Source organism: Phyllobates terribilis, unplaced genomic scaffold, assembly GCF_046119375.1.
Source record: "Phyllobates terribilis strain yellow unplaced genomic scaffold, ASM4611937v1 Scaffold_316__1_contigs__length_2197552, whole genome shotgun sequence".
In the NCBI taxonomy this organism is placed as follows: domain Eukaryota; kingdom Metazoa; phylum Chordata; class Amphibia; order Anura; family Dendrobatidae; genus Phyllobates; species Phyllobates terribilis.
The window spans coordinates 959,408-1,103,586 of record NW_027363076.1 but is presented as its reverse complement, the minus strand read 5'-3'; positions in this window follow the sequence as shown (position 1 = coordinate 1,103,586).

The window sequence follows — 144,179 nt, the reverse complement described above, 5'->3', positions numbered from 1 at the left end:
AAAGAATTTGTGATTGCAATCATTTTCAGGAAGAAACTGAGTATTATCTGACAGAATTGCAGGGGTACCAATACTTTTGGCCACCACTGTATGTGGTATCTACATACTCTGACTGACTTGGAGAATCATACTGCCCGGTCCGTTTTACTACATACTTTAGTGTACATGGTAAACCCAAAAAACAATTTTGGTATTGCAATTTTTTTGCAACTCAGCACACTTTTATTTTTTTTCTCTGCTTTCCAGTGCATCACATGATAAAATGAATGATGTAATTTAAAAGTGCAACTCACCCCACAAAAAACAAGCCATCATACTTCTATTTTGTTGGAATAGTAAAGGAGTTATGGCTCTTGGAAAAGGTGGAGGTGAAAACGGAAAATCACCCTGGGATGAAGGGGTTGAAGGGATTGTCCTCTTTCAGCAATCTTTTGCACGCTAGCTTTGCTTGCTCTTACTGGGTTATATACTGAGTCTTCCCCACTACCCCTCTCTCTGTTTAGCTGCAGCATAATGTCAACAGCGCTGCACCCAAACAATACTAAACTCCGTAGCTTCTGCCATTTACATTCGCAGACCTGCTGAGTGGAGTGATTAGCTGCAGGGCTGTCGACGTAGCGTCACTGCTGAATCCACACAACAGGGACCAGAGCAACAAAACACAGTATTGGCGGTTTGTTTAACCCCTTTACGACCAATGGCGGACATAGCATGTCATGAGCAGTTTCCACATCATGACGTGCTATGTCCATTGTGATTTAAAACTGTCAATGCGTGTAAACATGCTGTGACAGTAACATGCTAACAGCTGAGCAGCACGGGAAGAGGTGCGGGGACCCATGCCGGTGGTCAACGTGCTCAGAGTGCTGTGTTTGGTCAGTCAATGTGACTGACACAGTATGATCATGCAGGAAGTATTAAAATATCAGCACCTCCCACATGATCCCCGCAGGAGCTTGACGCAGCTAACAACCGAGCTCCTGCAATGAGAGCCAGAGACGGTGCCAGCACAGCCCCAGGCTCATTATCCCTCCAGATGCCACGATTGAGAGTGATCGCAACATTTGAAAGGTTGTGAGAGGGAGGCGGCTCCCTCTCTAAATCCCATTGGCACCCCCGTGACCAAATCAAGGGGAGTCGATGGTTGTCACGGCACCCAGATGTCAAACAATAACCACCTGGTGTGCCATGTACAGTGGCCTGTTACACCCAGCCATAGACTGGTTATAACAGTGGTTCTGCCTGTGTAATCACACAGGTCTCATACATTGCAATGCATGATGCAAAAACAAAAAAGTACACACATTTAGTATTGCCACGTCTGGAACGATTTGATCTACAAAACTGTCTCACTAGTTAACGTTTTCAGTGAACACTGTAAAAAAAAAAAGTGGAAAAAACTATGGTTTTTCATCATACCGGTGGAAAAAAAGTAGAATAAAACACAGTCAAAAAGACCAATGTTACTAAAAAGAGTATCGCTGAAAATACAACCTTGCCCTTCAAAAAACAAGCCAACATACAGCCCCATCAGTGAAAAAAATAAAAAAGTTATAGCTCTCAGAATAAAGCGATGCAAAAACAATATTTTTTCTATAAAATAGTTTTTATTGTGAAGAAGTGACAAAACATAAAAAATTATATAAATGTGGTATCGCTGTAATCGTACTGACCCGAAGAGAAGAATAAATAAATGTTATCACTTTTACCACACTGTGAACGCCATTAAATAAAACCGCCCAAAAAACAATTTCTGAATTGCTCTTTTTTGTTAATTCTGCCTCCCAAAAATCATAATACAAAAGCGATCAAAAAATGTTATAAGCTAAAAAATGGTACCAATAAAAACATCAACTTGTCCCGCAAAAATAGAGCCCTCACATGACTCTGTCGGCGTGAAAATGATAGCTCTCAAAATATGGCGATGCAAAAACTTTATTTTGCAAAACAATGCGTCTTTTAGTGTGTGACAGCATGACAGCAGCCAAACATAAAAAAAACTATATACAGTGGCTTTTGGAAGTATTCACCCCCCTTCGTGTTTTGCTACCTAACATGGAATTTCACAGATTTTTTTTTAAGGGTTTGCATAAGTTTATATAAAAAACATGCCTACAAATGTGAACATTTGGTTTTCTTTTTATTGTGAAGAAAACAACATATAGGACAAAATACCTGAAAACTTCAGTGTGCATAACTATTCACCCCCCTAAAGTGACTACTTTGTTGTGCCTCCTTTTGCTGCAATTACAGCTGAAAGTCACTTTGGATAAGTCTCTGAGCTTTCTTTATCGCTTTGTCACTGGGAGTTTTGCCCATTACTCAAGGCAAAAGTGCTCCAGTTCCTTCAAGTCAGGTGGTTTCCTCTGATGAACATTAATCTTCAAGTCTGACTACAGATTCTCAATTGGATTAAGGTCTGAGCTTTCACTAGGCCACTGCAAAACATTTACACATTTCCCCTTAAACCACTTGAGTGTTGCTTTAGCAGTATGCTTTGGGTCATTGTCTTTTTGGAAGGCTAACCTCCTTCCCAGTCTCAAATCACTGACAGACTGAAACAGGTTTTGCTGAAGAATATCCCTGTATTTAGCGCCATCCACCTTACCTCAGACTCGGACCATTTTCAATGTCTCTGCTGCTGAAAAACATCCCCACAGCATGATGTTGCGACCACTATGCTTCAGTGCGGTGTTCTTGGGTTGATGAGCTGTGTTGGTTTGGTGCCAGACATAGCATTTACCTTGGTGGCCAAAAAGTTCTATTTTGGTCTCATCTGACCACTGCACCTTCTTCCATACATTTGAGGAGTCTCCCACATGATATACAATTTTTTTTGTGTGTGAAGAGACAAGACACTGGTACCAGAACAGCATGGAGGTGTGGCAGAGGGGAGGAGTTTGATCAGGTCTCTGGGGACAGCATTGTCAGGAAAATGAGCTGAGGAGAAAAACAGCACGTGTACAAGTTCTGAGGTGGTTATGACACTAAAGAGAGAGACGGGAGGAGCAACAGTAGCTTCCGGAGCTCCTGTCAGGAAGAAAGGTGCCACGTATCCACCGAGGACAGACGTCCACGTTCAAGCCCCGAAGACCCAAGTGATGCCAGAAAAGGTTCCCAGCCCAGAAGTCGACGGTGAAGACTCGAGCGATGCCAGTCAAGATTCTTCATACGGGTGACGTCTGTCAACAGAACGGGAACAGGTTGTGGTGGCACAGTTCTCAGACGTGTGCGGCAGTGACAAGACGTCGCAAAAGCTTTTCAGTTGTCAGATTGGAGATTCATGGTCGGGTCGACGACCAAGAAGGATACACGAAACGGGCCGTTACCGCTGACAGGGACATATAGTACCGGTCACAGATAGAGGGAAAGACAGTAGTCATTCGAGGACCAGCAGACGCCAGAGCGGCATTGCAAAAGTGGATAGGGAGTTACGGGGCAAAGGGACAGCGAGTTGTGATAGGAACAGTGTATTGCCAAAGCTTTAAAAGACTGCCTCTTGCCCACTATAGTTAATATAGTTCCCCTTTCCTCCAATAGATCATTTGAAACTACCAACCCCTGAATTCTAGTGTACTCTGATAATTTATTCTGTTATGTGATTGGCTGCTAATTTTACTGTCAAATGTTGTAAAGAAATTGTTACCATATAATACATTTTACAGTTTATATTACTTGTTTGACTGCACTATATTTGGCGTATTCGGCAGGATGCAACATTCCAGTGCGGAAAAGGCGGGACAGGGTGATGGCGGACATGTCAGGAGAAGTATTGCCCTAGGGGCCCTGCTCAGTAACTTCCCAAAATTTGCGGGGAATAATATAGAGTTGAGGGATTGGGTGGAGAGACTGCAGATGATGATCAGCATGTACCCTATGACCCCAGCCATGCAGGCAGAGCTAGCCTTTATGCACAGTGACACTACTGACCTTGGTAACTTACCCATGCGCTTATTTAAATGAATTCAAGGGGAAAGTGAGACTATTGCTCTGCGGGAGGTGACGGCCCATATCGCCAAGAAGAGGAATTTCAAGGGCTAGGATCCTTAGACGAAGTACTGTGGGATCAATTTGTTGCCGGACTAAGGGAACCCTGCCTGCGACAGGCTCTGAAGGAGCAGTAACTGACTAATCCGGACATGACTTTCTTGGAAACGGGGCTGAGGCACAAGTTCTAGAAAAAGAGGCACCCGCCTTGATGGGTATGGTCTGGAGTCACCAGGTAGCTACCGCATCGGAGGCTAACAGGGAACCTGACTGGGCACGAGAATTTCGTCAGGATATTAGAAATATTCGAGGAGAGTTACACAATCTCAAAGGAGCCTCTAGTAACTTGCCAAGGGATGGCCCCTCAGATATATAAAAGAAGGACCAAGGAGAGGATGCTATACCCGCACATTCCTTGTCTCAGACCCGTCACCGGACGGAAGAGCAAAGAGTTGAATGTTGGAACTGTGGTGACTGAGGACATATATCCTGAGAGTGCCCAAGCCGGAGCCAAGGAAGAAGGGGGCATCCTTTAAACTAAGGAGCCCCACAGTTGAGGAGCACACCGTGGGGTACCATGTCCCAGGAGAAGGGGAGGAAGGCTCCGAAAACATTGTCTCTGAAAGGCCCATGATTTGGGACGGATTTGATGGGAAACGCATTCAATGTTTAATGGACATGGGGTGACCACTGTGGCTGAAGAATACTTCCACGCTCACTTCCCTGCAGTCAGCTGGTCCAACAAGGGGCCGAATATTAGACTAGTAGCTGCCAACCAGCTCCCCATTCCAGTGGCTGGGGTGATATGGATGACTGTCTGTATGTGTGGATGAAAATTAGGAAAGAAAAGGATTGTGTTGGTGAAAGGCCCAATAATCCCCGGGCCCATAGTGACATTGAGAATGAATAGCCTAAAGGAAGTAGGGGAGTTCCTGATTGGTGAATCACAAAGAGGCAACTGGAATCGCGTAACCAGGCGTCACGTTAGACAAAGTGTTTTTCAATAACTCATCCAAGGGAGTCAGGTCCAGAACTTACCAGACACCTCTCAGCTTCTTGGCAAAGTGATTATGCCTCCGGAGGCTGCCGTGACTCTACCCATTGGACAAACTACACTCACCCTCCCTGTAAGGGCTTGTGTACCTATCGAGGGGGTGAAGTTGCAATTTGAGCCCAGAGAAGGTGACAAAACCTGGGCTCTTGGTCACCTGAACTCTCACCCCAGTGCGGCACAGGCATGTGCCAGTATGCTGCGTTAACTTGAGCGAAATAAATTTATAGTTGAACCCTCAGAATGAAATCGCCCAGGTGAACTTAATGCCAGAGGATCTCCCCAAACTAGACTCCATTGAGTTAACACCCCTGGAAGGAGATCCACGGACTCTATCAGTGTCTCTCACTAAGAGAATAAAAGAAAGGGGAGCATGGGTTGGTTGCTCTCTCCTAGAACAGATGAAGGCTGACCTTACCGAATTTTCCCCTGAGCAAGCAGAACAAATTGAGGGCCTACTGCAGCGTTATCACGGGGTGTTCGCTCGTCGTGAAGACTATTTTGGGTGCACTGAGGCTATCCAGAATGAGATACCTATGGGGGACACCGCTCTCATTAGAGAGAGATACCGTAAGATTCTGCCACGAATGTATCAAGAAGTGAAAGACCTCTTGTCCCATATGTTACGAAATGGAGTAATTTGAGAAAGTCAGAGCCCTTGGGCTGCACCCATTGTACTAGTTCGGAAGAAGAATGGGACGGTTGAACGCTTGTACGATGTGGGATTCCTATCCCCTGCCGCGGATTGAAGAGTCCCTGTCTGATTTAGGAAAAGCTTAATATTTCTCCTCCCTCAAGCTGGCCAGCGGCTACTGGCAAGTTCCTATGGCCGACGTCACGGGGTTACCGTGACAGTTTGGAGCCAGAAGACCTCAGAGTCAGATGGCTCCTACTGCTGCTTTGAGAAGAAGCACTTCTCCTTCATTTTAAATGTGTTGGTTTCTTTTGGCAGAACAGGGGTTAAGCGGCCATCTTGAATTTCCCTGTTCACAGCTGAGCTAGGTTAATCACTCACTCTCCCTTTATAATCTGGGCTCTGACTCTGTTCTTTGTCAGAGCTAGCATCTTGCTGCATGGCTAGTGGAGAGTGGAGTTTATGAAAAGGAGCTTTGGAGGAATTACTTGTGACTGGTGTTTTGTTCGTATGTGTGGTTATTCCTTTTCCATTTTGGTTCATTCACCCTATCTTCACACCCTGGTGATTCCCTCTGTTATATGTGAGAGAATATTTTGTGTGCCTGGAGTTTTCTGTTTACCCCTTTCTGTGTTGCCCTGTTTGTCGGGTGGGTGTACTTCGGTGCACAGAAGCGCCCCTCTTCCCCGGGTGGGGGAGGAGATCAATCGGAGGGCTAACTCAAGAGTTAGGGAGAGGGTGGATGCCACGGCATCCTCATCTTCAGAGGTATCCTGTGGAATAGGGCAAGCAAGGGCGCCCCCTAGTGTTAGGGTCAGGGTAGGAGCCCCTGAACCCTGTGCACTCGGCAGCTGTGCCGTGACAGCCGATAAGGGTCGGTTGAAGACTGCCTTCATCCTCCCCATTGGTCTGTACGAGTTCAACCAGATGCCCTTTGGCCTAACTAACGCACCTGGAACTTTTCAACGGTTGATGGAGAGATCAATTTAAAAGCGAGCTTAATCTATCTGGATGACATTGTATTATTTTCCACCTTCGAGGAAGATCTCCGTCGGTTAGAACAAGTGTTAGAGAGGATCCAAAAGCTTGGGCTGAAGATTAATACTCCGAAATTTCACTAATTTCACTTGTTCCAGAGGGAGATTGAGTATCTGGGGCACAGTCTCCTGTGCTGGGGTCTACCCCACCCAAGAAAAAGTGTTGGCTGTACAGAACTGGCCCATTCCGACTAATATAAGAGAGCTAAGAGCGTTCCTGGGCCTGGCAGGCTACTATCGAAGATTCATCAAAGATTTTGCCTAAATAGCGACCCCTCACCACAAGCTTCTGAGAGGATCAGCTGGGGAACATAGACAATGGGCCATTCAGTAGGGGCGCCGACAGCAAGAAGCCTTTTGTACCCTGAATATGGCATTAACCAATGCTCCCATATCGGCCTATGGCGACTTCTCCCAACCCTTCTTACTATACACGATGGAAGTCTGTACGGCTTAGGAGCAGTATTAGTGCAAATTCAAGAAGGCAAAGAACGGGTGATTGTATATGCTTGTTGGTCACTGAGAGAAACTGAAAGGAACCCTGATAACTACAGTTCATTCAAGTTAGAGCTGAAAAGGTTGTTAAGGATCTGTCAGGGTCAGAGGTTCAGGTGAGAACCGATAACAATCCCCTTGCTCATCGCGAAAATGCAAAGTTAGGAGCGCTGGAACAAAGGTGGGTTGCCAGAATATCCAAGTACCAGTGCTGAATCGCGTATTGGTCAAAAGCTCAGAATACCCATGCCGATATTTGTCTCAAGTCACTTCAATAAGTCCAAAGGGAGACACAGATGAAGATCTAGAAGGCGACGAGAACACGGATTTCACTCATTTTGCAGCCGACGTGGTGGCTGCTCAAGAAAAAGAAGGGGAGCGTAAACCAGGGCTGTGGAGTCGGTAAGCCACAGTTGCGACTCCGACTCCTGGATTTTATCAGGTTCCGGCTCCGACTCCGACTCCTTCATAAATGGCCAATTTGTAACAATAAATTTACTGTTGTAAAATATTAACATTGTGCTTATTCAGTTTCTCACCATCATATAAGTAATCAGACCACTTAGAGCAAAAACTATATTTATTAGAATACAATTAGAATATAGCAAATAACTTTTATAAACTTTTCTAAACTCTTGTAAGTAAATATGCAATAAACACTGTTATGCAGTTAATAAGAAGTCTATAAATTTGTCCTCAGAAAAAGTATTGCCTCTGTCAGATCCTCCTTCATGGATGCCCTCAAATCTGATCTAATTATTTTGAGAGCAGAGAACAACCTCTCTACACTAACTTGGGTTGGTGGCAAAGCAGTAACCACTCGGGCAACATCTCTGACAATGTCAGGATACAGAGGAATCGCTTGTTGCACTGTTATTTTTGATGAACGGTCAAATTTCTCAATTTCTTTTAGTGCACATGAAAAATTCTGCTGAAATGTACTGGCTGTGTTCTTTGATGGGGATGACTCTTCTATGCGGGAACGCTTTGCACGGTCCTTGTGATCCAAATATTTTTCTAAATTAAATTCTTCATCAGTTGATGAGGGTGAAGATGTGGCAGGACGACCAAATTCTTCTTGTTCCTCCTGACTGTTCTGCAACCCTTTCATCCTTACTGCTATTTCAAACAGAGCTTCTTTTCCTTTAGTTAGCTGTTGATCATCTAGAAGAATCCGATGCATTGGGTCTACCTAAACAGCTGCCAAAAGAATGTTATTTTGTAATAGTAGCTCTTCTCTCCGTTTCATTGATGTAGTAATGCCACTTGCAATTAACCCTCCTCTTTGGGACAGGCGAAACATCAGGTTCTTCCACTCCTTTAAGAAAATACCTGGAGTTAAGTCCTCTGCTTGTAATTTTTTAGTCACTGTAAATGGGTGCTCTAGCAATTTTTCCAGCTCAGTCACCTGATGCCACTGACTTTCATTTAGCGTCAGTTGAGGGTTAGCCATGTCTACAAGAAAGGTTTTCAGTTCAACCAAGCGCTGAATCATTAAGTAAGTACTGCCCCATCGTGTGGCTTGATCAATAATTGCCCTTTTTCCAGCACGTCTCTTCAAAATTGAGTCAACTTTAGGGGTTCTGGCAACAGTAGCCAATTTTCTCACCTTGCCAATCAGTGCAGCAGCATGTCCTTCTTGCAGACAGTCTCTTATAGCCAGCTGTAGCGTATGCACAACACAGCGCATGTGATGAATGAAAGAACGTATTGACACAGTTTCAACAAGATCATCTAAACTATCATGTTGCTGTTCATGTGAAGCAACTTCAATTTGCTCCTCAGTTACAATACTGTGTTCCTCTATTTCAAACATTTCTGTGTCTGTGGACCCAGAATGTTCTTCTAGCTGCTGGTCACCATCATTACTCTCATTCCTGGATCAGTAGTGGGCAGAGACCTCAACTTCGACTCATATGCCAGCAAGGTGGAGGTGGGGTACTGCTATGGGCTGGTTTTATTAAAGATTAGCTATTTGGACTTTTTTTTGGTTGAAAACTCAATGTCAACTTCCAAACCTACTGCCAGATTTTAGAAGCTGTGCTGCAGGAAAAGACTGCATCTTCCCAGAAAAACATGATTTTCATGCAGAACAATGCACAATCGCATGCAAAAATAATAAATAACTAATAATAATGAATAAAAAAACAAAAGTTGAAAAAAATAATGTATTCATTATTATTTATGTATTACATATATACATATATATATTTTTAGCTATGTATTTGTTATGTATGTTTTTTATTTATTGTTAATTCTTTTTTACACTTTTACTTTCAATAATTCCAATATTGTTTAGGATCCCATTTGTTATATTTACTTCATGGTCTATAGTCTATATTGGTCTATTATCACCATCATTTACCTATCTTCTTCCATGCACACAAAGTACGTTTATTATTAGGGGTAGTCATCATCCATTCATTTAATGCCTTCCTTGGATACTCGGTGCTAAAGATTTTTCTAAGCCCTTGCATATATCGGAGCAGCCACACTCATTCATTCATCCTTGACATGCTGTTGTTCTTAATAGTGCAATAACGCTCCTGCTACTCGTTGAGGTTCCTCGTCACCTCGTGTCGAAGTGCGCATGCTTGACCTTAACTCCTGGGTTCCTGCTCATGTAGCACAGCACAGCGGGACTCCGGCGCATGCTGGACGTACTTTGCACATCGCTACAATGGTGTCTGGGCCTGGCTTGCGTCTCGCTGCCCCGAAACAGAAAGAGGACATTACACCATCCCATGAGCCGACATGCTATGCGCCACACACGCGACTTGAATGCTTATTGATTTCAGCTGGAATTGCGGTTCTGGCCTCATTCTATTGGTCATTACACAATACTTTAATCCACAGCACTTTCTCCCCTTTACACACGTCACCTGCGGAAGCAGGGTAAAACACACATGTTGGGGCTCTGGGTTTGTCCTGTCTGATCGTGATCCTGCCCATTTCTCTGTAACCTGTTTCTGAGCCAGTCCTATCTCTACAAAGTCCTGAGTCTGATCTGCATTGTCCGCACCTACAGTGCTGGCCAAAAGTATTGGCACCCCTGCAATTCTGTCAGATAATACTCAGTTTATTCCTGAAAATGATTGCAATCACAAATTCTTTGGTATTATTCTCATCATTTAATTTGTCTTCAATGAAAAAAACACAAAAAGAATTGCCCTAAAGCCAAATTCGATATAATTCCACACCAAACCTAAAAAAGGGGGTAGACAAAAGTATTGGCACCCTTTGAAAAATCATGTGATGCTTCTCTAATTCGTGTAATTAACAGCACCTGTAACTTACCTGTGGCACCTAACTGGTGTTGGCTATAACTAAATCACACTTGCAGCCAGTTAACATGGATTAAAGTTGACTCAACCTCTGTCCTGTGTCCTTGTGTACCACATTGAGCATGGAGAAAAGAAAGAAGACCAAAGAACTGTCTGAGGACTTGAGAAACCAAATTGTGAGGAAGCATGAGCAATCTCAAGGCTACAAGTCCATCTCCAAAGACCTGAATGTTCCTGTGTCTTCCGTGCGCAGTGTCATCAAGAAGTTTAAAGCCCATGGCACTGTGGCTAACCTCCCTAGATGTGGACGGAAAAGAAAAATTGATGAGAGATTTCAACGCAAGATTGTGCGGATGGTGGATAAAGAACCTCGACTAACATCCAAACAAGTTCAAGCTGCCCTGCAGTCCGAGGGTACAACAGTGTCAACCCGTACTATCCGTCGACGTCTGAAGGAAAAGGGACTGTATGGTAGGATACCCAGGAAGACCCCACTTCTTACCCCGATACATAAAAAAGCCAGGCTGGAGTTTGCCAAAACGTACCTGAGAAAGCCTAAAACGTTTTGGAAGAATGTTCTCTGGTCAGATGAGACAAAAGTAGAGCTTTTTGGGAAAAAGCATCAACATAGAGTGTACAGGAAAAAAAAGAGGCATTCAAAGAAAAGAACACGGTCCCTACAGTCAAACATGGCGGAGGTTCCCTGATGTTTTGGAGTTGCTTTGCTGCCTCTGTCACTGGACTGCTTGACCGTGTGCATGGCATTATGAAGTCTGAAGACTACCAACAAATTTTGCAGTATAATGTAGGGCCCAGTGTGAGAAAGCTGGGTCTCCCTCAGAGGTCATGGGTCTTCCAGCAGGACAATGACCCAAAACACACTTCCAAAAGCACTATAAAATGGTTTTAGAGAAAGCACTAGAGACTTCTAAGGTGGCCAGCAATGAGTCCAGACCTAAATCCCATAGAACACCTGAGGAGAGATCTCAAAATGGCAGTTTGGAGAAGGCACCCTTCAAATATCAGGGACCTGGAGCAGTTTGCCAAAGAAGAATGGTCTACAATTCCAGCAGAGCATTGTAAGAAACTCATTGATGGTTACCGGAAGCGGTTGTTCGCAGTTATTTTGGCTAAAGGTTGTGCAACCAAGTATTAGGCTGAGGGTGCCAATACTTTTGTCTGGCCCATTTTTGGAGTTTTGTGTGAAATGATCAATGATTTGATTTTTGCTTCATTCTCTTTTGTGTTTTTTCCTTGCAAGCAAATTAAATGAAGAGAATAATACCAAAGAATTTGTGATTGCAACCATTTTCAATAAGAAACTGAGTATTATCTGACAGAATTGCAGGGGTGCCAATACTTTTGGCCAGCACTGTATACCGCTACCCTCACCAATTCAGTCTGAACCTGCACCTGTGACCCTGCTTGTGTTTCTTAACCTATCCTGTCCATTCCTGATCCAGAACCTGTTCTGTCTACCAGCCGAGCAGTCCAGATCCTGAACCTGTACTGTCTAACCAGCCACACGTCTTCCTATTTACCAGTTCCTTGCCGGTCCTGCTTCCCTGACCCTTTGGGGGACAGTTGCTGCGGCTCCGGGGTCTGCCCCACCGTCAGGGATTCTAGTGAAGAACCAAGTGGTCACTTAGTTATGCCTCTCCAGACTCTCCCCGGACTGTGGCATAGTAGTTCCACAACCACGTGCGTAACTCCCTACACTTTTCCCTATCTACCTAATCTCTAAATGTATTTTCTTACTGTACATCCTGTGACGTTTTGTTTGAGAAGAGTCTTTCCCCCGGATGATGATTTGTTTGAGGGCGGTACTAGAAGCTGTTGGGCGATGCTGGTATTACTCACTGCTTCTACATTATCTCCGCCCCCTGATGACGTCTTCGTTCACAGAAGCGACAGTTGAGATAGAAGCACTCACATCTCCCATGGCATCCATACCCATGATTCAGGACTTCTTCAGAGGGGGCAGCGATGCAAGAAACTAGTGAGTAATTGCAGCACTGTCCCCTGTGACATCCTGTTCCAGACAGGCAATGGACTCTGAGGGGAGTGAGTGCAGTCCAAGCCTTCTGTGACTTCACGTTTGAGACTCCTCAAATGAAACGTCACAGGAAGTACAGTAAAAAGCACATTTAGAGATTAGCTAGATATGGAAAAGTGTATTTGTGTAATAAAACTCATTACAAAAGTGGTTAGGGTGTAAGGATAGATATTTAGAAAATACATTTTAGGTGCCCAACCACCCCTTTGAGGCTACGAAGTCCCTGATTTTCCCAATTTATGTCCTTATACAAAGTAAGGCCAATCTTGAATCACTATTTTCATTCAGACAGTCTGAGGAGGGTATCGCAAACAAGGGATTGCACTGACTACTTCTCACATGATTGTGAAAAAGAACTTTGATCTTTATATCTCTCTCAAATCTGATCTGCAGTCCACTATTTTAGAATGATCTTCATGACGAAGATTTTGTATCTCTTCAGAAGCATTGCTGTAAACATTCCAAGGACTCGAATCTCTAAATTCCAAGCTCTATTCATCAAAGTGTTTTCGGCCAAAACTTTTTGAAAAGGCTCATAAAAATTTTTTGCAAATTGATGTTGCGAAAAAAAATTGCGATTTTTTTATTTATTTTTTTTCTCTTATGGCAAAAATGTTATTCCAGTTTTTATAAGATGTGCAAAATTTATTAAGTGGGTCTTAATAAATTTGTGCGAAACGCCAGTCGTACTGATTCTGGGCCCAAGATTTGCACAAAAAGGGATGTTTTTTTCTAATAATTTATGTCTGATGGGAGCCCCTCACGTTATGGTCTATGCTAAGCCTGCAATTTTAGACTTGACTAAAGGTTGGTGTATTTCAAATATGACACATACCTTATTTTTCAGATTATAAGACACACTTTCTTTCCTCAAAATTTGCAGGGGAAATGGGAGTGCGTCTTATAATCTGAATGTAGCTTACCGGCTGAGGTGGAGCAGGGACCCAGGGTCATTGCTGCAGGAAACTGGGGGCGTTTGGAGGAGTGCGGCGATGCTGTTGTTCCCAGGCTGGTAGGAGGGGGTGTTGGGCAGTGGAGGGGTTCGCCGACATTTTGAGAAAGCCTGGAGCCCCCACACTTTCCATGATTTTGAATGCAGTGGACTTTGGGAAAATGGTCGCCGAAGGCGGCGCATGGCAGATCGACATCTTGGTGCTGAGATATCAATCTACGCATGTGCCACCTTCACAAAATGTCAGCAGAGCCCCCGCACTACTGAACACCCTCTCCTACCAGCCTGGGGCCCACAGCATCGCCCCACTCCTGCCTCCAGCTACCGTAAAAACAGACTATAAGACGCACCATCATTTTATTTAAAAAAAATTTTTCCTATTTTCTTCTTCAAAATTTGTGGTACGTTTTATAATCCAGTGTTTCTAATAATCCGCAAAATACGGTAGGTGGTAACAGATTTAAAATTAGTTTGCTAAGCTTTGTTCTGCTAGATGAACTCTTGATACAGAAGATATGAAAGCATCCTCTTTTGCTTCAATTCTCCAACCATGTCTGCTATCATCACCGTTTGGAAACACTGGATGATTAAAAACATGTCCATTTATCTGAGATTTCCGTTAAATCATATTCCTTATCTAAATATGTCATCATGAGTTATTGACTCTAGCAGACGTGTGGAAGTTCCTCTCCTTTATCATTTGATGAGATTGTTAAAGGGCACCTGACAGCTGATACATGCTGCCCGTGGACCGGGCAGCATGTATCAGACACTAGCTGCACGACTTCAGCCATTCATGTGCAACTGTGAAACACTGCAGAGTTTCAGAGAAATACATAGTTTAATAGTCGCCGTGGACTGCGGCCATGGACACGTCTCTCCCTCTGCAGGGAGAGACCTCTCATTCTAGGGCAAGGTGTTGGCGAGAAGCCACCAGGGACCCTCCCGTCTGACTAGTCTCTTGTATGACAGTACCCGGTAGCTTTCCAACTATGTTTTTATCTGAAACACTATGGCATTTCAGAGTTAGACTTATATGGCTGGAATCATGCAGCCAGGGTTTGATACATGGTGCCCTTTGATCGGGCAGAATGTATCAGCTGTTAAGTTCCCTTTCGTCTCTTCAACATGGATAGTTTTTACCAATATCTGCAGATTAGACACTTTATCTTCCGTTTTCCCTTACTCTTGTAATTCTTCTTTCTTTCCCTTTCAAAACTTTTCTCTTAATACAAAAGTCCTCAATTATTTACAAGTTGTTAAATGCCCCCCTGGATGATCAGAAACTCCCTTATATGGTCAAATGGAAGGAGGGTTCATCCTTTCCATTTACATGAACGCAGTGTCATTGAGCTCTAGTTGGGTCTCAAAAAACAACTACATGTATTAGTCCTATAGAACAGGGGTGAAGAAACCTCCATTTGGATATTCATACCATCCTTCGGGGACCGTACAAATTGTATGCTAACTCCACCCACAAATTAAGCCTTAACGCTGGCACTGGTGTCAGGACGTAATCAGCATTACGTAGTGAAAGCGTTCAGTAGTGAAAGCTGCATTGCATGTGCTCACAGAGTAAGAAGAAACTAAGGGGCATCAAAACTAAGCTGCCAACCCACGCACTGTAGTCCCCAGAAATCTGCTTGGCGGCAGGAAAAAAGGCCATCTAGGGCTGTAAATGGCCCTTGGCCCTGAGATTCTCCACCCTTGCTATAGAGATGCTATTTGACACTTGGAAGACTAGCCAACTGTTCTCAAGGTTTTTTCCTTTCTGTTGGAAAGGCTGTTTCCAACCAGGAATCTAAGCCATGCTTGGTGGTTTTGTCCAATAGTGAGTGGAATTCGGACTAATATTTTAAAACCTCTTTCTATGGTTACTAAAACTGACATCCAGGCACATCCAGGTTTAGCAGATCTGAATATTGTCGTTGAAGATATCCCACTTAAAATAAACTCATTTTCATCATGAAACTGGCAATTGAAATTGAAAAATATGGTCCCTGTGGTCATCCTAGTCTTTGGCTACTTCTTCTATTGAGTCTTAGGCTATGTTCACACACGTTGTGTTTTTTTCAATCAAAAATATGCAGAAAAACTGATCTCTGGCAGGAAATCTGCCTAAAAAATGCTTGTTTTGCTGCTTTTTTTCAGGGGTTTTTCAGCATTTTTTTCACTGTCCTTCTGTCTCTATTCATGCATGTACATAAAATTCTGTGAAAAAAAGAACCCCTTTCTATTTTGCCATCAAAAATGCTGAAAAAATGTACCTGCGTTTTTTGGTGCGTTTTTTCAACGGGTTTTTTTTACCACTCATTACTTCCTATGGGTGAAAAAACGCTGAAAGAAGTGACATGCTCTATTTTCCAAAAACCCAACCAAGGCAGAAAATACGCAGCAAAAAAACACAAGTTGTGTGAACAGAGAATTCTGGTTTCTCATAGACTTTGCTGGTACTTCAAAACGCAACTGAAAATTTGCATAAAAATCTGCCACAAAATTCGCTGAAAAACACAACGTGTGTGAACATAGTCTTAGTCTTTTGTTTGCTATTTTCTTTACCTCCTCACCCCTACCTACTCCCCCTCCAAATCTTTATTCTTCATCCCTTCCTCCTTCTTTCCCCATCTTGCACATCTTAAGTTTATTTCTTCTTTCTTCCTCTTCTCTTATTTTACTCATACTTGACAGGCTGACATATGATGGCATTTTCCATATCACATTATATGATATATACTACATTTTATATATGCTGGCCTGTGTGCTAGCAGATGTTTTCTTGTAACTGCTTGTTCTTGCAATTCTGTGTTATCTTGCTATACTTTTCATAAATAATGATAAAAATCTATTGCAGAAAAGCTGCCATTTTCTGAGACCTGTCCATCAATGGAGCTCTGGGGGTCTTGCTTTTTTGCATCCCGAGCTGCTGTTTTTTTATACTAATTTTTAACTTTTTTATTTTTGAAGGGAACAAAGGACTGATTATAAACTTTTGTATAATTGGATTTTTTATGTTTTATGAACAAAGTTTTTATTTTATTTTTACTTTACTTTACTTTTTAGTCACCTTAAAGGGAACATGTTACCAGTAGTGATGAGCGAGCATGCTCGTTACTCGAGATTTACGAGCATGGTCAAGCGTTTTCCGAGTATTTTCAGCGTGCTCGGGTGTTATATTTGACTCACTCCGTGCACATGATTTGCAACTGTTTGACAGCTTTAATTCATGTGAAGAATGCCTGTTTCTTAGGCATTCCTCACATGTATTAAAGCTGTCAAACAATCGCAAATCATGCGCACAGAGAGACTTAAACATAACACCCGAGCACGCTGAAAATACTCGGCGAGCACTCGAGCATGCTCGATGAAAGGGTTAACAGAACATACTCGCTCATCACTAGTCATCAGAAATAATACTATTAACTTGCAGATATCCGGTTAATCTGCAAGTTTAACCGCACCCCCGGCCCTGACTGACATTGGCTCTGCATTGCGGCTGATTGTCAGTCAATGCTGGGGCGCCATTACAGCCGCTGCGGTCTATACTCGGAGCAGGTGACTTGGCCAGCACCACCCTCACCCCCATGACTGAAACTGAACGCTGGTGGGGAGAATACAGTTAATTTTCTCCCCGCTGCATTCGGCTACGCGCAGGCGCCGTGCAGCATGATAACGCTGTTGACATGCAGCTTAATGAATGGTGATTGTAAATGAAGCTGTTGTAGTTCTGAATGTAATGATAATGCGACTGCTGAAAAGTCATCTGTACAGAACAGGAAATCCAGTATTATGCTCAGCGATGTGTGAAAATTACAATATTTCAGTTTTTTCTTTTAAATATTGTAATATGGAAAATGGAAAGAAAATCTTTTTTCGATATCAATAATGATTTATTGTATTCCTATAATAATAATGATCTAGAAGTTGACTTCTACAATTAAGTCCTGGTTGAAATCTTTTAATTAATTGGAAATTTCAAATTCCTTCTGTTTTATGAAAATGTTATTTCCAGTCCTCTCCTTGTATTAGACCTGTTAAAAGGGTTGTTAGGATGATACATAAAAGTGATAAAGCAATACCTCCCCCCCACCCCCCTGTGTTGGCATGCAGCTGGCACATGCCTGAGTCAGGTAGAGGATCATTTCAGAAGGAGTGGGCTTGTGTAAAGTGCGGGATCCTTTCTTACCATGTTGCATTTAGTTTACCTGTGGCTTGATGTTCACCAAGCTGTCCATGTAACCTTGAAGCGTCATTAGCATTTTTTGGAAAGTGGTGAGAAAAGCTTTTTAGCCTAACTTAATTCTCTTCAAAAAAACATAATATATATATATATATACACATAATATTATCTGTGTTAAATTACCAGACTTGTAAAGACTTGATTGCAAGAGTCAAGAGTATTTATTTATTGAAACCTCTTTATTTTTCCATCAACAGTTCGTGTAATCTAAAAGAAGAAAAGCCAATAAAAACAATGCCGGCCTTCCACATTTTATATAAGAATTTTATCACAGGCTGTGATTCTTAGTTCACGACCGGCTGCCCTACTGTAAGTGGGAATATAGAATGTTATATATGTGTGTGTGTGTGTGTGTGTGTGTTTTATACTGTTTGTAGTAACTATTTCTAATATATATTTGTACATACGTATATGTTTGTGTGTGTGTATATATCTTCACTGATTCACTCATAAAGAAAATCTTGATTGGCTCTGTTCTGCACTGTATCCTGCAACCTACCTGATTGACAGATCTCTCCTGTGTGTACATAGGGAGAGTCCTCTCAATTCCCTGGTGCATCACTGTGATAAGCTGGCTGAGAGAGTCACTGGCATTCGTGCTGCCAGGCTCTGATTCGTGCTGCCCATGATTTACTCAGCACAAATTAGTTGACAGGTTCCCTTTAATGATTCCCATGCAGTCTACTTACTTTATACAGCAGCTACTATGTTCATCCACTGTTATTTAATGAGGTGTTGTCAAGTTCTTAAATTGCTTTAATTACTTTTTAATGACAGCATGAAAATAATCAAGTTTGTCTTTGCCTTGTTTTTCCTATCTGCTGTCATTCTGCTATTAGAGATTTTATATTTTATAGCGTACCAGTAAAATCTGCTTGTGTCAAGAAACCCATTGCCAAAACTTTATCTTACGACTATTTTTTTTTTAAATCAAACGTTTTTTATTAATTTTTATAGGGCTCGGGGTATAGACATTACTGGGCAGGCTGGGAGCCTTCCCCAGTGATGTCCATACCCCCAGCCCTACTCAGTGATATTTATGCCCCCCAGCGTTATCTATGACCCCAGCTCACCCCATTGATGTATATGCCTCCCAGCCCTCCTCAGTGATGTCTATGCCCCCAGGGATGTCTGTGCCCCTTAGCCCTCCACATTGATGTATATGCACACCAGCTGTCCCTACTGATGTATATGCTTCTCAGCCCTCCCCAGTGATTTTAATGAAGAGGAGATTCTAATGTAATACAGCACTTTGTTTTGCAACTTTCAGAGTCTCTCTCTACTCCCTTGTAGCTTTTTATTTTTGTAAATCACTTTCTCAACTAACCTATTAATTTATTTTCTATAGACCATGCACAGCCCTGTGTGGATGATGGGAATGTGATACACTTTATTAAAAATCACATTCTTAATTTTTCTCAGTCATGTAGTAACAGTTATTCAAACCTCACGTTATGTAAAGGCAATTTTATTTAGTTGACATGATCAAATGGTATATACCGTATATACGCAAGTCTAAGCTGACTTTTTCAGAACATTTTTTATGTTGAAAAAGCCCCCATCGGCTTATACGTTATATACTCAGGTATAGTATATACGTTCCGATGGTGGTGGGGAGGTTGCGGCAGCAGAAGAGCACTGCACAGGCAGTAGCCGCTGCTGCAGCTACCACGTGTGCCCGCTGCTAAAAGAAAATTAATACTCACTCTTCTCCATGCTCATGTGAGTGGAGAGGAGTGAATATTAATTTTCTTTAATAGCGCGCACTGTCAGCAGCGCCGCAGCTTCTGCTGCGGCTCAGCTATCCTCTGTGCCCACTATTAGAGAGAATGAATATTCACTCCTCTCCACTCCCATGGGCACACACAGGATTGTTGCTGACAGTATGCGCTGTTAAAGAAAGTGGATATTCACTCCTCTCCACGTCCATAGTCCTGGTGTGAAGAGGAGTGAATATCCCCACAGCTCACATTGGCATCTGAGGGCGCATGGCAGTGACATCATGCGATGCTCAAGTGCTCAGATGAACTAGTGGCAGAACAGGATACAGCGCTGGAGCAGAGGGGAGGAAGGAAGGTGAGTAAAAGTGTTTATTTTTTTCTTGTGTGCGGTGATGGGGGGGGCATGTATACCAGGATAGGGGGCCATGCATACCACGATTGGGGATGAGGGTTGCCATACATAGCAGGATTGGTGATAAGGTGACCATGCATACCCGGATTGGGGATGAGGGGACCATTCATACCAGAATTGGGTATGAGGGGACCATGCTTACCAGGATTGGTGATGACGGGAGCCATGCATACCAGGATTAGATGAGAGGGCCATATATACCAGGATTGGGGGACCATGCATATGAGGATTGGGGATGAGGGGGCCATACCTACCAGGATTGGGGATGAGGGACTCATGCATACCAGGATTAGGGTGAGGAACCCATGCATTCCAGGATTAGGGATGAGGGACCCACGCATACCAGGATTGGGGATGAGGGGCCCACGCATGCCAGGATTGGGGATGAGGGGCCCATGCATGCCAGGATTGGGGATGAGGGGCCCATGCATACCAGGATTGGGGATGAGGGACCCATGCATACAAGGATTGGGGATGAGGGGCAATGCTTGCCAGGAAGGGGAAATTTACCAGTAGTTGCTGCATTTCCCACCCCTGGCTTATACTCGAGTCAATACTTTTTCCTATTTTTTGTGGTAAAATTAGGTGCCTCGGCTTTTATTCGGGTTGGCTTCTACTCTCGTATAATGTAAAAAACATTTAAAAAGACCAAAACGATAATAAGACAAAAACTGACCTAGTCTCTGTAGGACTTGGGTCCAGCCAACTGCCCTGAAACCTCAAACAATGTATAACATGATTGGTGTATAACATGTTTAATAATTATACAAAAAAGATGATTACATACAGATTAGTCAGGGCTCATATACTTGATAAATTTAATGTACTCAAGAATATAGAAAGTGCATAACATTCATATCAAGTGCAATGGGAAGCAAATATGCTTTACGTATACACAGCAGCAAATATGTGAATAAAATCCTATATCAATCCGCAGCATTACTAATGTTAATCTGCAGTTTTGGTATTCAGCACTTATGAGGAGTTTTTAGTACAGAGTAAATTAGCATGAGCTCACTATAAAAGAGTAATACAATACCAGCACCACCAATTAAAAGTGGGTCCATTTAGAGGGGTTGTGCCACCATAAAGAATACAGTAAACCAACCAGAAAAGGTGGAAATAGTTTTGTAATTCATAGTGATTCAAAATTATGCTTCATTCAAAAGTTACCAAGCTTTTATTTTTTGAATGCTGCTCTCTGGTGCCGCCTCATGTTATTCCATTACGTCCTGGTAGTGGGTGATCAGCTGGTTGAATTTGCGCAGTTCCTGTCATAAGAGCTCCCCACCCGCAGCGTGCACAATGTATTCTCTGTCACAAGGCTCAGATTCAGACCCTCCCCCTGCACTCACAGCTGATTTCCTGGTGATTCACCCTCTCCCCCTGCACTCACAGCTCATCTCCAGGTGATTCACCCTCTCCCCCTGCACTCACATCTGGTTTCCTGGTGATTCACCCTCTCCCCCTGCACTCACAGCTCATCTCCAGGTGATTCACCCCACCCCCTGCACTCACATCTGATTTCCTGGTGATTCACCCTCTCCCCCTGCACTCACAGCTCATCTCCAGGTGATTCACCCTCTCCCCCTGCACTCACATCTGGTTTCCTGATGATTCACTCTCTCCCCTGCACTCACAACTGATCTCCGGGTGATTCACCCCACCCCCTGCACTCACATCTGGTTTCCTGGTGATTCACCCTCTCCCCCTGCACTCACAACTGATCTCCAGGTGATTCACCCCACCCCCTGCACTCACATCTGGTTTCCTGGTGATTCACCCTCTCCCCCTGCACTCACAACTGATCTCCAGGTGATTCACCCTCTCCCCCTGCACTCACAGATGATCTCCGGGTGATTCACCCCACCCCCTGCACTCACAGCTGTTCTGCAGATGAGACACCTCCTCCCCCTGCACTCACAACTGATCTCCACGTGATTCACCCCACCCCCTGCACTCACAGCTGTTCTGCAGATGAGACACCCTCTCCCCCTGCATTCACAGCTGATCTCCACGTGATTCACCCCACCCCCTGCACTCACAGCTGTTCTCCAGATGAGACACCCTCTCCCCCTGCACTCACAACTGATCTCCAGGTGATTCACCCATCTCCCTGCACTCACAGCTGATCTCCAGGTGAGACACCTCCTCCCCCTGCACTCACAGCTGATCTCCAGATGAGACACCCCCTCCCCCTGCACTCACAGCTGTTCTCCGGGTGAGACACCCCCTCCCTCTACACTCATAGCTGATCTCTGGGTGAGACACCCCCTCCCCCTGCACTCACAGCTGAAATCTGGATGAGACACCTCCTCCCCCTGCGCTGACTGCTGATCTCCAGGTGAGACACCTCCTCCCCCTGCACTCACAGCTCATCTCCGGGTGAGATACCCCCTCCATCTGCACTCACAGCTGATCTCCAGGTGAGACACCTTCCCCCTGCACTCACAGCTGATCTCCAGGTGAGATACCCCCTCCTCCTGCACTCACAGCTGATCTCCGTGTGAGACACCCCTTCTCCCTGCACTCACAGCTGATCTCCGGGTGAGATACCCCCTCCCCCTGCACTCTCAGCTGATCTCCAGGTGAGATACCCCCTCCCCCTGCACTCACAGCTGATCTCCGGGTGAGACACCCCCTCCTTCTGCACTCACAGCTGATCTCCAGGTCAGACACCCCCTCCCCCTGCACTCACAGCTGATCTCCAGGTGAGATACCCCCTCCCCCTGCACTCACAGCTGATCTCTAGGTGAGACACCCCCTCCCTCTGCACTCACAGCTGATCTCCAGGTGAGACACCCCCTCCCTCTGCACTCACAGCTGATCTCCAGGTGAGATACCTCCTCCCCCTGCACTCACAGCTGAAATCTGGATGAGACACCTCCTCCCCCTGCACTCACAGCTGAAATCTGGATGAGACACCTCCTCCCCCTGCGCTGACTGCTGATCTCCGGGTGAGATCATCTAGTTCACAGACTTGTAAGCAGCATAGCAGAGACTCTTCCTGTGCTTAGTCTGTGAATCAGATGATCTCACGCAGAGATCAGCTGTGAATGCAGGTGGAGGTAGTGAATCACCTGGAGATCAGCTGTCAGTGCAGGGGGAGGGGGTGTCTCACCCTGAGATCAGCTGTGAGTGCAGGGGGAGGGGGTATCTCACCTGGAGATCAGCTGTGAGCGCCTGGGGAGGGGGTATCTCACCCGGAGATCAGCTATGAAGCAGGGGGAGGAGGTTCCAACCTGAGATCAGCTGTGATTGCGGGGGGAGGGGGTGAATCACAGACACACTGTGCTTACAGCAAGGAGCCTTGTGACAGAGAATACATTTTGCACGCTGTCGGTTGGGAGCTCTTATGACAGAAACTGCGCAAATTCAACCAGCTGATCACCCACTACCAGAACATAGTGGAATAACGCCAGGGGGCGACAGAGAGCAGCATTCATAAAAGTAAAAGCTTGGTATCTTTTTAATGAAAAATAATTTTGAATCACCATAAATTACAAACTATTTCCACCTTTTCTGGTTGGTTACTTGTATTCATTATAGTGGCACAACCCCTTTAAGAAGGATACTACTCTGAGGTACAGGATAAGACCAGAAAGGGTGTTCCCTCACTCGAATCGCCGCTACCAGTGCGGCTTCATCAGGAGTACCTGCATTAAAGAGCGTTCAAAGCTTGTGTGTACATGTATGTATATAATATATATTTATGTAACTCATAAATTAACTTACATCTGGAGGGGCGGCCGCCTCGGCAAACAGACTTGCGCCAAAATACTCTGACATTGTTTCCCCGTAAGTGCTGGCCCGAGTACTGTGGTCCCCAGTAATCTGCCTGGGGGGCCACAGAGAAGCTGATCACGGGCCCGGGGTTCCCCAGCCCTGCTCTAATGGAAATGTACTGCAGAGGAAACCAGCTATTGCAATGACAATGACTCAAAAAGATCTAATCAAATAAAAGTTTAAGATCCAGTAGCAGTTTTAGTATTCAGCACTTATGAGGAGTTTTTAGTACAGAGTAAATTAGCATGAGCTCACTATAAAAGAGTAATACAATACCAGCACCACCAATTAAAAGTGGGTCCATTTAGAGGGGTTGTGCGACCATAAAGAATACAGTAAACCAACCAGAAAAGGTGAAAATAAATAGATTTGTAATTTATTGTGATTAAAAATTATGCTTCATTCAAAAGATACCAAACTTTTATTTTTTAAATTATGCTCTCTAGCGCCCCCTGGCGTTATTCCACTATGTTCTGGTAGTGGGTGATCAGCTGGTCAAGATTGCGCAGTTCCTGTCATAAGAGTTCCCCACCCGCAGCCTGCACAATGTATTGTCTGTCACAAGGCCCCCTGCTGTAAGCACAGTGTCTGTGATTCACCCCCTCCCCTTGTGCTCACTGCTCACCTCCTGCTGACTCACCCCCTCCTCCTGAACTCACAGCTGTTCTCCGGGGTATTCACCCTCTCTCCTTGCGCTCACCGCTCATATCCGGATGAGATACCCCCTCCTCCTGCACTCACAGCTGATCTCCGGGTGAGATACCCCCTCCCCCTGCACTCACAGCTGATCTCCAGGTGAGACACCCCCTCCCCCTGCACTCACAGCTGATCTCCAGGTGAGATACCCCCTCCCCCTGCTCTCACAGCTGATCTCCGGGTGAGACACCTTCCCCCTGGGCTCACAGCTGATCTCCGGGTTAGACACCCCCTCCCCCTGTGCTAACAGCTCATATTTGGGTGAGATACCCCCTCCTCCTGCACTCACAGCTGATCCCCAGGTGAGACACCCCCTCCCCCTGCCTCACAGCTGATCTCCAGGTGAGACACCACCTCCCCCTGTGCTAACAGCTCATATTCGGGTGAGATACCCCCTCCCCCTGCACTCACAGCTGATCTCCGGGTGAGATACCCCCTTCCCCTGCCTCACAGCTGATCTCCGGGTGAGACACTCCCTCCCCCTGCACTCACAGCTGATCTCCGGGTGAGACACCCCCTCCCCCTGCACTCACAGCTGAAATCTGGATAAGACACCTCCTCCTCCTGCCTCACAGCTGATCTCCGGGTGAGACACTCCCTCCCCCTGCACTCACAGCTGATCTCCGGGTGAGACACAGCCTCCCCCTGCACTCACAGCTCACCTCCAGGTGAGATACCCCCTCCCCCTGCACTCACAGCTGATCTCCAGGTGAGACACCTCCTCCCCCTGCACTCACAGCTGATCTCCAGGTGAGATACCCCGTCGCCCTGCACTCACAGCTGATCTCCAGGTGAGACACCTCCTCCCCCTGCACTCACAGCTGATCTCCAGGTGAGATACCCCCTCCCCCTGCACTCGCAGCTGATCTCCAGGTGAGATACCCCTCCCCCTGCACTCACAGCTGATCTCCAGGTGAGATACCCCCTCCCCCTGCACTCACAGCTGATCTCCAGGTGAGATACCCCCTCCCCCTGCACTCACAGCTGATCTCCAGGTGAGATACCCCCTCCCCCTGCACTCACAGCTGATCTCCAGGTGAGATACCCCCTCCCCCTGCACTCACAGCTGATCTCCAGGTGAGACACCCCCTCCCCCTGCACTCACAGCTGATCTCCAGGTGAGATACCCTCTTCTCCTGCACTCACAGCTGTTCTCCAGGTGAGATACCCTCTTCTCCTGCACTCACAGCTGATCTCCAGGTGAGATACCCCCTCCCCCTGCACTCACAGCTGATCTCAGGGTGAGATACCTCCTCCTCCTGCCCTCACAGCTGATCTCCAGGTGAGATACCCCTCCTCCTGCACTCACAGCTGATCTCCAGGTGAGATACCCCCTCCTCCTGCACTCACAGCTGATCTCCAGGTGAGATAACCCCTCCCCCTGCACTCACAGCTGATCTCCAGGTGAGATACCCCCTCCTCCTGCACTCACAGCTGATCTCCAGGTGAGATACCCCCTCCCCCTGCACTCACAGCTGATCTCCAGGTGAGACACCTCCTCCTCCTGCACTCACAGCTGATCTCCAGGTGAGATACCTCCTCCTCCTGCACTCATAGCTGATCTCCAGGTGAGATACCCCCTCCTCCTGCACTCACAGATGATCTCCAGGTGAGATACCTCCTCCTCCTGCACTCACAGCTGATCTCCAGGTGAGATACCCCCTCCTCCTGCACTCACAGCTGATCTCCAGGTGAGATACCCCCTCCTCCTGCACTCACAGCTGATCTCCAGGTGAGATACCTCCTCCTCCTGCACTCATAGCTGATCTCCAGGTGAGGTCATGTGCTTCACAGAATTGTAAGCAGGATAGCAGAGAGACTCTGCCTGTGCTTAGTCTGTGATGCAGATGATCTCACCCGGAGATCAGCTGTGAGTGCAGGAGGAGGTAGTGAATCACCCGGAGATCAGCTGTCAGTGCAAGAGGAGGGGGTATCTCACCTGGAGATCAGCTGTGAGTGCAGGGGGAGGGGTATCTCACCTGGAGATCAGCTGTGAGTGCAGGGGGAGGGGGTATCTCACCCAGAGATCACCTGTGAGTGCAGAGGGAGGGGGTGTCTCACCCAGAGATCAGCTGTGAGTGCAGGAGGAGGAGGTATCTCACCTGGAGATCAGCTGTGAGTGCAGGGGGAGGAGGTGTCTCACCTGGAGATCAGCTGTGAGTGCAGGGGGAGGGGGTGTCTCACCCAGAGATCAGCTATGAGTGCAGAGGGAGGGGGTGTCTCACCCAGAGATCAGCTGTGAGTGCAGGAGGAGGAGGTATCTCACCTGGAGATCAGCTGTGAGTGCAGGGGGAGGAGGTGTCTCACCCAGAGATCAGCTATGAGTGCAGAGGGAGGGGGTGTCTCACCTGGAGATCAGCTGTGAGTGCAGGGGGAGGGGGTATCTCACCTGGAGATCAGCTGTGAGTGCAGGGGGAGGGGGTATCTCACCTGGAGATCAGCTGTGAGTGCAGGGGGAGGGGGTATCTCACCTGGAGATCAGCTGTGAGTGCAGGGGGAGGAGGTGTCTCACCTGGAGATCAGCTGTGAGTGCAGGGGGAGGGGGTATCTCACCTGGAGATCAGCTGTGAGTGCAGGGGGAGGAGGTGTCTCACTTGGAGATCAGCTGTGAGTGCAGGGGGAGGGGGTATCTCACCTGGAGATCAGCTGTGAGTGCAGGGGGAGGAGGTGTCTCACCTGGAGATCAGCTGTGAGTGCAGGGGGAGGGGGTATCTCAACTGGAGATCAGCTGTGAGTGCAGGGGGAGGGGGTATCTCACCTGGAGATCAGCTGTGAGTGCAGGGGGAGGGGGTATCTCACCTGAAGATCAGCTGTGAGTGCAGGGGGAGGAGGTGTCTCACCTGGAGATCAGCTGTGAGTGCAGGGGGAGGGGGTATCTCACCTGGAGATCAGCTGTGAGTGCAGGGGGAGGAGGTGTCTCACTTGGAGATCAGCTGTGAGTGCAGGGGGAGGGGGTATCTCACCTGGAGATCAGCTGTGAGTGCAGGGGGAGGAGGTGTCTCACCTGGAGATCAGCTGTGAGTGCAGGGGGAGGGGGTATCTCACCTGGAGATCAGCTGTGAGTGCAGGGGGAGGGGGTGTCTCACCCAGAGATCAGCTGTGAGTGCAGGAGGAGGAGGTGTCTAAGCGGGAGAACAGCTGTGAGTGCAGGGGGAGGGGGTATCTCACCTGGAGATCAGCTGTGAGTGCAGGGGGAGGGGGTGTCTCACCTGGAGATCAGCTGTGAGTGCAGGGGGAGGAGTTGTCTCACCCTGAGATCAGCTGTAAGTGCAGGAGGAGGAGGTGTCTAAGCGGGAGAACAGCTGTGAGCGCAGGGGGAGGGGGTGTCTCACCTGGAGATCAGCTGTGAGTGCAGGGGGAGGAGGTGTCTCACCTGGAGTTCAGCTGTGAGTGCAGGGGGAGGAGGTGTCTCACCTGGAGATCAGCTGTGAGTGCAGGGGGAGGGGGTATCTCACCTGGAGATCAGCTGTGAGTGCAGGGGGAGGGGGTGTCTCACCTGGAGATCAGCTGTGAGTGCAGGGGGAGGGGGTGTCTCACCTGGAGATCAGCTGTGAGTGCAGGGGGAGGAGGTGTCTCACCTGGAGATCAGCTGTGAGTGCAGGGGGAGGAGGTGTCTCACCTGGAGATCAGCTGTGAGTGTAGGGGGAGGGGGTGTCTCACCCAGAGATCAGCTGTGAGTGCAGGAGGAGGGTGTGAATCACCTGGAGATGAGCTGTGAGTGCAGGGGGAGGGGGTGTCTCACCTGGAGATCAGCTGTGAGTGTAGGAGGAGGGTGTGAATCACCTGGAGATCAGCTGTGAGTGCAGGGGGAGGGTCTGAATCTGAGCCTTGTGACCAAGAATACATTGTGCACTCTGCGGGTGGGGAGCTCTTATGACAGAAACTGCGCAAACTCGACCAGCTTATCACCCACTACCTGAGCGTAATGGAATATCGCCAGGTGGCGCCAGAGAGCAGCATTCAAGAAATAAAAGCTTGGTATCTGTTGAATGAAGCATAATTTTTAATCACTAGAAATTACAAAACTATTTCCACCTTTTCTAGTCGGTTTATGGTGGTACAACCCATTTAAGTAGGATACTATTCTGAGCTACTCAGTACAGGATAAGACCTGGAAGGGTGTTCCCCCACTCGAATCGCCGTTACTAGTGCGGCTTCATCAGGGGTACCTGCATTAAAGAGCGTTCAAAGCTTGTGTGTATATATTGATATAAAAACTAGCTATTGAACCCGTTCTACGCCCGGGTGGCGAGCATTTTTATTGGTACATTTTTAATTTTATTAATGGCAGAGGAGTCGGCGCGTGCGCTTATCGCGCTATCCTGCGCCATTTTTTAAAGACATTATGTCTGCGAATTTACAGACAGTGTCTTCAGTAAAATGGAGCTGGATATCGCAGGATGCGCACGTTCTGACTCCGGCAACATAGCAGAGCGCACACCCGCCTATAGGGATAATTGTAATGCCCGGCGTGCGCATCCCACGATATCCAGCTCCATTTTATTGAAGACTCTGTCTGTGAATTCGCAAACGCAGTGTCTTCAATAAAATGGCGCAGCAGTGCGGTATACACACATACTGACTCTGGCGACTCACTGCACAGGTGACACTGATCCTGGCTACAGACAACAGAAAGCGTCCAAAATATATAAAATGTACTGATAATACGGGGGTGTACTCACTTATGCTGAGCCCCGTATATATAATGTACTGATAATACAGAGGGTGTACTCACTTATACTGAGCACTGTATATATAATGTACTGATAATACAGGGGTGTACTCACTTATACTGAGCACTGTATATATAATGTACTGTTAATACAGGGGTGTACTCACTTATGCTGAGCACTGTATATATAATGTACTGATAATACAGGGGTGTACTCACTTATGCTGAGCACTGTATATATAATGTACTGATAATACAGGGGTGTACTCACTTATGCTGAGCTCTGTATATATAATGTACTGATAATACAGGGGTGTACTCACTTATGCTGAGCACTGTATATATAATATACTGATAATACAGGGGTGTACTCACTTATACTGAGCACTGTATATATAATGTACTGATAATACAGGGGGTGTACTCACTTATACTGAGCACTGTATATATAATGTACTGATAATACAGGGGTGTACTCACTTATGCTGAGCACAGTATATATAATGTAATGATAATACAGGGGTGTACTCACTTATACTGAGCACTGTATATATAATGTACTGATAATACAGGGGGTGTACTCACTTATACTGAGCACTGTATATATAATGTACTGATAATACAGTGGTGTACTCACTTATGCTGAGCACTGTATATATAATATACTGATAATACAGGGGTGTACTCACTTATACTGAGCACTGTATATATAATGTACTGATAATACAGGGGGTGTACTCACTTATACTGAGCACTGTATATATAATGTACTGATAATACGGGGGTGTACTCACTTATGCTGAGCCCTGTATATGTAATGTACTGATAATACAGGGGTGTACTCACTTATGCTGAGCTCTGTATATATAATGTACTGATAATACAGGGGGTGTACTAACTTACACTGAGCACTGTATATATAATGTACTGATAATACAGTGGTGTACTCACTTACACTGAGCACTGTATATATAATGTACTGATAATACAGTGGTGTACTCACTTATGCTTAGCACTGTATATATAATGTACTGATAATACAGTGGTGTACTCACTTATGCTGAGCACTGTATATATAATGTACTGATAATACAGTGGTGTACTCACTTATGCTGAGCCCTGTATATATAATGTACTGATAATACAGGGGTGTACTCACTTATGCTGAGCACTGTATATATAATGTACTGATAATACAGGGTGTACTCACTTATGCTGAGCCCTGTATATATAATGTACTGATAATACAGTGGTGTACTCACTTATGCTGAGCCCTGTATATATAATGTACTGATAATACAGGGGTGTACTCACTTATGCTGAGCCCTGTATATATAATGTACTGATAATACAGGGGTGTACTCACTTATGCTGAGCACTGTATATATAATGTACTGATAATACAGGGGTGTACTCACTTATGCTGAGCACTGTATATATAATGTACTGATAATACAGGGTGTACTCACTTATGCTGAGCCCTGTATATATAATGTACTGATAATACAGTGGTGTACTCACTTATGCTGAGCACTGTATATATAATGTACTGATAATACAGGGGGTGTACTCACTTATGCTGAGCCCTGTATATATAATGTACTGATAATACAGTGGTGTACTAACTTACACTGAGCACTGTATATATAATGTACTGATAATACAGTGGTGTACTCACTTACACTGAGCACTGTATATATAATGTACTGATAATACAGTGGTGTACTCACTTATGCTGAGCGCTGTATATATAATGTACTGATAATACAGGGATGTACTCACTTATACTGAGCACTGTATATATAATGTACTGATAATACAGTGGTGTACTCACTTACACTGAGCACTGTATATATAATGTACTGATAATACAGTGGTGTACTCACTTATGCTGAGCACTGTATATATAATGTACTGATAATACAGTGGTGTACTCACTTATGCTGAGCACTGTATATATAATGTACTGATAATACAGGGTGTACTCACTTATGCTGAGCCCTGTGTATATAATGTACTGTTAATACAGTGATGTACTCACTTATGCTGAGCACTGCATATATAATGTACTGATAATACAGGGGGTGTACTCACTTATGCTGAGCCCTGTGTATATAATGTACTGATAATACAGGGGTGTACTCACTTATACTGAGCACTGTATATATAATGCACTGATAATACAGGGGGTGTACTCACTTATGCTGAGCCCTGTGTATATAATGTACTGTTAATACAGTGATGTACTCACTTATGCTGAGCCCTGTATATATAATGTACTGATAATACGGGGGTGTACTCACTTATGCTGAGCCCCGTATATATAATGTACTGATAATACAGGGTGTACTCACTTATGCTGAGCCCTGTGTATATAATGTACTGTTAATACAGTGATGTACTCACTTATGCTGAGCACTGCATATATAATGTACTGATAATACAGGGGGTGTACTCACTTATGCTGAGCACTGTATATATAATGTACTGATAATACAGGGGTGTACTCACTTATGCTGAGCACTGTATATATAATATACTGATAATACAGGGGTGTACTCACTTATACTGAGCACTGTATATATAATGTACTGATAATACAGGGGGTGTACTCACTTATACTGAGCACTGTATATATAATGTACTGATAATACAGGGGTGTACTCACTTATGCTGAGCACAGTATATATAATGTAATGATAATACAGGGGTGTACTCACTTATACTGAGCACTGTATATATAATGTACTGATAATACAGGGGGTGTACTCACTTATACTGAGCACTGTATATATAATGTACTGATAATACAGTGGTGTACTCACTTATGCTGAGCACTGTATATATAATATACTGATAATACAGGGGTGTACTCACTTATACTGAGCACTGTATATATAATGTACTGATAATACGGGGGTGTACTCACTTATGCTGAGCCCTGTATATGTAATGTACTGATAATACAGGGGTGTACTCACTTATGCTGAGCTCTGTATATATAATGTACTGATAATACAGTGGTGTACTCACTTACACTGAGCACTGTATATATAATGTACTGATAATACAGTGGTGTACTCACTTATGCTGAGCACTGTATATATAATGTACTGATAATACAGGGGTGTACTCACTTATGCTGAGCACTGTATATATAATGTACTGATAATACAGTGGTGTACTCACTTATGCTGAGCCCTGTATATATAATGTACTGATAATACAGTGGTGTACTCACTTACACTGAGCACTGTATATATAATGTACTGATAATACAGTGGTGTACTCACTTATGCTGAGCACTGTATATATAATGTACTGATAATACAGGGTGTACTCACTTATGCTGAGCCCTGTGTATATAATGTACTGATAATACAGGGGTGTACTCACTTATGCTGAGCACTGCATATATAATGTACTGATAATACAGGGGGTGTACTCACTTATGCTGAGACCTGTGTATATAATGTACTGATAATACAGGGGTGTACTCACTTATACTGAGCACTGTATATATAATGTACTGATAATACAGGGGGTGTACTCACTTATGCTGAGCCCTGTGTATATAATGTACTGTTAATACAGTGATGTACTCACTTATGCTGAGCCCTGTATATATAATGTACTGATAATACGGGGGTGTACTCACTTATGCTGAGCCCCGTATATATAATGTACTGATAATACAGGGTGTACTCACTTATGCTGAGCCCTGTGTATATAATGTACTGTTAATACAGTGATGTACTCACTTATGCTGAGCACTGCATATATAATGTACTGATAATACAGGGGGTGTACTCACTTATGCTGAGCCCTGTATATATAATGTACTGATAATACAGTGGTGTACTCACTTATGCTGAGCCCTGTGTATATAATGTACTGATAATACAGGGGTGTACTCACTTATACTGAGCACTGTATATATAATGTACTGATAATACGGGGGTGTACTCACTTATGCTGAGCCCCGTATATATAATGTACTGATAATACAGGGGGTGTACTCACTTATGCTGAGCCCCGTATATATAATGTACTGATAATACAGGGGTGTACTCACTTATGCTGAGCACTGTATATATAATGTACTGATAATACAGGGGTGTACTCACTTATGCTGAGCCCTGTATATATAATGTACTGATAATACAGGGGGTGTACTCACTTATGCTGAGCCCTGTGTATATAATGTACTGATAATACAGAGGTGTACTCACTTATGCTGAGCCCTGTGTATATAATGTACTGTTAATACAGTGATGTACTCACTTATGCTGAGCCCTGTGTATATAATGTACTGATAATACAGGGGGTGTACTCACTTATGCTGAGCCCTGTATATATAATGTACTGATAATACAGGGGTGTACTCACTTATGCTGAGCACTGTATATATAATGTACTGATAATACAGTGGTGTACTCACTTATGCTGAGCACTGTATATATAATGTACTGATAATACAGGGGGTGTACTCGCTTATGGTGAGCACTGTATATATAATGTACTGATAATACAGGGGGTGTACTCACTTATGCTGAGCCCTGTATATATAATGTACTGTTAATACAGGGTGTACTCACTTATGCTGAGCCCTGTATATATAATGTACTGATAATACAGTGGTGTACTCACTTATGCTGAGCCCTGTATATATAATGTACTGATAATACAGGGGGTGTACTCACTTATGCTGAGCCCTGTATATATAATGTACTAATAATACAGGGTGTACTCACTTATGCTGAGCACTGTATATATAATGTACTGATAATACAGGGGTGTACTCACTTATGCTGAGCCCTGTATATATAATGTACTGATAATACAGGGGTGTACTCACTTATGCTGAGCGCTGTATATATAATGTACTGATAATACAGGGGTGTACTCACTTATGCTGAGCCCTGTATATATAATGTACTGATAATACAGGGGTGTACTCACTTATGCTGAGCCCTGTATATATAATGTACTGATAATACAGGGGTGTACTCACTTATGCTGAGCCCCGTATATATAATGTACTGATAATACAGGGGGTGTACTCACTTATGCTGAGCACTGTATATATAATGTACGGATAATACAGGGGTGTACTCACTTATGCTGAGCACTGTATATATAATGTACTGATAATACATGGGTGTACTCACTTATGCTGAGCGCTGTATATATAATGTACTGATAGTACAGGGGGTGTACTCACTTATGGTGAGCACGGTATATATAATGTACTGATAATACAGGGGGTGTACTCACTTATACTGATCCCTGTATATATAATGTACTGATAATACAGGGGTGTACTCACTTATGCTGAGCACTGTATATATAATGTACTGATAATACAGGGGTGTACTCACTTATGCTGAGCCCTGTATATATAATGTACTGATAATACAGGGGTGTACTCACTTATGCTGAGCGCTGTATATATAATGTACTGATAATACAGGGGTGTACTCACTTATGCTGAGCCCTGTATATATAATGTACTGATAATACAGGGGTGTACTCACTTATGCTGAGCCCTGTATATATAATGTACTGATAATACAGGGGTGTACTCACTTATGCTGAGCCCCGTATATATAATGTACTGATAATACAGGGGGTGTACTCACTTATGCTGAGCACTGTATATATAATGTACGGATAATACAGGGGTGTACTCACTTATGCTGAGCACTGTATATATAATGTACTGATAATACATGGGTGTACTCACTTATGCTGAGCGCTGTATATATAATGTACTGATAGTACAGGGGGTGTACTCACTTATGGTGAGCACGGTATATATAATGTACTGATAATACAGGGGGTGTACTCACTTATACTGATCCCTGTATATATAATGTACTGATAATACAGGGGTGTACTCACTTATGCTGAGCACGGTATATATAATGTACTGATAATACAGGGGTGTACTCACTTATGCTGAGCACTGTGTATATAATGTACTGATAATACAGGGGGTGTACTCACTTATGCTGAGCTCTGTATATATAATGTACTGTTAATACAGTGATGTACTCACTTATACTGAGCGCTGTATATATAATGTACTGATAATACAGGGGTGTACTCACTTATGCTGAGCCCCGTATATATAATGTACTGATAATACAGGGGGTGTACTCACTTATACTGAGCCCTGTATATATAATGTACTGATAATACAGGGTGTACTCACTTATACTGAGCCCTGTATATATAATGTACTGATAATACAGGTGGTGTACTCACTTATGCTGAGCCCTGTATATATAATGTACTGATAATACAGGGGTTTACTCACTTATACTGAGCCCTGTATATATAATGTACTGATAATACAGGGGGTGTACTCACTTATACTGAGCCCTGTATATATAATGTACTGATAATACAGGGGGTGTACTCACTTATACTGAGCCCTGTATATATAATGTACTGATAATACAGGGGGTGTACTCACTTATGCTGAGCCCTGTATATATAATGTACTGATAATACAGGGGGTGTACTCACTTATGCTGAGCCCTGTATATATAATGTACTGATAATACAGGGGTGTACTCACTTATGCTGAGCACTCTATATATAATGTACTGATAATACAGTGGTGTACTCACTTATACTGAGCTCTGTATATATAATGTACTGATAATACAGGGGTGTACTCACTTATGCTGAGCACTGTATATATAATGTGCTGATAATACAGGGGTGTACTCACTTATGCTGAGCTCTGTATATATAATGTACTGATAATACAGGGGTGTACTCACTTATGCTGAGCCCTGTATATATAATGTACTGATAATACAGGGGTGTACTCACTTATGCTGAGCGCTGTATATATAATGTACTGATAATACAGGGTGTACTCACTTATACTGAGCCCTATATATATAATGTACTGATAATACAGGGGGTACTCACTTATGCTGAGCACTGTATATATAATGTACTGATAATACAGGGGTGTACTCACTTATGCTGAGCACTGTATATATAATGTACTGATAATACAGGGGGTGTACTCGCTTATGGTGAGCACTGTATATATAATGTACTGATAATACAGGGGGTGTACTCACTTATGCTGAGCCCCGTATATATAATGTACTGATAATACAGGATGTACTCACTTATGCTGAGCACTGTATATATAATGTACTGATAATACAGGGGTGTACTCACTTATGCTGAGCCCTGTATATATAATGTACTGATAATACAGGGGTGTACTCACTTATGCTGAGCGCTGTATATATAATGTACTGATAATACAGGGGTGTACTCACTTATGCTGAGCACGGTATATATAATGTACTGATAATACAGGGGTGTACTCACTTATGCTGAGCCCTGTATATATAATGTACTGATAATACAGGGGTGTACTCACTTATGCTGAGCCCCGTATATATAATGTACTGATAATACAGGGGGTGTACTCACTTATGCTGAGCGCTGTATATATAATGTACTGATAATACAGGGGGTGTACTCACTTATGCTGAGCGCTGTATATATAATGTACTGATAATACAGGGGGTGTACTCACTTATGCTGAGCACGGTATATGTAATGTACTGATAATACAGGGGTGTACTCACTTATGCTGAGCACTGAATATATAATATACTGATAATACAGGGGGTGTACTCACTTATGCTGAGCTCTGTATATATAATGTACTGTTAATACAGGGGTGTACTCACTTATGCTGAGCCCCTTATATATAATGTACTGATAATACAGGGGGTGTACTCACTTATGCTGAGCTCTGTATATATAATGTACTGTTAATACAGTGATGTACTCACTTATGCTGAGCGCTGTATATATAATGTACTGATAATACAGGGGTGTACTCACTTATACTGAGCCCTGTATATATAATGTACTGATAATACAGGGTGTACTCACTTATACTGAGCCCTGTATATATAATGTACTGATAATACAGGGGGTGTACTCACTTATGCTGAGCCCTGTATATATAATGTACTGATAATACAGGGGTTTACTCACTTATGCTGAGCACTGTATATATAATGTGCTGATAATACAGGGGTGTACTCACTTATGCTGAGCCCTGTATATATAATGTACTGATAATACAGTGGTGTCCTCACTTATGCTGAGCCCTGTATATATAATGTACTGATAATACAGTGGTGTACTCACTTATGCTGAGCCCCGTATATATAATGTTCTGATAATACAGGGGTGTACTCACTTACACTGAGCACTGTATATATAATGTACTGATAATACAGGGGTGTACTCACTTATGCTGAGCCCTGTATATATAATGTACTGATAATACAGGGGGTGTACTCACTTATGCTGAGCACTGTATATATAATGTACTGATAATACAGGGGTGTACTCACTTATGCTGAGCACTGTATATATAATGTACTCATAATACATGGGTGTACTCACTTATGCTGAGCACTGCATATATAATGTACTGATAATACAGGGGTGTACTCACTTATGCTGAGCGCTGTATATATAATGTACTGATAATACAGGGGTGTACTCACTTATGCTGAGCCCCGTATATATAATGTACTGATAATACAGGGGTGTACTCACTTATGCTGAGCCCCGTATATATAATGTACTGATAATACAGGGGGTGTACTCACTTATACTGAGCCCTGTATATATAATGTACTGATAATACAGGGTGTACTCACTTATACTGAGCCCTGTATATATAATGTACTGATAATACAGGGGGTGTACTCACTTATGCTGAGCCCTGTATATATAATGTACTGATAATACAGGGGTGTGCTCACTTATGCTGAGCACTGTATATATAATGTACTGATAATACAGGGGGTGTACTCACTTATGCTGAGCCCCGTATATATAATGTACTGATAATACAGGGGGTGTACTCACTTATACTGAGCACTGTATATATAATGTACTGATAATACAGGGGTGTACTCACTTATACTGAGCCCTGTATATATAATGTACTGATAATACAGGGGGTGTACTCACTTATACTGAGCCCTGTATATATAATGTACTGATAATACAGGGTGTACTCACTTATACTGAGCCCTGTATATATAATGTACTGATAATACAGGGGGTGTACTCACTTATGCTGAGCCCTGTATATATAATGTACTGATAATACAGGGGTGTACTCACTTATGCTGAGCGCTGTATATATAATGTACTGATAATACAGGGGGTGTACTCACTTATGCTGAGCCCCGTATATATAATGTACTGATAATACAGGGGGTGTACTCACTTACGCTGAGCACTGTATATATAATGTACTGATAATACAGGGGTGTACTCACTTATGCTAAGCACTGTATATATAATGTACTGATAATACCGGGGTGTACTCACTTATACTGAGCACTGTATATATAATGTACTGATAATACCGGGGTGTACTCACTTATACTGAGCACTGTATATATAATGTACTGATAATACCGGGGTGTACTCACTTATGCTGAGCGCTGTATATATAATGTACTGATAATACAGGGGTGTACTCACTTATACTGAGCTCTGTATATATAATGTACTGATAATACAGTGGTGTACTCTCTTATGCTGAGCACTGTATATATAATGTACTGATAATACAGGGGTGTACTCACTTATGCTGAGCACTGTATATATAATGTACTGATAATACAGTGGTGTACTCACTTATGCTGAGCCCTGTATATATAATGTACTGATAATACAGGGGGTGTACTCACTTATGCTGAGCCCCGTATATATAATGTACTGATAATCCAGCGGTGTACTCACTTATGCTGAACCCCGTATATATAATAACCTGATAATACGGGGGTGTACTCACTTATTCTGAGCCCCATATATATAATGTACTGATAATACAGGGGGTGTACTCACTTATACTGAGCCCTGTATATATAATGTACTGATAATACAGGGGTGTACTCACTTATGCTGAGCCCTGTATATATAATGTACTGATAATACAGGGTGTGTACTCACTTATACTGAGCCCTGTATATATAATGTACTGATAATACAGGGTGTACTCACTTATGCTGAGCCCTATATATAATGTACTGATAATACAGGGGTGTACTCACTTATGCTGAGCCCCGTATATATAATGTACTGGTAATACAGGGGTGTACTCACTTATGCTGAACCCCGTATATATAATAACCTGATAATACAGGGGGTGTACTCACTTATGCTGAGCCCTGTATATATAATGTACTGATAATACAGGATGTACTCACTTATGCTGAGCCCTATATATATAATGACCTGATAATACAGGGGTGTACTCACTTATTCTGAGTCCCGTATATATAATGACCTGATAATACAGGGGGTTTACTCACTTATGCTGAGCCCTGTATATATAATGTACTGATAATACAGAGGTGTACTCACTTATGCTAAGCGCAGTATATATAATGTACTGATAATACAGGGGTGTACTCACTTATGCTGAGCCCTGTATATATAATGTACTGATAATACAGGGGTGTACTCACTTATGCTGAGCCCCCTATATATAATGACCTGATAATACAGGGGTGTACTCATTTATGCTGAGCCCTATATATATAATGACCTGGTAATACAGGGGTGTACTCAATTATACTGAGCCCTGTATATATAATGTACTGATAATACAGGGGTGTACTCACTTATGGTGAGCGCTGTATATACAATGTACTGATAATATAGGGGTGAACTCACTTATACTGAGCACTGTATATATAATGTACTGATAATACAGGGGTGTACTCACTTATGTTGAGCACTGTATATATAATGTACTGATAATACAGGGGTGTACTCACTTATGCTGAGCACTGTATATATAATGTACTGTTAATACAGGGGTGTACTCACTTACACTGAACACTGTATATATAATGTACTGATAATACAGGGGTGTACTCACTTATGCTGAGCCCTGTATATATAATGTACTGATAATACAGGGGTGTACTCGTTTATACTGAGCGCTGTATATATAATGTACTGATAATACAGGGGTGTACTCACTTATACTGAGCACTGTATATATAATGTACTGATAATACAGGGGTGTACTCACTTATGCTGAGCCCTGTATATATAATGTACTGATAATACAGGGGTGAACTCACTTATACTGAGCCCTGTATATATAATGTACTGATAATACAGGGGTGTACTCACTTATACTGAGCACTGTATATATAATGTACTGATAATACAGGGTTGTACTCACTTATGCTGAGCCCTGTATATATAATGCACTGATAATACAGGGGGTGTACTCACTTATGCTGAGCTCTGTATATATAATGTACTGTTAATACAGGGGTGTACTCACTTATGCTGAGCACTGCATATATAATGTACTGATAATACAGGGGTGTACTCACTGATGCTGAGCTCTGTATATATAATGTACTGATAATACAGGGGTGTACTCACTTATGCTGAGCACTGCATATATAATGTACTGATAATACAGGGTGTACTCACTTATACTGAGCCCTATATATATAATGTACTGATAATACAGGGGTGTACTCACTTATGCTGAGCGCTGTATATATAATGTACTGATAATACAGAGGTGTACTCACTTATGCTAAGCGCAGTATATATAATGTACTGATAATACAGGGGTGTACTCACTTATGCTGAGCCCTGTATATATAATGTACTGATAATACAGGGGTGTACTCACTTATGCTGAGCCCCCTATATATAATGACCTGATAATACAGGGGTGTACTCATTTATGCTGAGCCCTATATATATAATGACCTGGTAATACAGGGGTGTACTCAATTATACTGAGCCCTGTATATATAATGTACTGATAATACAGGGGTGTACTCACTTATGGTGAGCGCTGTATATACAATGTACTGATAATATAGGGGTGAACTCACTTATACTGAGCACTGTATATATAATGTACTGATAATACAGGGGTGTACTCACTTATGTTGAGCACTGTATATATAATGTACTGATAATACAGGGGTGTACTCACTTATGCTGAGCACTGTATATATAATGTACTGTTAATACAGGGGTGTACTCACTTACACTGAACACTGTATATATAATGTACTGATAATACAGGGGTGTACTCACTTATGCTGAGCACTGTATATATAATGTACTCTTAATACAGGGGTGTACTCACTTACACTGAACACTGTATATACAGTCATATGAAAAAGTTTGGGCACCCCTATTAATCTTAAGCTTAATGTTTTATAAAAATTGGTGTTTTTGCAACAGCTATTTCAGTTTGATATATGTAATAACTGTTGGACACAGTAATGTTTCTGCCTTGAAATGAGGTTTATTGTACTAACAGAAAATGTGCAATCTGCATTCAAACAAAATTTGACAGGTGCATAAGTATGGGCACCCTTATCATTTTCTTGTTTTAAATACTCCTACCTACTTTTTACTGACTTGCTAAAGCACTTTTTTTGGTTTTGTAACCTCATTGAGCTTTGAACTTCATAGCCAGGTGTATGCAATAATGAGAAAAGCTACTTAAAGTGGCCACTTGCAAGTTGTTCTCCTGTTTGAATCTCCTCTGAAGAGTGGCATCATGGGCTCCTCCAAACAACTGTCAAATGATCTGAAAACAAAGATTATTCAACATAGTTGTTCAGGGGAAGGATACAAAAAGCTGTCTCAGAGATTTAACCTGTCAGTTTCCGCTGTGAGGAACATAGTAAGGAAATGGAAGAACACAGGGACAGTTCTTGTTAAGGCCAGAAGTGGCAGGCCAAGAAAAACATCAGAAAGCCAGAGAAGAAGAATGGTGAGATCAGTCAAGGACAATCCTCAGACCACCTCCAGAGAGCTGCAGCATCAACTTGCTGCAGATGGTGTTACTGTGCATCGGTCAACTATACAATGCACTTTGCACAAGGAGAAGCTGTATGGGAGAGTGATGCGAAAGAAGCCGCTTCTACAAGCACGCCACAAACAGAGTCGGCTGAGATATGCAAAAGCACATTTGGAGAAGCCAATTTCTTTTTGGAAGAAGGTCCTGTGGACTGATGAAACCAAGATTGAGTTGTTTGGTCATACAAAAAGGCGTTATGCATGGTGTCAAAAAAACACAGCATTCCAAGAAAAACACTTGCTACCCACAGTAAAATTTGGTGGAGGTTCCATCATGATTTGGGGCTGTGTGGCCAATGCCGGCACTGGGACTCTTGTTAAAGTTGAGGGATGCATGGATTCCACTCAGTATCAGCAGATTCTTGACAATAATGTTCAAGAATCAGTGATAAAGTTGAAGATACGCAGGGGATGGATCTTCATCAAGACAATGATCCAAACACCGCTCCCAATCTACTCAGGCATTCATGCAGAGGAACAATTACAATGTTCTGGAATGGCCATCCCAGTCCCCAGACCTGAATATCATTGAATATCTGTGGGATCATTTGAAGAGGGCTGCCCATGCTCAGCGACCATCAAACTTAACTGAACTGGAATTGTTTTGTAAAGAGGAATGGTAAAAAATACCTTCATCCAGGATCCAGGAACTCATTAAAAGCTACAGGAAGCGACTAGAGGCTGCTATTTTTGCAAAAGGAGGATCTACTAAATATTAATGTCACTTTTATGGTGAGGTGCCCATACTTATGCACCTGTCACATTTTGTTTGAATGCAGATTGCACATTTTCTGTTAGTACAATAAACCTCATTTCAAGGCAGAAACATTACTGTGTCCAACAGTTATTACATATATCAAACTGAAATAGCTGTTGCAAAAACACCAATTTTTATAAAACATTAAGCTTAAGATTAATAGGGGTGCCCAAACTTTTTCACATGACTGTATAATGTACTGATAATACAGGGGTGTACTCACTTATGCTGAGCCCTGTATATATAATGTACTGATAATACAGGGGTGTACTCGTTTATACTGAGCGCTGTATATATAATGTACTGATAATACAGGGGTGTACTCACTTATACTGAGCACTGTATATATAATGTACTGATAATACAGGGGTGTACTCACTTATGCTGAGCCCTGTATATATAATGTACTGATAATACAGGGGTGAACTCACTTATACTGAGCCCTGTATATATAATGTACTGATAATACAGGGGTGTACTCACTTATACTGAGCACTGTATATATAATGTACTGATAATACAGGGTTGTACTCACTTATGCTGAGCCCTGTATATATAATGCACTGATAATACAGGGGGTGTACTCACTTATGCTGAGCTCTGTATATATAATGTACTGTTAATACAGGGGTGTACTCACTTATGCTGAGCACTGCATATATAATGTACTGATAATACAGGGGTGTACTCACTGATGCTGAGCTCTGTATATATAATGTACTGATAATACAGGGGTGTACTCACTTATGCTGAGCACTGCATATATAATGTACTGATAATACAGGGTGTACTCACTTATACTGAGCCCTATATATATAATGTACTGATAATACAGGGGTGTACTCACTTATGCTGAGCGCTGTATATATAATGTACTGATAATACTGGGGTGTACTCACTTATGCTGAGCACTGTATATATAATGTACTGATAATACAGGGTGTACTCACTTATACTGAGCCCTGTATATATAATGTACTGATAATACAGGGTGTACTCACTTATGCTGAGCACTGTATATATAATGTACTGATAATACAGGGGTGTACTCACTTATGCTGAGCCCTGTATATATAATGTACTGATAATACAGTGGTGTACTCACTTATGTTGAGCACTGTATATATAATGTACTGATAATACAGGGGTGTACTCTCTTATGCTGAGCCCTGTATATATAATGTACTGATAATACAGTGGTGTACTCACTTATGCTGAGCCCTGTATATATAATGTACTGATAATACAGGGGTGTACTCACTTATGCTGAGCACTGTATATATTATGTACTGAGAATACAGGGGGGTACTCACTTATGCTGAGCCCTGTATATATAATGTACTGATAATACCGGGGTGTACTCACTTATACTAAGCCCTGTATATATAATGTACTGATAATACAGGGGGTGTACTCACTTATGCTGAGCCCTGTATATATAATGTACTGATAATACAGGGGTGTACTCACTTATGCTGAGCGCTGTATATATAATGTACTGATAATAAAGGGGGTGTACTCACTTATGCTGAGCCCCGTATATATAATGTACTGATAATACAGGGGGTGTACTCACTTATACTGAGCACTGTATATATAATGTCCTGATAATACAGGGGTGTACTCACTTATGCTGAGCCCCGTATATATAATGTACTGATAATACAGGGGGTGTACTCACTTATACTGAGCACTGTATATATAATGTACTGATAATACTGGGGTGTACTCACTTATGCTGAGCACTGTATATATAATGTACTGATAATACAGGGTGTACTCACTTATACTGAGCACTGTATATATAATGTACTGATAATACAGGGGTGTACTCTCTTATGCTGAGCCCTATATATATAATGTACTGATAATACAGGGGTGTACTCACTTATGCTGAGCCCTGTATATATAATGTACTGATAATACAGGGGTGTACTCACTTATACTGAGCCCTATATATATAATGTACTGATAATACAGGGGTGTACTCACTTATGTTGAGCACTGTATATATAATGTACTGATAATACAGGGGTGTACTCTCTTATGCTGAGCCCTGTATATATAATGTACTAATAATACAGTGGTGTACTCACTTATGTTGAGCACTGTATATATAATGTACTGATAATACAGGGGTCTACTCACTTATACTGAACCCTGTATATATAATGTAGTGATAATACAGGGGGTGTACTCACTTATGTTGAGCACTGTATATATAATGTACTGATAATACAGGGGTGTACTCACTTATGCTGAGCCCTGTATATATAATGTAATGATAATACAGGGGTGTACTCACTTATGCTGAGCCCTGTATATATAATGTACTGATAATACAGGGGTGTACTCACTTATGCTGAGCACTGTATATATAATGTACTGATAATACAGGGGTGTACTCACTTATACTGAGCACTGTATATATAATGTACTGATAATACAGGGGTGTACTCACTTATGCTGAGCACTGTATATATAATGTACTGATAATACTGGGGTGTACTCACTTATGCTGAGCACTGTATATATAATGTACTGATAATACAGGGGTGTACTCACTTATGCTGAGCACTGTATATATAATATACTGATAATACCGGGGTGTACTCACTTATGCTGAGCCCTGTATATATAATGTACTGATAATACAGGGGTGTACTCACTTATGCTGAGCGCTGTATATATTATGTACTGATAATACAGGGGTGTAATCACTTATGCTGAGCCCTGTATATATAATGTACTGATAATACAGGGGTGTACTCACTTATGCTGAGCACTGTATATATAATGTACTGATAATACAGGGGTGTACTCACTTATGCTGAGCTCTGTATATATAATGTACTGATAATACAGGGGTGTACTCACTTATGTTGAGCTCTGTATGTATAATGTACTGATAATACAGGGTTTACTCACTTATACTGAGTCCTGTATATATAATGTACTGATAATACAGGGGTGTACTCACTTATACTGAGCACTGTATATATAATGTACTGATAATACAGGGGGTGTACTCACTTATACTGAGCTCTGTATATATAATGTACTGATAATACAGGGGTGTACTCACTTATACTGAGCTCTGTATATATAATGTACTGATAATACAGGGGGTGTACTCACTTATACTGAGCTCTGTATATATAATGTACTGATAATACAGGGGTGTACTCACTTATGCTGTCGCTGTATATATAATGTACTGATACTACAGGGGCGTACTCACTTATGTTGAGCACTGTATATATAATGTACTGATAATACAGTGTGTACTCACTTATGCTGAGCCCTGTATATATAATGTACTGATAATACAGTGTGTACTCACTTATTCTGAGCTCTGTATATATAATGTACTGATAATACAGGGTGTACTCACTTATGCTGAGCTCTGTATATATAATGTACTGATAATACAGGGGGTGTACTCACTTATGTTGAGCACTGTATATATAATGTACTGATAATACAGGGGGTGTACTCACTTATGCTGAGCACTGTATATATAATGTACTGATAATACAGGGGTGTACACACTTACACTGAGCACTGTATATATAATGTACTGATAATACAGGGGTGTACTCACTTATGATGAGCACTGTATAGATAATGTACTGATAATACAGGGGTGTACTCACTTACACTGAACACTGTATATATAATGTACTGATAATACAGGGGTGTACTCACTTATCCTGAGCGCTGTATATATAATGTACTGATAATACAGGGGTGTACTCACTTATGCTGAGCACTGTATATATAATGTACTGATAATACAGGGTGTACTCACTTATACTGAGCCCTATATATATAATGTACTGATAATACAGGGGTGTACTCACTTATGTTGAGCACTGTATATATAATGTACTGATAATACAGAGGTGTACTCTCTTATGCTGAGCCCTGTATATATAATGTACTGATAATACAGGGGTGTACTCACTTATGCTGAGCCCTGTATATATAATGTACTGATAATACAGTGGTGTACTCACTTATACTGAGCCCTATATATATAATGTACTGATAATACAGGGGTGTACTCACTTATGTTGAGCACTGTATATATAATGTACTGATAATACAGGGGTGTACTCTCTTATGCTGAGCCCTGTATATATAATGTACTAATAATACAGTGGTGTACTCACTTATGTTGAACACTGTATATATAATGTACTGATAATACAGGGGTGTACTCACTTATGCTGAGCCCTGTATATATAATGTAATGATAATACAGGGGTGTACTCACTTATGCTGAGCCCTGTATATATAATGTACTGATAATACAGGGGTGTACTCACTTATGCTGAGCACTGTATATATAATGTACTGATAATACAGGGGGTGTACTCACTTATGCTGAGCCCTGTATATATAATGTACTGATAATACAGTAGTGTACTCACTTATGCTGAGCCCTGTATATATAATGTACTGATAATACAGGGGTGTACTCACTTATACTGAGCACTGTATATATAATGTACTGATAATACAGGGGTGTACTCACTTATGCTGAGCACTGTATATATAATGTACTGATAATACTGGGGTGTACTCACTTATGCTGAGCACTGTATATATAATGTACTGATAATACAGGGGTGTACTCACTTATGCTGAGCATTGTATATATAATGTACTGATAATACAGGGGTGTACTCACTTATACTGAGCCCTGTATATATAATGTACTGATAATACAGGGGTGTACTCACTTATACTGAGCCCTGTATATATAATGTACTGATAATACAGGGGGTGTACTCACTTATGTTGAGCACTGTATATATAATGTACTGATAATACAGTGGTGTACTCACTTATGCTGAGCATTGTATATATAATGTACTGATAATACAGGGGTGTACTCACTTATACTGAGCCCTGTATATATAATGTACTGATAATACAGGGGTGTACTCACTTATGCTGAGCACTGTATATATAATGTACTGATAATACTGGGGTGTACTCACTTATGCTGAGCACTGTATATATAATGTACTGATAATACAGGGGGTGTGCTCATTTATTCTGAGCTCTGTATATATAATGTACTGATAAGACAGGGGGTGTACTCACTTATGCTGAGCACTGTATATATAATGTACTGATAATACAGGGGTGTACTCACTTATGCTGAGCACTGTATATATAATGTACTGATAATACTGGGGTGTACTCACTTATGCTGAGCCCTGTATATATAATGTACTGATAATACAGGGGTGTACTCACTTATGCTGAGCACTGTATATATAATGTACTGATAATACAGGGGTGTACTCACTTATGCTGAGCCCTGTATATATAATGTACTGATAATACAGTGGTGTACTCACTTATACTGAGCGCTGTACATATAATGTACTGATAATACAGGGGTGTACTCACTTATACTGAGCGCTGTACATATAATGTACTGATAATACAGGGGTGTACTCACTTATGCTGAGCGCTGTATATATAATGTACTGATAATACAGGGGTGTACTCACTTATACTGAGCGCTGTACATATAATGTACTGATAATACAGGGGTGTACTCACTTATACTGAGCACTGTATATATAATGTACTGATAATACAGGGGTGTACTCACTTATACTGAGCCCTCTATATATAATGTACTGATAATACAGGGGTGTACTCACTTATGCTGAGCCCTGTATGTATAATGTACTGATAATACAGTGGTGTACTCACTTATACTGAGCGCTGTACATATAATGTACTGATAATACAGGGGTGTACTCACTTATACTGAGCGCTGTACATATAATGTACTGATAATACAGGGGTGTACTCACTTATACTGAGCGCTGTACATATAATGTACTGATAATACAGGGGTGTACTCACTTATGCTGAGCGCTGTATATATAATGTACTGATAATACAGGGGTGTACTCACTTATACTGAGCGCTGTACATATAATGTACTGATAATACAGGGGTGTACTCACTTATACTGAGCACTGTATATATAATGTACTGATAATACAGGGGTGTACTCACTTATACTGAGCCCTCTATATATAATGTACTGATAATACAGGGGTGTACTCACTTATGCTGAGCCCTGTATATATAATGTACTAATAATACAGTGGTGTACTCACTTATGTTGAGCACTGTATATATAATGTACTGATAATACAGGGGTGTACTCTCTTATGCTGAGCCCTGTATATATAATGTACTAATAATTCAGTGGTGTACTCACTTATGCTGAGCACTGTATATATAATGTACTGATAATACAGGGGTGTACTCACTTATGCTGAGCACTGTATATATAATGTACTGATAATACAGGGGTGTACTCACTTATGCTGAGCCCTGTATATATAATGTACTAATAATACAGTGGTGTACTCACTTATGCTGAGCCCTGTATATATAATGTACTGATAATACAGGGGGTGTACTCACTTATACTGAGCGCTGTATATATAATGTACTGATAATACAGGGGGTGTACTCACTTATGTTGAGCACTGTATATATAATGTACTGATAATACAGTGGTGTACTCACTTATGCTGAGCACTGCATATATAATGTACTGATAATACAGGGGTGTACTCACTTATACTGAGCACTGTATATATAATGTACTGATAATACAGGGGGTGTACTCACTTATACTGAGCCCTGTATATATAATATACTAATAATACAGTGGTGTACTCACTTATGCTGAGCCCTGTATATATAATGTACTGATAATACAGGGGGTGTACTCACTTATGCTGAGCCCTGTATATATAATGTACTAATAATACAGTGGTGTACTCACTTATGCTGAGCCCTGTATATATAATGTACTGATAATACAGGGGGTGTACTCACTTATACTGAGCGCTGTATATATAATGTACTGATAATACAGGGGTGTACTCACTTATGGTGAGCCCTGTATATATAATGTACTGATAATACAGGGGTGTACTCACTTATGCTGAGCCCTGTATATATAATGTACTGATAATACAGGGGTGTACTCACTTATACTGAACCCTGTATATATAATGTACTGATAATACAGGGGGTGTACTCACTTATGTTGAGCACTGTATATATAATGTACTGATAATATAGGGGGTGTACTCACTTATGCTGAGCCCTGTATATATAATGTACTGATAATACAGTGGTGTACTCACTTATGCTGAGCCCTGTATATATAATGTACTGATAATACAGGGGTGTACTCACTTATACTGAGCACTGTATATATAATGTACTGATAATACTGGGGTGTACTCACTTATGCTGAGCACTGTATATATAATGTACTGATAATACAGTGGTGTACTCACTTATGCTGAGCACTGTATATATAATGTACTGATAATACCGGGGTGTACTCACTTACGCTGAGCCCTGTATATATAAAGTACTGATAATACAGGGGTGTACTCACTTATGCTGAGCGCTGTATATATTATGTACTGATAATACAGCGGTGTACTCACTTATGCTGAGCCCTGTATATATAATGTACTGATAATACAGGGGTGTACTCACTTATGCTGAGCACTGTATATATAATGTACTGATAATACAGGGGTGTACTCACTTATGCTGAGCACTGCATATATAATGTACTGATAATACAGGGGTGTACTCACTTATGCTGAGCACTGTATATATAATGTACTGATAATACAGGGGTGTACTCACTTATGGTGAGCACTGTATATATAATGTACTGATAATACATGGGTGTACTCACTTATGCTGAGCACTGTATATATAATGTACTGATAATACAGGGGTGTACTCACTTATGCTGAGCACTGCATATATAATGTACTGATAATACAGGGGTGTACTCACTTATGCTGAGCACTGCATATATAATGTACTGATAATACAGGGGTGTACTCACTTACGCTGAGCACTGTATATATAATGTACTGATAATACAGGGGTGTACTCACTTATGGTGAGCACTGTATATATAATGTACTGATAATACATGGGTGTACTCACTTATGCTGAGCACTGCATATATAATGTACTGATAATACATGGGTGTACTCACTTATGCTGAGCACTGCATATATAATGTACTGATAATACAGGGGTGTACTCACTTATGCTGAGCACTGTATATATAATGTACTGATAATACAGGGGTGTACTCACTTATGCTGAGCACTGTATATATTATGTCCTGAGAATACAGGGGTGTACTCACTTATGGTGAGCACTGTATATATAATGTACTGATAATACATGGGTGTACTCACTTATGCTGAGCACTGTATATATAATGTACTGATAATACAGGGGTGTACTCACTTATGCTGAGCACTGTATATATAATGTACTGATAATACAGGGGTGTACTCACTTATGCTGAGCACTGTATATATAATGTACTGATAATACATGGGTGTACTCACTTATGCTGAGCACTGCATATATAATGTACTGATAATACAGGGGTGTACTCACTTATGCTGAGCACTGCATATATAATGTACTGATAATACAGGGTGTACTCACTTATGCTGAGCACTGTATATATAATGTACTGATAATACTGGGGGTGTACTCACTTATGCTGAGCTCTGTACATATAATGTACTGATAATACAGGGGTGTACTCACTTATGCTGAGCGCTGTATATATAATGTACTGATAATACAGGGGTGTACTCACTTATACTGAGCACTGCATATATAATGTACTGATAATACAGGGTGTACTCACTTATACTGAGCACTGTATATATAATGTACTGATAATACTGGGGTGTACTCACTTATGCTGAGCTCTGTACATATAATGTACTGATAATACAGGGGTGTACTCACTTATGCTGAGCACTGCATATATAATGTACTGATAATACAGGGGTGTACTCACTTATGCTGAGCACTGCATATATAATGTACTGATAATACAGGGTGTACTCACTTATACTGAGCACTGTATATATAATGTACTGATAATACTGGGGTGTACTCACTTATGCTGAGCTCTGTACATATAATGTACTGATAATACAGGGGTGTACTCACTTATGCTGAGCGCTGTATATATAATGTACTGATAATACAGGGGTGTACTCACTTATACTGAGCGCTGTACATATAATGTACTGATAATACAGGGGTGTACTTACTTATACTGAGCACTGTATATATAATGTACTGATAATACAGGGGTGTACTCACTTATACTGAGCCCTCTATATATAATGTACTGATAATACAGGGGTGTACTCACTTATGCTGAGCCCTGTATATATAATGTACTGATAATACAGGGGTGTACTCTCTTATGCTGAGCCCTGTATATATAATGTACTAATAATACAGTGGTGTACTCACTTATGTTGAGCACTGTATATATAATGTACTGATAATACAGGGGTGTACTCACTTATACTGAACCCTGTATATATAATGTACTGATAATACAGGGGGTGTACTCACTTATGTTGAGCACTGTATATATAATGTACTGATAATACAGGGGGTGTACTCACTTATGCTGAGCCCTATATATATAATGTACTGATAATACAGTGGTGTACTCACTTATGCTGAGCCCTGTATATATAATGTACTGATAATACAGGGGTGTACTCACTTATACTGAGCACTGTATATATAATGTACTGATAATACTGGGGTGTACTCACTTATGCTGAGCACTGTATATATAATGTACTGATAATACAGGGGTGTACTCACTTATGCTGAGCACTGTATATATAATGTACTGATAATACCGGGGTGTACTCACTTATGTTGAGCCCTGTATATATAAAGTACTGATAATACAGGGTTGTACTCACTTATGCTGAGCGCTGTATATATTATGTACTGATAATACAGGGGTGTACTCACTTATGCTGAGCCCTGTATATATAATGTACTGATAATACAGGGGTGTACTCACTTATGTTGAGCCCTGTATATATAATGTACTGATAATACAGGGGTGTACTCACTTATGCTGAGCCCTGTACATATAATGTACTGATAATACAGGGGTGTACTCACTTATACTCAGCACTGTATATATAATGTACTGATAATACAGGGGTGTACTCACTTATGCTGAGCACTGCATATATAATGTACTGATAATACAGGAGTGTACTCACTTATGCTGAGCACTGTATATATAATGTACTGATAATACAGGGGTGTACTCACTTATGGTGAGCACTGTATATATAATGTACTGATAATACATGGGTGTACTCACTTATGCTGAGCACTGTATATATAATGTACTGATAATACAGGGGTGTACTCACTTATGCTGAGCACTGCATATATAATGTACTGATAATACAGGGGTGTACTCACTTATGCTGAGCACTGTATATATAATGTACTGATAATACAGGGGGTGTACTCACTTATGCTGAACACTGTATATATAATGTACTGATAATACAGGGGTGTACTCACTTATGGTGAGCACTGTATATATAATGTACTGATAATACAGGGGTGTACTCACTTATGCTGAGCCCTGTATATATAATGTACTGATAATACAGGGGTGTACTCTCTTATGCTGAGCCCTGTATATATAATGTACTGATAATACAGGGGTGTACTCACTTATGCTGAGCCCTGTATATATAATGTACTGATAATACAGGGGTGTACTCACTTATGCTGAGCACTGCATATATAATGTACTGATAATACAGGGGTGTACTCACTTATGCTGAGCACTGTATATATAATGTACTGATAATACAGGGGTGTACTCACTTATGGTGAGCACTGTATATATAATGTACTGATAATACATGGGTGTACTCACTTATGCTGAGCACTGCATATATAATGTACTGATAATACAGGGGTGTACTCACTTATGCTGAGCACTGTATATATAATGTACTGATAATACAGGGGTGTACTCACTTATGCTGAGCACTGTATATATAATATACTGATAATACATGGGTGTACTCACTTATGCTGAGCACTGCATATATAATGTACTGATAATACAGGGGTGTACTCACTTATGCTGAGCACTGTATATATAATGTACTGATAATACAGGGGTGTACTCACTTATGGTGAGCACTGTATATATAATGTACTGATAATATATGGGTGTACTCACTTATGCTGAGCACTGTATATATAATGTACTGATAATACTGGGGTGTACTCACTTATGCTGAGCGCTGTATGTATAATATACTGATAATACATGGGTGTACTCACTTATGCTGAGCACTGCATATATAATGTACTGATAATACAGGGGTGTACTCACTTATGCTGAGCACTGTATATATAATGTACTGATAATACAGGGGTGTACTCACTTATGGTGAGCACTGTATATATAATGTACTGATAATATATGGGTGTACTCACTTATGCTGAGCACTGTATATATAATGTACTGATAATACTGGGGTGTACTCACTTATGCTGAGCACTGCATATATAATGTACTGATAATAAAGGGGTGTACTCACTTATGGTGAGCACTGTATATATAATGTACTGATAATACAGGGGCGTACTCACTTATGGTGAGCACTGTATATATAATGTACTGATAATACAGGGGCGTACTCACTGATGCTGAGCCCTGTATATATAATGTACTGATAATACTGGGGTGTACTCACTTATGCTGAGCTCTGTACATATAATGTACTGATAATACAGGGGGTGTACTCAGTTATGCTGAGCACTGTATATATAATGTACTGATAATACAGGGGGTGTGCTCACTTATGCTGAGCCCTGTATATATAATGTACTGATAATACAGGGGGTGTACTCAGTTATGCTGAGCCCTGTATATATAATGTACTGATAATACAGGGGGTGTACTCAGTTATGCTGAGCCCTGTATATATAATGTACTGATAATACAGGGGTGTACTCACTTATGCTGAGCCCTGTATATATAATGTACTGATAATACAGGGGGTGTACTCAGTTATGCTGAGCCCTGTATATATAATGTACTGATAATACAGGGGTGTACTCAGTTATGCTGAGCACTGTATATATAATGTACTGATAATACAGGGGTGTACTCACTTATACTGAGCCCTGTATATATAATGTACTGATAATACAGGGGTATACTCAGTTATGCTGAGCCCTGTATATATAATGTACTGATAATACAGGGGTGTACTCAGTTATGCTGAGCACTGTATATATAATGTACTGATAATACAGGGGTGTACTCACTTATACTGAGCCCTGTATATATAATGTACTGATAATACAGGGGGTGTACTTAGTTATGCTGAGCCCTGTATATATAATGTACTGATAATACAGGGGTGTACTCACTTATACTGAGCCCTGTATATATAATGTGCTGATAATACAGTGGTGTACTCACTTATGCTGAGCACTGTATATATAATGTAATGATAATACAGGGGTGTACTCACTTATACTGAGCTCTTTATATATAATGTACTGATAATACAGGGGTGTACTCACTTATGCTGAGCACTGTATATATAATGTACTGATAATACAGGGGTGTACTCACTTATGCTGAGCACTGTATATATAATGTACTGATAATACCGGGGTGTACTCACTTATACTTAGCACTATATATATAATGTACTGATAATACAGGGATGTACTCACTTATGCTGAGCACTGTATATATAATGTACTGATAATACAGGGGTGTACTCACTTATGCTGAGCCCTGTATATATAATGTACTGATAATACAGGGGGTGTACTCACTTATACTGAGCCCTGTATATATAATGTACTGATAATACAGGGGTGTACTCACTTACACTGAGCACTGTATATATAATGTACTGATTATACAGGGGTGTACTCACTTATGCTGAGCCCTGTATATATAATGAACTGCTAATACAGGGGTGTACTCACTTATGCTGAGCACTGTATATATAATGTACGGATAATACAGGGGTGTACTCACTTATGCTGAGCACTGTATATATAATGTACTGATAATACAGGGGGTGTGCTCACTTATTCTGAGCTCTGTATATATAATGTACTGATAAGACAGGGGGTGTACTCACTTATGTTGAGCACTGTATATATAATGTACTGATAATACAGTGGTGTACTCACTTATGCTGAGCACTGTATATATAATGTACTGATAATACAGGGGGTGTACTCACTTATGTTGAGCACTGTATATGTAATGTACTGATAATACAGTGGTGTACTCACTTATGCTGAGCACTGTATATATAATGTACTGATAATACAGGGTGTACTCACTTATACTGAGCCCTGTATATATAATGTACTGATAATACAGGGGTGTACTCACTTATGCTGAGCCCTGTATATATAATGTACTGACAATACAGGGGGTGTACTCACTTATGCTGAGACCTGTATATATAATGTACTGATAATACAGGGGGTGTGCTCACTTATTCTGAGCTCTGTATATATAATGTACTGATAAGACAGGGGGTGTACTCACTTATGCTGAGCACTGTATATATAATGTACTGATAATACAGGGGTGTACTCACTTATGCTGAGCACTGTATATATAATGTACTGATAATACTGGGGTGTACTCACTTATGCTGAGCCCTGTATATATAATGTACTGATAATACAGGGGTGTACTCACTTATGCTGAGCACTGTATATATAATGTACTGATAATACAGGGGTGTACTCACTTATGCTGAGCCCTGTATATATAATGTACTGATAATACAGTGGTGTACTCACTTATACTGAGCTCTGTACATATAATGTACTGATAATACAGGGGTGTACTCACTTATACTGAGCGCTGTACATATAATGTACTGATAATACAGGGGTGTACTCACTTATGCTGAGCGCTGTATATATAATGTACTGATAATACAGGGGTGTACTCACTTATACTGAGCGCTGTACATATAATGTACTGATAATACAGGGGTGTACTCACTTATGCTGAGCCCTGTATATGTAATGTACTGATAATACAGGGGTGTACTCACTTATACTGAGCACTGTATATATAATGTACTGATAATACCGGGGTGTACTCACTTATGCTGAGCGCTGTATATATAATGTACTGATAATACAGGGGTGTACTCACTTATACTGAGCACTGTATATATAATGTGCTGATAATACAGGGGTGTACTCACTTATACTGAGCCCTCTATATATAATGTACTGATAATACAGGGGTGTACTCACTTATGCTGAGCCCTGTATATATAATGTACTGATAATACAGGGGTGTACTCACTTATGCTGAGCCCTGTATATATAATGTACTGACAATACAGGGGGTGTACTCACTTATGTTGAGCCCTGTATATATAATGTACTGATAATACAGGGGTGTACTCTCTTATGCTGAGCCCTGTATATATAATGTACTAATAATACAGTGGTGTACTCACTTATGTTGAGCTCTGTATATACAATGTACTGATAATACAAGGGTGTACTCACTTATGCTGAGCCCTGTATATATAATGTACTGATAATACAGGGGTGTACTCACTTATACTGAACCCTGTATATATAATGTACTGATAATACAGGGGGTGTACTCACTTATGTTGAGCACTGTATATATAATGTACTGATAATATAGGAGGTGTACTCACTTATGCTGAGCCCTGTATATATAATGTACTGATAATACAGTGGTGTACTCACTTATGCTGAGCCCTGTATATATAATGTACTGATAATACAGGGGTGTACTCACTTATACTGAGCCCTATATATAATGTACTGATAATACAGCGGTGTACTCACTTATACTGAGCACTGTATATATAATGTACTGATAATACTGGGGTGTACTCACTTATGCTGAGCACTGTATATATAATGTACTGATAATACAGGGGTGTACTCACTTATGCTGAGCACTGTATATATAATGTACTGATAATACCGGGGTGTACTCACTTATGCTGAGCCCTGTATATATAAAGTACTGATAATACAGGGGTGTACTCACTTATGCTGAGCGCTGTATATATTATGTACTGATAATACAGGGGTGTACTCACTTATACTGAGCCCTGTATATATAATGTACTGATAATACAGCGGTGTACTCACTTATGCTGAGCGCTGTATATATAATGTACTGATAATACAGGGTGTACTCACTTATGCTGAGCACTGTATATATAATGTACTGATAATACAGGGGTGTACTCACTTATACTGAGCACTGTATATATAATGTACTGATAATACAGGGGTGTACTCACTTATGTTGAGCCCTGTATATATAATGTACTGATAATACAGGGGTGTACTCACTTATACTGAGCCCTGTATATATAATGTACTGATAATACAGGGGTGTACTCACTTATGCTGAGCACTGTATATATAATGTACTGATAATACAGGGGTGTACTCTCTTATGCTGAGCCCTCTATATATAATGTACTAATAATACAGTGGTGTACTCACTTATGTTGAGCACTGTATATATAATGTACTGATAATACAGGGGTGTACTCTCTTATGCTGAGCCCTGTATATATAATGTACTAATAATACAGTGGTGTACTCACTTATGTTGAGCACTGTATATATAATGTACTGATAATACAGGGGTGTACTCACTTATACTGAACCCTGTATATATAATGTACTGATAATACAGGGGGTGTACTCACTTATGTTGAGCACTGTATATATAATGTACTGATAATATAGGGGGTGTACTCACTTATGCTGAGCCCTGTATATATAATGTACTGATAATACAGTGGTGTACTCACTTATGCTGAGCCCTGTATATATAATGTACTGATAATACAGGGGTGTACTCACTTATACTGAGCACTGTATATATAATGTACTGATAATACTGGGGTGTACTCACTTATGCTGAGCACTGTATATATAATGTACTGATAATACAGGGGTGTACTCACTTATGCTGAGCACTGTATATATAATGTACTGATAATACCGGGGTGTACTCACTTATGCTGAGCCCTGTATATATAAAGTACTGATAATACAGGGGTGTACTCACTTATGCTGAGCGCTGTATATATTATGTACTGATAATACAGGGGTGTACTCACTTATGCTGAGCCCTGTATATATAATGTACTGATAATACAGGGGTGTACTCACTTATGCTGAGCACTGTATATATAATGTACTGATAATACAGGGGTGTACTCACTTATGCTGAGCACTGCATATATAATGTACTGATAATACAGGGGTGTACTCACTTATGCTGAGCACTGTATATATAATGTACTGATAATACAGGGGTGTACTCACTTATGGTGAGCACTGTATATATAATGTACTGATAATACATGGGTGTACTCACTTATGCTGAGCACTGTATATATAATGTACTGATAATACAGGGGTGTACTCACTTATGCTGAGCACTGCATATATAATGTACTGATAATACAGGGGTGTACTCACTTATGCTGAGCACTGCATATATAATGTACTGATAATACAGGGGTGTACTCACTTATGCTGAGCACTGTATATATAATGTACTGATAATACAGGGGTGTACTCACTTATGGTGAGCACTGTATATATAATGTACTGATAATACAGGGGTGTACTCACTTATGCTGAGCGCTGTATATATAATGTACTGATAATACAGGGGTGTACTCACTTATACTGAGCGCTGTACATATAATGTACTGATAATACAGGGGTGTACTTACTTATACTGAGCACTGTATATATAATGTACTGATAATACAGGGGTGTACTCACTTATACTGAGCCCTCTTTATATAATGTACTGATAATACAGGGGTGTACTCACTTATGCTGAGCCCTGTATATATAATGTACTGATAATACAGGGGTGTACTCTCTTATGCTGAGCACTGTATATATAATGTACTGATAATACAGGGGTGTACTCACTTATGCTGAGCACTGTATATATAATGTACTGATAATACATGGGTGTACTCACTTATGCTGAGCACTGCATATATAATGTACTGATAATACAGGGGTGTACTCACTTATGCTGAGCACTGTATATATAATGTACTGATAATACAGGGGTGTACTCACTTATGCTGAGCACTGTATATATAATGTACTGATAATACTGGGGTGTACTCACTTATGCTGAGCTCTGTACATATAATGTACTGATAATACAGGGGTGTACTCACTTATGCTGAGCGCTGTATATATAATGTACTGATAATACAGGGGTGTACTCACTTATACTGAGCGCTGTACATATAATGTACTGATAATACAGGGGTGTACTTACTTATACTGAGCACTGTATATATAATGTACTGATAATACAGGGGTGTACTCACTTATACTGAGCCCTCTATATATAATGTACTGATAATACAGGGGTGTACTCACTTATGCTGAGCCCTGTATATATAATGTACTGATAATACAGGGGTGTACTCTCTTATGCTGAGCCCTGTATATATAATGTACTAATAATACAGTGGTGTACTCACTTATGTTGAGCACTGTATATATAATGTACTGATAATACAGGGGTGTACTCACTTATACTGAACCCTGTATATATAATGTACTGATAATACAGGGGGTGTACTCACTTATGTTGAGCACTGTATATATAATGTACTGATAATACAGGGGGTGTACTCACTTATGCTGAGCCCTGTATATGTAATGTACTGATAATACAGGGGTGTACTCACTTATACTGAGCACTGTATATATAATGTACTGATAATACCGGGGTGTACTCACTTATGCTGAGCGCTGTATATATAATGTACTGATAATACAGGGGTGTACTCACTTATACTGAGCACTGTATATATAATGTGCTGATAATACAGGGGTGTACTCACTTATACTGAGCCCTCTATATATAATGTACTGATAATACAGGGGTGTACTCACTTATGCTGAGCCCTGTATATATAATGTACTGATAATACAGGGGTGTACTCACTTATGCTGAGCCCTGTATATATAATGTACTGACAATACAGGGGGTGTACTCACTTATGTTGAGCCCTGTATATATAATATACTGATAATACAGGGGTGTACTCTCTTATGCTGAGCCCTGTATATATAATGTACTAATAATACAGTGGTGTACTCACTTATGTTGAGCTCTGTATATACAATGTACTGATAATACAGGGGTGTACTCACTTATGCTGAGCCCTGTATATATAATGTACTGATAATACAGGGGTGTACTCACTTATACTGAACCCTGTATATATAATGTACTGATAATACAGGGGGTGTACTCACTTATGTTGAGCACTGTATATATAATGTACTGATAATATAGGAGGTGTACTCACTTATGCTGAGCCCTGTATATATAATGTACTGATAATACAGTGGTGTACTCACTTATGCTGAGCCCTGTATATATAATGTACTGATAATACAGGGGTGTACTCACTTATGCTGAGCCCTATATATATAATGTACTGATAATACAGCGGTGTACTCACTTATACTGAGCACTGTGTATATAATGTACTGATAATACTGGGGTGTACTCACTTATGCTGAGCACTGTATATATAATGTACTGATAATACAGGGGTGTACTCACTTATGCTGAGCACTGTATATATAATGTACTGATAATACCGGGGTGTACTCACTTATGCTGAGCCCTGTATATATAAAGTACTGATAATACAGGGGTGTACTCACTTATACTGAGCCCTGTATATATAATGTACTGATAATACAGGGGGTGTACTCACTTATGCTGAGCACTGTATATATAATGTACTGATAATACAGGGGTGTACTCACTTATGCTGAGCACTGTATATATAATGTACTGATAATACCGGGGTGTACTCACTTATGCTGAGCCCTGTATATATAAAGTACTGATAATACAGGGGTGTACTCACTTATACTGAGCCCTGTATCTATAATGTACTGATAATACAGGGGGTGTACTCACTTATGCTGAGCCCTGTATATATAAAGTACTGATAATACAGGGGTGTACTCACTTATACTGAGCCCTGTATATATAATGTACTGATAATACAGGGGGTGTACTCACTTATGCTGAGCCCTGTATATATAATGTTCTGATAATACAGGGGTGTACTCACTTATGCTGAGCGCTGTATATATTATGTACTGATAATACAGGGGTGTACTCACTTATACTGAGCCCTGTATATATAATGTACTGATAATACAGCGGTGTACTCACTTATGCTGAGCGCTGTATATATAATGTACTGATAATACAGGGTGTACTCACTTATGCTGAGCCCTGTATATATAATGTACTGATAATACAGGGGTGTACTCACTTATGCTGAGCACTGTATATATAATGTACTGATAATACAGGGGTGTACTCTCTTATGCTGAGCCCTGTATATATAATGTACTAATAATACAGTGGTGTACTCACTTATGTTGAGCACTGTATATATAATGTACTGATAATACAGGGGTGTACTCTCTTATGCTGAGCCCTGTATATATAATGTACTAATAATACAGTGGTGTACTCACTTATGCTGAGCCCTGTATATATAATGTACTGATAATACAGGGGTGTACTCACTTATACTGAGCGCTGCATATATAATGTACTGATAATACAGGGGTGTACTCACTTATACTGAGCCCTGTATATATAATGTACTGATAATACAGGGGTGTACTCACTTATGTTGAGCACTGTATATATAATGTACTGATAATACAGGGGTGTACTCACTTATACTGAACCCTGTATATATAATGTACTGATAATACAGGGGGTGTACTCACTTATGTTGAGCACTGTATATATAATGTACTGATAATATAGGGGGTGTACTCACTTATGCTGAGCCCTGTATATATAATGTACTGATAATACAGTGGTGTACTCACTTATGCTGAGCCCTGTATATATAATGTACTGATAATACAGGGGTGTACTCACTTATACTGAGCACTGTATATATAATGTACTGATAATACTGGGGTGTACTCACTTATGCTGAGCACTGTATATATAATGTACTGATAATACAGGGGTGTACTCACTTATGCTGAGCACTGTATATATAATGTACTGATAATACCGGGGTGTACTCACTTATGCTGAGCCCTGTATATATAAAGTACTGATAATACAGGGGTGTACTCACTTATGCTGAGCGCTGTATATATTATGTACTGATAATACAGGGGTGTACTCACTTATGCTGAGCCCTGTATATATAATGTACTGATAATACAGGGGTGTACTCACTTATGCTGAGCACTGTATATATAATGTACTGATAATACAGGGGTGTACTCACTTATGCTGAGCACTGCATATATAATGTACTGATAATACAGGGGTGTACTCACTTATGCTGAGCACTGTATATATAATGTACTGATAATACAGGGGTGTACTCACTTATGGTGAGCACTGTATATATAATGTACTGATAATACAGGGGTGTACTCACTTATGCTGAGCACTGCATATATAATGTACTGATAATACAGGGGTGTACTCACTTATGCTGAGCACTGTATATATAATGTACTGATAATACAGGGGTGTACTCTCTTATGCTGAGCCCTGTATATATAATGTACTAATAATACAGTGGTGTACTCACTTATGGTGAGCACTGTATATATAATGTACTGATAATACATGGGTGTACTCACTTATGCTGAGCACTGTATATATAATGTACTGATAATACAGGGGTGTACTCACTTATGCTGAGCACTGTATATATAATGTACTGATAATACAGGGGTGTACTCACTTATGCTGAGCACTGTATATATAATGTACTGATAATACATGGGTGTACTCACTTATGCTGAGCACTGCATATATAATGTACTGATAATACAGGGGTGTACTCACTTATGCTGAGCACTGTATATATAATGTACTGATAATACAGGGGTGTACTCACTTATGCTGAGCACTGTATATATAATGTACTGATAATACTGGGGTGTACTCACTTATGCTGAGCTCTGTACATATAATGTACTGATAATACAGGGGTGTACTCACTTATGCTGAGCGCTGTATATATAATGTACTGATAATACAGGGGTGTACTCACTTATACTGAGCGCTGTACATATAATGTACTGATAATACAGGGGTGTACTTACTTATACTGAGCACTGTATATATAATGTACTGATAATACAGGGGTGTACTCACTTATACTGAGCCCTCTATATATAATGTACTGATAATACAGGGGTGTACTCACTTATGCTGAGCCCTGTATATATAATGTACTGATAATACAGGGGTGTACTCTCTTATGCTGAGCCCTGTATATATAATGTACTAATAATACAGTGGTGTACTCACTTATGTTGAGCACTGTATATATAATGTACTGATAATACAGGGGTGTACTCACTTATACTGAACCCTGTATATATAATGTACTGATAATACAGGGGGTGTACTCACTTATGTTGAGCACTGTATATATAATGTACTGATAATACAGGGGGTGTACTCACTTATGCTGAGCCCTGTATATATAATGTACTGATAATACTGGGGTGTACTCACTTATGCTGAGCACTGTATATATAATGTACTGATAATACAGGGGTGTACTCACTTATGCTGAGCACTGTATATATAATGTACTGATAATACCGGGGTGTACTCACTTATGCTGAGCACTGTATATATAATGTACTGATAATACCGGGGTGTACTCACTTATGTTGAGCCCTGTATATATAAAGTACTGATAATACAGGGGTGTACTCACTTATGCTGAGCGCTGTATATATTATGTACTGATAATACAGGGGTGTACTCACTTATGCTGAGCCCTGTATATATAATGTACTGATAATACAGGGGTGTACTCACTTATGTTGAGCACTGTATATATAATGTACTGATAATACAGGGGTGTACTCACTTATGGTGAGCACTGTATATATAATGTACTGATAATACATGGGTGTACTCACTTATCCTGAGCACTGTATATATAATGTACTGATAATACAGGGGTGTACTCACTTATGCTGAGCACTGCATATATAATGTACTGATAATACAGGGGTGTACTCACTTATGCTGAGCACTGTATATATAATGTACTGATAATACAGGGGTGTACTCACTTATGGTGAGCACTGTATATATAATGTACTGATAATACAGGGGTGTACTCACTTATGCTGAGCACTGCATATATAATGTACTGATAATACAGGGGTGTACTCACTTATGCTGAGCACTGTATATATAATGTACTGATAATACAGGGGTGTACTCACTTATGGTGAGCACTGTATATATAATGTACTGATAATACATGGGTGTACTCACTTATGCTGAGCACTGCATATATAATGTACTGATAATACAGGGGTGTACTCACTTATGCTGAGCACTGTATATATAATGTACTGATAATACAGGGGTGTACTCACTTATGCTGAGCACTGTATATATAATGTACTGATAATACATGGGTGTACTCACTTATGCTGAGCACTGCATATATAATGTACTGATAATACAGGGGTGTACTCACTTATGCTGAGCACTGTATATATAATGTACTGATAATACAGGGGTGTACTCACTTATGGTGAGCACTGTATATATAATGTACTGATAATACTGGGGTGTACTCACTTATGCTGAGCACTGTATATATAATGTACTGATAATACTGGGGTGTACTCACTTATGCTGAGCACTGCATATATAATGTACTGATAATACAGGGGTGTACTCACTTATGGTGAGCACTGTATATATAATGTACTGATAATACAGGGACGTACTCACTTATGGTGAGCACTGTATATATAATGTACTGATAATACAGGGGCGTACTCACTTATGCTGAGCCCTGTATATATAATGTACTGATAATACAGGGGTGTACTCACTTATGCTGAGCACTGCATATATAATGTACTGATAATAAAGGGGTGTACTCACTTATGGTGAGCACTGTATATATAATGTACTGATAATACAGGGGCGTACTCACTTATGGTGAGCACTGTATATATAATGTACTGATAATACAGGGGCGTACTCACTTATGCTGAGCCCTGTGTATATAATGTACTGATAATACAGGGGGTGTACTCAGTTATGCTGAGCCCTGTATATATAATGTACTGATAATACAGGGGTGTACTCACTTATGCTGAGCACTGCATATATAATGTACTGATAATAAAGGGGTGTACTCACTTATGCTGAGCACTGTATATATAATGTACTGATAATACAGGGGTGTACTCACTTATGCTGAGCACTGCATATATAATGTACTGATAATACAGGGGTGTACTCACTTATGCTGAGCACTGCATATATAATGTACTGATAATACAGGGGTGTACTCACTTATGCTGAGCACTGTATATATAATGTACTGATAATACAGGGGTGTACTCACTTATGGTGAGCACTGTATATATAATGTACTGATAATACAGGGGTGTACTCACTTATGCTGAGCGCTGTATATATAATGTACTGATAATACAGGGGTGTACTCACTTATACTGAGCGCTGTACATATAATGTACTGATAATACAGGGGTGTACTTACTTATACTGAGCACTGTATATATAATGTACTGATAATACAGGGGTGTACTCACTTATACTGAGCCCTCTTTATATAATGTACTGATAATACAGGGGTGTACTCACTTATGCTGAGCCCTGTATATATAATGTACTGATAATACAGGGGTGTACTCTCTTATGCTGAGCACTGTATATATAATGTACTGATAATACAGGGGTGTACTCACTTATGCTGAGCACTGTATATATAATGTACTGATAATACATGGGTGTACTCACTTATGCTGAGCACTGCATATATAATGTACTGATAATACAGGGGTGTACTCACTTATGCTGAGCACTGTATATATAATGTACTGATAATACAGGGGTGTACTCACTTATGCTGAGCACTGTATATATAATGTACTGATAATACTGGGGTGTACTCACTTATGCTGAGCTCTGTACATATAATGTACTGATAATACAGGGGTGTACTCACTTATGCTGAGCGCTGTATATATAATGTACTGATAATACAGGGGTGTACTCACTTATACTGAGCGCTGTACATATAATGTACTGATAATACAGGGGTGTACTTACTTATACTGAGCACTGTATATATAATGTACTGATAATACAGGGGTGTACTCACTTATACTGAGCCCTCTATATATAATGTACTGATAATACAGGGGTGTACTCACTTATGCTGAGCCCTGTATATATAATGTACTGATAATACAGGGGTGTACTCTCTTATGCTGAGCCCTGTATATATAATGTACTAATAATACAGTGGTGTACTCACTTATGTTGAGCACTGTATATATAATGTACTGATAATACAGGGGTGTACTCACTTATACTGAACCCTGTATATATAATGTACTGATAATACAGGGGGTGTACTCACTTATGTTGAGCACTGTATATATAATGTACTGATAATACAGGGGGTGTACTCACTTATGCTGAGCCCTGTATATGTAATGTACTGATAATACAGGGGTGTACTCACTTATACTGAGCACTGTATATATAATGTACTGATAATACCGGGGTGTACTCACTTATGCTGAGCGCTGTATATATAATGTACTGATAATACAGGGGTGTACTCACTTATACTGAGCACTGTATATATAATGTGCTGATAATACAGGGGTGTACTCACTTATACTGAGCCCTGTATATATAATGTACTAATAATACAGTGGTGTACTCACTTATGTTGAGCTCTGTATATACAATGTACTGATAATACAGGGGTGTACTCACTTATGCTGAGCCCTGTATATATAATGTACTGATAATACAGGGGTGTACTCACTTATACTGAACCCTGTATATATAATGTACTGATAATACAGGGGGTGTACTCACTTATGTTGAGCACTGTATATATAATGTACTGATAATATAGGAGGTGTACTCACTTATGCTGAGCCCTGTATATATAATGTACTGATAATACAGTGGTGTACTCACTTATGCTGAGCCCTGTATATATAATGTACTGATAATACAGGGGTGTACTCACTTATGCTGAGCCCTATATATATAATGTACTGATAATACAGCGGTGTACTCACTTATACTGAGCACTGTGTATATAATGTACTGATAATACTGGGGTGTACTCACTTATGCTGAGCACTGTATATATAATGTACTGATAATACAGGGGTGTACTCACTTATGCTGAGCACTGTATATATAATGTACTGATAATACCGGGGTGTACTCACTTATACTGAGCCCTATATATATAATGTACTGATAATACAGGGGTGTACTCACTTATGCTGAGCCCTGTATATATAATGTACTGATAATACAGGGGTGTACTCACTTATGCTGAGCCCTGTATATATAAAGTACTGATAATACAGGGGTGTACTCACTTATACTGAGCCCTGTATATATAATGTACTGATAATACAGGGGGTGTACTCACTTATGCTGAGCACTGTATATATAATGTACTGATAATACAGGGGTGTACTCACTTATGCTGAGCACTGTATATATAATGTACTGATAATACCGGGGTGTACTCACTTATGCTGAGCCCTGTATATATAAAGTACTGATAATACAGGGGTGTACTCACTTATACTGAGCCCTGTATATATAATGTACTGATAATACAGGGGGTGTACTCACTTATGCTGAGCCCTGTATATATAAAGTACTGATAATACAGGGGTGTACTCACTTATACTGAGCCCTGTATATATAATGTACTGATAATACAGGGGGTGTACTCACTTATGCTGAGCCCTGTATATATAATGTTCTGATAATACAGGGGTGTACTCACTTATGCTGAGCGCTGTATATATTATGTACTGATAATACAGGGGTGTACTCACTTATACTGAGCCCTGTATATATAATGTACTGATAATACAGCGGTGTACTCACTTATGCTGAGCGCTGTATATATAATGTACTGATAATACAGGGTGTACTCACTTATGCTGAGCCCTGTATATATAATGTACTGATAATACAGGGGTGTACTCACTTATGCTGAGCACTGTATATATAATGTACTGATAATACAGGGGTGTACTCTCTTATGCTGAGCCCTGTATATATAATGTACTAATAATACAGTGGTGTACTCACTTATGTTGAGCACTGTATATATAATGTACTGATAATACAGGGGTGTACTCTCTTATGCTGAGCCCTGTATATATAATGTACTAATAATACAGTGGTGTACTCACTTATGCTGAGCCCTGTATATATAATGTACTGATAATACAGGGGTGTACTCACTTATACTGAGCGCTGCATATATAATGTACTGATAATACAGGGGTGTACTCACTTATACTGAGCCCTGTATATATAATGTACTGATAATACAGGGGTGTACTCACTTATGTTGAGCACTGTATATATAATGTACTGATAATACAGGGGTGTACTCACTTATACTGAACCCTGTATATATAATGTACTGATAATACAGGGGGTGTACTCACTTATGTTGAGCACTGTATATATAATGTACTGATAATATAGGGGGTGTACTCACTTATGCTGAGCCCTGTATATATAATGTACTGATAATACAGTGGTGTACTCACTTATGCTGAGCCCTGTATATATAATGTACTGATAATACAGGGGTGTACTCACTTATACTGAGCACTGTATATATAATGTACTGATAATACTGGGGTGTACTCACTTATGCTGAGCACTGTATATATAATGTACTGATAATACAGGGGTGTACTCACTTATGCTGAGCACTGTATATATAATGTACTGATAATACCGGGGTGTACTCACTTATGCTGAGCCCTGTATATATAAAGTACTGATAATACAGGGGTGTACTCACTTATGCTGAGCGCTGTATATATTATGTACTGATAATACAGGGGTGTACTCACTTATGCTGAGCCCTGTATATATAATGTACTGATAATACAGGGGTGTACTCACTTATGCTGAGCACTGTATATATAATGTACTGATAATACAGGGGTGTACTCACTTATGCTGAGCACTGCATATATAATGTACTGATAATACAGGGGTGTACTCACTTATGCTGAGCACTGTATATATAATGTACTGATAATACAGGGGTGTACTCACTTATGGTGAGCACTGTATATATAATGTACTGATAATACAGGGGTGTACTCACTTATGCTGAGCACTGCATATATAATGTACTGATAATACAGGGGTGTACTCACTTATGCTGAGCACTGTATATATAATGTACTGATAATACAGGGGTGTACTCTCTTATGCTGAGCCCTGTATATATAATGTACTAATAATACAGTGGTGTACTCACTTATGGTGAGCACTGTATATATAATGTACTGATAATACATGGGTGTACTCACTTATGCTGAGCACTGTATATATAATGTACTGATAATACAGGGGTGTACTCACTTATGCTGAGCACTGTATATATAATGTACTGATAATACAGGGGTGTACTCACTTATGCTGAGCACTGTATATATAATGTACTGATAATACATGGGTGTACTCACTTATGCTGAGCACTGCATATATAATGTACTGATAATACAGGGGTGTACTCACTTATGCTGAGCACTGTATATATAATGTACTGATAATACAGGGGTGTACTCACTTATGCTGAGCACTGTATATATAATGTACTGATAATACTGGGGTGTACTCACTTATGCTGAGCTCTGTACATATAATGTACTGATAATACAGGGGTGTACTCACTTATGCTGAGCGCTGTATATATAATGTACTGATAATACAGGGGTGTACTCACTTATACTGAGCGCTGTACATATAATGTACTGATAATACAGGGGTGTACTTACTTATACTGAGCACTGTATATATAATGTACTGATAATACAGGGGTGTACTCACTTATACTGAGCCCTCTATATATAATGTACTGATAATACAGGGGTGTACTCACTTATGCTGAGCCCTGTATATATAATGTACTGATAATACAGGGGTGTACTCTCTTATGCTGAGCCCTGTATATATAATGTACTAATAATACAGTGGTGTACTCACTTATGTTGAGCACTGTATATATAATGTACTGATAATACAGGGGTGTACTCACTTATACTGAACCCTGTATATATAATGTACTGATAATACAGGGGGTGTACTCACTTATGTTGAGCACTGTATATATAATGTACTGATAATACAGGGGGTGTACTCACTTATGCTGAGCCCTGTATATATAATGTACTGATAATACTGGGGTGTACTCACTTATGCTGAGCACTGTATATATAATGTACTGATAATACAGGGGTGTACTCACTTATGCTGAGCACTGTATATATAATGTACTGATAATACCGGGGTGTACTCACTTATGCTGAGCACTGTATATATAATGTACTGATAATACCGGGGTGTACTCACTTATGTTGAGCCCTGTATATATAAAGTACTGATAATACAGGGGTGTACTCACTTATGCTGAGCGCTGTATATATTATGTACTGATAATACAGGGGTGTACTCACTTATGCTGAGCCCTGTATATATAATGTACTGATAATACAGGGGTGTACTCACTTATGTTGAGCACTGTATATATAATGTACTGATAATACAGGGGTGTACTCACTTATGGTGAGCACTGTATATATAATGTACTGATAATACATGGGTGTACTCACTTATCCTGAGCACTGTATATATAATGTACTGATAATACAGGGGTGTACTCACTTATGCTGAGCACTGCATATATAATGTACTGATAATACAGGGGTGTACTCACTTATGCTGAGCACTGTATATATAATGTACTGATAATACAGGGGTGTACTCACTTATGGTGAGCACTGTATATATAATGTACTGATAATACAGGGGTGTACTCACTTATGCTGAGCACTGCATATATAATGTACTGATAATACAGGGGTGTACTCACTTATGCTGAGCACTGTATATATAATGTACTGATAATACAGGGGTGTACTCACTTATGGTGAGCACTGTATATATAATGTACTGATAATACATGGGTGTACTCACTTATGCTGAGCACTGCATATATAATGTACTGATAATACAGGGGTGTACTCACTTATGCTGAGCACTGTATATATAATGTACTGATAATACAGGGGTGTACTCACTTATGCTGAGCACTGTATATATAATGTACTGATAATACATGGGTGTACTCACTTATGCTGAGCACTGCATATATAATGTACTGATAATACAGGGGTGTACTCACTTATGCTGAGCACTGTATATATAATGTACTGATAATACAGGGGTGTACTCACTTATGGTGAGCACTGTATATATAATGTACTGATAATACTGGGGTGTACTCACTTATGCTGAGCACTGTATATATAATGTACTGATAATACTGGGGTGTACTCACTTATGCTGAGCACTGCATATATAATGTACTGATAATACAGGGGTGTACTCACTTATGGTGAGCACTGTATATATAATGTACTGATAATACAGGGACGTACTCACTTATGGTGAGCACTGTATATATAATGTACTGATAATACAGGGGCGTACTCACTTATGCTGAGCCCTGTATATATAATGTACTGATAATACAGGGGTGTACTCACTTATGGTGAGCACTGTATATATAATGTACTGATAATACAGGGACGTACTCACTTATGGTGAGCACTGTATATATAATGTACTGATAATACAGGGGCGTACTCACTTATGCTGAGCCCTGCATATATAATGTACTGATAATAAAGGGGTGTACTCACTTATGGTGAGCACTGTATATATAATGTACTGATAATACAGGGGCGTACTCACTTATGGTGAGCACTGTATATATAATGTACTGATAATACAGGGGCGTACTCACTTATGCTGAGCCCTGTGTATATAATGTACTGATAATACAGGGGGTGTACTCAGTTATGCTGAGCCCTGTATATATAATGTACTGATAATACAGGGGTGTACTCACTTATACTGAGCCCTGTATATATAATGTACTGATAATACAGGGGTATACTCAGTTATGCTGAGCCCTGTATATATAATGTACTGATAATACAGGGGTGTACTCAGTTATGCTGAGCACTGTATATATAATGTACTGATAATACAGGGGTGTACTCACTTATACTGAGCCCTGTATATATAATGTACTGATAATACAGGGGTATACTCAGTTATGCTGAGCCCTGTATATATAATGTACTGATAATACAGGGGTGTACTCAGTTATGCTGAGCACTGTATATATAATGTACTGATAATACAGCGGTGTACTCACTTATACTGAGCCCTGTATATATAATGTACTGATAATACAGGGGGTGTACTTAGTTATGCTGAGCCCTGTATATATAATGTACTGATAATACAGGGGTGTACTCACTTATACTGAGCCCTATATATATAATGTACTGATAATACAGTGGTGTACTCACTTATGCTGAGCACTGTATATATAATGTAATGATAATACTGGGGTGTACTCACTTATACTGAGCACTGTATATATAATGTAATGATAATACAGGGGTGTACTCACTTATACTGAGCTCTTTATATATAATGTACTGATAATACAGGGGTGTACTCACTTATGCTGAGCACTGTATATATAATGTACTGATAATACAGGGGTGTACTCACTTATGCTGAGCACTGTATATATAATGTACTGATAATACCGGGGTGTACTCACTTATACTTAGCACTGTATATATAATGTACTGATAATACAGGGATGTACTCACTTATGCTGAGCACTGTATATATAATGTACTGATAATACAGGGGTGTACTCACTTATGCTGAGCCCTGTATATATAATGTACTGATAATACAGGGGGTGTACTCACTTATACTGAGCCCTGTATATATAATGTACTGATAATACAGGGGTGTACTCACTTACACTGAGCACTGTATATATAATGTACTGATTATACAGGGGTGTACTCACTTATGCTGAGCCCTGTATATATAATGAACTGATAATACAGGGGTGTACTCACTTATGCTGAGCACTGTATATATAATGTACGGATAATACAGGGGTGTACTCACTTATGCTGAGCACTGTATATATAATGTACTGATAATACAGGGGGTGTACTCACTTATACTGAGCCCTATATATATAATGTACTGATAATACAGGGGTGTACTCACTTATTCTGAGCTCTGTATATATAATGTACTGATAAGACAGGGGGTGTACTCACTTATGTTGAGCACTGTATATATAATGTACTGATAATACAGTGGTGTACTCACTTATGCTGAGCACTGTATATATAATGTACTGATAATACAGGGGGTGTACTCACTTATGTTGAGCACTGTATATATAATGTACTGATAATACAGTGGTGTACTCACTTATGCTGAGCACTGTATATATAATGTACTGATAATACAGGGGGTGTACTCACTTATGCTGAGACCTGTATATATAATGTACTGATAATTCAGGGGGTGTGCTCACTTATTCTGAGCTCTGTATATATAATGTACTGATAAGACAGGGGGTGTACTCACTTATGCTGAGCCCTGTATATATAATGTACTGATAATACAGTGGTGTACTCACTTATGCTGAGCCCTGTATATATAATGTACTGATAATACAGGGGTGTACTCACTTATGCTGAGCACTGTATATATAATGTACTGATAATACAGGGGTGTACTCACTTATGCTGAGCACTGTATATATAATGTACTGATAATACTGGGGTGTACTCACTTATGCTGAGCCCTGTATATATAATGTACTGATAATACAGGGGTGTACTCACTTATACTGAGCCCTGTATATATAATGTACTGATAATACAGGGGTGTACTCACTTATGCTGAGCACTGTATATATAATGTACTGATAATACAGGGGTGTACTCACTTATGCTGAGCACTGTATATATAATGTACTGATAATACAGGGGTGTACTCACTTATGCTGAGCACTGTATATATAATGTACTGATAATACAGGGGTGTACTCACTTATGCTGAGCCCTGTATATATAATGTACTGATAATACAGTGGTGTACTCACTTATACTGAGCGCTGTACATATAATGTACTGATAATACAGGGGTGTACTCACTTATACTGAGCGCTGTACATATAATGTACTGATAATACAGGGGAGTACTCACTTATGCTGAGCACTGTATATATAATATACTGATAATACAGGGGTGTACTCACTTATACTGAGCGCTGTACATATAATGTACTGATAATACAGGGGTGTACTCACTTATACTGAGCACTGTATATATAATGTACTGATAATACAGGGGTGTACTCACTTATACTGAGCCCTCTATATATAATGTACTGATAATACAGGGGTGTACTCACTTATGCTGAGCACTGTATATATAATGTACTGATAATACAGGGGTGTACTCTCTTATGCTGAGCCCTGTATATATAATGTACTAATAATACAGTGGTGTACTCACTTATGTTGAGCACTGTATATATAATGTACTGATAATACAGGGGTGTACTCTCTTATGCTGAGCCCTGTATATATAATGTACTAATAATACAGTGGTGTACTCACTTATGTTGAGCACTGTATATATAATGTACTGATAATACAGGGGTGTACTCACTTATACTGAACCCTGTATATATAATGTACTGATAATACAGGGGGTGTACTCACTTATGTTGAGCACTGTATATATAATGTACTGATAATATAGGGGGTGTACTCACTTATGCTGAGCCCTGTATATATAATGTACTGATAATACAGTGGTGTACTCACTTATGCTGAGCCCTGTATATATAATGTACTGATAATACAGGGGTGTACTCACTTATACTGAGCACTGTATATATAATGTACTGATAATACTGGGGTGTACTCACTTATGCTGAGCACTGTATATATAGTGTACTGATAATACAGGGGTGTACTCACTTATGCTGAGCACTGTATATATAATGTACTGATAATACCGGGGTGTACTCACTTATGCTGAGCCCTGTATATATAAAGTACTGATAATACAGGGGTGTACTCACTTATGCTGAGCGCTGTATATATTATGTACTGATAATACAGGGGTGTACTCACTTATGCTGAGCCCTGTATATATAATGTACTGATAATACAGGGGTGTACTCACTTATGCTGAGCACTGTATATATAATGTACTGATAATACAGGGGTGTACTCACTTATGCTGAGCACTGCATATATAATGTACTGATAATAAAGGGGTGTACTCACTTATGCTGAGCACTGTATATATAATGTACTGATAATACAGGGGTGTACTCACTTATGGTGAGCACTGTATATATAATGTACTGATAATACAGGGGTGTACTCACTTATGCTGAGCACTGCATATATAATGTACTGATAATACAGGGGTGTACTCACTTATGCTGAGCACTGTATATATAATGTACTGATAATACAGGGGTGTACTCTCTTATGCTGAGCCCTGTATATATAATGTACTAATAATACAGTGGTGTACTCACTTATGGTGAGCACTGTATATATAATGTACTGATAATACATGGGTGTACTCACTTATGCTGAGCACTGTATATATAATGTACTGATAATACAGGGGTGTACTCACTTATGCTGAGCACTGTATATATAATGTACTGATAATACAGGGGTGTACTCACTTATGCTGAGCACTGTATATATAATGTACTGATAATACATGGGTGTACTCACTTATGCTGAGCACTGCATATATAATGTACTGATAATACAGGGGTGTACTCACTTATGCTGAGCACTGTATATATAATGTACTGATAATACAGGGGTGTACTCACTTATGCTGAGCACTGTATATATAATGTACTGATAATACTGGGGTGTACTCACTTATGCTGAGCTCTGTACATATAATGTACTGATAATACAGGGGTGTACTCACTTATGCTGAGCGCTGTATATATAATGTACTGATAATACAGGGGTGTACTCACTTATACTGAGCGCTGTACATATAATGTACTGATAATACAGGGGTGTACTTACTTATACTGAGCACTGTATATATAATGTACTGATAATACAGGGGTGTACTCACTTATACTGAGCCCTCTATATATAATGTACTGATAATACAGGGGTGTACTCACTTATGCTGAGCCCTGTATATATAATGTACTGATAATACAGGGGTGTACTCTCTTATGCTGAGCCCTGTATATATAATGTACTAATAATACAGTGGTGTACTCACTTATGTTGAGCACTGTATATATAATGTACTGATAATACAGGGGTGTACTCACTTATACTGAACCCTGTATATATAATGTACTGATAATACAGGGGGTGTACTCACTTATGTTGAGCACTGTATATATAATGTACTGATAATACAGGGGGTGTACTCACTTATGCTGAGCCCTGTATATATAATGTACTGATAATACTGGGGTGTACTCACTTATGCTGAGCACTGTATATATAATGTACTGATAATACCGGGGTGTACTCACTTATGCTGAGCACTGTATATATAATGTACTGATAATACCGGGGTGTACTCACTTATGTTGAGCCCTGTATATATAAAGTACTGATAATACAGGGGTGTACTCACTTATGCTGAGCGCTGTATATATTATGTACTGATAATACAGGGGTGTACTCACTTATGCTGAGCCCTGTATATATAATGTACTGATAATACAGGGGTGTACTCACTTATGTTGAGCACTGTATATATAATGTACTGATAATACAGGGGTGTACTCACTTATGGTGAGCACTGTATATATAATGTACTGATAATACATGGGTGTACTCACTTATCCTGAGCACTGTATATATAATGTACTGATAATACAGGGGTGTACTCACTTATGCTGAGCACTGCATATATAATGTACTGATAATACAGGGGTGTACTCACTTATGCTGAGCACTGTATATATAATGTACTGATAATACAGGTGTGTACTCACTTATGGTGAGCACTGTATATATAATGTACTGATAATACAGGGGTGTACTCACTTATTCTGAGCTCTGTATATATAATGTACTGATAAGACAGGGGGTGTACTCACTTATGTTGAGCACTGTATATATAATGTACTGATAATACAGTGGTGTACTCACTTATGCTGAGCACTGTATATATAATGTACTGATAATACAGGGGGTGTACTCACTTATGTTGAGCACTGTATATATAATGTACTGATAATACAGTGGTGTACTCACTTATGCTGAGCACTGTATATATAATGTACTGATAATACAGGGGGTGTACTCACTTATGCTGAGACCTGTATATATAATGTACTGATAATACAGGGGGTGTGCTCACTTATTCTGAGCTCTGTATATATAATGTACTGATAAGACAGGGGGTGTACTCACTTATGCTGAGCCCTGTATATATAATGTACTGATAATACAGTGGTGTACTCACTTATGCTGAGCCCTGTATATATAATGTACTGATAATACAGGGGTGTACTCACTTATGCTGAGCACTGTATATATAATGTACTGATAATACAGGGGTGTACTCACTTATGCTGAGCACTGTATATATAATGTACTGATAATACTGGGGTGTACTCACTTATGCTGAGCCCTGTATATATAATGTACTGATAATACAGGGGTGTACTCACTTATACTGAGCCCTGTATATATAATGTACTGATAATACAGGGGTGTACTCACTTATGCTGAGCACTGTATATATAATGTACTGATAATACAGGGGTGTACTCACTTATGCTGAGCACTGTATATATAATGTACTGATAATACAGGGGTGTACTCACTTATGCTGAGCACTGTATATATAATGTACTGATAATACAGGGGTGTACTCACTTATGCTGAGCCCTGTATATATAATGTACTGATAATACAGTGGTGTACTCACTTATACTGAGCGCTGTACATATAATGTACTGATAATACAGGGGTGTACTCACTTATACTGAGCGCTGTACATATAATGTACTGATAATACAGGGGAGTACTCACTTATGCTGAGCACTGTATATATAATATACTGATAATACAGGGGTGTACTCACTTATACTGAGCGCTGTACATATAATGTACTGATAATACAGGGGTGTACTCACTTATACTGAGCACTGTATATATAATGTACTGATAATACAGGGGTGTACTCACTTATACTGAGCCCTCTATATATAATGTACTGATAATACAGGGGTGTACTCACTTATGCTGAGCACTGTATATATAATGTACTGATAATACAGGGGTGTACTCTCTTATGCTGAGCCCTGTATATATAATGTACTAATAATACAGTGGTGTACTCACTTATGTTGAGCACTGTATATATAATGTACTGATAATACAGGGGTGTACTCTCTTATGCTGAGCCCTGTATATATAATGTACTAATAATACAGTGGTGTACTCACTTATGTTGAGCACTGTATATATAATGTACTGATAATACAGGGGTGTACTCACTTATACTGAACCCTGTATATATAATGTACTGATAATACAGGGGGTGTACTCACTTATGTTGAGCACTGTATATATAATGTACTGATAATATAGGGGGTGTACTCACTTATGCTGAGCCCTGTATATATAATGTACTGATAATACAGTGGTGTACTCACTTATGCTGAGCCCTGTATATATAATGTACTGATAATACAGGGGTGTACTCACTTATACTGAGCACTGTATATATAATGTACTGATAATACTGGGGTGTACTCACTTATGCTGAGCACTGTATATATAATGTACTGATAATACAGGGGTGTACTCACTTATGCTGAGCACTGTATATATAATGTACTGATAATACCGGGGTGTACTCACTTATGCTGAGCCCTGTATATATAAAGTACTGATAATACAGGGGTGTACTCACTTATGCTGAGCGCTGTATATATTATGTACTGATAATACAGGGGTGTACTCACTTATGCTGAGCCCTGTATATATAATGTACTGATAATACAGGGGTGTACTCACTTATGCTGAGCACTGTATATATAATGTACTGATAATACAGGGGTGTACTCACTTATGCTGAGCACTGCATATATAATGTACTGATAATAAAGGGGTGTACTCACTTATGCTGAGCACTGTATATATAATGTACTGATAATACAGGGGTGTACTCACTTATGGTGAGCACTGTATATATAATGTACTGATAATACAGGGGTGTACTCACTTATGCTGAGCACTGCATATATAATGTACTGATAATACAGGGGTGTACTCACTTATGCTGAGCACTGTATATATAATGTACTGATAATACAGGGGTGTACTCTCTTATGCTGAGCCCTGTATATATAATGTACTAATAATACAGTGGTGTACTCACTTATGGTGAGCACTGTATATATAATGTACTGATAATACATGGGTGTACTCACTTATGCTGAGCACTGTATATATAATGTACTGATAATACAGGGGTGTACTCACTTATGCTGAGCACTGTATATATAATGTACTGATAATACAGGGGTGTACTCACTTATGCTGAGCACTGTATATATAATGTACTGATAATACATGGGTGTACTCACTTATGCTGAGCACTGCATATATAATGTACTGATAATACAGGGGTGTACTCACTTATGCTGAGCACTGTATATATAATGTACTGATAATACAGGGGTGTACTCACTTATGCTGAGCACTGTATATATAATGTACTGATAATACTGGGGTGTACTCACTTATGCTGAGCTCTGTACATATAATGTACTGATAATACAGGGGTGTACTCACTTATGCTGAGCGCTGTATATATAATGTACTGATAATACAGGGGTGTACTCACTTATACTGAGCGCTGTACATATAATGTACTGATAATACAGGGGTGTACTTACTTATACTGAGCACTGTATATATAATGTACTGATAATACAGGGGTGTACTCACTTATACTGAGCCCTCTATATATAATGTACTGATAATACAGGGGTGTACTCACTTATGCTGAGCCCTGTATATATAATGTACTGATAATACAGGGGTGTACTCTCTTATGCTGAGCCCTGTATATATAATGTACTAATAATACAGTGGTGTACTCACTTATGTTGAGCACTGTATATATAATGTACTGATAATACAGGGGTGTACTCACTTATACTGAACCCTGTATATATAATGTACTGATAATACAGGGGGTGTACTCACTTATGTTGAGCACTGTATATATAATGTACTGATAATACAGGGGGTGTACTCACTTATGCTGAGCCCTGTATATATAATGTACTGATAATACTGGGGTGTACTCACTTATGCTGAGCACTGTATATATAATGTACTGATAATACAGGGGTGTACTCACTTATGCTGAGCACTGTATATATAATGTACTGATAATACCGGGGTGTACTCACTTATGCTGAGCACTGTATATATAATGTACTGATAATACCGGGGTGTACTCACTTATGTTGAGCCCTGTATATATAAAGTACTGATAATACAGGGGTGTACTCACTTATGCTGAGCGCTGTATATATTATGTACTGATAATACAGGGGTGTACTCACTTATGCTGAGCCCTGTATATATAATGTACTGATAATACAGGGGTGTACTCACTTATGTTGAGCACTGTATATATAATGTACTGATAATACAGGGGTGTACTCACTTATGGTGAGCACTGTATATATAATGTACTGATAATACATGGGTGTACTCACTTATCCTGAGCACTGTATATATAATGTACTGATAATACAGGGGTGTACTCACTTATGCTGAGCACTGCATATATAATGTACTGATAATACAGGGGTGTACTCACTTATGCTGAGCACTGTATATATAATGTACTGATAATACAGGGGTGTACTCACTTATGGTGAGCACTGTATATATAATGTACTGATAATACAGGGGTGTACTCACTTATGCTGAGCACTGCATATATAATGTACTGATAATACAGGGGTGTACTCACTTATGCTGAGCACTGTATATATAATGTACTGATAATACAGGGGTGTACTCACTTATGGTGAGCACTGTATATATAATGTACTGATAATACATGGGTGTACTCACTTATGCTGAGCACTGCATATATAATGTACTGATAATACAGGGGTGTACTCACTTATGCTGAGCACTGTATATATAATGTACTGATAATACAGGGGTGTACTCACTTATGCTGAGCACTGTATATATAATGTACTGATAATACATGGGTGTACTCACTTATGCTGAGCACTGCATATATAATGTACTGATAATACAGGGGTGTACTCACTTATGCTGAGCACTGTATATATAATGTACTGATAATACAGGGGTGTACTCACTTATGGTGAGCACTGTATATATAATGTACTGATAATACTGGGGTGTACTCACTTATGCTGAGCACTGTATATATAATGTACTGATAATACTGGGGTGTACTCACTTATGCTGAGCACTGCATATATAATGTACTGATAATACAGGGGTGTACTCACTTATGGTGAGCACTGTATATATAATGTACTGATAATACAGGGACGTACTCACTTATGGTGAGCACTGTATATATAATGTACTGATAATACAGGGGCGTACTCACTTATGCTGAGCCCTGTATATATAATGTACTGATAATACAGGGGTGTACTCACTTATGCTGAGCACTGCATATATAATGTACTGATAATAAAGGGGTGTACTCACTTATGGTGAGCACTGTATATATAATGTTCTGATAATACAGGGGCGTACTCACTTATGGTGAGCACTGTATATATAATGTACTGATAATACAGGGGCGTACTCACTTATGCTGAGCCCTGTGTATATAATGTACTGATAATACAGGGGGTGTACTCAGTTATGCTGAGCCCTGTATATATAATGTACTGATAATACAGGGGTGTACTCACTTATACTGAGCCCTGTATATATAATGTACTGATAATACAGGGGTATACTCAGTTATGCTGAGCCCTGTATATATAATGTACTGATAATACAGGGGTGTACTCACTTATACTGAGCCCTGTATATATAATGTACTGATAATACAGGGGTATACTCAGTTATGCTGAGCCCTGTATATATAATGTACTGATAATACAGGGGTGTACTCAGTTATGCTGAGCACTGTATATATAATGTACTGATAATACAGCGGTGTACTCACTTATACTGAGCCCTGTATATATAATGTACTGATAATACAGGGGGTGTACTTAGTTATGCTGAGCCCTGTATATATAATGTACTGATAATACAGGGGTGTACTCACTTATACTGAGCCCTATATATATAATGTACTGATAATACAGTGGTGTACTCACTTATGCTGAGCACTGTATATATAATGTAATGATAATACTGGGGTGTACTCACTTATGCTGAGCACTGTATATATAATGTAATGATAATACAGGGGTGTACTCACTTATACTGAGCTCTTTATATATAATGTACTGATAATACAGGGGTGTACTCACTTATGCTGAGCACTGTATATATAATGTACTGATAATACAGGGGTGTACTCACTTATGCTGAGCACTGTATATATAATGTACTGATAATACCGGGGTGTACTCACTTATACTTAGCACTGTATATATAATGTACTGATAATACAGGGATGTACTCACTTATGCTGAGCACTGTATATATAATGTACTGATAATACAGGGGTGTACTCACTTATGCTGAGCCCTGTATATATAATGTACTGATAATACAGGGGGTGTACTCACTTATACTGAGCCCTGTATATATAATGTACTGATAATACAGGGGTGTACTCACTTACACTGAGCACTGTATATATAATGTACTGATTATACAGGGGTGTACTCACTTATGCTGAGCCCTGTATATATAATGAACTGATAATACAGGGGTGTACTCACTTATGCTGAGCACTGTATATATAATGTACGGATAATACAGGGGTGTACTCACTTATGCTGAGCACTGTATATATAATGTACTGATAATACAGGGGGTGTACTCACTTATACTGAGCCCTATATATATAATGTACTGATAATACAGGGGTGTACTCACTTATTCTGAGCTCTGTATATATAATGTACTGATAAGACAGGGGGTGTACTCACTTATGTTGAGCACTGTATATATAATGTACTGATAATACAGTGGTGTACTCACTTATGCTGAGCACTGTATATATAATGTACTGATAATACAGGCGGTGTACTCACTTATGCTGAGCACTGTATATATAATGTACTGATAATACAGGGGGTGTACTCACTTATGCTGAGACCTGTATATATAATGTACTGATAATACAGGGGGTGTGCTCACTTATTCTGAGCTCTGTATATATAATGTACTGATAAGACAGGGGGTGTACTCACTTATGCTGAGCCCTGTATATATAATGTACTGATAATACAGTGGTGTACTCACTTATGCTGAGCCCTGTATATATAATGTACTCATAATACAGGGGTGTACTCACTTATGCTGAGCACTGTATATATAATGTACTGATAATACAGGGGTGTACTCACTTATGCTGAGCACTGTATATATAATGTACTGATAATACTGGGGTGTACTCACTTATGCTGAGCCCTGTATATATAATGTACTGATAATACAGGGGTGTACTCACTTATACTGAGCCCTGTATATATAATGTACTGATAATACAGGGGTGTACTCACTTATGCTGAGCACTGTATATATAATGTACTGATAATACAGGGGTGTACTCACTTATGCTGAGCACTGTATATATAATGTACTGATAATACAGGGGTGTACTCACTTATGCTGAGCACTGTATATATAATGTACTGATAATACAGGGGTGTACTCACTTATGCTGAGCCCTGTATATATAATGTACTGATAATACAGTGGTGTACTCACTTATACTGAGCGCTGTACATATAATGTACTGATAATACAGGGGTGTACTCACTTATACTGAGCGCTGTACATATAATGTACTGATAATACAGGGGAGTACTCACTTATGCTGAGCACTGTATATATAATATACTGATAATACAGGGGTGTACTCACTTATACTGAGCGCTGTACATATAATGTACTGATAATACAGGGGTGTACTCACTTATACTGAGCACTGTATATATAATGTACTGATAATACAGGGGTGTACTCACTTATACTGAGCCCTCTATATATAATGTACTGATAATACAGGGGTGTACTCACTTATGCTGAGCCCTGTATATATAATGTACTGATAATACAGGGGTGTACTCACTTATGCTGAGCCCTGTATATATAATGTACTGATAATACAGGGGGTGTACTCACTTATGTTGAGCCCTGTATATATAATGTACTGATAATACAGGGGTGTACTCTCTTATGCTGAGCCCTGTATATATAATGTACTAATAATACAGTGGTGTACTCACTTATGTTGAGCACTGTATATATAATGTGCTGATAATACAGGGGTGTACTCACTTATACTGAACCCTGTATATATAATGTACTGATAATACAGGGGGTGTACTCACTTATGTTGAGCACTGTATATATAATGTACTGATAATATAGGAGGTGTACTCACTTATGCTGAGCCCTGTATATATAATGTACTGATAATACCGGGGTGTACTCACTTATGCTGAGCCCTGTATATATAATGTACTGATAATACAGGGGTGTACTCACTTATGCTGAGCCCTATATATATAATGTACTGATAATACAGCGGTGTACTCACTTATACTGAGCACTGTATATATAATGTACTGATAATACTGGGGTGTACTCACTTATGCTGAGCACTGTATATATAATGTACTGATAATACAGGGGTGTACTCACTTATGCTGAGCACTGTATATATAATGTACTGATAATACCGGGGTGTACTCACTTATGCTGAGCCCTGTATATATAAAGTACTGATAATACAGGGGTGTACTCACTTATGCTGAGCGCTGTATATATTATGTACTGATAATACAGGGGTGTACTCACTTATACTGAGCCCTGTATATATAATGTACTGATAATACAGCGGTGTACTCACTTATGCTGAGCGCTGTATATATAATGTACTGATAATACAGGGGTGTACTCACTTATGCTGAGCCCTGCATATATAATGTACTGATAATACAGGGGTGTACTCACTTATGCTGAGCACTGTATATATAATGTACTGATAATACAGTGGTGTACTCACTTATTCTGAGCACTGTATATATAATGTACTGATAATACAGGGGTGTACTCACTTATGCTGAGCACTGTATATATAACGTACTGATAATACAGGGGTGTACTCACTTATGCTGAGCACTGCATATATAATGTACTGATAATACAGGGGTGTACTCACTTATGCTGAGCACTGTATATATAATGTACTGATAATACAGGGGTGTACTCACTTATGCTGAGCCCTGTATATATAATGTACTGATAATACAGTGGTGTACTCACTTATACTTAGCACTGTATATATAATGTACTGATAATACAGGGATGTACTCACTTATGCTGAGCACTGTATATATAATGTACTGATAATACAGGGGTGTACTCACTTATGCTGAGCCCTGTATATATAATGTACTGATAATACAGGGGGTGTACTCACTTATACTGAGCCCTGTATATATAATGTACTGATAATACAGGGGTGTACTCACTTACACTGAGCACTGTATATATAATGTACTGATTATACAGGGGTGTACTCACTTATGCTGAGCCCTGTATATATAATGAACTGATAATACAGGGGTGTACTCACTTATGGTGAGCACTGTATATATAATGTACTGATAATACATGGGTGTACTCACTTATGCTGAGCACTGCATATATAATGTACTGATAATACAGGGGTGTACTCACTTATGCTGAGCACTGTATATATAATGTACTGATAATACAGGGGTGTACTCACTTATGCTGAGCACTGTATATATAATGTACTGATAATACATGGGTGTACTCACTTATGCTGAGCACTGCATATATAATGTACTGATAATACAGGGGTGTACTCACTTATGCTGAGCACTGTATATATAATGTACTGATAATACAGGGGTGTACTCACTTATGGTGAGCACTGTATATATAATGTACTGATAATACATGGGTGTACTCACTTATGCTGAGCACTGCATATATAATGTACTGATAATACAGGGGTGTACTCACTTATGCTGAGCTCTGTATATATAATGTACTGATAATACAGGGGTGTACTCACTTATGCTGAGCACTGCATATATAATGTACTGATAATAAAGGGGTGTACTCACTTATGGTGAGCACTGTATATATAATGTACTGATAATACAGGGGCGTACTCACTTATGGTGAGCACTGTATATATAATGTACTGATAATACAGGGGCGTACTCACTTATGCTGAGCCCTGTATATATAATGTACTGATAATACAGGGGGTGTACTCAGTTATGCTGAGCCCTGTATATATAATGTACTGATAATACAGGGGGTGTACTCAGTTATGCTGAGCCCTGTATATATAATGTACTGATAATACAGGGGTGTACTCACTTATACTGAGCCCTGTATATATAATGTACTGATAATATAGGGGTATACTCAGTTATGCTGAGCCCTGTATATATAATGTACTGATAATACAGGGGTGTACTCAGTTATGCTGAGCCCTGTATATATAATGTACTGATAATACAGGGGTGTACTCAGTTATGCTGAGCACTGTATATATAATGTACTGATAATACAGGGGTGTACTCACTTATACTGAGCCCTGTATATATAATGTACTGATGATGCAGGGGGTGTACTTAGTTATGCTGAGCAATGTATATATAATGTACTGATAATACAGGGGTGTACTCACTTATACTGAGCCCTGTATATATAATGTACTGATAATACAGTGGTGTACTCACTTATGCTGAGCACTGTATATATAATGTAATGATAATACAGGGGTGTACTCACTTATGCTGAGCACTGTATATATAATGTAATGATAATACAGGGGTGTACTCACTTATACTGAGCTCTTTATATATAATGTACTGATAATACAGGGGTGTACTCACTTATGCTGAGCACTGTATATATAATGTACTGATAATACAGGGGTGTACTCACTTATGCTGAGCACTGTATATATAATGTACTGATAATACCGGGGTGTACTCACTTATACTTAGCACTGTATATATAATGTACTGATAATACAGGGATGTACTCACTTATGCTGAGCACTGTATATATAATGTACTGATAATACAGGGGTGTACTCACTTATGCTGAGCCCTGTATATATAATGTACTGATAATACAGGGGGTGTACTCACTTATACTGAGCCCTGTATATATAATGTACTGATAATACAGGGGTGTACTCACTTACACTGAGCACTGTATATATAATGTACTGATTATACAGGGGTGTACTCACTTATGCTGAGCCCTGTATATATAATGAACTGATAATACAGGGGTGTACTCACTTACGCTGAGCACTGTATATATAATGTACGGATAATACAGGGGTGTACTCACTTATGCTGAGCACTGTATATATAATGTACTGATAATACAGGGGGTGTGCTCACTTATTCTGAGCTCTGTATATATAATGTACTGATAAGACAGGGGGTGTACTCACTTATGTTGAGCACTGTATATATAATGTACTGATAATTCAGTGGTGTACTCACTTATGCTGAGCACTGTATATATAATGTACTGATAATACAGGGGGTGTACTCACTTATGTTGAGCACTGTATATATAATGTACTGATAATACAGTGGTGTACTCACTTATGCTGAGCACTGTATATATAATGTACTGATAATACAGGGGGTGTACTCACTTATGCTGAGACCTGTATATATAATGTACTGATAATACAGGGGGTGTGCTCACTTATGCTGAACCCCGTATATATAATGTACTGATAATCCAGCGGTGTACTCACTTATTCTGAGCGCTGTACATATAATGTACTGATAAGACAGGGGGTGTACTCACTTATACTGAGCACTGTATATATAATGTACTGATAATACAGGGGTGTACTCACTTATACTGAGCCCTCTATATATAATGTACTGATAATACAGGGGTGTACTCACTTATGCTGAGCCCTGTATATATAATGTACTGATAATACAGGGGTGTACTCACTTATGCTGAGCCCTGTATATATAATGTACTGATAATACAGGGGTGTACTCTCTTATGCTGAGCCCTGTATATATAATGTACTAATAATACAGTGGTGTACTCACTTATGTTGAGCACTGTATATATAATGTACTGATAATACAGGGGTGTACTCTCTTATGCTGAGCCCTGTATATATAATGTACTAATAATACAGTGGTGTACTCACTTATGTTGAGCACTGTATATATAATGTACTGATAATACAGGGGTGTACTCACTTATACTGAACCCTGTATATATAATGTACTGATAATACAGGGGGTGTACTCACTTATGTTGAGCACTGTATATATAATGTACTGATAATATAGGAGGTGTACTCACTTATGCTGAGCACTGCATATATAATGTACTGATAATACAGTGGTGTACTCACTTATGCTGAGCCCTGTATATATAATGTACTGATAATACAGTGGTGTACTCACTTATGCTGAGCCCTGTATATATAATGTACTGATAATACAGGGGTGTACTCACTTATGCTGAGCCCTATATATATAATGTACTGATAATACAGCGGTGTACTCACTTATACTGAGCACTGTATATATAATGTACTGATAATACTGGGGTGTACTCACTTATGCTGAGCACTGTATATATAATGTACTGATAATACAGGGGTGTACTCACTTATGCTGAGCACTGTATATATAATGTACTGATAATACAGTGGTGTACTCACTTATGCTGAGCACTGTATATATAATGTACTGATAATACCGGGGTGTACTCACTTATGCTGAGCCCTGTATATATAAAGTACTGATAATACAGGGGTGTACTCACTTATGCTGAGCGCTGTATATATTATGTACTGATAATACAGGGGTGTACTCACTTATACTGAGCCCTGTATATATAATGTACTGATAATACAGCGGTGTACTCACTTATGCTGAGCGCTGTATATATAATGTACTGATAATACAGGGTGTACTCACTTATGCTGAGCCCTGTATATATAATGTACTGATAATACAGGGGTGTACTCACTTATGCTGAGCACTGTATATATAATGTACTGATAATACAGGGGTGTACTCACTTATGCTGAGCACTGCATATATAATGTACTGATAATACAGGGGTGTACTCACTTTTGCTGAGCACTGTATATATAATGTACTGATAATACAGGGGTGTACTCACTTATGGTGAGCACTGTATATATAATGTACTGATAATACAGGGGTGTACTCACTTATGCTGAGCACTGCATATATAATGTACTGATAATACAGGGGTGTACTCACTTATGCTGAGCACTGTATATATAATGTACTGATAATACAGGGGTGTACTCACTTATGTTGAGCACTGTATATATAATGTACTGATAATACAGGGGTGTACTCACTTATGCTGAGCACTGCATATATAATGTACTGATAATACAGTGGTGTACTCACTTATGCTGAGCACTGTATATATAATGTACTGATAATACAGGGGTGTACTCACTTATGCTGAGCACTGCATATATAATGTACTGATAATACAGGGGTGTACTCACTTATGCTGAGCACTGTATATATAATGTACTGATAATACAGGGGTGTACTCACTTATGTTGAGCACTGTATATATAATGTACTGATAATACAGGGGTGTACTCACTTATGCTGAGCACTGCATATATAATGTACTGATAATACAGTGGTGTACTCACTTATGCTGAGCACTGTATATATAATGTACTGATAATACAGTGGTGTACTCACTTATGCTGAGCACTGTATATATAATGTACTGATAATACAGGGGTGTACTCAGTTATGCTGAGCACTGCATATATAATGTACTGATAATACAGGGGTGTACTCACTTATGCTGAGCACTGCATATATAATGTACTGATAATACAGGGGTGTACTCACTTATACTGAGCACTGTATATATAATGTACTGATAATACAGTGGTGTACTCACTTATGCTGAGCACTGTATATATAATGTACTGATAATACAGGGGTGTACTCACTTATGCTGAGCACTGCATATATAATGTACTGATAATACAGGGGTGTACTCACTTATGCTGAGCACTGTATATATAATGTACTGATAATACAGGGGTGTACTCACTTATGGTGAGCACTGTATATATAATGTACTGATAATACATGGGTGTACTCACTTATGCTGAGCACTGTATATATAATGTACTGATAATACAGGGGTGTACTCACTTATGCTGAGCACTGCATATATAATGTACTGATAATACAGGGGTGTACTCACTTATGCTGAGCACTGCATATATAATGTACTGATAATACAGGGGTGTACTCACTTATGCTGAGCACTGTATATATAATGTACTGATAATACAGGGGTGTACTCACTTATGGTGAGCACTGTATATATAATGTACTGATAATACATGGGTGTACTCACTTATGCTGAGCACTGCATATATAATGTACTGATAATACAGGGGTGTACTCACTTATGCTGAGCACTGTATATATAATGTACTGATAATACAGGGGTGTACTCACTTATGCTGAGCACTGTATATATAATGTACTGATAATACATGGGTGTACTCACTTATGCTGAGCACTGCATATATAATGTACTGATAATACAGGGGTGTACTCACTTATGCTGAGCACTGTATATATAATGTACTGATAATACAGGGGTGTACTCACTTATGGTGAGCACTGTATATATAATGTACTGATAATACATGGGTGTACTCACTTATGCTGAGCACTGCATATATAATGTACTGATAATACAGGGGTGTACTCACTTATGCTGAGCACTGTATATATAATGTACTGATAATACAGGGGTGTACTCACTTATGCTGAGCACTGTATATATAATGTACTGATAATACATGGGTGTACTCACTTATGCTGAGCACTGCATATATAATGTACTGATAATACAGGGGTGTACTCACTTATGCTGAGCACTGTATATATAATGTACTGATAATACAGGGGTGTACTCACTTATGGTGAGCACTGTATATATAATGTACTGATAATACATGGGTGTACTCACTTATGCTGAGCTCTGTATATATAATGTACGGATAATACAGGGGTGTACTCACTTATGCTGAGCACTGTATATATAATGTACTGATAATACTGGGGTGTACTCACTTATACTGAGCGCTGTACATATAATGTACTGATAATACAGGGGTGTACTCACTTATGCTGAGCGCTGTATATATAATGTACTGATAATACAGGGGTGTACTCACTTATGCTGAGCACTGTAGATATAATGTACTGATAATACAGTGGTGTACTCACTTATGCTGAGCCCTGTATATATAATGTACTGATAATACAGGGGTGTACTCACTTATGCTGAGCACTGTATATATAATGTACTGATAATACATGGGTGTACTCACTTATGCTGAGCACTGCATATATAATGTACTGATAATACAGGGGTGTACTCACTTATGCTGAGCACTGTATATATAATGTACTGATAATACAGGGGTGTACTCACTTATGCTGAGCACTGCATATATAATGTACTGATAATACAGGGGTGTACTCACTTTTGCTGAGCACTGTATATATAATGTACTGATAATACAGGGGTGTACTCACTTATGGTGAGCACTGTATATATAATGTACTGATAATACATGGGTGTACTCACTTATGCTGAGCACTGTATATATAATGTACTGATAATACAGGGGTGTACTCACTTATGCTGAGCACTGCATATATAATGTACTGATAATACAGGGGTGTACTCACTTATGCTGAGCACTGTATATATAATGTACTGATAATACAGGGGTGTACTCACTTATGTTGAGCACTGTATATATAATGTACTGATAATACAGGGGTGTACTCACTTATGCTGAGCACTGCATATATAATGTACTGATAATACAGTGGTGTACTCACTTATGCTGAGCACTGTATATATAATGTACTGATAATACAGGGGTGTACTCACTTATGCTGAGCACTGCATATATAATGTACTGATAATACAGGGGTGTACTCACTTATGCTGAGCACTGTATATATAATGTACTGATAATACAGGGGTGTACTCACTTATGTTGAGCACTGTATATATAATGTACTGATAATACAGGGGTGTACTCACTTATGCTGAGCACTGCATATATAATGTACTGATAATACAGTGGTGTACTCACTTATGCTGAGCACTGTATATATAATGTACTGATAATACAGTGGTGTACTCACTTATGCTGAGCACTGTATATATAATGTACTGATAATACAGGGGTGTACTCACTTATACTGAGCACTGTATATATAATGTACTGATAATACAGTGGTGTACTCACTTATGCTGAGCACTGTATATATAATGTACTGATAATACAGGGGTGTACTCACTTATGCTGAGCACTGCATATATAATGTACTGATAATACAGGGGTGTACTCACTTATGCTGAGCACTGTATATATAATGTACTGATAATACAGGGGTGTACTCACTTATGGTGAGCACTGTATATATAATGTACTGATAATACATGGGTGTACTCACTTATGCTGAGCACTGTATATATAATGTACTGATAATACAGGGGTGTACTCACTTATGCTGAGCACTGCATATATAATGTACTGATAATACAGGGGTGTACTCACTTATGCTGAGCACTGCATATATAATGTACTGATAATACAGGGGTGTACTCACTTATGCTGAGCACTGTATATATAATGTACTGATAATACAGGGGTGTACTCACTTATGCTGAGCACTGTATATATAATGTACTGATAATACAGGGGTGTACTCACTTATGCTGAGCACTGCATATATAATGTACTGATAATACAGGGGTGTACTCACTTATGCTGAGCACTGTATATATAATGTACTGATAATACAGGGGTGTACTCACTTATGGTGAGCACTGTTTATATAATGTACTGATAATACATGGGTGTACTCACTTATGCTGAGCACTGCATATATAATGTACTGATAATACAGGGGTGTACTCACTTATGCTGAGCACTGTATATATAATGTACTGATAATACAGGGGTGTACTCACTTATGCTGAGCACTGTATATATAATGTACTGATAATACATGGGTGTACTCACTTATGCTGAGCACTGCATATATAATGTACTGATAATACAGGGGTGTACTCACTTATGCTGAGCACTGTATATATAATGTACTGATAATACAGGGGTGTACTCACTTATGGTGAGCACTGTATATATAATGTACTGATAATACATGGGTGTACTCACTTATGCTGAGCACTGCATATATAATGTACTGATAATACAGGGGTGTACTCACTTATGCTGAGCACTGTATATATAATGTACTGATAATACAGGGGTGTACTCACTTATGCTGAGCACTGTATATATAATGTACTGATAATACATGGGTGTACTCACTTATGCTGAGCACTGCATATATAATGTACTGATAATACAGGGGTGTACTCACTTATGCTGAGCACTGTATATATAATGTACTGATAATACAGGGGTGTACTCACTTATGGTGAGCACTGTATATATAATGTACTGATAATACATGGGTGTACTCACTTATGCTGAGCTCTGTATATATAATGTACGGATAATACAGGGGTGTACTCACTTATGCTGAGCACTGTATATATAATGTACTGATAATACTGGGGTGTACTCACTTATACTGAGCGCTGTACATATAATGTACTGATAATACAGGGGTGTACTCACTTATGCTGAGCACTGTATATATAATGTACTGATAATACATGGGTGTACTCACTTATGCTGAGCACTGCATATATAATGTACTGATAATACAGGGGTGTACTCACTTATGCTGAGCACTGTATATATAATGTACTGATAATACAGGGGTGTACTCACTTATGGTGAGCACTGTATATATAATGTACTGATAATACATGGGTGTACTCACTTATGCTGAGCTCTGTATATATAATGTACGGATAATACAGGGGTGTACTCACTTATGCTGAGCACTGTATATATAATGTACTGATAATACTGGGGTGTACTCACTTATGCTGAGCTCTGTACATATAATGTACTGATAATACAGGGGTGTACTCACTTATGCTGAGCGCTGTATATATAATGTACTGATAATACAGGGGTGTACTCACTTATACTGAGCGCTGTACATATAATGTACTGATAATACAGGGGTGTACTCACTTTTACTGAGCACTGTATATATAATGTACTGATAATACAGGGGTGTACTCACTTATACTGAGCCCTCTATATATAATGTACTGATAATACAGGGGTGTACTCACTTATGCTGAGCCCTGTATATATAATGTACTGATAATACAGGGGTGTACTCACTTATACTGAGCCCTCTATATATAATGTACTGATAATACAGGGGTGTACTCACTTATGCTGAGCCCTGTATATATAATGTACTGATAATACAGGGGTGTACTCACTTATGCTGAGCCCTGTATATATAATGTACTGATAATACAGGGGTGTACTCTCTTATGCTGAGCCCTGTATATATAATGTACTAATAATACAGTGGTGTACTCACTTATGTTGAGCACTGTATATATAATGTACTGATAATACAGGGGTGTACTCACTTATGCTGAGCACTGTATATATAATGTACTGATAATACAGGGGTGTACTCACTTATGCTGAGCACTGCATATATAATGTACTGATAATACAGGGGTGTACTCACTTATGCTGAGCACTGTATATATAATGTACTGATAATACAGGGGTGTACTCACTTATGGTGAGCACTGTATATATAATGTACTGATAATACATGGGTGTACTCACTTATGCTGAGCACTGTATATATAATGTACTGATAATACAGGGGTGTACTCACTTATGCTGAGCACTGCATATATAATGTACTGATAATACAGGGGTGTACTCACTTATGCTGAGCACTGCATATATAATGTACTGATAATACAGGGGTGTACTCACTTATGCTGAGCACTGTATATATAATGTACTGATAATACAGGGGTGTACTCACTTATGGTGAGCACTGTATATATAATGTACTGATAATACATGGGTGTACTCACTTATGCTGAGCACTGTATATATAATGTACTGATAATACAGGGGTGTACTCACTTATGCTGAGCACTGCATATATAATGTACTGATAATACAGGGGTGTACTCACTTATGCTGAGCACTGCATATATAATGTACTGATAATACAGGGGTGTACTCACTTATGCTGAGCCCTGTATATATAATGTACTGATAATACAGGGGTGTACTCACTCATGCTGAGCACTGTATATATAATGTACTGATAATACAGGGGTGTACTCACTTATGCTGAGCACTGCATATATAATGTACTGATAATACAGGGGTGTACTCACTTATGCTGAGCACTGTATATATAATGTACTGATAATACAGGGGTGTACTCACTTATGGTGAGCACTGTATATATAATGTACTGATAATACAGGGGTGTACTCACTTATGCTGAGCCCTGTATATATAATGTACTGATAATACAGGGGTGTACTCACTGATGCTGAGCGCTGTATATATAATGTACTGATACTACAGGGGTGTACTCACTTATGCTGAGCACTGTATATATAATGTACTGATAATACAGGGGGTGTACTCACTTATGCTGAGCACTGTATATATAATGTACTGATAATACAGGGGTGTACTCACTTATGCTGAGCACTGTATATATAATGTACTGATAATACAGGGGTGTACTCACTTATGCTGAGCACTGTATATATAATGTACTGATAATACAGGGTGTACTCACTTATTCTGAGCTCTGTATATATAATGTACTGATAATACAGGGTGTACTCACTTATGTTGAGCACTGTATATATAATGTACTGATAATACAGGGTGTACTCACTTATGTTGAGCACTGTATATATAATGTACTGATAATACAGGGTGTACTCACTTATTCTGAGCTCTGTATATATAATGTACTGATAATACAGTGGTGTACTCACTTATGCTGAGCACTGTATATATAATGTACTGATAATACAGGGGTGTACTCACTTATGCTGAGCACTGTATATATAATGTACTGATAATACAGGGGTGTACTCACTTATACTGAGCCCTGTATATATAATGTACTGATAATACAGGGGTGTACTCACTTATGCTGAGCACTGTATATATAATGTACTGATAATACAGGGGTGTACTCACTTATGCTGAGCACTGTATATATAATGTACTGATACTACAGGGGTGTACTCACTTATACTGAGCCCTGTATATATAATGTACTGATAATACAGGGGGTGTACTCACTTATGCTGAGCTCTATATATATAATGTACTGATAATACCGGGGGTGTACTCACTTATACTGAGCCCTGTATATATAATGTACTGATAATACTGGGGTGTACTCACTTATGCTGAGCACTGTATATATAATGTACTGATAATACAGGGGGTGTACTCACTTATGCTGAGCACTGTATATATAATGTACTGATAATACAGGGGGTGTACTCACTTATGCTGAGCCCTGTATATATAATGTACTGATAATACAGTGGTGTACTCACTTATGCTGAGCACTGTATATATAATGTACTGATAATACAGGGGTGTACTCACTTATGCTGAGCACTGTATATATAATGTACTGATAATACAGGGTGTACTCACTTATACTGAGCCCTGTATATATAATGTACTGATAATACAGAGGTGTACTCAATTATGCTGAGCGCTGTATATATAACGTACTGATAATACAGGGGTGTACTCACTTATGCTGAGCCCTGTATATATATTGTACTGATAATACTGGGGGTGTACTCACTTATGCTGAGCGCTGTATATATAATGTACTGATAATACAGGGGTGTACTCACTTGTGCTGAGCACTGTATATATAATGTACTGATAATACAGGGGTGTACTCACTTATGCTGAGCCCTGTATATATAATATACTGATAATACAGGGGTGTACTCACTTATGCTGAGCCCTATATATAAAGTACTGATAATACAGGGGTGTACTCACTTATGCTGAGCGCTGTATATATAATGTACTGATAATACAGGGGTGTACTCACTTATGCTGAGCCCTGTATATATAATGTACTGATAATACAATGGTGTACTCACTTATGCTGAGCCCTGTATATATAATGTACTGATAATACAGGGGTGTACTCACTTATGCTGAGCACTGTATATATAATGTACTGATAATACAGTGGTGTACTCACTTATGCTGAGCACTGTATATATAATGTACTGATACTACAGGGGTGTACTCACTTATACTGAGCCCTGTATATATAATGTACTGATAATATAGGGGTGTACTCACTTATGCTGAGCGCTGTATATATAATGTACTGATAATACAGGGGTGTACTCACTTATGCTGAGCACTGTATATATAATGTACTGATAATACCGGGGTGTACTCACTTATGCTGAGCACTGTATATATAATGTACTGATAATACAGGGGTGTACTCACTTATACTGAGCCCTGTATATATAAAGTACTGATAATACAGGGGTGTACTCACTTATGCTGAGCGCTGTATATATAATGTACTGATACTACAGGGGTGTACTCACTTATGCTGAGCACTGTATATATAATGTACTGATAATACAGGGTGTGTACTCACTTATGCTGAGCACTGTATATATAATGTACTGATAATACAGGGTGTACTCACTTATTCTGAGCTCTGTATATATAATGTACTGATAATACAGGGTGTACTCACTTATGTTGAGCACTGTATATATAATGTACTGATAATACAGGGTGTACTCACTTATGTTGAGCACTGTATATATAATGTACTGATAATACAGGGTGTACTCACTTATTCTGAGCTCTGTATATATAATGTACTGATAATACAGGGTGTACTCACTTATGTTGAGCACTGTATATATAATGTACTGATAATACAGGGTGTACTCACTTATGCTGAGCACTGTATATATAATGTACTGATAATACAGGGTGTACTCACTTATTCTGAGCTCTGTATATATAATGTACTGATAATACAGGGTGTACTCACTTATTCTGAGCTCTGTATATATAATGTACTGATAATACAGGGTGTACTCACTTATGTTGAGCCCTGTATATATATTGTACTGATAATACTGGGGGTGTACTCACTTATGCTGAGCGCTGTATATATAATGTACTGATAATACAGGGGTGTACTCACTTATGCTGAGCACTGTATATATAATGTACTGATAATACAGGGGTGTACTCACTTATGCTGAGCACTGTATATATAATGTACTGATACTACAGGGGTGTACTCACTTATACTGAGCCCTGTATATATAATGTACTGATAATACCGGGGTGTACTCACTTATGCTGAGCCCTGTATATATAATGTACTGATAATACAGTGGTGTACTCACTTATGCTGAGCACTGTATATATAATGTACTGATAATACAGGGGTGTGCTCACTTATGCTGAGCACTGTATATATAATGTACTGATAATACAGGGGTGTACTCACTTATACTGAGCCCTGTATATATAATGTACTGATAATACAGGGGTGTACTCACTTATGCTGAGCACTGTATATATAATGTACTGATAATACAGGGGTGTACTCACTTATACTGAGCCCTGTATATATAATGTACTGATAATACAGGGGGTGTACTCACTTATGCTGAGCTCTATATATATAATGTACTGATAATACCGGGGTGTACTCACTTATGCTGAGCACTGTATATATAATGTACTGATAATACAGGGGGTATACTCACTTATGCTGAGCACTGTATATATAATGTACTGATAATACAGGGGGTGTACTCACTTATGCTGAGCCCTGTATATATAATGTACTGATAATACAGTGGTGTACTCACTTATGCTGAGCACTGTATATATAATGTACTGATAATACAGGGGTGTACTCACTTATGCTGAGCACTGTATATATAATGTACTGATAATACAGGGGTGTACTCACTTATGCTGAGCCCTGTATATATAATGTACTGATAATACAGGGGTGTACTCACTTATGCTGAGCCCTATATATAAAGTACTGATAATACAGGGGTGTACTCACTTATGCTGAGCGCTGTATATATAATGTACTGATAATACAGGGGTGTACTCACTTATGCTGAGCCCTGTATATATAATGTACTGATAATACAATGGTGTACTCACTTATGCTGAGCCCTGTATATATAATGTACTGATAATACAGGGGTGTACTCACTTATGCTGAGCACTGTATATATAATGTACTGATAATACAGTGGTGTACTCACTTATGCTGAGCACTGTATATATAATGTACTGATAATACAGGGGTGTACTCACTTATGCTGAGCACTGTATATATAATGTACTGATAATACCGGGGTGTACTCACACTGAGCACTGTATATATAATGTACTGATAATACAGGGGTGTACTCACTTATACTGAGCCCTGTATATATAATGTACTGATAATATAGGGGTGTACTCACTTATGCTGAGCACTGTATATATAATGTACTGATAATACAGGCGTGTACTCACTTATGCTGAGCCCTGTATATATAATGTACTGATAATATAGGGGTGTACTCACTTATACTGAGCGCTGTATATATAATGTACTGATAATACCGGGGTGTACTCACTTATGCTGAGCACTGTATATATAATGTACTGATAATACAGGGGTGTACTCACTTATACTGAGCCCTGTATATATAAAGTACTGATAATACAGGGGTGTACTCACTTATGCTGAGCGCTGTATATATAATGTACTGATACTACAGGGGTGTACTCACTTATGCTGAGCACTGTATATATAATGTACTGATAATACAGGGTGTGTACTCACTTATGCTGAGCCCTGTATATATAATGTACTGATAATACAGGGGGTGTACTCACTTATGCTGAGCACTGTATATATAATGTACTGATAATACAGGGGTGTACTCACTTATGCTGAGCACTGTATATATAATGTACTGATAATACAGGGGTGTACTCACTTATGCTGAGCACTGTATATATAATGTACTGATAATACAGGGTGTACTCACTTATTCTGAGCTCTGTATATATAATGTACTGATAATACAGGGTGTACTCACTTATGTTGAGCACTGTATATATAATGTACTGATAATACAGGGTGTACTCACTTATGTTGAGCACTGTATATATAATGTACTGATAATACAGGGTGTACTCACTTATTCTGAGCTCTGTATATATAATGTACTGATAATACAGGGTGTACTCACTTATGTTGAGCACTGTATATATAATGTACTGATAATACAGGGTGTACTCACTTATGCTGAGCACTGTATATATAATGTACTGATAATACAGGGTGTACTCACTTATTCTGAGCTCTGTATATATAATGTACTGATAATACAGGGTGTACTCACTTATTCTGAGCTCTGTATATATAATGTACTGATAATACAGGGTGTACTCACTTATTCTGAGCTCTGTATATATAATGTACTGATAATACAGGGTGTACTCACTTATTCTGAGCTCTGTATATATAACGTACTGATAATACAGGGGTGTACTCACTTATGCTGAGCCCTGTATATATATTGTACTGATAATACTGGGGGTGTACTCACTTATGCTGAGCGCTGTATATATAATGTACTGATAATACAGGGGTGTACTCACTTGTGCTGAGCACTGTATATATAATGTACTGATAATACAGGGGTGTACTCACTTATGCTGAGCCCTGTATATATAATATACTGATAATACAGGGGTGTACTCACTTATGCTGAGCCCTATATATAAAGTACTGATAATACAGGGGTGTACTCACTTATGCTGAGCGCTGTATATATAATGTACTGATAATACAGGGGTGTACTCACTTATGCTGAGCCCTGTATATATAATGTACTGATAATACAATGGTGTACTCACTTATGCTGAGCCCTGTATATATAATGTACTGATAATACAGGGGTGTACTCACTTATGCTGAGCACTGTATATATAATGTACTGATAATACAGTGGTGTACTCACTTATGCTGAGCACTGTATATATAATGTACTGATACTACAGGGGTGTACTCACTTATACTGAGCCCTGTATATATAATGTACTGATAATATAGGGGTGTACTCACTTATGCTGAGCGCTGTATATATAATGTACTGATAATACAGGGGTGTACTCACTTATGCTGAGCACTGTATATATAATGTACTGATAATACCGGGGTGTACTCACTTATGCTGAGCACTGTATATATAATGTACTGATAATACAGGGGTGTACTCACTTATACTGAGCCCTGTATATATAAAGTACTGATAATACAGGGGTGTACTCACTTATGCTGAGCGCTGTATATATAATGTACTGATACTACAGGGGTGTACTCACTTATGCTGAGCACTGTATATATAATGTACTGATAATACAGGGTGTGTACTCACTTATGCTGAGCACTGTATATATAATGTACTGATAATACAGGGTGTACTCACTTATTCTGAGCTCTGTATATATAATGTACTGATAATACAGGGTGTACTCACTTATGTTGAGCACTGTATATATAATGTACTGATAATACAGGGTGTACTCACTTATGTTGAGCACTGTATATATAATGTACTGATAATACAGGGTGTACTCACTTATTCTGAGCTCTGTATATATAATGTACTGATAATACAGGGTGTACTCACTTATGTTGAGCACTGTATATATAATGTACTGATAATACAGGGTGTACTCACTTATGCTGAGCACTGTATATATAATGTACTGATAATACAGGGTGTACTCACTTATTCTGAGCTCTGTATATATAATGTACTGATAATACAGGGTGTACTCACTTATTCTGAGCTCTGTATATATAATGTACTGATAATACAGGGTGTACTCACTTATGTTGAGCCCTGTATATATATTGTACTGATAATACTGGGGGTGTACTCACTTATGCTGAGCGCTGTATATATAATGTACTGATAATACAGGGGTGTACTCACTTATGCTGAGCACTGTATATATAATGTACTGATAATACAGGGGTGTACTCACTTATGCTGAGCACTGTATATATAATGTACTGATACTACAGGGGTGTACTCACTTATACTGAGCCCTGTATATATAATGTACTGATAATACCGGGGTGTACTCACTTATGCTGAGCCCTGTATATATAATGTACTGATAATACAGTGGTGTACTCACTTATGCTGAGCACTGTATATATAATGTACTGATAATACAGGGGTGTGCTCACTTATGCTGAGCACTGTATATATAATGTACTGATAATACAGGGGTGTACTCACTTATACTGAGCCCTGTATATATAATGTACTGATAATACAGGGGTGTACTCACTTATGCTGAGCACTGTATATATAATGTACTGATAATACAGGGGTGTACTCACTTATACTGAGCCCTGTATATATAATGTACTGATAATACAGGGGGTGTACTCACTTATGCTGAGCTCTATATATATAATGTACTGATAATACCGGGGTGTACTCACTTATGCTGAGCACTGTATATATAATGTACTGATAATACAGGGGGTGTACTCACTTATGCTGAGCACTGTATATATAATGTACTGATAATACAGGGGGTGTACTCACTTATGCTGAGCCCTGTATATATAATGTACTGATAATACAGTGGTGTACTCACTTATGCTGAGCACTGTATATATAATGTACTGATAATACAGGGGTGTACTCACTTATGCTGAGCACTGTATATATAATGTACTGATAATACAGGGGTGTACTCACTTATGCTGAGCCCTGTATATATAATGTACTGATAATACAGGGGTGTACTCACTTATGCTGAGCCCTATATATAAAGTACTGATAATACAGGGGTGTACTCACTTATGCTGAGCGCTGTATATATAATGTACTGATAATACAGGGGTGTACTCACTTATGCTGAGCCCTGTATATATAATGTACTGATAATACAATGGTGTACTCACTTATGCTGAGCCCTGTATATATAATGTACTGATAATACAGGGGTGTACTCACTTATGCTGAGCACTGTATATATAATGTACTGATAATACAGTGGTGTACTCACTTATGCTGAGCACTGTATATATAATGTACTGATAATACAGGGGTGTACTCACTTATGCTGAGCACTGTATATATAATGTACTGATAATACCGGGGTGTACTCACACTGAGCACTGTATATATAATGTACTGATAATACAGGGGTGTACTCACTTATACTGAGCCCTGTATATATAATGTACTGATAATATAGGGGTGTACTCACTTATGCTGAGCACTGTATATATAATGTACTGATAATACAGGGGTGTACTCACTTATGCTGAGCACTGTATATATAATGTACTGATAATACCGGGGTGTACTCACACTGAGCACTGTATATATAATGTACTGATAATACAGGGGTGTACTCACTTATACTGAGCCCTGTATATATAATGTACTGATAATACAGGGTGTACTCACTTATGCTGAGCCCTGTATATATAATGTACTGATAATATAGGGGTGTACTCACTTATACTGAGCGCTGTATATATAATGTACTGATAATACCGGGGTGTACTCACTTATGCTGAGCACTGTATATATAATGTACTGATAATACAGGGGTGTACTCACTTATACTGAGCCCTGTATATATAAAGTACTGATAATACAGGGGTGTACTCACTTATGCTGAGCGCTGTATATATAATGTACTGATACTACAGGGGTGTACTCACTTATGCTGAGCACTGTATATATAATGTACTGATAATACAGGGTGTGTACTCACTTATGCTGAGCCCTGTATATATAATGTACTGATAATACAGGGGGTGTACTCACTTATGCTGAGCACTGTATATATAATGTACTGATAATACAGGGGTGTACTCACTTATGCTGAGCACTGTATATATAATGTACTGATAATACAGGGGTGTACTCACTTATGCTGAGCACTGTATATATAATGTACTGATAATACAGGGTGTACTCACTTATTCTGAGCTCTGTATATATAATGTACTGATAATACAGGGTGTACTCACTTATGTTGAGCACTGTATATATAATGTACTGATAATACAGGGTGTACTCACTTATGTTGAGCACTGTATATATAATGTACTGATAATACAGGGTGTACTCACTTATTCTGAGCTCTGTATATATAATGTACTGATAATACAGGGTGTACTCACTTATGTTGAGCACTGTATATATAATGTACTGATAATACAGGGTGTACTCACTTATGCTGAGCACTGTATATATAATGTACTGATAATACAGGGTGTACTCACTTATTCTGAGCTCTGTATATATAATGTACTGATAATACAGGGTGTACTCACTTATTCTGAGCTCTGTATATATAATGTACTGATAATACAGGGTGTACTCACTTATTCTGAGCTCTGTATATATAATGTACTGATAATACAGGGTGTACTCACTTATGTTGAGCACTGTATATATAATGTACTGATAATACAGGGTGTGTACTCACTTATGCTGAGCATTGTATATATAATGTACTGATAATACAGGGGTGTACTCACTTATGCTGAGCACTGTATATATAATGTACTGATAATACAGGGGTGTACTCACTTATGCTGAGCACTGTATATATAATGTACTGATAATACAGGGTGTACTCACTTATTCTGAGCTCTGTATATATAATGTACTGATAATACAGGGTGTACTCACTTATGTTGAGCACTGTATATATAATGTACTGATAATACAGGGTGTACTCACTTATGTTGAGCACTGTATATATAATGTACTGATAATACAGGGTGTACTCACTTATTCTGAGCTCTGTATATATAATGTACTGATAATACAGGGTGTACTCACTTATGTTGAGCACTGTATATATAATGTACTGATAATACAGGGTGTACTCACTTATGCTGAGCACTGTATATATAATGTACTGATAATACAGGGTGTACTCACTTATTCTGAGCTCTGTATATATAATGTACTGATAATACAGGGTGTACTCACTTATTCTGAGCTCTGTATATATAATGTACTGATAATACAGGGGTGTGCTCACTTATACTGAGCCCTCTATATATAATGTACTGATACTACAGGGGTGTACTCACTTATTCTGAGCCCTATATATATAATGTACTGATAATACAGGGGTGTACTCACTTATGCTGAGCACTGTATATATAATGTACTGATAATACAGGGGTGTACTCACTTATGCTGAGCTCTGTATATATAATGTACTGATAATACAGGGGTGTACTCACTTATACTGAGCACTGTATATATAATGTACTGATAATACAGGGGTGTACTCACTTATGCTGAGCACTGTATATATAATGTACTGATACTACAGGGGTGTACTCACTTATACTGAGCACTGTATATATAATGTACTGATACTACAGGGGTGTACTCACTTATGCTGAGCACTGTATATATAATGTACTGATAATACAGGGGGTGTACTCACTTATACTGAGCTCTGTATATATAATGTACTGATAATACAGGGGTGTACTCACTTATGCTGAGCCCTGTATATATAATGTACTGATAATACAGGGGTGTACTCACTTATGCTGAGCCCTGTATATATAATGTACTGATAATACAGGGTGTACTCAGTTATACTGAGCACTGTATATATAATGTACTGATAATACAGGGGTGTACTCACTTATGCTGAGCACTGTATATATAATGTACTGATAATACAGGGGTGTACTCACTTATATTGAGCACTGTATATATAATGTACTGATAATACAGGGTGTACTCACTTATGCTGAGCACTGTATATATAATGTACTGATACTACAGGGGTGTACTCACTTATACTGAGCCCTGTATATATAGTGTGCTGATAATAATGATGGACGCTTCAGACAGAGACACGCATCCCCGGTTATATTATAGATAGATAGATAGATATATTTATGTAACTCATTAATTAAGATAACTTACATCTGGAGGGGCGGCCACCTCCGCAAACAGACATGCGCCAAATACTCTGACATTGTTTCCCCGTAAGTGCTGGCCCGAGTACTGTGGTCCCCAGTAATCTGCCTGGGGGGCCACAGAGAAGCTGATCACGGGCCCGGGGTTCCCCAGCCCTGCTCTAATGGAAATGTACTGCAGAGGAAACAAGCTATTGCAATGACAATGACTCAAAAAGATCTAATCAAATAAAAGTTTAAGATCCAGTAGCAGTTTTGGTATTCAGCACTTATGAGGAGTTTTTAGTACAGAGTAAATTAGCATGAGCTCACTATAAAAGAGTAATACAATACCAGCACCACCAATTAAAAGTGGGTCCATTTAGAGGGGTTGTGCGACCATAAAGAATACAGTAAACCAACCAGATAAGGTGAAAATAAATAGATTTGTAATTTATTGTGATTAAAAATTATGCTTCATTCAAAAGATACCAAGTTTTTATTTTTTCAATTATGCTCTCTGGCGCCACCTGGCGTTATTCCATTAGGTTCTGGTAGTGGGTGATCAGCTGGTTGCAGTTCCTGTCATAAGAGCTCCCCACCTGCAGCCTGCACAATGTATTGTCTGTCACAAGGCCCCCTGCTGCAAGCACAGAGTGTCTGTGATTCACCCCCTCCCCTTGAGCTCACTGCTCACCTCCAGGTGATTCACTCCCTCCCCCTACACTCACTGCTGATCTCCGGGTGATTTACTCTCTCCCCGTGCACTCAAAGCTGTACTTTGTGTGAGACTCCCCCTCCCCCTGCACTCACAGCTGATCTCCGGGTGAGACACCCCTCCACCTGCGCTCACAGCTGATCTCACTGAGTCACCCCCTCCCCCTGTGCTCACAGCTGATCTCTGGGTGAGACAGCCCCTCCCCCTGCGCTCACAGCTGATCTCCAGGTGAGATACCCCCTCCCCCTGCACTCTCAGCTGATCTCCAGGTGAGATACCCCCTCCCCCTGCACTCACAGCTGATCTCCAGGTGAGATACCCCCTCCCCCTGCACTCACAGCTGATCTCCAGGTGAGATACCCCTCCTCCTGCACTCACAGCTGATCTCCAGGTGGTATACCCCCTCCCCCTGCACTCACAGCTGATCTCCAGGTGAGATACCCCCTCCCCCTGCACTCATAGCTGATCTCCAGGTGAGATACCCCCTCCCCCTGCATTCATAGCTGATCTCCAGGTGAGATACCTCCTCCCCCTGCACTCACAGCTGATCTCCGGGTGAGATACCTCCTCCCCCTGCACTCACAGCTGATCTCCAGGTGAGATACCCCCTCCCCCTACCTCACAGCTGATCTCCAGGTGAGATACCCCCTCCCCCTGCACTCACAGCTGATCTCCGGGTGAGATACCCCCTCCCCCTGCACTCACAGCTGATCTCCGGGTGAGATACCCCCTCCCCCTGCACTCACATCTGATCTCCGGGTGAGATACCCCGCCCCCTGCACTCACAGCTGATCTCCAGGTGAGATACCCCCTCCCCCTGCACTCACAGCTGATCTCCAGGTGAGATACCCCCTCCCCCTGCCCTCACAGCTGATCTCCAGGTGAGACACCTCCTCCCCCTGCACTCACAGCTGATCTCCGGGTGAGACACCCCCTCCTCCTGCACTCACAGCTGATCTCCGGGTGAGATACCCCCTCCCCCTGCACTCACAGCTGATCTCCGGGTGAGATACCCCCTCCCCCTGCACTCACAGCTGATCTCCAGGTGAGATACCCCCTCCTCCTGCACTCACAGCTGATCTCCAGGTGAGATACCTCCTCCCCCTGCACTCACAGCTGATCTCCGGGTGAGACACCCCTCCACCTGCGCTCACAGCTGATCTACAGGTGAGAGACTCGCTGCGCTCACAGCTGATCTCCAGGTGAGATACCCCCTCCCCCTGCACTCACAGCTGATCTCCAGGTGAGATACCACCTCCTCCTGCACTCACAGCTGATCTCCAGGTGAGATACCCCCTCCCCCTGCACTCACAGCTGATCTCCAGGTGAGATACCCCCCCCCCCTGCACTCACAGCTGATCTCCGTGTGAGATACCCCCTCCCCCTGCACTTACAGCTGATCTCCAGGTGAGATACCCCCTCCTCCTGCACTCACAGCTGATCTCCAAGTGAGACACCTCCTCCCCCTGCACTCACAGCTGATCTCCAGGTGAGATACCCCCTCCCCCTGCACTCACAGCTGATCTCCAGGTGAGATACCTCCTCCTCCTACACTCACAGCTGATCTCCAGGTGAGATACCCCCTCCCCCTGCCTCACAGCTGATCTCCAGGTGAGATACCCCCTCCCCCTGCACTCACAGCTGATCTCCAGGTGAGATACCCCCTCCCCCTGCCTCACAGCTGATCTCCAGGTGAGATACCCCCTCCTCCTGCACTCACAGCTGATCTCCAGGTGAGATACCCCCTCCCCCTGCCTCACAGCTGATCTCCAGGTGAGATACCCCCTCCTCTTGCACTCACAGCTGATCTCCAGGTGAGATACCCCCTCCCCCTGCACTCACAGCTGATCTCCAGGTGAGACACCTCCTCCTCCTGCACTCACAGCTGATCTCCAGGTGAGACACCTCCTCCCCCTGCACTCACAGCTGATCTCCAGGTGAGATACCCCCTCCTCCTGCACTCACAGCTGATCTCCAGGTGAGATACCTCCTCCTCCTGCACTCATAGCTGATCTCCAGGTGAGGTCATCTGCTTCACAGAATTGTAAGTAGGATAGCAGAGCGACTCTTCCTGTGCTTAGTCTGTGAAGCAGATGATCTCACCCAGAGATCAGCTGTGAATACAGGTGGAGGTAGTGAATCACCTGGAGATCAGCTGTCAGTGCAGGGGGAGGGGGTGTCTCACCCACAGATCAGCTGTGAGCGCAGGGGGAGGAGGTGTCTTACCCGGAGATCAGCTGTGAGTGCAGGGGGAGGAGGTGTCTCACCCGGAGATCAGCTGTGAGTGCAGGAGGAGGAGGTGTCTCACCTGGAGATCAGCTATTAGTGCAGGGGGAGGGGGTTTCTCACCTGGAGATCACCTGTGAGTGCAGAGGGAGGGGGTGTCTCACCCGGAGATCAGCTGTGAGTGCAGGAGGAGGAGGTGTCTCACCCGGAGATCAGCTGTGAGTGCAGGGGGAGGAGGTATCTCACCTGGAGATCAGCTGTGAGTGCAGGGGGAGGAGGTGTCTCACCCGGAGATCAGCTGTGAGGGCAGGGGGGAGGAGGTGTCTCACCTGGAGATCAGCTGTGAGTGCAGGGGGAGGAGGTGTCTCACCTGGAGATCAGCTGTGAATACAGGTGGAGGTAGTGAATCACCTGGAGTTCAGCTGTGAGTGCAGGGGGAGGGGGTGTCTCACCTGGAGATCAGCTGTGAGGGCAGGGGGAGGGGGTGTCTCACCCGGAGATCAGCTGTGAGGGCAGGGGGAGGAGGTGTCTCACCTGGAGATCAGCTGTGAATACAGGTGAAGGTAGTGAATCACCTGGAGATCAGCTGTGATGCAGGGGGAGGGGGTGTCTCACCTGGAGATCAGCTGTGAGTACAGGTGGAGGTAGTGAATCACCTGGAGATCAGCTGTGAGGGCAGGGGGAGGAGGTGTCTCACCTGGAGATCAGCTGTGAGGGCAGGAGGAGGGGGTGTCTCACCTGGAGATCAGCTGTGAGTGCAGGGGGAGGAGGTGTCTCACCTGGAGATCAGCTGTGAGGGCAGGGGGAGGAGGTGTCTCACCTGGAGATCAGCTGTGAATACAGGTGGAGGTAGTGAATCACCTGGAGATCAGCTGTGAGGGCAGGGGGAGGAGGTGTCTCACCTGGAGATCAGCTGTGAGGGCAGGGGGAGGAGGTGTCTCACCTGGAGATCAGCTGTGAGGGCAGGGGGAGGAGGTGTCTCACCTGGAGATCAGCTGTGAGGGCAGGGGGAGGAGGTGTCTCACCTGGAGATCAGCTGTGAATACAGGTGGAGGTAGTGAATCACCTGGAGATCAGCTGTGAGGGCAGGGGGAGGAGGTGTCTCACCTGGAGATCAGCTGTGAGGGCAGGGGGAGGAGGTGTCTCACCTGGAGATCAGCTGTGAATACAGGTGGAGGTAGTGAATCACCTGGAGATCAGCTGTGAGTGCAGGGGGAGGAGGTGTCTCACCTGGAGATCAGCTGTGAGTGCAGGGGGAGGAGGTGTCTCACCTGGAGATCAGCTGTGAGTGCAGGAGGAGGGTGTGAATCACCTGGAGATCAGCTGTGAGGGCAGGGGGAGGAGGTGTCTCACCTGGAGATCATCTGTGAATACAGGTGGAGGTAGTGAATCACCTGGAGATCAGCTGTGAGTGCAGGGGGAGAGAGTGAATCACAGACACTCTGTGCTTGCAGCAGGGAGCCTTGTGACAGACAATACATTGTGCAGGCTGCGGTTGGAGAGCTCTTATGACAGGAACTGCAACCAGCTGATCACCCACTACCAGAACCTAATGGAATAACGCCAGGTGGCGCCAGAGAGCATAATTGAAAAAATAAAAGCTTGGTATCTTTTGAACGAAGCATAATTTTGAATCACTTTAAATTACAAAACTATTTATTTCCACCTTTTCTGGTTGGTTACTTGTATTCATTATAGTGGCACAACCCCTTTAAGAAGGATACTACTCTGAGGTACAGGATAAGACCAGAAAGGGTGTTCCCCCACTCGAATCGCCGCTACCAGTGTGGCTTCATCAGGAGTACATGCATTAAAGAGCGTTCAAAGCTTGTGTGTACATGTATGTATATAATATATATTTATGTAACTCATAAATTAAGATAACTTACATCTGGAGGGGCGGCCGCCTCGGCAAACAGACATGCGCCAAATACTCTGACTTTGTTTCCTCGTAAGTGCTGGCCCGAGTACTGTGGTCCCCAGTAATCTGCCTGGGGGGCCACAGAGAAGCTGATCACGGGCCCGGGGTTCCCCAGCCCTGCTCTAATGGAAATGTACTGCAGAGGAAACCAGCTATTGCAATGACAATGACTCAAAAAGATCTAATCAAATAAAAGTTTAAGATCCAGTAGCAGTTTTAGTATTCAGCACTTATGAGGAGTTTTTAGTACAGAGTAAATTAGCATGAGCTCACTATAAAAGAGTAATACAATACCAGCACCACCAATTAAAAGTGGGTCCATTTAGAGGGGTTGTGTGACTATAAAGAATACAGTTAACCAACCAGAAAAGGTGAAAATATATAGATTTGTAATTTCTAGTGATTAAAAATTATGCTTCATTCAAAAGATACCAAACTTTTATTTTTTGAATGCTGCTCTCTGGCGCCACCTGGCGTTATTCCATTACGTCCTGGTAGTGGATGATCAGCTGGTCGGGTTTGAGCAGTTTTTGTCATAAGAGCTCCCCACCCGCAGCCTGCACAATGTATTCTCTGTCACAAGGTCCCGTGCTGTAAGCACAGTGTGTGTGATTCACCCCTTGAGCTCACTGCTCACCTCCAGGTGATTCACTCCCTCCCCCTACACTCACTGCTGATCTCTGGGTGAGACACCCCCTCCCCCTGCACTCATAACTTGTCTCCGGTTGAGACACTCCCTCCAATTGCGCTCACAGCTGATCTACTGGTGAGACACCGCCTACCCCTGCACTCACAGCTGATCTCCGTGTGAGACACCCCTTCTCCCTGCACTCACAGCTGATCTCCGGGTGAGATACCCCCTCCCCCTGCACTCTCAGCTGATCTCCAGGTGAGATACCCCCTCCCCCTGCACTCACAGCTGATCTCCGGGTGAGATACCCCCTCCACCTGGACTCACAGCTGATCTACAGGTGAGAGACCCGCTGCGCTCACAGCTGATCTCCAAGTGAGACACCTCCTCCCCCTGCACTCACAGCTGATCTCCGGGTGAGATACCCCCTCCCCCTGCACTCACAGCTGATCTCCGGGTGAGATACCCCCTCCCCCTGCACTCACATCTGACCTCCGGGTGAGATACCCCGCCCCCTGCACTCACAGCTGATCTCCAGGTGAGATACCCCCTCCCCCTGCACTCACAGCTGATCTCCAGGTGAGATACCCCCTCCCCCTGCCCTCACAGCTGATCTCCAGGTGAGACACCTCCTCCCCCTGCACTCACAGCTGATCTCCGGGTGAGACACCCCCTCCTCCTGCACTCACAGCTGATCTCCGGGTGAGATACCCCCTCCCCCTGCACTCACAGCTGATCTCCGGGTGAGATACCCCCTCCCCCTGCACTCACAGCTGATCTCCAGGTGAGATACCCCCTCCTCCTGCACTCACAGCTGATCTCCAGGTGAGATACCTCCTCCCCCTGCACTCACAGCTGATCTCCGGGTGAGACACCCCTCCACCTGCGTTCACAGCTGATCTACAGGTGAGAGACTCGCTGCGCTCACAGCTGATCTCCAGGTGAGATACCCCCTCCCCCTGCACTCACAGCTGATCTCCAGGTGAGATACCACCTCCTCCTGCACTCACAGCTGATCTCCAGGTGAGATACCCCCTCCCCCTGCACTCACAGCAGATCTCCAGGTGAGATACCCCCTCCCCCTGCACTCACAGCTGATCTCCGTGTGAGATACCCCCTCCCCCTGCACTCACAGCTGATCTCCAGGTGAGATACCCCCTCCTCCTGCACTCACAGCTGATCTCCAAGTGAGACACCTCCTCCCCCTGCACTCACAGCTGATCTCCAGGTGAGATACCCCCTCCCCCTGCACTCACAGCTGATCTCCAGGTGAGATACCTCCTCCTCCTGCACTCACAGCTGATCTCCAGGTGAGATACCCCCTCCCCCTGCCTCACAGCTGATCTCCAGGTGAGATACCCCCTCCCCCTGCCTCACAGCTGATCTCCAGGTGAGATACCCCCTCCTCCTGCACTCACAGCTGATCTCCAGGTGAGATACCCCCTCCCCCTGCACTCACAGCTGATCTCCAGGTGAGACACCTCCTCCTCCTGCACTCACAGCTGATCTCCAGGTGAGACACCTCCTCCCCCTGCACTCACAGCTGATCTCCAGGTGAGATACCCCCTCCTCTTGCACTCACAGCTGATCTCCAGGTGAGATACCTCCTCCTCCTGCACTCATAGCTGATCTCCAGGTGAGGTCATCTGCTTCACAGAATTGTAAGTAGGATAGCAGAGAGACTCTTCCTGTGCTTAGTCTGTGAAGCAGATGATCTCACCCAGAGATCAGCTGTGAATACAGGTGGAGGTAGTGAATCACCTGGAGATCAGCTGTGAGTGCAGGGGGAGGGGGTGTCTCACCTGGAGATCAGCTGTGAGTGCAGGGGGAGGAGGTGTCTCACCTGGAGATCAGCTGTGAGTGCAGGGGGAGGAGGTGTCTTACCCGGAGATCAGCTGTGAGTGCAGGGGGAGGAGGTGTCTCACCCGGAGATCAGCTGTGAGTGCAGGAGGAGGAGGTGTCTCACCTGGAGATCAGCTGTGAGTGCAGGAGGAGGAGGTGTCTCACCTGGAGATCAGCAGTGAGCGCAGGGGGAGGGGGTATCTCACCTGGAGATCAGCTATGAGTGCAGGGGGAGGGGGTTTCTCACCTGGAGATCAGCTGTGAGTGCAGGGGGAGGAGGTGTCTCACCCGGAGATCAGCTGTGAGGGCAGGGGGAGGAGGTGTCTCACCTGGAGATCAGCTGTGAGTGCAGTAGGAGGGTGTGAATCACCTGGAGATCAGCTGTGAGTGCAGGGGGAGGAGGTGTCTCACCTGGAGATCAGCTGTGAATACAGGTGGAGGTAGTGAATCACCTGGAGTTCAGCTGTGAGTGCAGGGGGAGGGGGTGTCTCACCTGGAGATCAGCTGTGAGTGCAGGGGGAGAGAGTGAATCACAGACACTCTGTGCTTGCAGCAGGGAGCCTTGTGACAGACAATACATTGTGCAGGCTGCGGTTGGAGAGCTCTTATGACAGGAACTGCAACCAGCTGATCACCCACTACCAGAACCTAATGGAATAACGCCAGGTGGCGCCAGAGAGCATAATTGAAAAAATAAAAGCTTGGTATCTTTTGAACGAAGCATAATTTTGAATCACTTTAAATTACAAAACTATTTATTTCCACCTTTTCTGGTTGGTTACTTGTATTCATTATAGTGGCACAACCCCTTTAAGAAGGATACTACTCTGAGGTACAGGATAAGACCAGAAAGGGTGTTCCCCCACTCGAATCGCCGCTACCAGTGCGGCTTCATCAGGAGTACATGCATTAAAGAGCGTTCAAAGCTTGTGTGTACATGTATGTATATAATATATATTTATGTAACTCATAAATTAACTTACATCTGGAGGAGCGGCCGCCTCGGCAAACAGACTTGCGCCAAAATACTCTGACATTGTTTCCCCGTAAGTGCTGGCCCGAGTACTGTGGTCCCCAGTAATCTGCCTGGGGGGCCACAGAGAAGCTGATCACGGGCCCGGGGTTCCCCAGCCCTGCTCTAATGGAAATGTACTGCAGAGGAAACAAGCTATTGCAATGACAATGACTCAAAAAGATCTAATCAAATAAAAGTTTAAGATCCAGTAGCAGTTTTAGTATTCAGCACTTATGAGGAGTTTTTAGTACAGAGTAAATTAGCATGAGCTCACTATAAAAGAGTAATACAATACCAGCACCACCAATTAAAAGTGGGTCCATTTAGAGGGGTTGTGTGACCATAAAGAATACAGTTAACCAACCAGAAAAGGTGAAAATATATAGATTTGTAATTTCTAGTGATTAAAAATTATGCTTCATTCAAAAGATACCAAACTTTTATTTTTTGAATGCTGCTCTCTGGCGCCACCTGGCGTTATTCCATTACGTCCTGGTAGTGGATGATCAGCTGGTCGGGTTTGAGCAGTTTTTGTCATAAGAGCTCCCCACCCGCAGCCTGCACAATGTATTCTCTGTCACAAGGTCCCGTGCTGTAAGCACAGTGTGTGTGATTCACCCCTTGAGCTCACTGCTCACCTCCAGGTGATTCACTCCCTCCCCCTACACTCACTGCTGATCTCTGGGTGAGACACCCCCTCCCCCTGCACTCATAACTTGTCTCCGGTTGAGACACTCCCTCCAATTGCGCTCACAGCTGATCTACTGGTGAGACACCGCCTACCCCTGCACTCACAGCTGATCTCCGTGTGAGACACCCCTTCTCCCTGCACTCACAGCTGATCTCCGGGTGAGATACCCCCTCCCCCTGCACTCTCAGCTGATCTCCAGGTGAGATACCCCCTCCCCCTGCACTCACAGCTGATCTCCGGGTGAGATACCCCCTCCACCTGGACTCACAGCTGATCTACAGGTGAGAGACCCGCTGCGCTCACAGCTGATCTCCAAGTGAGACACCTCCTCCCCCTGCACTCACAGCTGATCTCCGGGTGAGATACCCCCTCCCCCTGCACTCACAGCTGATCTCCGGGTGAGATACCCCCTCCCCCTGCACTCACATCTGACCTCCGGGTGAGATACCCCGCCCCCTGCACTCACAGCTGATCTCCAGGTGAGATACCCCCTCCCCCTGCACTCACAGCTGATCTCCAGGTGAGATACCCCCTCCCCCTGCCCTCACAGCTGATCTCCAGGTGAGACACCTCCTCCCCCTGCACTCACAGCTGATCTCCGGGTGAGACACCCCCTCCTCCTGCACTCACAGCTGATCTCCGGGTGAGATACCCCCTCCCCCTGCACTCACAGCTGATCTCCAGGTGAGATACCCCCTCCCCCTGCACTCACAGCTGATCTCCAGGTGAGATACCCCCTCCTCCTGCACTCACAGCTGATCTCCAGGTGAGATACCTCCTCCCCCTGCACTCACAGCTGATCTCCGGGTGAGACACCCCTCCACCTGCGTTCACAGCTGATCTACAGGTGAGAGACTCGCTGCGCTCACAGCTGATCTCCAGGTGAGATACCCCCTCCCCCTGCACTCACAGCTGATCTCCAGGTGAGATACCACCTCCTCCTGCACTCACAGCTGATCTCCAGGTGAGATACCCCCTCCCCCTGCACTCACAGCTGATCTCCAGGTGAGATACCCCCTCCCCCTGCACTCACAGCTGATCTCCGTGTGAGATACCCCCTCCCCCTGCACTCACAGCTGATCTCCAGGTGAGATACCCCCTCCTCCTGCACTCACAGCTGATCTCCAAGTGAGACACCTCCTCCCCCTGCACTCACAGCTGATCTCCAGGTGAGATACCCCCTCCCCCTGCACTCACAGCTGATCTCCAGGTGAGATACCTCCTCCTCCTGCACTCACAGCTGATCTCCAGGTGAGATACCCCCTCCCCCTGCCTCACAGCTGATCTCCAGGTGAGATACCCCCTCCCCCTGCCTCACAGCTGATCTCCAGGTGAGATACCCCCTCCTCCTGCACTCACAGCTGATCTCCAGGTGAGATACCCCCTCCCCCTGCACTCACAGCTGATCTCCAGGTGAGACACCTCCTCCTCCTGCACTCACAGCTGATCTCCAGGTGAGACACCTCCTCCCCCTGCACTCACAGCTGATCTCCAGGTGAGATACCCCCTCCTCCTGCACTCACAGCTGATCTCCAGGTGAGATACCTCCTCCTCCTGCACTCATAGCTGATCTCCAGGTGAGGTCATCTGCTTCACAGAATTGTAAGTAGGATAGCAGAGAGACTCTTCCTGTGCTTAGTCTGTGAAGCAGATGATCTCACCCAGAGATCAGCTGTGAATACAGGTGGAGGTAGTGAATCACCTGGAGATCAGCTGTGAGTGCAGGGGGAGGGGGTATCTCACCTGGAGATCAGCTGTGAGTGCAGGGGGAGGAGGTGTCTTACCCGGAGATCAGCTGTGAGTGCAGGGGGAGGAGGTGTCTCATCCGGAGATCAGCTGTGAGTGCAGGAGGAGGAGGTGTCTCACCTGGAGATCAGCTATGAGTGCAGGGGGAGGGGGTTTCTCACCTGGAGATCAGCTGTGAGTGCAGGGGGAGGAGGTGTCTCACCCGGAGATCAGCTGTGAGTGCAGGAGGAGGAGGTGTCTCACCTGGAGATCAGCTATTAGTGCAGGGGGAGGGGGTTTCTCACCTGGAGATCACCTGTGAGTGCAGAGGGAGGGGGTGTCTCACCCGGAGATCAGCTGTGAGTGCAGGAGGAGGAGGTGTCTCACCCGGAGATCAGCTGTGAGTGCAGGGGGAGGAGGTATCTCACCTGGAGATCAGCTGTGAGTGCAGGGGGAGGAGGTGTCTCACCCGGAGATCAGCTGTGAGGGCAGGGGGGAGGAGGTGTCTCACCTGGAGATCAGCTGTGAGTGCAGGGGGAGGAGGTGTCTCACCTGGAGATCAGCTGTGAATACAGGTGGAGGTAGTGAATCACCTGGAGTTCAGCTGTGAGTGCAGGGGGAGGGGGTGTCTCACCTGGAGATCAGCTGTGAGGGCAGGGGGAGGGGGTGTCTCACCCGGAGATCAGCTGTGAGGGCAGGGGGAGGAGGTGTCTCACCTGGAGATCAGCTGTGAATACAGGTGAAGGTAGTGAATCACCTGGAGATCAGCTGTGATGCAGGGGGAGGGGGTGTCTCACCTGGAGATCAGCTGTGAGTACAGGTGGAGGTAGTGAATCACCTGGAGATCAGCTGTGAGGGCAGGGGGAGGAGGTGTCTCACCTGGAGATCAGCTGTGAGGGCAGGAGGAGGGGGTGTCTCACCTGGAGATCAGCTGTGAGTGCAGGGGGAGGAGGTGTCTCACCTGGAGATCAGCTGTGAGGGCAGGGGGAGGAGGTGTCTCACCTGGAGATCAGCTGTGAATACAGGTGGAGGTAGTGAATCACCTGGAGATCAGCTGTGAGGGCAGGGGGAGGAGGTGTCTCACCTGGAGATCAGCTGCGAGGGCAGGGGGAGGAGGTGTCTCACCTGGAGATCAGCTGTGAATACAGGTGGAGGTAGTGAATCACCTGGAGATCAGCTGTGAGTGCAGGGGGAGGAGGTGTCTCACCTGGAGATCAGCTGTGAGTGCAGGGGGAGGAGGTGTCTCACCTGGAGATCAGCTGTGAGTGCAGGAGGAGGGTGTGAATCACCTGGAGATCAGCTGTGAGGGCAGGGGGAGGAGGTGTCTCACCTGGAGATCAGCTGTGAATACAGGTGGAGGTAGTGAATCACCTGGAGATCAGCTGTGAGTGCAGGGGGAGAGAGTGAATCACAGACACTCTGTGCTTGCAGCAGGGAGCCTTGTGACAGACAATACATTGTGCAGGCTGCGGTTGGAGAGCTCTTATGACAGGAACTGCAACCAGCTGATCACCCACTACCAGAACCTAATGGAATAACGCCAGGTGGCGCCAGAGAGCATAATTGAAAAAATAAAAGCTTGGTATCTTTTGAACGAAGCATAATTTTGAATCACTTTAAATTACAAAACTATTTATTTCCACCTTTTCTGGTTGGTTACTTGTATTCATTATAGTGGCACAACCCCTTTAAGAAGGATACTACTCTGAGGTACAGGATAAGACCAGAAAGGGTGTTCCCCCACTCGAATCGCCGCTACCAGTGCGGCTTCATCAGGAGTACATGCATTAAAGAGCGTTCAAAGCTTGTGTGTACATGTATGTATATAATATATATTTATGTAACTCATAAATTAACTTACATCTGGAGGAGCGGCCGCCTCGGCAAACAGACTTGCGCCAAAATACTCTGACATTGTTTCCCCGTAAGTGCTGGCCCGAGTACTGTGGTCCCCAGTAATCTGCCTGGGGGGCCACAGAGAAGCTGATCACGGGCCCGGGGTTCCCCAGCCCTGCTCTAATGGAAATGTACTGCAGAGGAAACAAGCTATTGCAATGACAATGACTCAAAAAGATCTAATCAAATAAAAGTTTAAGATCCAGTAGCAGTTTTAGTATTCAGCACTTATGAGGAGTTTTTAGTACAGAGTAAATTAGCATGAGCTCACTATAAAAGAGTAATACAATACCAGCACCACCAATTAAAAGTGGGTCCATTTAGAGGGGTTGTGCGACCATAAAGAATACAGTAAACCAACCAGAAAAGGTGAAAATATATAGATTTGTAATTTCTAGTGATTAAAAATTATGCTTCATTCAAAAGATACCAAGCTTTTATTTTTTGAATGCTGCTCTCTGGCGCCCCCTGGCGTTATTCCACTACGTCCTGGTAGTAGGTGATCAACTGGTCGGGTTTGAGCAGTTTCTGTCATAAGAGCTCCCCACCCGCGGCCTGCACAATGTATTCTCTGTCACAAGGCCCCCTGCAGTAAGCACAGTGTGTGTGATTCACCCCCTCCCCTTGAGCTCACTGCTCACCTCCAAGTGATTCACTCCCTCCCCCTACACTCACTGCTGATCTCCGGGTGAGACACCCCTCCACCTGCGCTCACAGCTGATCTCTGGGTGAGATACCCCCTCCTCCTGCACTCACAGCTGATCTCTGGGTGAGACACCCCTCCACCTGCGCTCACAGCTGATCTACAGGTGAGAGACTCGCTGCACTCACAGCTGATCTCACTGAGTCACCCCCTCCCCCTGTGCTCACAGCTGATCTCTGGGTGAGATACCCCCTCCCCCTGCACTCACAGCTGTTCTCCCGGTTAGACACGTCCTCCTCCTGCGCTCACCGCTCATATCCGGGTGAGATACCTCCTCCTCCTGCCCTCACAGCTGATCTCCGGGTGAGACACCTCCTCCCCCTGCACTCACAGCTGATCTCAGGGTGAGACACCTCCTCCCCCTGCACTCACAGCTGATCTCCAGGTGAGATACCCCCTCCTCCTGCCCTCACAGCTGATCTCCGGGTGAGACACCCCCTCCACCTGCACTCACAGCTGATCTCCGGGTTAGACACTCCCTCCCCCTGCGCTCACAGCTGATCTCTGGGTGAGACACCCCCTCCTCCTGCACTCACAGCTCATATCTGGGTGAGACACCTCCTTACCCCTGTGCTCACAGCTGATCTCCGGGTGAGGCAACCCCTTCCCCTGCCCTCACAGCTGATCTCCGGGTGAGACACCCCCTCCACCTGCACTCACAGCTGATCTCCGGGTTAGACACTCCCTCCCCCTGCGCTCACTGCTGATCTCCGGGTGAGACACCTCCTCCCCCTGCACTCACAGCTCATATCTGGCTGAGACACCTCGTTACCCCTGTGCTCACAGCTGATCTCCGGGTGAGACACCCCCTTCCCCTGTCCTCACAGCTGATCTCCGGGTGAGACACCCCCTCCTCCTGCGCTCACAGCTGATCTCCGGGTTAGACACTCCCTCCCCCTGCACTCTCAGCTGATCTCCGGGTTAGACACCTCCTCCCCCTGCACTCACAACTCATATCTGGGTGAGACACCTCCTTACCCCTGTGCTCACAGCTGATCTCCGGGTGAAACACCCCCTTCCCCTGCCCTCAGAGCTGATCTCCGGGTGAGACACCTCCTTACCCCTGTGCTCACAGCTGATCTCTGGGTGAGACACCTCCTTACCCCTGTGCTCACAACTGATCTCTGGGTGAGACACCCCCTTCCCCTGCCCTCACAGCTGATCTCCAGGTGAGACACCCCCTTCCCCTGTCCTCACAGCTGATCTCCGGGTGAGACACCTCCTTACCCCTGCCCTCACAGCTGATCTCTGGGCGAGACACCCCCTTCCCCTGCCCTCACAGCTGATCTCCAGGTGAGACACCCCCTTCCCCTGTCCTCACAGCTGATCTCCGGGTGAGACACCTCCATACCCCTGCCCTCACAGCTGATCTCTGGGTGAGACACCCCCTTCCCCTGCCCTCACAGCTGATCTCTGGGTGAGACACCCCCTTCCCCTGCCCTCACAGCTGATCTCCGGGTGAGACACCTCCTTACCCCTGTGCTCACAGCTGATCTCCGGGTGAGACACCTCCTTACCCCTGTGTTCACAGCTGATCTCCGGGTGAGACACCCCCTTCCCCTGCCCTCACAGCTGATCTCCGGGTGAGACACCCCCTCCCCCTGCACTCACAGCTGATCTCCAGGTGAGACACCCCCTCCCCCTGCACTCACAGCTGATCTCCGGGTTAGACACCCCCTTCCCCTGCCCTCACAGCTGATCTCCGGGTGAGACACCTCCTTACCCCTGTGCTCACAGCTGATTTCCGGGTGAGACACCTCCTTACCCCTGTGTTCACAGCTGATCTCCGGGTGAGATACCCCCTTCCCCTGCCCTCACAGCTGATCTCCGGGTGAGACACCCCCTCCCCCTGCCCTCACAGCTGATCTCCGGGTTAGACACTCCCTCCCCCTGCGCTCACAGCTGATCTCAGGGTGATTCACCCTCTAACCCTGCACTCCCTGCAGATCTCCAGGGGGCGCCAGAGAGTATTATTCAAATACTAAAAGCTTGATATCTTTTGAATGAAGCATAATTTTGAATCATTATAAATTACAAAATTATTTATTTCCACCTTTTCTGGTTGGTTAACTGTATTCTTTATGGTGACACAACCCCTTTAAGAAGGATACCACTCTGAGGTACAGGATAAGACCAGAAAGGTTGTTCCCCCTCGCGAATCGCCGCTACCAGTGCGTCTTCATCAGCGGAAGTTGCCGTAAAGAGTGTTCAAAGCTTAGATGTATATATATATATATATTTATATAATTCATTAATTAAGATAACTTACATCTGGAGGGGCGGCCGCCTCGGCAAACAGACATGAGCCAAGATACTCTGCCGTAATTTCCTCGTATAGTGGATGAACATGACATACAGTATGTACCTAAAAGAGCCACCACATTGAGGGACTTATTATCCCCCAGTATGTTTGTGGATAGGGTTAAAAATACTAAAAATCCTGGCTTAGTATCAGTGGGTTCCATAAGTGCAGAGCCAACGTATGCAAATGCTGCAGTTTTGCTAGAAAAGATAACAAATTTAAATGCATCGCCAATGGTAAAGAATTCCCCATAAGGAACTTTATTAATTGCAACACTGAATCTGTGATATTGAATCACATTTGATTCAGTGTGATATTTGCAATGCGTTGGATGCATGATGGGTGCTTTGAAAAAGCGCATTAGGAAACATCTCTCGGATGCTGTTCACCTCCCAGTAGCGGGTTACTCTGCGGTATCTATTTGCATTTAAGCATAATGGGGATTTAGGCTCCTTTTCATTTAAGGGTTTAGAACAGGTGTGTAAACCCACCAGAGGTGGTGGTATGCATAAATTAGTGCTAAAAAGAGAAAGTAAGTGGATTTTCTTGTTAGACACTGACACATGGTTTAAATAACAGGTTAGATCTAATTACACAATACTAGTTTGGGACCATAGTGTAATAAACAACTAAAAAGAAGGGAACAGATAAGGGTTTTGTTTGTTTTTTTTCCTTTTTTTGGGTTGTTTTTTTTTTTGTATTTTGTGTTTTTTGTTTTATTATTTCCCAACTACATAGCTTGTTATGTTCCTATCAGTTTCAATTTTACCCTTACTCTCATTTACCCTAACAAAAATTATTTCCTGTTATTTCCTGTATAGGTACAGGTATGGTACATACCCTATAATAGATTGTGATCTGTATCTATTGCTCAACTTGGCTTTTTCCCTGTGCAATTTATAATCACCATTATATACAGAAAAAAATATATATTTTCTTTTTATATTCACATATTTATGTTTTTTTATTCATGTTCTATGTATACTCTGTCTATATGAAGCATCAAGGTAACTAGCAGTGATAATGTTGAGACTTCCTCTCTATGGGAAAGGCTGATACATGCATACGGATGGGGTCACACCCAGTTGGTTGTAACTTCTCCTCCAAACAATTCTATGCCTTATATATTCCTAGTTAGCTCTATCTAGACAGGTTTTGGACCTTGAAGAAGGCACTACCCGTGTCGAACACGTAGTCCGGAGGGGTCTCTGCATCTCTATTGTTCTGTTGTGTGGACTATGGATATGGTTTCATGGAATTTGAGTAAAAGTCGTTTCTTATAATCACCATTGGAGGAATAGCTGGAGAAATGTCTTGTAAATCTTCACATATATATATAAAGTTGAAAAAGGTGCAGCACAGGTTAGCTGTATAAATCATGGGTGCAAAGCCTTGCAAACAGAACCAAACCTCAACGCAGTCCACAAAAGTAAAGGCAGCACTCCAGTCTTCAAAATAAGCTGTGATTTCTTGTCACATAGTCATAGTGGCAGTGGCAACGTTTAATTCCCCTTGAGGAACTTTCTCAAGCAGTGCTCAATCCATCTAGTCAGCATTATATAGGTGATACAATTAGACTTATTACAATTCCAATCTTCATAAAAGCATTAAGAGAAATGTTTACATACAGTGATTAAAATGTTAAAGTGCATCTCAGTGCTTCTGCAGATATAAGACAACCCATCACATAGTTCATTTTTGATTTCATAACTTAATATTATTAGATTAGTGTTAATTGGGAAATTTCATATCTATGTAACATATATTTCACCCACCTATGTGATTGATGTCCGTGATGCCACGCTATTCTCAGCGTCCTTCCCATCCCATAGTGCGGGGATTCTTGGGAATGACTACAAAGTCTACTGTACACACGTGGCCATATTGGAGACCATTTCTCCATGGTTGCAGACAGATATTTACTGTGCATGCTCAATGTACTCGAGACTTGCAGCACTAATAACTACTGCGGTAATGTCTATCTCCAGTCTCATAATTAAACTATATCTCAGTGCACATCTCCGTATTGGGTTAGATGTTTGCACATATATATTACTTTCAATAATTACAACTATAGGTACAGATGATATTTATATTACCGAAGTATATGTTTTACAATCCATGCAGATATCTAATAGCAACAGACTTAAAGTGACAGTGCATGGTATGAAATAAACATTTTATCTATTATAAACAAATTGATCAATACATAGAAATGTCTTTTTTGTAAAGTGAATTGTGCAATTCTTCCCTCATCTGTAAGAGAGAAAAAAGTGAGAAAAATATAAATGAAAATGGTTAAAAATACACAGATAAATCCAAAGTTTTACCGGTTTTATGGCAATTAATCAGATTAAATTATGTAATTTCTAATCAGCATTGAGGCCATTAGGTCTCAATGTATTTAGTTCATAAATCCATTTCATTTCTTTATTTTTTAATATTTTAACCCTATCTCCTCTTCTTCATGGCATAGGTACATGATCTATAATACAGAATCTAAGGTCCCTTTCTCCATGTCCCATCTCACTGAAATGTTTGGGGACTGGCAGATCCATCTTTTTCTTCCTAATTGTATGGCGATGATTATTAATCCTGAGTTTAAATTCACTGGTTGTTTCGCCTACATAGATTAAATTCCATGGACATTGTAGTATATAGATAACTAATTCACTCTCACACGTTAAGTAATGCTTAATATCATACTCCTTTCCAGTGCCTGGGTGTATAAAATGTTCTCCCTTTATCATAAGCTTACAATTAACACAGCTCAAGCATGGAAAGCAGCCTATCCGTTTGTGTCCTGTCAATGAGCCCTGTATATTCCTCTTAAAGGTGCCAATATCAGAATGTACCAATTTATCTTAAAGGCTAGCTTTTTTTTATATATGAAAACAATGGCGGGGCCTTAAATTCTTCTATATCTGGCATACACATTCCCAGCATTGGCCAATGTCATTTTATGATGTTTTCTATCTCTGTGGTCTCTTCTCCATATTTACTGGCAAAGGGGATTCTCTTATTTTGTGTTTTGATGTCTTTCTTCACTAGCAGGGATTCACACGATAGACCTTCAGTCCTGTTTTTAGTTTTCTCTAGAACTAATTTTGGGTAACCCCTACTTAGAAATTTCTTTGTTAATTTTTCAAATTCGGGTTGTACTAATTTTTCATCACTAATTATTCTTTTACGCCTCAAAAACTGGCTATATGGCAAAGATTCAACCAATCTCCTCAGATGGTGGCTCTCAAATTTCAGTAAGTTATTTTTATCAGTGGCTTTTGTATATAGGGTCGTTGATAACCCTTTCTCATCCTGTTGGACTAAAACATCCAAAAATTCGATATCCGTTTCGGAATATATCAGTGTAAATTTAATATCTCTGTCTATTTGATTTAAAAAGGTTTCAAAATCCAGTAATTCTTCAATGTTCCCCATCCATAGGAGGAAGACGTCATCAATAAATCTCCACCACCCCCGGGCAAGCCGGAAGTGGTGGGACACAGACAACATCCTCCTCCAATGCCATCATCATCAGGTTGTCATAAGCCAGCTCCATATTGGCGCCCATTGCTGTACCGCGTTCTTGCCTGTAAAAAGTGTCACCAAATAAAAAATAATTGTTTCTCAGAACCAGTTCTAACAAATTCATAGTGAATGTTTTACACTCCTCTGAGTAACTAGTATCTGCTGTTTTCTATAAACCGCTCTTAATCCTTTGTCATGATTTATTGACATGTATAATGATACTATGTCAAAAGAGGCAAGAATCACCCTTCTATCCAATTTAATTTCGCTTAATTTGCATAAAAAATCTGTAATATCTAATATGAATGAGGCTGTACATCGTGAGAGAGGACCCAAAATTTTGTCTAAAAAGACTCCACTATGACTAAAAATTGAGTCGCAACCCAATATTATGGGTCACCCCGGAGGATTCACCAATGTTTTGTGGATTTTAGGAACAACATATATGACTGGCGTGACTGAGTTTTCATGATATAGATACTTATATAAATCCTCATCAATTACACCCCCATTTTTACTCTCATCCAAAATCAATTAAATTTTCTTCAGTATATTAAACTTTGGATCACTGTCCAGCTTCTTATATATCTCTTGATCATCCAGTTGTCCCGTAATTTCAGATATTTAATTATCCGTGTCCATGACGAGGACAGCACCTCCCTTATCCGCAGGTTTGATGGTGATGTCGTCATCATGGACCAGGGACATAAGGGCCTCATATTCCTCGGTTTTCAAATTAAATTGTTTGAACACTTTCTCATTACTCATCACTTTAACTTTAGAAACATCATTATTGATAGTCAATATGAATGCGTCAATTACCGGGTTATTAATGTTTGGCATAAAATTACTACCTGTTGGTAAGGATAGATCAGGCAAATCTAATTCCGTTACACGAGGTAATGCTCAGAAAACCAACATTTCAACTTTATAGATCTAAAAAATCTAAGCAATGCTATTTCCAATTCAAACCAGTCTGTGTGTGAGGTGGGACTAAACGATAAACCTTTGCTTAATCATTTCATTTCTACATCATTTCAAGTTCTATTTGTTAGGTTTACCATGAGGTTAGATTTCTCTTCCTCGTCGCTATCTGTTTTGTTGTCGTCTTGTTTTTCTGTCTCTTGTCTTTTTTGAGATCTATGATGTTTTCTCCCACCTCTGCGCGTCCCCTTGGGCTGCTTGTCTGAGGGTCCAAAAGTCCACCTAAAAAAGCATGGTCATTAGATGAATTAGAAAAATTGCTTTTTTTCACAGTCCTGTAGCTGTCCTCCCACTTCTGAGCTTTGGAATTAGTGCCGTCTCTCTGCCAATTATATATGAAACCACTTCTATAATCCTCCATATCACGGTTCCATTTCTTTGGTTTTACATCCTCCAAGTCACCACGTATTTTTAACAGCCAATTTTCTACTGTTTCTTTAAACCTTGTGCCATCATCCGTTTTCAATAACTCCATTAATTTATTCTCAGTCTCTGATTGTGTGAGGGACGCAATTTCATATTTATTGGATATGGATATAAACTTTTCACAGAAGTTAGGGTTATTCATGAACAGATTTGTCTAATACTGGACTGTAACCCTCTAGGGATTCTCTTGGCTTTATAGTATTCTTTTAAAGTTGTGAAATGTAGTTGCAGTGTTAATAAGCGTTTCAAATCAGTAGAAGATGGTATACATAAAATGCCAGCATCTGCATCAATTGCTCCCAAAATCCTCTCTTTATCATCAGTGAATCGTGCAATTCCTCCCTCATCACGAGGTTAGATCAGCTGTGAGTGCAGGAGGAGGGGGTATCTCACCCTGAGATCAGCTTTGAGTGCAGGAGAAGGGGGTGTCTCACCCTGAGATCAGCTGTGAGTGCAGGAGGAGGTGTCTCACCCGAAGATCAGCTGTGAGTGCAGGAGGAGGTGTCTCACCCGGAGATCAGCTGTGAGTGCAGGAGGAGGTGTCTCACCCCGAGATCAGCTGTGAGTGCAGGAGGAGTGTGTGTCTCACCCGGGGATCAGCTGTAAGGCAGGGGGAGGAGGTGTCTCACCCAGAGATCAGCTGTGAGTGCAGGGGGAGGAGGTGTCTCATCCTGAGATCAGCTGTGAGTGCAGGAGGAGGTGTCTCACCCGAAGATCAGCTGTGAGTGCAGGAGGAGGTGTCTCACCCGGAGATCAGCTGTGAGTGCAGGAGGAGGTGTCTCACCCCGAGATCAGCTGTGAGTGCAGGAGGAGTGTGTGTCTCACCCGGGGATCAGCTGTAAGGCAGGGGGAGGAGGTGTCTCACCCAGAGATCAGCTGTGAGTGCAGGGGGAGGAGGTGTCTCACCCAGAGATCAGCTGTGAGTGCAGGAGGAGGAGGTGTTTTACCCAGAGATCAGCTTTGAGTGCAGGGGGAGGGAGTGTCTCACCCGGAGATCAGCTGTGAGTGCAGGAGGAGGGGGTGTCTCACCCAGAGATCAGCTGTGAGTGCAGGAGGAGGAGGTGTTTTACCCAGAGATCAGCTTTGAGTGCAGGGGGAGGGAGTGTCTCACCCGGAGATCAGCTTTGAGTGCAGGAGGAGGGGGTATCTCACCTGGAGATCAGCTGTGAGGCAGGGGGAGGAGGTTCCAACCTGAGATCAGCTGTGAGTGCAGGGGGAGGAGGTTCCAACCTGAGATCAGCTGTGATTGCGGGGGGGGGGTATCTCACCTGGAGATCAGCTGTGAGTGCAGGGGGAGGGGGTGTCTCACCCGGGGATCAGCTGTAAGGCAGGGGGAGGAGGTGTCTCACCCAGAGATCAGCTGTGAGTGCAGGGGGAGTGTGTGTCTCACCCGGAGATCAGCTGTAAGGCAGGGGGAGGAGGTGTCTCACCCCGAGATCAGCTGTGAGTGCAGGAGGAGTGTGTGTCTCACCCGGAGATCAGCTGTAAGGCAGGGGGAGGAGGTGTCTCACCCAGAGATCAGCTGTGAGTGCAGGGGGAGGAGGTATCTCACCCAGAGATCAGCTTTGAGTGCAGGGGGAGGGGGTGTTTTACCCAGAGATCAGCTTTGAGTGCAGGGGGAGGGAGTGTCTCACCCGGAGATCAGCTGTGAGTGCAGGGGGAGGGGGTGTTTTACCCAGAGATCAGCTTTGAGTGCAGGGGGAGGGAGTGTCTCACCCGGAGATCAGCTGTGAGTGCAGGGGGAGGGGGTGTTTTACCCAGAGATCAGCTTTGAGTGCAGGGGGAGGGAGTGTCTCACCCGGAGATCAGCTGTGAGTGCAGGGGGAGGGGGTGTTTTACCCAGAGATCAGCTTTGAGTGCAGGGGGAGGGAGTGTCTCACCTGGAGATCAGCTGTGAGTGCAGGGGGAGGGGGTGTTTTACCCAGAGATCAGCTTTGAGTGCAGGGGGAGGGAGTGTCTCACCTGGAGATCAGCTGTGAGTGCAGGGGGAGGGGGTGTCTCACCCAGAGATCAGCTGTGAGTGCAGGGGGAGGGAGTGTCTCACCCGGAGATCAGCTGTGAGTGCAGGGGGAGGGGGTGTCTCACCCAGAGATCAGCTGTGAGTGCAGGAGGAGGGGGTATCTCACCTGGAGATCAGCTGTGAGTGCAGGGGGAGGGGGTATCTCACCTGGAGATCAGCTGTGAGTGCAGGAGGAGGGTGTGTCTCACCTGGAGATCAGCTGTGAGTGCAGGGGGAGGGGGTATCTCACCCAGAGATCAGCTGTGAGTGCAGGAGGAGGGGGTATCTCACCTGGAGATCAGCTGTGAGTGCAGGGGGAGGGGGTATCTCACCTGGAGATCAGCTGTGAGTGCAGGGGGAGGGGGTGTTTTACCCAGAGATCAGCTTTGAGTGCAGGGGGAGGGAGTGTCTCACCCAGAGATCAGCTGTGAGTGCAGGGGGAGGGAGTGTCTCACCCGGAGATCAGCTGTGAGTGCAGGGGGAGGGGGAGTCTCACCCAGAGATCAGCTGTGAGTGCAGGAGGAGGGGTATCTCACCTGGAGATCAGCTTTGAGTGCAGGAGGAGGTGTCTCACCCCGAGATCAGCTGTGAGTGCAGGAGGAGGGGGTATCTCACCCGGAGATCAGCTGTGAGTGCAGGGGGAGGGGTAGTCTCACCCGGAGATCAGCTGTGAGTGCAGGGGGAGGGGGAGTCTCACCCGGAGATCAGCTGTGAGTGCAGGGGGAGGGGGAGTCTCACCCGGAGATCAGGGGTAGCTGCATTAAAGAGCGTTCAAAGCTTGTGTGTATATACATATTTATGTAATTCATTAATTATGATACCTTACATCTGGAGGGGCGGCCACCTCCGCAAACAGACATGTGCCAAATACTCTGACATTGTTTCCTCGTAAGTGCTGGCCCGAGTACTGTGGTCCCCAGTAATCTGCCTGGGGGGCCACAGAGAAGCTGATCATGGGCCAGAGGTTCCCCAGCCCTGCTCTAATGGAAATGTACTGCAGAGGAAACAAGCTATTGCAATGACAATGACTCAAAATAAAAGTGAAAGAACCAGTAGCTAATCAATAGAAGACTGTATGTAGACTGCATGGGAATTCTTCATTCAGGAAGGAACAGCATCATTCCTTTTTGGAATACTTAAAATTATTTATATAATATAACTAAAGTGTCGGTTGCAGGTACAGTGCAAACCAAAGCCATTCAAGGTTTTCTTCATGAGTGAATCAGTGGACATCCGTTTAGGAATGAGTCATTGAGTTATGCATGGGGAAATTCAGTGTCAGTTTTTCAGTATATAAATATATATATAGTCATCTTCCACTTACAGTAGGGCAGCCTGAAAACATGTTTTGACAATTGTTGACACCTTCTTTGTCACATGTTTTGTCAGTTTCGCTGACATCCGGAGAACAGCTGTGAGCGCAGGGGGAGGGGGTGACTCAGTTTTCTTAGGACACTGGCTCCAGCATCAAACCCTTTCCGAGACATGACCTCAGGTGTCGGTCACCTTACCAAGCATCACAAGTACTTTGATTAGTTATCATCTGTCTTTCTGTCTTCCGTCACATGTCCTTTATGTAAATTAAGATCTTATTATGAACTCATATAAATGTATCTACAGCACCTGCAGGTTTACGCACTATGATGTCAGGCACATTGTGTAATCATAGGAGACAGAATCCGTGCATACTGTTGAATAAGTTTCTGTAATGCTCCGTACTCTTGTATTGATCCAGATAGTTCCTGTCTTTGTAACAACTCGATTATTGATGTTTATCTCCACTATTAGACGTACGGATATGGGTTGTCTGGTAACTTATGAATTAACTTTGTTAAGCTTTTTCTCCCCTGCTTGGAGCCGGGCAGGTTACATCATAGCGAGTTACTGCTGTTTTTCAATAACCGTTCTTAACAGACTGTTCACTGTTTTGATTTTTGTAATTATATGTTTAATAAAGTTAATTTTGTTGATATTTATATTATGCGTCCTTATCCTTCTTTGCGTCCTTATCTGTTCCTCGGGGGTTTATTGAGTTGTTCAAATACCTCCTTTATATGATAAATATTTAAAAGTAACTGATCTTCCCATGCTTGATTAACCATTACGTATAGGCCCTATTGGCTTGGTTTACTGTTATTGTTTCATCCTGTATTTGCCCTGTCTTTTAGGATAATCAACCATTACATATAGGCCGTATTGACTTTGTTTTACTGTTATTGTTTCATCCTATATTTGCCCTGTCTTTGTGGATAATCAACCATTAGGCTGTGTACCCACGATGCATTTTTTAAGCGTTTCCGCAGCGGCAAAAATGCTGCAGAAACGCTTAAAAAACGCATGGTAGAAGGCCTGCCATGTTCCCCAATGATAATCCGCATGTGCTGTGCACATGCAGCGGAAATTTCTGCTGCGGATTATCATTGCGGAAAAAAACGCAGCATGTCCATTAATTTTGCGAAAACGCTGCGTTTTCGCCGCCATTTACTTGAATTGGAACGCATGGATTACGCATCACTGCATCTCTAGATGCGGATTCCATGCTTTTCAATGTGCGGATGGTACCTGGGTGTGGAGAAGAGGAGGCTCTCCTCGGGACCCGGGTGCCATAGTACCTGTTAAAAAAAGAATAAAATAAAAAATAAATATTATATTTACCTTCCGATGTCCCCCGGACTCCTTCTCAGTGCTTGCTGGCAGATCATGGTGAATTATAGGATCTGCTATGACGTCATAGTCATGTGACAGCAGGTCCTCCAGTGCAGTGCACCGCGAGTTGCCGGCAGCCAGGACGGAGCAAAGCAAGACTGCGGGGGCCATCGGAAGGTAAGTATAGATTTATTTTTTTACATTCTTTGGGGGTCACAGTATATAAATCCATGCAGTTTGCACGGATTTATATAGTGTGACCAAGTTGACAAGCACTTTGCAAGTGATGCTAAAATCGATTGGAAAGTGCTTGTCAACCCACATGTGGAAATGCATGTGAAGAACGCTTCACTTCCGCATGTCTTTGGCAGGAAAAACGCATGTACAATCCACATGTACAATCTGCTTGCGTTTTTTCTGCCAGGGAGATGCAGAAATGCTCAGGAAAAAATCCTGAGCATTTCTGCATCATGGGCACATAGCCTTACATATAGGCCTTATTGGCTGCATTTTACGGTTATTGTCTTATTCATCTGGACTGATTTCTTTACCCATATGTATAGACTTTCCAGTGCACTTTTTTCTGTCATTACTGTTTGAATGTATTTAATTTAAAATGTTATTTGTTATTTATTTATCTGTTATATTTTTTCTATCTTTGATCATGGGAATTTCTGATATATTGAGAATTCATAAGAAATAGTAGAAAAAATCTGGCACTCTGAACTGAGTATGGTGAAGAAACATGAGACTTTATTACAGTGGTCCTAAGGCCACAGCCCCACTATCAGTATTTGGTCAGTATACGGTCAGTATTTTTTCTCAGGAGTGGGAGCCAAAACCAGGAGTGGGTGATAAATGCAGAATTGGTGACGTGTTTCTATTATACCTTTTCTCTGATTGTTCCTCACCTGGTTTTGGCTCCCACTCATGAGAAAAAATACTGACCGAATACTGACCAAATACTAATAGTGGAGCCGTGGCCTAATACAACCCCTGGCAAAAAATATGGAATCACCGGGCTCGGAGGATGCTCATTCAGTTGTTTAATGTTGTTGAAAAAAAGCAGATCACAGACATGGCGCAAAACTAAAGTCATTTCAAATGGCAACTTTATGGCTTTAAGAAACACTAAAAGAAATCAGGATTAAAAATGTGCTACTCAGTAAGGGTAATTTTTTTCAGACCAAGCAGAGGGAAAAAATTATGGAATCATTCTCACGCCATCAGGGCGTGTTAAAATAATGGTTCAGTAGCAACATTGCCTTTAAGACATATATTTACTCTGAGTTTTTGCTTTTATACAGCTCATCTTGTTTTTCTCAAAATCACAAGATTGACCTATGTACAGACTTGGGAATTGGCTGACGGAGTCTGCAATTATCATACTTGTCCTGTATCTGTCCACAGCAACAATATCCCCATATATCAATTACAGGAAACTCCCTAAATCTCCCTTAACCTGGATTATACCCAAGTTTAGCGATAAGCAGAACACTATTTGTGTGAAAGGATGTTAACTGTATCATACATCATGAATATCCTCCAGACGCATTGACAAGTAATTGTTCTTTAATTTCTGTGTGCCAAAGATAGCATATTACTTACATAATCCTTCGTATTTTACAAAGTCCTACCCTCTTTTACTAAGGGTATATAATCTGATGACATCTAATAATAAACAGGACTATTCTCTTGAGAAAGTCTGTAGTGAGTGTCTTATTTGAAAGCGCCGATACAAGAGATCTCTTTATAGATCTATTTTCTGCCTGAGAGAAGCCAGATCCCCACTCGTCTTCAACAGCTGGAGGCCCCAGCGAGATCTATTTTCCCTTTAATTTCATCTGAGACTAAACAACAGGTTTACCTCTATCCCGAACAGAAACAAACCCCGGTAAGTGAGTGGCTTTTACACTCTAAGGCTATGTGCCCACCATGCGGAAATGCTGCATATTTTTTACTCTTCTCCCTGGCGGGAAAAACGCATGTGGATTTTACATGCGTTTTTCCCGCCAGGTAGAAGCGTTTGTCAAGCGTTTTTGCATGCATTTCTGCATGCCGGTTATCAAGCGCTTTTCCAAGCGATTTTAGCATCACTTGGAAAAGTGCTTGACAACTTGGTCATACTATATAAATCCATGCAACCGGCATAGATTTATATAGTGTGACCAAGAAATAGTTAAAAAAAAAGAATAAGAATGGTGAAAAATAAAAAATAAAGATTATACTTACCTTCCGATGGCCCGCGGTCTCCTTAGCCGCTCCGTCCGGTCTCCCCGTGTCTCACGGTGGTATGAGGACCTGACATGACGTCATTGAGTCATGTGATAGGTCACGCGACCGCCGATGTCAGCAGTCGCGTGACCTGTCACATGACTCAATGACGTCATGTCAGGTCCTCACACCACCGCGAGCCGCCCAACAGATCGCATGCATCGCTGAGGAGGCCGGGGGACATCGGAAGGTAAGTATAATCTTTATTTTTTATTTTAAATTCTTTTTTTTACAGGTACTTATGGTACCCAGGTCTGGATGAGAGTCTCCTGTTTTCCAGGCCTGGGTACCATCCGCACATTGAACCGTGTGATATCCGCTTGTGCACATGTAGTGATGCGGATGTCACGCGGTCCAATGCAAGTCAATGGCGGCGATTACGCTGCGTGTCCGCAAAATTAATGGACATGCTGCGGATTTTTGAGCGCAGCACAAACGCTGCGGAAAAATCCGCAGCATGGGCATTGACATTGCGGCTTGTCATGGGGGACAGATTACCAAGCGTTTTTTAAGCGTTTTCGTTGTGGAAACGCTTGAAAAATGCATAGTGGGCATGCAGCCTAAGTGAATTTTCTCTCCGGGAGAGGTGGGGTCGACCTAGGTCAGTCTCCGGGGATCTTGAATGGAAAATCCTCAGGTAAAATAAGTTATTTCTTCTTTTATCTCTTTATTATATCAATTTCTAATAATTTCTGATATAAATATAGTGTTACTAATATAAATATCATATTGCATTTTTGAATTCATTAACCACTCCGATATTTCATATATACCACCTCATTTATTTTTTTATTTCTAATTATTGCTGTCTCCACCTTAACTAACGGTCATATTATGTATAACTGTGTTAAGTACATGCTACATAGTGATGAGGTACGGGATATAAATCGATGACGTGTGTTGAATGCGTGTGTAGTACTCTGGTTAGCAAATACAACAATGGAGCTGTCACTCATCTTAGGTAGCTGCAAGATTAGTGTGGAATCTGAAGGGTGGGGGCTACGCGAGGAAGATAATATTCGCATATACTAACGTAAGGAACGTATTAACAGTCATTGTTTTGTAGAACCTTATACCATTTATGAATATTGTGATATTGATTTAGCTGGAGTAACAAATAGAATCCAGGATTCACAGGATATAAAATTATTTTGCCCAGTGGCGCTAGAAATTTCAATAGGAATTGGGGTGTGAGAAGTGCTATGGTGGAAAATGAGGATGTTCTAATGATTGAAGTGGTGATTGAGAGGGAGGAATAATTGGTAGGCTGGAATACGTCATATATGATTTGTGAAAAGTGTTTGTGCTCGGTTACTGAGAAAGCGAAAGCCTCATCGTAAGGATACTGCTTGGTTTCTGGAAAGAATACATTTGTACCCTGTAAATGCACAGAGGTATAGAAGAAATAACATTACATACCGAGTTTTTCCTTGCCATATTGTACCGCATCCACAGACTATAGGTAAAGAGTGGCAGTACATTATAGAGAACAGATGGTATATGCCTGTGTGGCAGGATACTATTACTCATGATAATTATCTTGCCAATATTGGCACAGACTCCAGAATAGACGTGGGATACTTTTCAAGTGGGGACTCTGAACCAGATGTATGAAGAATATATAGCGATTGCTTTTTGAACAGTTTTGTTTGTAGTACTCTACATTCATTTGTTTAGACGAGTTTTTCTCAGCATCAGAGCAGAACAAAGAGTTTCAATTCAGCTAATTTCCCTTGAATCAGGGATAACTGGTTCACGTAACAGACCAGTAGATCTAGCTGATTGTGTAAAGGCCCCGTCACACTTAGCGACGCTACAGCGATCCCGACAACGATACGACCTGTCAGGGATCGTTGCTGCGTCGCTATGTGATCGCTGGTGAGCTGTCAAACAGGCAGGCTCACCAACGATCAGGGGAGCAGCGACATCGTGGAAAGAATCTTTCCACGATGTCCTGCTCCTGGCTCACCGTAGCAGAGTGGTAACCATGATAAACTGCGGGTTACTAAGTGTGCGTGTGCCCCTAGTAACCCGCTATTTATCATGGTTACCAGCCTGCTCGCTGGTCACACACAGCGATCTGTGCTGACCAGCGGGAGGGCAAAGACCAAAAAATGGTCCAGGACATTTTGCAGCGATCAGCGACCTCACAGCAGGGGCCTGATCGCTGCAAAGTGTCACACATAGCGACATTGCTGGTGAGGTCGCTGTTGCGTCACCAAAACCTTGACTCAGCAGCGATCTCACTAGCGATCTCGCTATGTGAGACGGGGGCTTAACAGAATACTGAAGATAGGGGTCGCGACCTTTGACAGGTTCTGTTATGAGTGCTCGAATCTCCAGATCAAGGAATAAGGATCCGAGGTATACTATGTGTGATCTGGTATGAATGGAGCATGGTAGGGCAGCTATAAGGGATGCAGCAAAGATATTGAAAAGGGCTGGTATGCCAGCCAAAGGATGTCTGGATGCTGAGAGGTGGAAGCGGTTCAGTCAGGAACATTCAGGATGGATTGAAAAGCATGAGCATGGAGCGCAGGTTGCTGATTGGCTGAGGACGAGTGAGAAACATCATCCCCTTTTTGATTTCCAATGATGACGATGAAACTTATCAGGTAGTGATCAGAAGCAGATCTCATACGAGACAACCCGTAACACCTACACAGGAGCAAAGTCCAGTTCAGGCAGCTGCACCCTCTGCTCCATCAGAGGCTAGGTCAGAGTCAAGCGTAAGTGTTGAGAAGGAAAAGTCACCGTCCGAGGTTTCTATATCCAGCACTATACCATATATGATTGAGTCAGCTGATCAAATCCCTCTGACTCCCTCTCCACCACCCGGGGTGTATCCGACTATACCCTCACTGCTCCCACAATATGCACCTCATTTTCCTTACGCACAACAACCTACCATGATGCCACCGTACCAGGGTTATCAGCATCCCTGTCAGTATGCACCACTCCCAATATCAGTCCTGGTACACCTGAGAATCCTCCAGCCTATGCTATAGGAAATCATTATCCGGGGATCTCATCTGGATCCACCGACAGCTTCTCAACCCCAATAAAGACAAGACATAATTCCCCTGAGAACAGAACCTATCAACTTTCTCCCATACATACCCTCGCGCCCAGTGCAAGTACTGACCCACCACTCCACCTGCACATAACACCATCCCCATCCATCCCTTCACGCAAGGTGGAAATTTTGAAATTAAGGAAAGGTGAAGAGGGGAGATGGGAGGTCAGGAACGAAGAGGAAGACAGGGAGAATCAGGATACTAGCTCAGTGGCAAAAGAAGAGGGAAGTGAAGTGGAGGATGCAGGCACACACATGCAGCCCACAGCCCTCCCCCGTACACACCAGTGAAAGGGAAGTATATCATTGCGCTCTAAAACATTGATCTGTCCAGGATGTCAGGATAGTAACAGTAACGCAATATTTCGGTGTGAAAAATGCAATCATAAGAGAAAACCGAAGATGGCTGCATTCCCAGTCATTACACAAACAACCAGGGCTACACAGGGAGATGCAGGACTGCCGGTAAAAACGGATACCACCACTTGGTATAAACCATGGTCTAGATCAGAGCAATTGTCAATGGCAAATAGTTTTCCAGACATGTATAAAAACCCGATAGGATATTATAAGGCTGTGAAAGGGGTAGCTGAGAACTATGATGCTACGTGGAGTGATCTGGTACCCCTTTTTAATCTTAATGGAGGAGTACCACTTGTTGAAAAAGAAAAACAAGATGAGCTGTATAAAGGCAAAAACTCAGAGTAAATAGATGTCTTAAAGGCAATGTTCCTATTGAACCATTATTTTAACAATTCCCCTCTTTTTATCATCTTGTCTAACTATCTGTCCCTGATGTCGCTACCTATTCTCTAGGCCTGCAAGATAACCCTACTTCACGACATCACGGGGCTAACCCTACGTATGCAGTGGGATGCCAGTCCTGCTGCGCATCCATCCAGGTTAACTTGTTATCAGGCCTACTATCCCTTACTTTCCCTAAGTTTATTAAGTAATCATTGCTATGTGTATGAAGGGATTATTTTATATCTGTGCAGGAGTATATGAGATAGCCGGGAGTATATGTGACACAATAATTATAGGGTATATGATCCAGTATCTGTGACTAAATAGTTGCAGGAAGTTCATCATCTCTTGGGTTCCACGAATCAGGTTTACTTCAGACCAATGGTTTTCCGCAGAACATACAATCGGATAAGTCCGCCCCAGTCATCTTATTGCAGAAGAGGCATTCTCGCTGTACTGCAGTGATTATTGTAGTCATGACTTGGGTTTGCTTTACTTCAGTATCTGTATCAATTTTATTTCGGTTTTACCTGGAAAACACTTACAATTAGAAGCGAGAATTTTCTTGATAATTATCACAAACAGTCTTATGATTATCGCAATTACCATTATTACAAGCACTGCCTGAATCAAGAAATGAATGACACCACTTATCCAACCACCTATTCCCTTAAACAAATTTAAAGGATTCATCCAGGAAAGACATTCGGGTAGTGGTAAGTCATCCAATGCATTCGCTTTTCGTACACCTTCCTTAATCCGTTGAGCCTGCTTTATATCGTGTGTAACTTGCATTAGACCAGTAGGGTCTATGAAATGGCAACATGCTGGACCGACCATCTGACATAAACCTCCCTGTGAGGCAGTCAGATAGTCCAGTACCATTGAGTGCTGATTAGTGATCATTATTAGTTGTTTTCATGTATGCAGACTCAACGTTAAGGGCATCAAATAAATAATCGGTTACAAAAATGTCTCCCAACTCTTCTATCATCTGGGCATTTCTCATTGTGCCAAAGGTTACCCCTAGAGAACCAGTTAGTACCATTCCTGCCTTGCGGTACCAGGGAGTTCCCATGAGATGTTTTCTTGGGGGAGTAATTATATTCCTTTTGGCGAGCATATGGCTGGGCACATTCTTATAGGGGAAGTACCCATCCTTCCATACCCATGTAGCGGGTTCTAACCTGGTCAATGTGCAGGTACCCTCCGCCCCCTTTGGTATCCATCTATAGGCCTTATCTCCACATATTATATAGACACCCTTTGGCAATTGAAATTGAAATTCATTTAGGAATGCCATAACAATAGTCACTAGACGTACAGTTTGAGGGTACAGACACCAAGAATCCTCTAGGTCATAAGTGGAAGCTGTTGCGTGGCTGACTTCGTAGACCTCTAGTGTCTGAGAGACACTAGACATGCGCACTATATCGGTATAGGACATGTTTTTTTGAATGAATGGCCACTTCTATTTATCCCTGAATTGGTGAGACTGGAAGTAACTGGAGTGTAACCCGGTGTTGGTGGATTTATAAGGGGAATAGGAGCAGAATGGTTCACACTGCTGAGCTATCAGCAGGATTATCCAGACATGGGTCCCACATTCTCCTGGTGAACCCAAATCTCATGGAGAAACACGTCGCGAAAACTACAAACACACTGGGGAGGCGAGATCTCTCTATAATGAGATAAGTAACTGGTTTTATTTTTGATCTTCTGACTGTTATTACTTGAGAATACCTGATACCGTCTATTGTCTGTTATGATCATCTGTGTTACTTTCTCGCATATCCCAGCTGGGAGACTTTGAAAGTTATATGGGATGGATTGGTTTCTTTTTACCTATATAAATTGATGACTTTTGGCCTACGACCCCTTAATTATCAAATAATAGGGGGTTGTTCTTTCATTGGCCAAACCGGGATATATGATCATCATAGTTATCGAGATTTGTGATTACACCCCTGCTTGATTTTGTCTGTATGTTGTGTCCGCTAGTGCAGCTTCATATAGTTGTATACATATACACTCCAGATCCAATTTTCTATTTATATATCTTTTTCTAGTGGTGACGAGAACCATACTATAATCATATATTCTACAGAGACCTGATCCTTGGTCCTAGAGTAGTTATTTATACCTAGACTTTGGTAAATGACTGTAGGATTAATTTGATTAAGCACTATGTCACTTAAACTCATCATGTTCTATTTTGCTACACACAGCACCTATTGTGTGCCCGCTAGGGCATTTATTTAGCTATATCTATTAAAAGGTAAATTTTAATGGGGTATTTTTTCTGTTCTATCTTGAGTAACTCAAGAGGGGTATAAAGTCCACATGCGTGTTCTCAGATTTGGACTGACAGGAGATCTTACATCAGTACTTGGACATTCCCGCAGCCCATCTTTGCATAAGTGCATCCAGCTTCACATTCTCCAGGTTGGGAAGGGAATTTTTATCAGTCCACACATGTATCTCCGACCCCGACAAGTATTCTGCAAACTTTTCGGGTAATAGCCCACACCAGCACCAGCAACTCCACCTTGAATGAACTATAGTTTTCTGAGTTCTTTTCAGGTCATCTGAGCGACCGACTGGTGTACACTATCAACCTTTCTCTTCTCTCTTGCACCCGAGCCAGCATTGCCCCCAGTCCATATAGACTTCTTTCAGTATACAGCACGAAGGGCTGATAGAAAACAGAGTAAGATAGAAGTATCCATCAGTGCCATCTTCAAAGTTTGGAAAACTTCTTGCCTGGGGCCCCACTAGATTGGCTGTAGCTTAGCTCCCCCTGCAGTTTCTCTTAGCAAATCGTTGCGTGGTGCCACAATTTTAGAGAAGTTTGTTATAAATCTCAGTAGTACATGGCCAGCTCCAGAAATGCTCTCAGCTCTCTCAGGGTGGTAGGGGTGGGCCTTTTTTGCATTGCCACATTGCACATTTTCACATTTTCTCCGTGGTGGGATAGACTCTGGACACTGGAAATGGTGTGCCCAAGATATTCAATCTCCCTTTTAAACAAGTTACACTTCCGAAGTTTGGCATTTAGCACATGCCTCCGAAGCCACTCCAAAACTTGTTACAACCGGATAAGATGTTCTTCAAATGTGGGTGAGTAAACTATGATGTAAACAAAATATATAAAGGTCACTTCAAAATTCAGATCCATCAGTCGCTGGAATGTCCCTAGTGCATTTTTCAGCCCGAAAGGCATCCAGTTAAATTCAAATCGCCCCTTGGAGAGGATGAAGGCAGCCTTCAGCCGAACCTCAGCAGCCACCAGAATCTCCCTGTAGCCACTGGACAGATTGAAAGAGAAGTGCTTGGCCTTTCCCATGCCAGATAGGGATTTCTTAATCCTGGGTAAGGGGAAGGAGTTCCGCACGGTGCAACCATTCAGCCATCGGTAGTCCAAACAAAAACCTCAGTGTACCATCTTTCTTTCCCGGCTAACACAATAGGTGCAGCTCAAGAGATTTGGCATTCGCGTATTACTCCATTACGTAGCATGTGTGACAGCAGTTCCTTCACTTCCTGGTACATTTGAGGTGGGTTTTGCCAATACCACTCTCATATGGGAGTGGTGTTCCCTGTGGGAATTTTGTGTTGTATAGCCTAGGTGCATCCAAAGTCATCTTCATGTTGTGCAAACGCTCCTTAGTATCGCTGCAACAACTGTTCTACCTGTCCTACTTGTCTCAAGTAGAATTGTGTGAAATTTGTCTACATTTGTTCTAAGAGGTAGCGATCAGCTCTGGGCTCACCGACAGGGTCCATGGGTTTCCCTTCACAGTTGTTAATTCTGTGGCAGAGGCCCTGGTTAGATTTTCCACGTGTAGACTGGTGCCACTTCTTGCTGGGGAGTTAACTATAGGCTCGTTCCGCTCAAATTTATGCAACGCACGGGTACACATCCTTGTCGAACGGTGGCCAGGGTGCGAGCAACCAGTAGTCCTGAGATCGCATAGTCCCCCTCTATAGGTTCAATCTGGACATCCACTCCAATGACACATGGGTCAGTACTAGCATGGCGAGTACGGTCTGTCTCGCAGGTAAAGTCACTGTAGCTTCTGAGGGTATCATCACTTTGCCGAGACGCTGGGAGGCTGCTGGCAACTTCTGAATTTGACTGATCTGCACGAGCTTCTGGAACACACTCTTGCTGGCGTGGTCGTGAGTAGCATGGGTCCAACTGTTACTGGCCTATTAGCCAGGGACTCTCGTACTTCCTTCAACACATTCATCCCCAGGGTCACGATGGCTCCCCTCCTCCGGAGCCTTTCACCAATACGATCCTTTTTCAGCCGATCTCTTTTACGCACACCATTACAGACATCCACACTACTCCGGCCACCGGAATGGGGCATTGGTTGGCAGTCACTAGTCGAATGTTTGGTTTCTTCTTGAAGTGGGCAACTTCCGTGAAGTAAACCGGAATGTACTCTTTGAGCATAGTGGTCACTTGGGACCCTGTGTCCATGATACAGCAAATACATCCCTTAAACTCAGCCCAGGCAATGGGTCTCAGAAAAAAATAATTTCAGAGTCTTCATCCTCTCTCTGGAGTTGAGAATCCCATGGAGCGCTCCTCGACAGTGGGTCATGTTACTTTAAAGGACGCCCCTCCTCCTTTTTTCCCAGTTTGTACAGTCACGTGAGATGGACCCTTTGCCAGAAGTCCAGCATTCTACTACGCGTTCTGCTTATGGACGTCAAGTGATGAGCATGAGTGAATCTGTTTTCCCGCTCCTGCCTTTCTTCATATTGGACCACAGGGACAAGTGTAGTAACGTTAGTGGGGATCTTCCTGATGATACGCAACTCACCTTGGATATACCGTATTTCTTGGCGTAGCTCCCGGGCCCAGTAGGGCTCTTTATTTGCCGGCCCAAAAGTGGTCACATCATGACTCCGTACCACACCCATCAGGACAGGGGCTTCTCATTCCAGGACTTGGGCCTCTGCTCCAACCTTCAGGAAGCTCATGATGGAGTTTTAAGTGTTCTTTTAGTGTCTGACTTAGTCCAACAACCAGTTGATCTCACAGCACTTCATCTAGGAGCCCCAGCCCTCAGTATCCATCTTGGGCCTTCTTGATGACATGGGCCATCACTTCCTGCAAGGCGTTTACGTACTAGGCCACAGTCACTCCCCTTGAACTGAAAAGCGCATACGTATGTGGCCTATAATTATAGTGTCACCATGCATGTCCTCTAAATTCTAGTTGCTTTATCCACAGTGTCATGGTCTCTCTGCTGTCAGTACATGACCATCTGCTGGGCTTCTCCATCCAGGGTCAAAAGGGCTAACTCCTCCTGTATGTCAGGGGTCATGGAGTACATGCGCAGCATGCTTCTCAGTCGCTCCACCCAATCCCACAGTGATAGATTACTCACCTATGTTTTGCTGTTTGGAGGAGTACAAGTTCCAGATACTCTAAGCAAGGCTGCTGAGTGGTGTAGAGGCTGCATTTTAAGTGTGGGGCTGCAGATAAGTGCTTAGTTAAATACAATATCCTAGTTTAACAGAAGAGCATAGTTTGATGTTTTCCTTACTAGTTTTCCATTGGTTTTTCTGCTTTTATCTGTACTGTTTATCCCCATTTAGTATGTGCTCCATGGACATTGCAACCAGGTGTGCATCTTGTGAGATATCTGAATGCCTTGAACAGCTATTTGAGGATGAATATATCTGCATTCGATGTCAGCATGTTACATGTTTGGAA